Source organism: Cetorhinus maximus, chromosome 17 (genome assembly GCF_964194155.1).
Source record: "Cetorhinus maximus chromosome 17, sCetMax3.hap1.1, whole genome shotgun sequence".
NCBI lineage: Eukaryota > Metazoa > Chordata > Chondrichthyes > Lamniformes > Cetorhinidae > Cetorhinus > Cetorhinus maximus.
In genome coordinates, this window is record NC_135895.1 from 24,300,598 (window position 1) to 24,444,776 (window position 144,179).

Consider the following 144,179-nt stretch of genomic DNA (forward strand, 5'->3'; position numbering starts at 1 on the left):
TCCAGAAACAATGGACACGAACATTAGTGGGGTGGCAAATAGTGAGGAGGATAGCCTTACATTACAGGAGGATATAGACGGGCTGGTCAGATGGGCTGATGAAGGCCAAATGGAATGTAATGTGGATAAGTGTGAGGTGATGCACTTGGGCAGGACAAACAAGGCACGGGAATGGTAGGACCGTGGAAAGTAAGAAGGATCAGAGGGACCTTGCTGTGCATGTCAACAGGCCCCTTAAGGTAGCGGGACAGACACATAAGGTGTTTAAGAAAGCAAATGCCATACTTGCCTTTATTAGCCGAGGCATAGAATATAGGAGCAGGGAGGTAATGTTCCAAGTGCAGAAAACACTGCCTAGGCCACAGCTATAGTTCCGCGTGCAGCTGTGAAATGAGCTTCATGGGAGGGATGTGACTGGAGTGGAGAAAGTGCAGAGTTCATTGACCAGGATGCTGGCTGGGCTGGAGAGTTTGACTTATGAGGAGACATAGCATAGACTGGGGTTATTTCCCCCAGAGCAGAGGAGATTGAGGGGTGACATGTTTGATGTGTTTAACTTATGAGGGGCATAGATAGGGTCAACAGAAAGGAACTTTTCCCCTTGGCGGAGGAATGAGTAACCTGGTGGTATAGATTTAAGGTAAGGGGCATGAGGTTGACAGGTGAGGTGATGAGCAACTTTTGCACACAGCGTGTTGGGAATGTGGGACGCACTGGTTGAAAGGGTGGTGGACGTAGAAACCCTCCTGACATGTAATAAGTATTTGGATGTGCAGTTGCATTGCCATGGCATACAAGGCCATGGGCATAGTGCTGGGAAATGGGATTAGGAGACTCAGGAACGTGTTTGATACAATCATCTTCGAAGAGCCAAAGGGCCTTTTTCTATAATCCACACCGTTGACTCTATCAGTCTGTGACCGAGCAATGTTGCAACAATAACAAATTAAACAATCATCAGGGCTATGGATGTTGGGAGAACATTGTGGATCTCACTGTTGGCCTCAAATACCTGGCCATTCCACCCCAGCCTCACTGACACCAAATGACCTGGGCGCATGGCGCATCTCAAGCTCCAGGGCCTCCTGCTCGAAGCGTCTTAACATCATGAGATGAGCCTGGCCGCCTCCAGTCCTTGAACGCTCCGATGCATTTTGAGCATTCTTCTCCTGAGAAACAGAGAACACTATTCATTGCGATAATTTGCACATGGACTCTGCACGCGCATGCCACACCCCAACCAGAGTGGCCCATATCAGGCCTTCAGTGCCTCCTCTCCCCACTACTGCTGATCAGTCACACAAAGATAGTACGCCTGCCCCCAACGGCCACCTTGGACACATTCTGCGTACATCACTTTAGGAAACACATGGTCTTTGCTCCCATAGCAAGTAGGCACAACTACGTGCAGCGTCGAGGGCAGCAGATGGTTCTTGGCCACGAGACCTTGAGGCTCCCCTTCCACAATCTCATCACTGTGATGTAGGGTGTGTGTCAGCTTCACCTCTGACTTCTGAGTGGTCTGAATCACTTCCATTCCCTGGGTTCTAGACCTTGGACTTATTTGGGGGTTGTGACAAAGTGCAGCAGACAACTGGTTTTGGTACAAGAAAAAAAACTGGGTTTATTGAAGTCACAAATGAACTTATAACATTAGGATTACACTGAGATTATACAGACCTACAAAGTACACTTATTAAGAATGGGGAACACACGGCATAACGAGGGAAAATCACGCTACTAATCCCCTTACCCTTGTCCCACCCCCAAAACCTAACTAAATTGAACTAGGAGAGGTCAGGGATCATGCTCACCAACCCAGGGTTCCTTGACAGTTCGAAATCCAGCCAGGTAAGCCGGTTGCAGTTTTGGGGTATGCTCTTTGTGTCCTCTGGGGCCTGCCGTCCCCACGTGGTCCTGGTCTGTGGAATCTGCGAAGGTTCTTCAGTTGGGTGGAGGGCGCGGTTGTGGGTGGTCGATCTTTGTGGAGGGCTGCGGTTGTGGCCTTGTTGTCTTCGGTTGAGCCTGCCACCCGGTGCCTCTCGCCGTGATGTTGCCTGCGGGCCTGCAAACCTCCAGATCTCCTTCCTCCGCTTGGCTCAGCTCCCTGCTTAAACTCTGCTTCAGCCGGTCCAAAAACTGCTCACCCTCCAAAACTGCTTCAACCGCTCCAAACTGCTCACCTTGCAAAGCTGCTCACCCTCCTGTGTCAGCTTCCCCTTCATAACTGGTGGCCCAGTTATACTGTTTTTTTTCGAATTTCTTATCTCAATCCAAATCAAGCTTAGTCCTTTGTCTGATTTGGGTGGGCTTCCCCAGGTGATTGTTGTCTCGTTGTTTTTAATGGGCTCACATGATGTTTATTATTGTCTTCCTGTCCCCGTAACTAGTCTTGAACTGAAAGCCATTGTATGTGTGGAGTTTTGATGGGTTCGCATAATTGCATTGATTGTGGCCTTCCTGCCTTAGTAGTTAGTAGCAATTATTTATGCAAGGTTTTGATGGGCTTTAGTTTCGTGTAAGGTGAAGTCTTTCTCTGGTTTGATTGTTTTAAAGGGAAGAATGTGTATTCTGTCTCCTCTCGTCCTAGCCTCCTGTCTCCAGGGTTCTACACTTAATCCTCTGCCATAAAAGTCCAAAAGTCATATCCTTGTTGATGATATGAAAAATGTGGGAATTTTGAGAACCCTTCAGCGAATAGGACATGTGTTGGAGTTCTGAGTATGCACCTAGCTGCATCTCCTGCATGTTGCCCCCAGACTAGCCATGTGCGACTAAGAGCAACACATGGTGCGGGGGAGAACTCATGAACCACTCAGGCTGATGTAAGCATGGGCACTATCTGCTTGCCCACCCAGTGTAGGAAAAATGCCCAACATGATGCAATGCAGTCACGACAATAAGGCTTGCTGGGGTGGGGTGGCCTCAAGGCTAAGGCTACCTGCTAGGTTAAGTGACCAATGCCAACATGGTACTCATCCTTCCAGAGTGCAACAAATCATTGACGTGCTTACGGCACTGAATCCAAGTGCACCGCGCCACGTCGCGGGAGCTCACCACCTCCGCCACCTCCTCCCAAGCATGTTTGGCCATGTGGGGGGAGGCCTCCTCTTCCCATCCTGGGGGACCAACACCTCCCGCCATGCTGCCACCTCCTCGAGGAGGGCAGCAAAGCATTCGTCTGAAGGGCGAGGGGCGCATTGGCCTCCCGCTGGCCTACCCTGCAGCCTGCCCTGCTCCTGTGGCAGACCCTGCAGCCTGCCCTGCTCCTCTCCCCTTCCCTCCAACTTTGCCTGTTCAGCCGACCCCCTGCAGTGTGACCTCAAAGTGGCCATTGTCACCAGTCTACAGGAGGCTGCCAGCCCTTTTAAACAGACGGCCGGGTCGCCATTGGACCCGACGGCCTGTACACGCCCGACGCTGTCCGCACACTCCCACTATCCACAGGAGCCGGCAAATATGCTGGACGGGCTTTAATTGGCCCGCCCGCGCAAAATGGCGGCGCGGACCCGATCGCGGGTATTGATCGGGTCCGTGCCCGCTCCAGCTCCACCTGCCCAACAGACAGAAAATTCTGTCCCAAGGTTTTCTTTCAATTCTAGTATTCCTGCCAAGTTTGTGCTCTACACGCGCATTTCAGCTTTGAAAATCAGGAATCTCTGGCCTGAAACATTTAAGATAATGCTGGGTGACAGTATTTTGTCATGCACCCAAGTACCAAGCGTATATCAGACTGAGAGATCTTCATGCCCAGGGAATCCAAGGTTTCTATGCCCTGAACTGTATATGAAAGTAAGTTTCAAGGTCCTATAGTTAAAAGATTCATTCAATTGCTTAAAACCATTTCTGCAGCGTTTTTATTCCTTTTTTTCCTTCTCCCACTTGACTGTACTAATTGTGAAGAGAAATTTCTGCCAGTTACCAGAGCATGGAGTGCTTTGTCATGGGGAATAGTTAAAGCAGTGATTGTTGCATTTTTAATGGACAGAGTACATGAACATTTGGGGCAAAGATAAAGGGCTTTGAGGTGATTGAGTAGGGCAGTGAGATAAACTTTGCAATTCAAAGAGTTGTCACAAATACGATAGCCAAATGGCCTCCTTCTTTGCTGTAAGCTTCTTCTGTTCTCTCCTGATGTCCCATTACCGATTTGAAAAATCCATAGAACAAAATGTATATCATGGAGCATATATCTGATAACAATTTCCAATACTAATTCGACTTGATTATATTGCATTTTATCAAATAAGTGGAAACCTGCATGGCCGAGAAATGTATACCCAAAGGCTCAGCATCAATATAGTATCAACTTGCCTAATCACCTACCCTTTGAAAGCTCCCCTCCTGTAACAGGTGTCATTATCCTACTTGATGAATGTTCAATATTCATTTGTAGAATCTTTCCTGTGTTTGCCAAGGTTCACAGGAGAGGGTCATCACCGTCTTCTGAGTACTGAAGCCCAGCTATGCTGATAAAACAGTAAATTGAAGATGGATCTTGAATCTTTCGGCATTTAACCAATGCCAACCAAATAGAAACTCTGAAATAAAAACAGAAAATGTTGGAAATACTCAGCAGGTTTGGCAACATCTGTGTGGAAAGAGAAACAAAGGCCTTGATTTTACGTTCCCCTGCTGATGGGTTTAAAGGCAGGGGGGGCTCATAAAATCCAGCTCGTGATCTTTCCACCACCTACACACCCGCCCTAACCGGTATGAAATTTTACAGGGGGCATTGGAGACATCAGCCTGTTGAGGCCCTTAAGTGTCCCACTCACCCACTGGCCTCTGAAACCCAGCCCCCTATGCCCCCTCACTCCTCACGTCGGGGCCTGCTAGCCTGAACCTGGCAAAACTACCCCACTTACGTTGGTGTCCAACTCCAGAGACAAACTCCATGGCAGACTGCCTGTAGCCCCAACAGTGGCCACCGCTCCAGCCTATTGCTGCTGGGACTACAGAGCTACCAGCTAATCAGATGGCTGGACTTTGAGGAGACTGTTAAATGACTGCAGGGTAGCCATTCTTTCCCTGGGCAGGCTTCCCATGGACCTTTTAGCCGGAGGGAGAGGGAGGAGGGGGTGGGCAGCAGGGAACACATCGCCCTATAAAATCCAGCCCAGAATTAATGTTTCAGGTCTGTAACTTTTCATAAGAGCTCAAATAGAAATTCTCTCCAGTGCATTGTTCCAGAATATGATCTGATTTTTCAATCACCCGTTGCACTATGGAGCCTGCCCAGGCTATCTTTGGGGAGGTGGTGGCATAGTGATATTGTCACTGGACTAATATTCCAGAGACCCAGGGTAATGCTCTGGGGACCCAGGTTCAAATTCCACCACGGCAGATGACGGAATTTGAATTCAACAAAATCTGGAATTAAAAGTCTAATGATGTCAATTGTTGTAAAAACCCATCTGGTTCACTAATGTCCTTTAGGAGAAGGAAATCTACCGTCCTTACCTGGTCTGGCCTACATGTGACTCCAGACCCACAGCAATATGGTCGGCTTTTAAAATGCCCTCTGAACAAGGATAATTAGGAATGGGCAATAAATGCTGAACTCCCCAGCGACGCCCACATCCCATGAACGAATAGAAAAAAACTGCCACCTCATAGGATCTTCAAAAACATTTTGTGGATGTTGGTAAACTGGTAAACCAGCTCATTCCAATTTACAGCATTGTAAGTACAGATCTTAACTGGGGCGTTTTGTTCATTTTAGGGAAGCTAATCTTTTCCTATGTAGGGGCAAATTTGATTCCTATTGATTAGTGCGAATTACAAAATGGGAAAGAAACCCATTCACACAAAGAAGGTGTAAATCCCTTTTGAAATTTGTTAGTGATTTTTTTCCCAGAATAATACTGCTGGCAATGGACACTGGAATATTATTACCATTTGCTGCGTATACCTGAATCATTGGGAAAATATTTTTTAAAGACTTGCATTTATATAGTGCCTTTTATGATTTCAGGGTGTTCCAAAGCACTTGACAGCTAATAGAATACTTTTGAAGTGTTGTCACTTTTGTGTTGTGCAGATGTTTGAACTGTGATGAGCTGTGGTTTTGTTCCCAGTTATGATTACAATCTAAACAGGAAATATTTGTGATTAATATTGTGAGAACCATTTTAGATTTAATTAAGTGTGACAGATTACCTAAATATATTTCAGTTAAAATGGCCACAAAGCACATTTGTCTCTGATGCTATCTCACTGTAGGTTTTAATACATTAACTTGTTATTTATGCAACTAAGTTGCTCCATAAAGACTTATCTAGCTGGTCCAGAATTGTTTTCCAGTAGAGCTAATTGACAGAAGTGGGAAGACAGAAGATCACAAGGTAGAAACAATTGCTTTATGTTCAAACTTAAGTCACTAATGTCAAGCAGGATAGATGAAGTCTACCTGTAATCTGTTTGAATTAATGTCAATCCATCAACACTGTACTAAACACTTCTTTTAATATTTAAAAAAAAGTTCTGTAATGAAGCTTTCTTGTGGGATAAAGTAAGAATTTATCAAAAATAGTTATTGTAAGATATTGTATTTTAAGACCATAAGACATAAGAGCAGAAATTAGGCCATTCGGCCCATCGAGTCTGCTCTGCCATTCAATCATGGCTGATAAGTTTCTCAGCCCCATTCTCCTGCCTTCTCCCCGTAATCTTTGATCCCCTTACCAATCAAGAACCTATCTATCTCGGACTTAAATACACTCAATGACCTGGCCTCCACAGCCTTCTGTGGCAATGAATTCCATAGATTCACCACTCTCTGGCTAAAGAAGTTTCTCCTCAACTCTGTTATAAAAGGTCTTCCCTTTACTCTGAGGCTGTGCCCTCGGGTCCTAATCTCTCCTACTAATGGAAACATCTACCCCACGTCCACGCTATCCAGGCATTTCAGTATTCTGTAAGTTTCAATTAGATCCCCCCTCATCCTTCTAAACTCCATCAGGTATTGACCCAGAGTCCTCAAACGTTCCTCATATGTTAAGCCTTTCATTCCTGGGATCATTCTCGTGAACCTCCTCTGGACCCTCTCCAGGGCCAGAACATCCTTCCTGAGATACGAGGCCCAAAATTGCTCACAATATTCTAAATGTGGTCTGACCAGAGCCTTATAAAACCTCAGCAGCACATCCCTGCTCTTATATTCTAGTCCTCTCAAAATAAATGCCAACATTGCATTTGCCTTCCTAACTACCGACTCAACCTGCAAGTTAACCTTAAGCGAATCCTGGACTAGGACTCCAAAGTCCCTTTGCACTCCAGATTTCTGAATTCTCTCCCCATTTAGAAAATAGTCTATGCCTCTATTCTTCCTACCAAAGTGCATGACCTCACACTTCCCCACATTGTATTCCATCTGCCACTTCTTTGCCCATTCTCCTAACCTGTCCAAATCCTTCTGCAGCCTCCCCGCCTCCTCAATACTACCTGTCCCTCCACCTATCTTTGTATCATCTGCAAACTTAGCCAGGATGCCCTCAGTTCCTTCATCTAGATCATTAATGTATAAAGTGAAAAGTTGTGGTCCCAACACTGACCCCTGCGGAACTCCACTAGTCACCAGCCGCTATGAGAAGGACCCCCTTATCCCTGCTCTCTGCCTCCTGCCAGACAGCCAATCTTCTATCCATGCTACTACCTTGCCTCTAACACCATGGGCTATTATCTTACTGAACAGCCTCCAGTGCGGCACCTTGTCAAAGGTCTTCTGGAAGTCCAAGTAGATAACATCCATTGGCTCTCCTTTGCCTAACCTACTCATTACCTCCTCAAAGAATTCTAACAGATTTGTCAGGCATGACCTCCCCTTGAAGAAACCATGCTGACTTTGCCCTATTTTACCATGCACTTCCAAGTATTCTGAAATCTCATCCTTAATAATGGACTCTAAAATCTTACCAACGACCAAGGTCAGGTTAATCAGCCTGTAATTTCCCGTCTTTTGCCTCACTCCCTTCTTAAACAGGGGGGTTACATTAGCGATTTTCCAGTCCTCTGGGACCCTCCCTGACTCCAGTGATTCCTGAAAGATCACCACTAACGCCTCCACTATCTCTTCAGCTACCTCCTTCAGAACTCTGGGGTGTAATCCATCTGGTCCAGGTGATTTATCCACCTTCAGACCTTTCAGTTTTCCTAGCACCTTCTCCTTGGTAATGGCCACCATGCTCACCTCTGACCCCCGACTCTCTTGAACTTTGGGGATGTTACTCGTGTCTTCCACCGTGAAGACTGACGCAAAGTACCTATTCAGTCCCTCCGCCATTTCTTTGTTCCCCACTACTACTTCTCCAGCGTCATTTTCCAGCGGCCCAATGTCCACTTTTGCCTCTCTCTTACCCTTTATATATCTAAAAAAACTCTTGCAATTTTCTTTTATATTACTGGCTAGTTTACCCTCATATTTAATCTTCTCCTTCCTTATTTCTTTTTTAGTTGTCCTCTGTTGGTCTTTGTAGGCTTCCCAATCCCCTGGTTTCCCACTGCTCTTTTCCACATTGTATGCTTTCTCTTTAGCTTTTATGCTGTCCCTGACTTCCCTTGTCAGCCATGGTTGCCTCGTCCTCCGTTTAGTATGCTTCTTCTTCCTAGGGATGAATTTTTGCTGTGTCTCCCAAATTACTCTCAGAAACTCCTGCCATTGCTGTTCCACTGTCTTTCCTGCTAGGCTCATCTCCCAGTCAATTCTGGCCAGCTCTTCTCTCATGCCTCTGTAGTTGCCTTTATTCAACTGTAATACCGTTACATCTGATTCCAGCTTTTTCCTCCCAAATTGCAGGGTAAATTCTATCATATTTGGTCACTTCCTCCTAAGGGTTCCTTCACCTTAAGCTCCCTTATCAAATCTGCCTCATTACACATCACTAAATCTAGAATTGCCTGTTCGCTAGTGGACTCCACCACAAGCTGCTCCAAAAAACCATCCCATAGACATTCCACAAATTCCTTTTCTTGGGATCCACTACCAACCTGATTTTCCCAGTCTACCTGCATATTGAAATCCCCCATGATCACTGTAACCTTGCCTTTCTTACACACCTTTTCTATCTCCTGGTGTATCTTGTGCCCCACATCCTGACTACTGTTCAGAGGCCTGTACATAACTCCCATTATGGGTTTTTTACCTTTGCGGTTCCTCAACTCTACCCACACAGATTCTACATCATCTGACCCTACGTTATTTCTTGCTATCGATTTAATTTCATTTCTTACCAACAAAGCAACCCCACCCCCTTTGCCAACCTGCCTATCTTTTCGATAGGATGTACATCCTTGGATATTTAGCTCCCAGTCCTGATCCCCTTGCAGCCATGTCTCCGTGATGCCCACCACATCATACCTGCCAATTTCAATCTGCGCCACAAGCTCATTTACCTTATTTCGTATACTGCGTGCATTCAGATACAACACCTTCAGTCCTGTATTTCCCATCCCCTTTCTCATTGTCGTCCCTTTATCTGATGTGCATGAAGTTAGATTTTTGATGGGAATATATGAAAATTGGCTGAATTAATTGTTACAATTATATTAGAAAATCGGTTTTTAATTTAGTAGTGCGAGGACTGGATTATTGACTTCTATTTTAACCTTTACCCACTCTCCCCTTCCCCCCAAAATGGCAGAACAGAGTCAGTGGGGTGGGAGGGAAGGGTTAAAATATCGGAATCCTGCAACCCATTCCTAACTCGCCACATCGCTGGCCACCATATATACGGTGATGTTTCAGGCCCTGGAATGATGCACCCATTGAACATAGACAGGGACAAAATTCAGAGCTCATAGCCTGGTGACGTCCTCACCATCGCTTCACCACAGGTGCCAGTCCTGTGCTGTCTGTTGCCTGGCAGCATAAACACAATGGGAGGAGCCAACAGGCCAGAGGCCCAGGTAAGATTTACAACTTTCCTCCTCATGGGCCAGAAGGAGCCTAAGTGTCCCTACAGGCCTAACAAGGAAACCTTTGGTTTCCCCAGGCCCAGCCTTCAGCCAATCATACACTCTAGGCCACCCTCTTGTTTACTGCTAGGGACTGTTCACACATTGACGGGTGTCAGTTGGGCGTCTGCATGTGAAAAAATAAAGCCCTGTCGTTATTGACAGACCTTTCACATCCCCAGCTTCTCCCTAGTTCCCACAGCCTTCCTGTTAAGGCCGGGCTAATTGTTCATAATTCCTAACAGAGCCAATCACTTAATTTGTTTCCTGTGAAGCTGGAGTACTTTTGTTACACTTGTCCTCTTATCTTGGATTTCCTCTATTAAATTAGCTGCCAGTAAGACTTTGGCACAGTTCTTTTTATCTACAAGGATCAACTGTTCTGTGGGGACTGACTTACTTTCATGGTCTTCATTTCTTTCATAGTTTCAGCATCCTACTTTTAAAGTGCCTTCAATCAACGTGGAGGCTAAAATGGAAGAAATAAAAATAAAAGACTTGAGGCGTTGGATTTTCCTGATTCTGCTTCTGAATGGTCAGCAAAGGATTTCTACCTTCTGCCTAAACTGACCTCAGCATAGTTTGGTGGGTCGGTGATTTGGAGTATAAGGAGGCTCCCTCTAATTGCTGCATGTCAGATCATTCCTGCAGCTCTCTAAAGCTTATCATAATGGTTCACATGGTGGTCCTGGGGAAACAAAGGTGGATGAGACAGGGGGAGAGATAGAGAAGGGAAGATGAGCAGGAGCCTGGGCCCTGCACGCCACCTGCATTTGCGTATGGGCAGGGCAGGAACAGCCTGTAGCAGTCTCGATGGGGCGGGGTGAGGGAAATTCAACACAGTGCAATAAGCTGGCTGCCTCCATGATCCATTTTCCACAGCCATCGCATCCGATATCAGGGGAGATAGTGGAGGAAAATCCACGCCAAGCTGTCTCTCTGGTGCTGGGTTACCTGCAGTGCTTGATTGGATAAATAGGTCTTTATACAACAAACTTGCTCTAATTTTCTACATCGTAAAAGAAGGCCCTAAGATTTGAAGCAAAGTAATTTTGCATTCAGAAATCTCATTAGCATATCTCCTGAGTAAATTAATATCCTGGCAAGCACGAGGATAAATTGATTGATTGGGAAGAACGAGTAAATAAGTAGGTCTAAAGAATACTTATTGATTTCACTTCTAGTAGTTGAGACAAAAAAGTTAGATATTGCAATGATTATTGGTGATGAGTATTTAGTCACTTGGCAGTACAGAACTTGAGTATTGTTGAAGAAAGAGACATGTTGTCGAAGCTTTTCATCTTGCATTCATCAGAACAGAGGCAAGAATGCCAAATTTCAAAGGGAGCAACAATTTATACTGCACGAGAAAAAGGTTTTGGTTGGTTGGAAGCCAACTTTGATTGGTTGAGGTATTGCCATAGAGAATGCACCACGGAATGTTTGTCCCCCAAGCTTTTCTTTAATTCAAAAAAGGTGCAATGCCTGGACATGTTCCTTTTTCCTGGAGAGGACAAGTCTCTACGTAATAATATATGTAGCTTCTAGCAAGAACAAGTGAGCCACATTGCAAGGTCAACTAATTATCTTAAATTGATTGTTATTGTAATTCTTAGAAGACTCAGGGTTGTTCAGCAAGTGCTGTCCAATCACGGAATCACATCTTACAGTACACATTATGTGCTGAGTTTTGCAAGCATGGGCCCATTGCAAACAGCCGCAAGGATGTGCTGTTTGATATGGTCCGCCAGCCCTTGGGACGTACGGCATACCTGGCATCACACGAGCACTGAAATTTAAATATCATATTACTCATTTGTATGGTAGATAGAACACCTTTCCTCCATGAATTAAGCAAACGCTTGGGGACAATAGTTTTCTGGTGCATTCTCCATGGAAATGCCTCGACCAATCAGAGATGACCTGCCAACCAATCAGCGCCTTTTTCTCATGCAGTACAAATTGTTGTTCCCTTTGAAATTTGGAATTCTTGCATCTGTCCTGATAAGGTCAAGACGCAAAGCTTTGACAACTTGTCTATTTCTCAGCAATACACATGAGTATTTGGCCATATTCATAATAAAACGCTATAGTGACTTTAACATGGTATTTCAATAAACCTTGACTCTGCCGCTAACACCTTGCCCAGGTACCAGAGCTGTCAATCTCATTTCTCAATAACAGTGAAGATATTCTTGAGGTTATAATAGGCTTCATATTGGTAATTTTGTCCTTTTTTGGGAACCTCAGGAATATTGTGATGAATTTGAATAGGTAGAAATCCATTGTTCATCTTAGTCAAAAACCTTTATTCTTGCTTTAAATTTATCAGGTTGTCTTTGAAAATATATATATGCCCAGATGCTTTAGATCGCAAGTTGAATAGAAGCCTTCAAATCCAATACTTCTTGATATCACCTGAGCCAGAAGTAATTTCCAATACTCTTGTTTCTCCTACTGCATGGCAGTTTGTTGAATGAACTCTCTTTTATCTAGTAACTGAACTGAAATTGTACATTTAATCTCATCCATTGTTTGCCATTCAGAAGATGGAAAGTTACTTTTATGATATTGTTATTATCATATAGGGCAAGTACCAGAAACCTGAGAATTCCATGTAATAATCCAAACATGCATATTGGTTAAGGTGTGTTCTCTAGAGCCTGTATGCTCTAGAGTTTCGAAGTAAGGTGTTCGCATTGAAATTTACAAAATTCTTACAGGGCCTGACAGGGTAGATGTAGATAGGATGTTTCCCCTGGCGAGTGAGTCTAGAACCAGGGGACACAGTCTCAGAATAAGGGGCAGGCCATTTAAAATGAGATGAGGAAGAATTTATTCACTCAGAGTGTGGTGAATTTTTGGAATTCTCTACCCCAAAGGGATGTGGGAGCTCAATCATTGAGCATGTCCAAGACAGAAATCAGTAGATTCCTGGATATTAATGACATTAAGGGATATGGGGATAGTGCGGGAAAGTGGCATTGAGGTAGATGATCAGCCTTGATCAAAATGAATGGTGGAGCAAGCTCAATGGGCTGAATGGCCTACTCCTCCTACTATGTCCCTATGATACTTTGAACCATGATTACTGAATTCGGATGGCGACAAGTTAGATGTGTGAAACATACCTTTTCTACATTTTCTACTTAAAGTCCATTTCAATGTAAACTGTCGATTGATTTAATTACATGGTAAAAGTCTGCATGGGGGCAAATGACTTTCAGTCCTGTTCATGGATAAAATGGCCACTGACTCTTACGTAACCAGTGACCTGAAGCACAAAATTATTCCTATGTACTAGAGATGTGTGAACTCACTGCACAGCAATGAACTTCACTACAAGAAAACAAACATAATGATTTTTATATCTAGACTCACTTACTAGGAATGTTAGTACTGTCCTGATTTTGTTCCAATGGATCTGATCCATGCAGATGTCAGACCTGAGTCCATTCTGTTATGGATGGTAAATGCCAAGCCGCTCAAATCCCAGAGGGAAACTTGAAACATCTGCCAAAATGATTTTGCAATTTGTATAGTACGAGGAGTGGTTCTGAAATCAGGAAATGATTTCCCTGACTTCGTGTGATGATTTTATAGTAAAGTAAACATTTATTAAAAGAATAAAGGAAAAAAAAACACAATTACATTTGAACACAAGAATGACTTCACAGCGTAAACAGTACTTTAAAATAATTCCACAAATCTTAACTTAACTACCCTCAGAGCTAACCATCCCCTTTTCTGTTCAGCAACTATCCTTATAGGTTTTAAGATCTATGGAATTTCAGTAATTTTTACCATACAGTGCCTTTTTTCCTTGGGGTGTCCTCTGAGGCTGACAGCAACTGGGTCTTCAGGTCTGATCTTGTTCACACTGTCATCTTGGAGACCTGACCAGCTACCCCCTCACATAGGCTTCAGTATTTCCTTAAATGCATTCCTTCCCTCTGTTTCTCTATTGTTTCAACCAGTCTCTTCAGAAATGCTTTCTTCCCAGAATTGATTCAATTGTTCTTTACTTTAGCTCTTAGACTTGTAAAAACAAACTTACCCTATCTATATCTTACTTCCTTACACCTTTTTACAAACTGCGTATACTCCCCTTTGAACTAAAACAACTCAATTCAAACTATTCCTGTTATTGCTGTATGTAAAACTCTCATTGAAGTTCCTCTTGGTTCATTAACATGTCAAAACCACTGTTGGCTTTAGAGTCTTGCAGTCGCTCTAGCTCTTAATCCAATTACAGCCTGACTTCCAGTGCATAAAAAAAGTCGCTAGGGTTATTACCAGAAGAAAAATATTACAATTTCTTATTTTCTTGACAATTCATACAATAGGATAAGAAATAAGCAATTAGGAATAACCATTAGAGGCCCCATGATTCATGAAATGCCTGCTATGGTGCATCGTGACAGTGTGGGTAACTGCCATGAGGAGCCTGGAGCATTTAAATTTGTTCCACGTCAGTGTCAAATTGAACTGAAGCTAAATTTGTCCCAGTCCATCCGAAACACATATATTGGCTTATCAATATCAGCGGGTGAAAGCTGAATGAATTCATGTAGATGACAGTATGTTGCAGTCAGGTATGACACTTCACTTCCTGCTATTTTAGCAGAGGCAGATTAATGCCTGAATTAAAATAGCAGACAGAGGAATGTCATACAAACGGAGTAAATATTCAGCTGCCAGATTCATTACCAGTCATTTCTAAACCATGATTAGGATGAAATCCTCTGATATTAAATGAACAAATGGCCCCTCTCAATGTGTAAAGTTTCTCTCTCTTTCTCTCTGGTTACACTATCTTCGCATTTGGACATTTTCCACTAACAAAATCATACCAACATGCTATTCACTTTATACACATATATGCAATCTACTAGTCAGTATACTATTGATGAAACACATTGCCTTTTTTAATATTCTGCCCCACCACCACACTGACCACTCTGTCCTCGGCATCTTCCACCTCTCCAATGCAATCATGGTTAAAGCACAGCACCTCAATTTTTGTTTGCACCATTCTAGCCTCAACATTAAGTTCAACAGTTTAAGATTATACCCACATAATCCCAATTCCTCAGACAGCAAAGGCTGGTAATGGCTTGCTGTCGCCATTTGTACCTCCTCTAGATCCATCTTTTGTTTGTTTACATGTCCCATTACCATTCCCCTTTGTCTTGCACCATCATCCCTTTTACCATTTTATCGCTCCGGCCTTCCACACTATCACAGATCTTCCCCTTTGGTTCCACCCCTGCTCCCCTCCCCCCTCTCCCCCCACCCAACCCCACCAACCACTTCATCTGTCTCTGTGCTGGTTTATAATCTGTTAAATCTTTACCTCCTTCCAGTTTTGATGAAAGGACATTGACCTGAAATTTTGGCCCTGATTTTACTTCCATGATGCCCATGAGGCAAGGGAGCTCTGGTACTTTTGGGTTTCCCATGCACTAAATGTAGTGCATTTGTCAGGTTTTAACTCAGCTACTTCAATAGAATTTCACCTCCAAGTGTCCTGTCCAAACAGCAGCAGGTGGGCGTGTTGTGGACCCGCATGGCATGATCCCAACTCCAGTATTGAAAAGGACACTCCAAACACGCAATTTGAAGGGATTTGCAGTTGAGAACCAAAGAGCAGGAAGTGCCAGAATAATGTCCAGATGGGCAAAGGCTGCACCCAATTTCACTCAGGCCTCCCTGGATGTTTTGCTGGGGCTGTAGAGTCAGAGAGTGATACTCTTCTCTGCCAATGGGAAGAAGAAGCCTGCAGCAGAAGCCATGGTTGGAGGTCAGCAGCTGAGTGTGATGCCATGCTCCTGGATTCACTGCTGAAAACACCTGAATAAGCTCAGCCGATCCATCCTGCTCTGCGCATCACCCCACCCCCTCACTCTGTCTTGTCAAGCACATCAATCTGCACATCCACTTACATTACCTTGGAGGAGGCAGTGGCATAGTGGTATTGTCACCAGGCTAGAATTAACTGAGGAGGATCTGAGCTCTTCACCTTGTTCCTCTTGCAGGTCCAAGTTTCGCTGTTGTGTAGAGAGAGCACAGTAAATTTTGGAGACCCCAGCTGGTGCATACTGAAGAGCAGCTCCATGTATCTGAACTGCATCTTCGGCATGCTGATGGTCTATTCAATCTCATGTCTGCTTCCAGGTGTAAAGAGATCAGGGAGTTTGAGTTGCCTCTCAACATTATGGCCCAGGAATCTTGTGCATATATGCATGAAGGTATTTTTTTTTGTGGTTGACAATTTTTGTTTAATGTGTTTATGGGATATGGGCATCACTGGTTAGGCCAGCATTTATTGCCCATCCCTAATTGCCCTTACTCAGAAGGCATTTAAGAGTCAACCACATTGCTGTGGACCTGGAGTCACATGTAAGCCATGCCAGGCAAGGACAGCAAATTTGGACTAAAGGACATTAGTGAACCAAATGGGTTTTAACAACAATCGGCAATGGTTTCATGACGATGACCAGACTTTTAATTCCACATTTTTTTTTTATTGAATTCATGGTGGGATTCAAACCAGGTCCCCAGAGCATTACCCTGGGTCTCTGGAATACTAGCCCAGTGACAATGACACTATGCCATCACCTCCCCATATACCTGATCATTCTGGGGATGCCCGAATTGCCAAGCGTGTGCAGTCAATGGGATCCTGAAGCTTTGGGAAGCCAGTCAGAGCTGCAAAGCTGAGCACCTGCTCATTCTGACTGGCATCATTGGTAACAAAATAAACATTGTCGCCAGCCCTGACAAACAACCCATCCGTCATCTGTCTTTGTGAGCAGCCGGCTGGAGATGCATATCATTGCAGCAGAGCCCTGGAAGTATCCATAGCCAAAACAATTTGAAGGCCATAGTGACTTCAAAAGCCACAGGCAACATATGGCCAGAGGGCCATCTTCTAGAAGGCTACAAATGTCAGTCACCACTTGATGTGATATCCTGTGCCTCTTGAGACACCAGTGTTCAAACACACCGAGGATTTTCTGCCTCCAAACCCTGTTACGTGGGTAATGCCTCCTGCAAGCAACCCACCCTCTGCTGTACACTAACAGATCTGTGAGCAGCAGATGGTGTCATGGATCACCTTGGTCCTCATCAAGTCCTGGCTGGAGAATCTAAAACACAGAGTCATGGTATGAGAATAAGGTGAAAGCCATTTAGGAGTGAGAGGAGGAGAAACTTCTTCACTCACAGGTTTATGAATATTTGGAATTATCTACCCCAGAGGTTTGTGGATGCTCCATCATTGAGTAAATTCAAGACAGGGGTCAATAGATTTTAGGGAATTAAGGAATATGGGGTTGGGGCAGGAAAGTGGAAATGAGGTAGGAGATCAGCCGTGATCTTGTTGAATGGAGAAGCAGGTTGAAAGGGCTAAACAGCCTACACCAGCTCCTATTTCTTATGTTGTTATGTTCTCTCCTGGTCTAATCTAACACAGCATTCATGGCACCAATTCTAATGTGATAGAGCAAACCTCTAAATGTGTAAAGTTACTGCACAACACTTTCCCACTGGCAGGTCAAGGAGAAGCTGTAAATATGGAGTATTTATTAGCATTTTTGCCTGCGTTTACTTCCCTAACACTAATGTGCACTTGCCTTGACTTCACGGGCATGTTTCAGGAAGCCCCGGTAATCCCGAGGACCCAATGTCAAATTGAAAATATAGTATGTCAATATCACTCTAATTGAACAATTAGCTAATCGAAATTGACAACTTGCCTCTCCCGAGGAGGTCGCATGCACACAGGCTAATACACTCCAGTCAAATGCAGAAATTGGTGCTGGTTTCCCGGAGCACTGTAAATACTTTTGGTTTTAACCCTCGACCTTCCACCTACATCTAAACCTCTGCCCTCTTCAAGATTTAAAATTTAATCCACAGGCAGTTCCTGACCTGTTTCCAACATTTTCTGGTTTTATTTTAGATTTGCAGCATCTGCAGTATTTTTGCTTTTGCTTTTTTTAATTCATTTGTTCAGAAAAGCAATTCATAATGCATTGAATTTAATGCTGTAATTAAATGTGTTTTGAAAGCGCATTAATTCTCATATCTACCAATACAGCAACAGCAGAATATAGTGCAGCCGCCTTCACTATAACTCAGTGATTTTTGACTTTTTTCATGCCAGTTCCTTATTTTTAACCTTTATTATTTATGGATTATTTTATGCTTCGCTTGGCCAGACGTAATTTTTTTGAAATCCAGCACACATCAGTATGATCCCAGGCTAATCACATCTTAGAACCAGTTTTTAGAAATTTGGTGGATGAACATTTAATGTGTGCCTATCACGTTATTATTGAACCAATTTATAGTCAATGTTAATGTTGATTGAAGTATAGTTTTAATATGTGGTGCATAGAAGACAGTAGGTGGGCAGAACACGCCCATGGTCTGCCTGTTGTTACTGCTATGTTATCGCCCCTGCATGCAGTGGGAGTATTGGCTGCCGGTCCACAATGCCACCAATTTGAAATTTTTGTTACTGTGTCCAAATCAAATCCCCATAACATCTCACCCATGCCTAGTTTTGTAACCTGCTCCAGCCTTTCAACATTCTGACACCTCTGACGTCTTGACCCCACCCCCATCCCCCAACATCCTTCAGTCCGCTATCGGTGCTCCTGCTTTCCACTATCTAAGCCAAAGCTCTGGAACTCCCTACCTATACCTCCTGCCTCTCCACCTTCTAAAATGCTCCTTAAAACCTACCACTGATCAAGTTTTGATCCGTTCAAATCCCTTCCTCCTTGCCTTTAATCTACTTTTGTTTGATTGCGCTGTAGGAAAGCACCTTGGGACATTGTACTAAATTAAAGTGGTAATTAAGTACAAACTGTTGCCTACAAGTTGACTGCATCGAAAGCAAGCACCAGACTTTAATTTAGGGCTGTTTCATATTGTCTACTCCCTGCCCTCTGTTTCTGACCACCACAGTACCTCGCCTAATCTTTGCCATCCCCATGTAACTGGAATTTCCTATTCTGTGTCTATTGTCTATTCTGTGCTCAGGCCTCATATTACATGACATCAGTGAGCTGCTGGTTCTAAAACAGCAGCTCGACAGTTGGAGAAATTCCCTGGCTTCCACGTTAAGCTGGGATGGGGGAGCGGGGAAGTAATTTTGGAGAGTGGGCCTTGCAGATACTTGCACTCTTGCTTCTCCTGGGCCTAAAAAAAAACCTCTCACTGCACATTTAACACCGAGAACCCACCAACTAAATGTTAATTTAGTGCTAATCAATGTTAGTTAAATGTTAATTAGGCCTCGGCCACACAAATTGGTCAAGCCACCCACTGGCTGCAATGCGCAGGCAGAGGAGTGACCAAATAAACCACTCAATTGTTAAAATTCCACCACAGCTACTGGAAATTATTAAAGGCATTAAAATAGAGCTCCTTCACTCAAAAATACGTTTCATGTCTCTGAAATATGTGCCTCAGATCTGGGTCACAAGTAGAGCTCAAAACCTTAACCGTCAAACTCAAAGTCAAAAATGTTACCACTGAGCAAAGCTAGTACCTAGCCTAGTTCCACCATCATGCTCACTCGTCATTAACTCGTCATAATCCTCATTTTCAAGTGACTATCCAATTTCCTTTTTAAAATAACTTATGAAATCCACATGAGCAATGCTTTGGTGGCAAAGAAATCCCCATTATAACTACCATCTGTCCAAAACATATTTTTCTATCTTTTTTGAGATGATCTTAAATTGCTCCTCTCTCATTACCACTTTGCTAACCAGTTAAGTAACCTATCAATATTTAGCTTTCATAACCCAACATAATCTTGAAGACCATTACTAGAGTTATAGCAGAAAATTCCCTCGCAAGTGTCTCCAGACCTTTAACCCTCCAATCCAAATGTAGATAATTATATGAGGATCATTAGTGTACAGAAAAGGAAAAAAAAATAACAGTGTGATCTAAGTTTCGGTGCTTTTAATACTACTGTTCACGCATTCAAGATTTAAAATGTATTGCATTCTTTCCACTTTAGCACATGGTTAATTCTGTGCCAACTGATCAGCCAAACAGGTTACATCCTGAAATTCTGGGGGAATAGGTAAAAATTAAAGATTTTTTTTTAACCAGAGCAGCAAAAATGTCAGATTGAGTAGAATGAGCCTGTATTCTCTGGAGTTGAGAATAATGAGAAGTGATCTCATTGAAATGTATAAAATTGTTGGTGGGCTTGTCAGAGTAGATGCTGGAAGGCTGTTACGCCTGGACGGTCAAGAACTAAGGAGAAAAGTCTCAGGATAAGATGTCAGACATTTTGAACCGAGATGAGGAGAAACTTTTTCATTCAGACACTGAATCTTTGGAATTCTCTAGGGCTGTGGATGCTCAGTTGATGAGTATATTAATGAGATCAATTGATTTTGGAGTACGAAGGGATGCAAGGGTTATGGGGCTAGGCTGGGTAAGGGGATGTAGAAGTTGAGCCATGATCTTATTGGATGGCAGACCAAGCTCAAGGAGCTATATGACCCACTCCTCCTCTTATTTCTCACATTTTTAATCACAATTTTCAGCATTCGGCATTAGCAGCGCCGGTCACTATTTCTTTTCCAGTTCATGCTCCCTAACGACATGAGCCACATGGTGCCACACAAAATATTGTCCTGACCAATGGTGAATATTTTCCTTCATTTTTCTGACCACCTGAAGAAGCACAAACAAGGGGCATTTGTTCAAGTAACTTAAGCAGGAGCTTTGGTTTTAAAGTTTTGCAAATCGTTTGCTCCTGTATGGCATGTTACAAAGCGGACACAATGTCTACTGAGATCTTGTAGCACTCTGCAGTTCCAGCATTCCAGTACACCTCAGCCTTCAACTCCAGTTGTATCTTTATATAGTACACCACGATATACATTTTTGTTAAAGATGGCATCATGCTTTATCTTTAGCAGCTTTAGTTCTCTTCTGTCCACTAGTATACTCTTTATATGCGATAAAAGAAGCCAGTTATTATAAATAAACAAACTACAGGCAAAACCTTAACTCCCTCCACCCAGTAGAAACCAGATAAAGCGAGATTGAAGCAGTACACTTAGTGTTCAATTAATGTCTCTTGGCCAGCGGAGTCACTCACCAGACTTGCGCAAATAAATTTATGTACATCATTGAAGCCTGGTGGTGAGGAAGTGGACACCCTGTAAGGAGATAACTAATGTTTTCATGTGCTTCCATGATGAACATCCATCCTGGGCTGTTCACCCATAAAACCCTCCTAATGCTACCACCCCTCACCCAGCCCCTACCCCAGCCCTGGGTCTCCCTATCCCCAAAACTTAACCTGAGTTCTGGCTTAGTGGTCTCCAGGCCATCTAATCTTCACAGACCAAGGAAGTCTGCATGATGCTCCCGGCTGCCTGTTTCAAACCTAAATTAGACCTGGCTGTTAAGTGGGATACACCACCACCTGGAGGGAACTTCCAGGTGGTGGTGTTCCCATGTGTCTGCTGCCCTTGTCCTTCTAGATGGTAGCGGCTGTAGGTTGGAAGGTGCTGTCTAAGGAGCCTTGGTGAGCTGCTGCAGTGCATCTTGTATGTGGTACACACTGCTGCCACAGCGTGTCAGTGGTGGAGGGAGTGAATATTTGGATGCGGTGCAAATCAAATGGGCTGCTTTGTCCTGGATGGTGTCAAGCTTCTTGAGTGTTGTTGTAACTGCACTCATCCAGGAAAGTGGAGAGTATTCCATCACACTCCTGACTTGTGCCTTGTAGATTGTGAACATGTTTTGGAGAGTCAGGAGTACCCACCACAGAATTCCTAGCTTCTGACCTGCTCTTGTAGCCACAGTGTTTATATGACTAGTCCAGTTCAGTTTCTAGTCAATGGTGACCCCCAGGGTGTTGATAGTGGGGGCTTCAGTGATGGCGATGCCATTGAATGTCAAGGGGCGATGGTTAGATGCTCTCTTGCTGTAGATTGTCATTGCTTGTGTGACACAAATGTGACTTACCACTTGTCAGCCCAAGCCTGGATATTGTGCAGGTCTTGCTGCATTTGGGCATGGATGGCTTCAGTATCTGAGGAGTTGCGAATGGTGCTGAACATTGTACAATCATCAGCGAACATCCCCACTTCTGACCTTATGATGGAAGGAAGGTCATTGATGAAGCAGCTGAAGATGGTTGGACATAGGACACTATGAAGAACTCCTGCAGTGATATCCTGGAGCTGAAATGATTGACCTCCAACAACCACAGCCAGCTTCCTTTGTGCTAGGTACAACTCCAACCAGCAGAGAGAGTTTTTCATCTGATTCCCATTGACTCCAGTTTTGCTGGGGCTCTCTGATGCTACACTTAATCAAATGCGGCCTTGATGTCAAGGCCAGTCACTCTCACCTCACCAGTGTTGTAGCTGTATTAAAACAGCTTGGTTAAGGGCGCGGCAAGTTCTGGAGTACAAGTCTTCAGTACTATTGCTGGAATATTGTCAGGGCCCATAGCCTTTGCAGTATCCAGTGCCCTTCAGCCATTTCTTGATATCACGTGGAGTGAACTGAATTGGCTGAAGATTGACATCTGTGATGCTGGGGACCTCCAGAGGAGGCCGAGATGGATCATCCACTCGGCACTTCAGGCTGAAGATCGTTGCGAATGCTTCAGCCTTTCCTTTTGCACTGATGTGCTGGGCTCCCCCATCATTGAGGATGGGGATATTTGTGGAGCCTCCTCCTCCAGTGAGTTGTTTAATTATCCACCACGATTCACAACTGGATGTGGCAGGGCTGCAGAGCATAGATCTGATCTGTTGGCTGTGGAATCGTTAAGTTCTGTTTATCACTTTCGGTTTATGCTGTTGGGCATGCAAGTAGTCCGTACTGTAGCCTTGCTAGGTTGACATCTCATTTTTAGGTATGCCTGGTACTGCTCCAGGCATGCCCTCCTGCACTCTTCATTGAACCAGGGTTGATCCCTTGGCTTGATGATAATGGTAGAGTGGGGGATATGCCGAGCCATGAGGTTACAGATTGTGTTCGAGTACAATTCTGCTGCTGTCGATGGCCCACAGTGCCTCATGGATGCCCAGTCTAGAGTTGCTAGATCTGTACAAAATCTATCCCATTTAGCACAGTGATAGTGCCACACAACAGATGGAGGGTATCCTCAATGTGAAGATGGGCCTTCACAAGGACTGTGCGGTGGGCACTCCTACTGATACTGTCATGGACAGATGCATCTGCGGCAGGCAGGTTGGTGAGGATGAGGTTAACTATGTTTTTCCCTCTTGTGGTTCCCTCAACACCTGCCTTGACCCTAGCAGCTATGTCCTTTAGGACCAGGCCAGCTTGGTCTGTAGTAGAGCTACCTTGACATTGAAGTTCCCCACCCAGAGTACATTCTGTGCCCAGTGCTTCCTCCAAATGGTGTTCAACATTTAGGAGTACTGATTCATCAGCTGAGGGGGGAACGATACATGGTATTCAGCAGGGGGTTTCTTTTCCCATGTTTGGCCTGGTGCTATAAGTCTTCATGGGGTCTGGAGTCAATGCTCAGGACTCCCAGGGCAACTCCCTCCCAACTGTACACCAGTGTGCCGCCACCTCTGCTGGGTCTGCGGTGCTGGTGAGACAGGATATACCCAGGGATGGTGATGTTGGTGTCTGGGGCATGATCTGTGAGGATGATTATGTCAGGTTGTTGCTTGACTAGTCTGTGAGACAGCTCTCCCAATTTTGGCACTAGTCCGCAGATGTTAGTAATGAGGACCTTGCAGGGTCGACAGGGCTGACTTTGCCATTGTCGTTTCCAGCCTAGATCAATGTCGGGTGGACCTTCTGGTTTCATTCCTTGTTGACTTGTTTTTAGTGGTTTGATACAACTGATTGGCTTGCTAGGTCATTTCAGAGGGCACTTAAGAGTCAACCACGTTGCTGTGGGTCTGGAGTCACATGTAAGTCAGACCAGGTAAGGACAGCAGATTTCTTTCCCTAAAGGGCATTAGTGAACCAGATGAGGTTTTACAACAATCGTCATGGTTTCATGGTCATCATTAGATTTTTAATTTCAAATATTTTTATTGAACTCAAATTCCAACATATGCCATGGTAGGATTCGAATCTGGGTCCCCAGAACATTACCCTGGGCCTCTGCATTATAGTCCAGTGACAATACCACTACGCCAGCACCTCCCCCAGGAGTTAAAATTCCCACCCCCCCCCACCACCCCACCAACCCCCTACCCCCAACTAATCTAAACAGGAAGACAGCAAATTGAATGATTAAGGTATAAACACCACGGCGATTAGTCTCAATTTTTCTTGAAAACCCAAAGACAATGGGGTATTCATCCCCAGGAGTGATGTGATGGAGTAGATGACTTAATGTATTATAGAACCCACATGATTTTTATTGGCAGGTGATCTTTTTTGACAACTTACAGTGAAGAGAAATTTACCACCAATAATTTGGCTGTTTCAGCCTACATGCGAATTAATGTTGTTTCCTAGAGGAGGAGGGGCTCGGGTTTGAGGTGTAACCTGTATATGTATGGCTGAGTTAGATGTAGTTCAGTCTGGGACCTAAGAGATTATTAGAGAAATTAAGTAGCTACAAATTCATTGCCTAACATCAACAAAGGGCCAGAAGTGCTGCCAAGTATTGGGGAAAATCTTCTGAGGTTGAGAATGTAACAACTCATTGACATAATGGTGGTCATGGTATTGGCCTGTAATGATGCATTGGTCTGTAATGATGCATTGGTCTTTGATGATGTATTGGTCTGTGACAATGTATTGGTCTGTGACGATGTATTGGTCTGTGACGATGTATTGCTGTGACGATGTAGTATATGTGCAGAATGTAATGTAGCAATCTGTTAGCGATATATCAAGGGAATAACGAGATAGAGCTAGAGGTTGCAGCTAAGTAGCTGCTGCCCAGAATGTCTCTTTACATTTCTCCATGAGTAATAGGGAAGAGAAATTCTGCGCTATTGTTGCATCGCTTCACGACATTAAACTTAAGTGCCATTTCTCAAATCTTCTAGCTGAACCTGAGTCTGAGCACAATGTGGACAGCAATGTGATATGGTCAGAAATTCCTGACATTCCTGGCTTTGCTACATATGTAGATACTGTGAATCATTTTGCGGTGTACCTTACGCATTCAGTTTTAAATAGCAGTGTTGCATCATCAGCAGCTTACCCTTCCTGCCGTCAGTAACCAGAGCAATAGCTAAAAGTTGTCCTCAGTCCAACTTCAGAGAAAAAAATTGCCCTTGACAAAAGTACCTGGAACTAATAGCAAGTCAGTATATTAATACAGTTTCTGGATACAAGATAGTGACATAAGCATTTCCAAGTGAAGCTGACAAGTCTCAGTACCAGACATTTATTGAGCCAGAGATAATAACTAAGGAAGGTATTCTTTGTTCAGGTGAAAAGGAAACTTTATTGAGGTCTAAAGTTGATCCTGAGGTGAACTGACCAAAACATGGACTGAATTGAGCAATCTAATTATTTTTGCTCGTGAAAAGTTATTGACCTGAAACGTTACTTCTGTTTCCCTCTCCACAGATGCTGCAAGACTTACTGAGTATTGCCAGCATTTTCTGTTTTTAATTTAAGATTTCCATCATCCGTAGTATTTTGCAGCATTAGTATTTATTTGCTTTCCTGGCTTTATATTTTGTAAATTTTTCAAAGTGCTGTTTTAGTTTTGACAATTAGTCTTCTATTAATTTTTTTTTTTGCAAGTACTAAAGTTCTTTCTACACCAAACTATAAAAATAAATGTCACAGAAAAGTTGGTTTCTGACTCCAATAGTTTATGTCACTGAATGCATCAACTTTGATCAGAATTTTTATTCTCCTGGTGGGGGTCCAGATGACTGGCCTCGAAGCCAGGAGAGGCCCCACATCAGCCGTTTGCAGGATCCTCAGTCACATTGTATGGGGGTCAGGCAACAAATTGATTGCCACCTTGCTGCCTATAAAGAACCGCCCATCAGTCGCCAGGATCTGCCAGCTAGCAGGGCTGCCAGCTCAGCAGTCTCAACAGTGCCAGCCGGTGTGGTGGCCACTGCTGGGACTGCACCTGGAATAAAAGGACACCATGGGAGGGTGACCTTCCTAACAAGATAAATAGGGTCTGGGAGTGCTGGGGTCAGTCAGGCAGATGCTGGTGGTGAAGGAGGGAGTGTTGGTGAGTGCAGAGAGCACTCAGCCATGGGGGCAGCCATTGCCACAAGGTGGACTCTTTCATATACCAAAGAGTGTCCAAATAGGAGCCTCCACGCCAACCCCCCCCCCCGCCCCCACAACCCTGAGCTCACTGGATAGCCACCAGGATTCACTGGATGGTCTCCCCAGCAAGGGGTGGGGTGGGGGGTGGTGAGGGGGGAGACCGCCCACCACTGGCAAGATGCCGGTGATGGCAGAAAGAGATCCTTAATTGACCACCACTTAATTGGCTCAATTGGCCTTTGGTTGGGAGGGCCGTCTGCCAACATCCCCGCTGCTGGCAGAATGGCATGGCGGCAGGAGATGATGGCACTTCCACACCCCACCTTCACGCGCCATTTTACAGCCTCACCACTGCCCCCCCACCCACCAAACCACCACCACCACCCCACCTCCCAGCGTATCTCAAGAGGGGAAATTGGTCAATGCCAAAGCTATAAAACAGGCTAATGGTAGACCATCAGTCCGGGCACAGTGTAAAACAAGCTGATGATTCATTATCTGCTTGTTTTGTACCATTGAACATTTTCACATCCAATATCTCTGCTCTGAAAGGACAGTTGACCTCAGGAGGCTGAGCCGGGAGCAGTGGAGGAAAATTATCCAGGATTCCTCTTCCAATCTCGCCTGCTGGGTAATGTTTTCCTAGTGACAGCAAAATCTGACTTATTTGCAATGCCTCTCATACATAGGAGCTCACCAACAATTAGGCTCTCGCCCTAAGAATTCCTATTTGAACAAGGATGTGTTAGGGTTCTAACATCTGTTGAAATGTCCTCTAGAAAGATCAGGGAGAGAAAGCTGATTTTTAATGGAAATCTCCTAATGGAACAACCTAAAGAAAATGAGGAGATGGGCCAAGCTATTGATGTTTAACAGCGCAACCAGAACCCCTTAAAGTCATCTCTGGCAGCAAGTTGAGTCTGCTGAAGTTATTTTTTAAACTTTTAAAATTCCAGCTCACCACTGGCTCCTGAAAAGCTATCCTCACATATTTAGGAACTGCTTGATTTCCTGCCTACTCCCCAACCAGCAAGCTGCCCAAAAATGCCAATTTGGCATCAGCCATTGCCTCCACTGGCTCCAGGCTTGTGTAGCAACAACAGCCGATCAACAAGTGTACTTCATTCTCTTATTTCTCCATCCACCACCACCCCCGCCCCCCCGCCGTACCACCCCGCCTCCACCACCCCCACCACTACTTTGTGCATCTAAAATTAAAATTGTCCCCTTTAAATCTAATATATTGATCATATCGCAATGTGATTCCTAAGATTCCTCTACAACAGGTCTGCCCTATATGTTAAAATAAGATTGACATTCCTAGTCTCTCGCTTAACGGGACAGCATTGCCACGTTTCCTCAGGAAGCTGTCTCACCTCTTGAAACAATCCAGCTAAAAGAATTCTGGACTAAGGGGAACATATGGTCTGTCACTCAAACGTGACAGCCACGCCAGCAATCTGTGTCTGCACCTCTTCATCACATGTGCCTGCCTGAGTCAGGTCAGCACCATCATCTGCTAGGAGATGTCCTGACAAGCCAGGAATAATCTCCACCCCAGCTGTAGCACACACCAGCAATTGCCTCTCCCCTCTCCGGCTCATGCTGTTCATCCTTTCACTTCGGTTCTTTCTGTTTTGATTCTCAGGATGGAAGAGACTCGTCTGCTGAAAGCAAGGCTACAAGCTATCACAGTAAGTTCTCTAAATTTGCTTTCCATGTAATCCCAGGCTGTGTATTGTGTGTGTGTGCGTTTGTGTATGAAGGGCATTTTCAGGTCAAAGTCTCCAAGGACCTTCAACTTTAGATAACTGCTCCCAGCAGATAAAAGTCAAAGTCTCTCTAGCAGTTCTGCAGTTTACACCCATGACGTCCTCCAGATTTGTTTTCACTTTAGATGTTGGCATAACTGTATTTGTATTGTTTAAATAAATAACCCTTGAAGTTGTAAATGAAATCTGCGATACAGTCTAACAGAGGCACGTGTCAATGCATTGATTTTAAAAGTATCATTTTCCAAGAGGCCAGAATCTGTGCCAAGTACCATGACGCCAGTGTGTTGGAGGGCAAGCTGTTTATTTTCTAGGTGAGAACATGAAGCCACGCCATTGTAATTATAGCATAGCTTTCTGTGTAGTAGACGGTTTCACAATAATTTCATGTTCCATTGCGAGAGTTCGAAATACATACAACATTAAAACAATGAACATCAAGTTTTTCAAAAACTGCTGGTCATACCCAGCTGGCTTGTCAGCAATTGGAAGTACTCCAATTAGTTTGGGATGATCACACATTTTATGTAGATCTTAATAATATCCTATGTTTGTCATATTTGATAGCACATTTGCTATGTGCTAGAAATGGCATCATTGAATGTATGCTATAATAACTTCTAATTGTTAGAGATACTGCAGATCACATGGATGTGGACCTTGCTTGGGTCTCTATGGAATACTGTATTAATGGCAGGTGATTAGATCATAGGATAAAAACCTAAATTAGAAATTGGCACATCACAAAATTATCTAGTCACTAAGCCAGGAAAGTTGTACACCATAGCATTAGTATAGAAGTGCTGAGCAACAGGTCTTTTGTAGAATTGTGTAAATAATTCCTTTTTCCATTGTTTTATGCCAATCCCACAAAGAGTTTTCTGGTCAGTGCCAATCTTCTACACGTATTACATTCCACAGTTTCTTCCAATTTGCTGATTTACATATTACATTTTCATACTGTTTTGTAAAGACGTTATTAACCTGATATTTATTTGCATGGATATATGGCCCTGGATTTTCATCACTGAGGACAGTGGGAGTCAGGAAAAGTCTCGGCTCAGCACGTCCACCTTGGGAGAACATGCCCGCAAAGGTGGGATCTTCATTGCCAGGGAGCAGGTGCAGGCTGGAGTTGGGCCAACCAACCTGAGAAAGAGGTTGGACAAGCCACAGAGGATGCCCAGTGCGGAGGCAGGCTGTTTAAAAAGCCCTCTCAGTGCTGTGGGACTTGGCACTAGTTAAAATAAAAACAGAAAGGCCCTTCAGTCCTTACCTGATTCCCATACACCCATACTCCCCATGCCCCATCCATGCCACTTCATTGCCCCCATGCCAGACTATTCCCCCACCCACCTCCATGGCCCTTCATGCCCCTAATGTCAAACCTCATTATGTATTCTTGGCTGAGAGCCCAGACATCCATTTCTACGTTGAAACATCTGAGTTCCAGGGAAAATATTGTTTGATTGACAGCTCTGCCTCTTATATCACTGCAATCAATTGCACAATTTTTATTTACACAAGGTTAAGAGGTTTCAAGTGCTTACACTTTCTGTTATTGATACTTTAAAGGGTCTGACTGATTGACACTTTTATTGGGCTGTAGTGAAAGGACTTTTTTAACATAGTGGAAAATAATGAATGAATGACTGTTGTCTAAAAGTGTTATTTTTACCCATTTTATTGCCACTATTGCACTCACTGGTTCTATACAGTATATAGTGGGTCAATGGGCATGGAAGTGCCATAGCTTGGCCAAGGGGGTGGGTGGAAAGGCATAGCTTGGCATAGCTTGGCATAGGGGGCATAAGCAGCCATGGGGGTGCTTAGGGAGGCATAACATGGCATGGGGGCAAAATAGACCTTGTGGGTAGGTGGAGGGCCATGGTTTAGCATGGGGTCATGAAAGACCATAGGAGTGGGTGTGGGACATATCTTGGCATGGGGAGCATGAGGACGATCTTTTGAACTCAGCTTTTAAAAGGTCCCCTCACGCAGACTATGGTTCTAAGGCGCTATGAACCACGTCCATTAAAATACATGGCCAGCTCCATGAAAATTGTGGAGCAGGACATGCCTATATCCACAGTGGAGCCAGCCAGGTCAGGAGTACTGGGCGTGGGCTCGTGACCCGAATCAGCCCACACCCGTAAAAGACATGCCTGGAAATCATACAGCCCAGGGAAGGGGTTGGGAATCCTGGGATTGGGACCCTTCCACCATTTTTAAAAGGCTCCCGAGCTATCCTGACTCACTAAAATTCAGGTCATTGTCACAATATTCTGACAGATTTTGTTTCTACGGCAAGAAATCAGATGCATCATAACTTGTGAGGATAAAAACCTCTGGTCCATGTGGATCCCACATATAAAAAGAGTTAAAGAGAAGAGATAGCGTGGCAAGTGTAAAATAATGCCAGGGAACTGGTGGGCAGTTAATTTTTAAAAATTCATTCATGGGATGTGGGCATCGTTGGTTAGGCCAGCATTTATTACCCATCCCTAATTGCCCTTGAGAAGATGGTATTGAACTACCTTCTTCAACCGCTTCAGTCCCTGGGGTAAAGGTACACCCACAGTGCCGTTAGGGAGGGAGTTCCAGGATTTTCACCCAGCAACAGTGAAGGAATGGCAATATATTTGTCAGGAAGTTATAATAATTTTCACTATATTAGTAGAATTTATTGTAAAATAGAGTAATGGCGGGGTCTGTGTATGTGCGTGTGTGTGTGTGTGACTTAATTGAATTAAAAGCAGCTGGTCTGAAGGCTTTGATGTATCAAAAGATATGAAATGTTAAGTAGGTAAACATAGGTGTAAAGGGAACATTTGCATTTTGAAATAAACCAGATGAGATTGATTTCAAATAAGGGTGAAATCTTACACCTAACCAGGGGAAGTTATAGAACAGCATGTTTATTTTTCCCAAAGATTACTGGTCAAATTGGTACTTTGGGAGAATTTTATTATTAGAAAGGTAAAGTCCAAAGGCATAGGGCATAATTTTCCTGCTGGAGAGTGGGGGCAGGCCATGCAGGCATGCACGTAAAATGCCGCACGGCGATGTCGAGCAAGCATCCTGATGTCACCACGCGCCATCGCGATGTTTCTTTGGGCGGACGTGCAATGTTCTCTGATGCGCGCCTGCCATTAATGAAAGGCCCTTGACGCTCCAATCGACCATGATTTCTCGGCGCCCACGCAATCTACGGGTCGGCGGACGGGCGCAACGGGCAGGCGGGTAGGACACATTTGTATAAATCTCATCCACGGGCGGGATAAGAGGGCTCAGTGGGGTCGCAAGTGTGCTCTGTCAAATATTGATGTTTCAAAGTTTCTGATGCTTGCCTGTGTGATCTGTAATACTTTAAGAGGCATACCAGCTGCTTGGTCTGGACTCACAACCTTCAGGTCAGCATTCTGCATTGAGGAATCTTTTTTGGGCCTGCAGTTTCAGGATTCCCTTAGCCTGGGAATAGGAGCTGAACTCTCCACTGGAGGCACCTCCGCTGAGGAGGAAGGGAGGGTTAGAAGGGGGAGGAGGCCAGGAGTGCACAGTCAGCCTCCAGAGGAGCCACCTTTGGAAGGACAGGTGCAGGCACAAGGGGCGCAGGGCCAAGAGGTAGTCCAAGGCGGAAGGGGCCACAGAAGACGCCACTATCCTACTGCCAGGATATACAGGCAGTGAAGCAACTACCTCAATATGTCTGAGGAGCAGTGCCAAAGGAGGCTCTGTCTCTCAAGGGAGACGGTCAACTATATCTGTCAGACGATTGGGCCTGAGATCTCCCCTAACTGTGTGGGTTGGCACCCCATGCCAGTGGCTCTGAAGGTCACAGCTGCCCCCAACTTCTATGCCTCTGGCTCCTTCCAGAAGTCGGTGAGTGATCATTGCAGTGTCCCCCAATCAGCTATCCACACTTGTGTCAAGCAGGTTACAGACGATCTGTTCAGACGGGCATTAGCCTTCATCCACTTCCATTGGGACCAGGCAAGCCAGGCACAGCGAGCCAGAGGCTTCGCAGCCATTGCTGGCTTCCCCCGCGTCCAGGGTGCAATAGACTGTACACATGTGGCCATCAAGGCGCCAGCAGGTGAGCCCGGTGCCTTCGTCAACAGGAAGGGCTTCCACTCCATGAACGTGCAGATAGTGTGTGATCACAGGATGCTGATTCGGCAAGTCTGTGCAAGGTACCCAGGCAGCTCCCACAACACCTGCATCCTCAGTGCTTCCAGGTCTTCAGTGCTCTAGCCCGGCTGGATGGATGGCTGCTGGGTGACAAGGGCTATCCCCTCAGAAGGTGGCTCATGATGCCTCTCCACTATCCAAGAACAGAAACTGAGCAGTGGTACAATAGGAGCCACGTCATGGAGGGAGCCATTGGTCTTCTCAAGATGCCCTTCTGATGCCTGGATCGCTCAGGGGGTGCACTCCAGTACCCCCCAGATCGTGTGTCGGTGATAGTGGTTTACATAGGTGTAAAGGGAAAATTTGCATTTTGAAATAAACCAGATGAGATTGATTTCAAATAAGGGTGAAATCTTACACCTAATCAGGGGAAGTTAAAAAACAGCATGTTTATTTTTCCCAAAGATTACTGGTCAGATTGGTACTTTGGGAGAATCTTATTATTAGAAAGTGATTGCTCTCCACAATCTTGCGCTGAAAAGATGGGGGGGTGGGGGGGGGGCACTGTGGACGATGAAGACGTCGACGCAGTGGCTGCGGCTGCACACGATGAGTCCAGCAGTGAGTCCGAGGATGAGCATGCACAGGGAAATGCTGAGGGGGTAGACACTGACCCGGGAATACTCCAGGGAGGCAGGGACACCTGGGAGGCTTTAATCCAATGAACATTCAGCTAGAGCACACATATGGACCTCCAGGACAAGCCTGGGCTGCAGAAGAAAAGCGGTACCCTCAGCCTTGGTCACATGTCTGAATTTAATATTACAAGCAAAGAAACTATAGGAAACAAAATGACAAAGGTGTTCAAAATCAAAACAAATCATAAAGACCTCATCTCAGGCCAACGCAAAAGCACCAGTGATAAACCCGTGGTGTGTCTCAGATGCCTTATGTTTACGTTTCCGGGTCCTGCAAACTCTGATGTCCTGTTGGCCCCGATGACCTTAGCGGTTGTCCTCTGGCCCGTGGAGTCTGTGCTGGCCCCGCCTGGGAGGGAGCTGCCAGTTCCACAGCTGGCATCTCCCCGGTCGTCGCAGCCTCACTGGATGCAATGGTCACTGGCAGAGGGGCAGAGGAGCTGCCGCCTTCATCCGGAGCGCCCTGAGAGGAGCCCGCAGAGATGACAGGCAGCTGCTGCGCCAATGTGAGGTCGCTTCGGACCTCCCTGCTCACCATGCATGGATGGCCACCGAGCTAGGAAACCTGGTGCCCAGAACATCTTCCACACTGGCACTGACCAGCTGAGGTCAATGCCGATGTGAGGGCTTGCTGGCCCGAGCGCATCCCCAGGAAGCCCTGATGAGTCTCCTGGAGGAGCCTCTCCATGAGAGTCACCGCTTTCTCCATGGAGGACACATGGCGCTTGGGCATGAGGCTCATTGCTTTGGCGATCGTCCGCGTAGACTCCTCCACCATGGACACCAAGCAAGCACAACCTCATGTATCTCGTTCAGATTCTCCCGCACACCCGGCCACATTTCCTGCAGCTGCTGCGTCGCGGACGACTCCAGAGGCACATCATCAGGCACCGACTGAGCATGTGCCTGGTCCCCTGCAGTCCTCCGACTGCTGGCACCATGGGCACTCTCTGTCCTTGCCAGCTCCTCCAGCGACAGTGATGTGCCCTCACCATTGTGCCCCAGAACACTAGCCGATGTTCTAATTCCCACCGAGGTGCTAGTATCTGCACTGGTGCCTGCCAGAGATGGTGTGACACTGGTGAGACTTCAGGGCCCTCAGGTGTGAGAGGGGGCCTCTGCTGCTCCTCCTCCTGGCCCTGTTCCACTGATGCTGAAAGGAAGAACAAGGACATTGGATCAGTTAACGTGGAGACAATGACAAAGTGCATCCCTGTCCCCCGGATCATTATGCGCTCATCCTTCCATAAGCAATGGTCAAGCCATGTTGCAAACTTCAATCACTGAACATTCAGCACTGCCATGGCTGTTGGGAGAACAATGCTGACCTCACTGCTAGGCATACCTACCTGGCCGTGGCACCCCAGCCTCACCGACACCACTGGACCTGGGCGCATGGCGCCTCTCCAGATCCAGGGCCTCCTGCTCAAAGTGGCTGAGAATGGCTAACTCACATTAGGCACCACATGGTATAACCTTCCATAGCAAGGAGGCACAAGCACATGGAGCACAGAGGGCAGCAGATGGTTCGATGCCACGCCACCTTGAAGCTCCCCTCCCAGTATGTCATCACCCTGACTTGGACATGTCCTGGGGTTCCAGCACTGCACCTAGGTGCAGCTCCTCCAGGTTGTCCCCAAAACAGTTATCTGGGTCTCAGTGTACCATATGCTGCGCGGGCAGAACCCATCTCTTCACCACCCTCTCAGGCTGACCTCAGCATGGGTAATATCTGCCAGTCCACCCAGCGAAGGACACATGTCGTCAATGATTCAATGCAGTCACTACACTCAGACTTGGCGGAGGGGGGAGGGCAGCAGGGGGGAAAGCCTATCTGTTGGGTTGAGGGACCATTGCCAACATGGTACTTACCCTTCCTAAGCGCAACAGGTCGTTGAAGCACTTTCAACACTGGATCCAGGTGCGCCGCACCACGTCCCGGGATCTCACCACCTCCGCCGCCTCCTCCCAGGCACGTTTGGTCATGTGGGGGGGGGCCTCCTCCTCCTGCCCTGGGGTACCAGGACCTCCCAATGTGCTGCCACCTCTTCGAGGAGGGCAGCAAGGCAATCATCCGAAAAATGAGGGGCACAGTGGTCCCCCCTGCCCTACCCTCCTGCCTGGCCTGCTCACCAGCAGTGCTCTGGGGAGCCATGATTCACAGCCTCGGAAAGGCTGCAGCAACTTTTTAAACCAGGCCGCCGGGTCACCATTGGACCCGGCAGTCATTGCAGACCCACTGCCGCCTGTCCACTCCCGCTGTCCTCGGGAACTGCGATTCACATTGGGCCGGCCTTAACTGGCCCGCCCGCATAAAATGGTGGCGCGGACCCGATTGTGGGTGGCGATCAGGTCTGCGCCCGCTCCTTCTCCAACCCCCCACCAGCCAGAAAAGTCAGCCCATAGTAAAACAATGGGAATTTGCATTCAAAGGGGAAAGTATGGATAAAGGATAGAAGCATTCCCTCAGGAGAGAAGGCATTCTAAGTTCTGGAACAAGTGTGAAAAAGCCTCCAGCATATACACCTCAAGCTGTTGTCTACAAAGAACTGAAGTTAAGAAAACTCACTTTGAATTGGATTGTTCAGGGTATTTATTGTGTTTCTTTGCCTGGGTCTTTTAAAATTTATGTGTCTTTACTGTTGCCTTAAGAAACGTGTAACTGGGAGTTAGATTAACTAGGGGATTTAGAAGTTATCATAGTAGTAATTTATAGATCTATGTGTGTACTTAAAATAACTTCTTTCATTAATAAAGGTTTAATTTAGTTTTGTAAGAAACCTATGAGACTTGATGGTCTTCTTAGTACTGAATTCAAGTCACGCATCTCGAAATTTATACAAAATACAAAAGAGTTGTGGCGGTTGTTTCAAGTTTCCCTTTGAAGTTTGAGCAGCTCAGCATTTGCAATTAGCAGTGCCATAACAATTCCCAAGTCAGGATGGTGAGTGGCTTGGAGAGGAACTTATGGGTGGTGGTGTTCCCGTAAGAAGTTGCCCTTCTAGATTGCAATGGTTGTGGGTTTTGAAGGTGCTGTCTAAGGAGCCTTGGTGAATTTCTGCAGTGCATCTTGTAAATGGTACACACTGCTGCTACTGTGTGTCGGTGGTGGAGGGAGTCAATATTTGTGGGTGTAGTGCCAATCAAGCGGGCTGCTTTGTCCTGTGTGGTGTCAAGCTTCTTGAGTGTTGTGGGAGCTGCACTCATCCAGGCAAGTGGGGAGTATTCCATCACACTCCTGTGCCTTGTGGAGGGTGGACAGGGTTTGGGGAGACAGGAGGTGAGTTATTCTTCATAGGATTCCTAGCCTCTGACCTGCTCTTGTAGCCACAGTATTTATATGGCTATTCCAGTTCAGTTTCTGGTCAATGATAGCCCCCAGGATGTTGATAGTGTGAGATTCAATGATGGTAATGCCATTGAATGTCAAGGGGTGATGGTTAGATTCTGTCTTGTTGGAGATGGTCTGAATGTTACTTGCCACTTGTCAGCCCAAGCCTGGATATTGTCCAGGTCTTGCTGCATTTGGATATGAACTGTTTAAGTATCTGAGGAGCCATGAATAGTGCTGACCATTGTGCAATCATCAGTGAACTTGCCCACTTCTGACCTTATGATGGAAGGAAGATCATTCAGCTCTGTGGACCAGATAGATTGGAACAAAAGATTGGAGGGAAAAACTGCAGCTGAACAATAGGCTACCTTCAAAAAAGAATTGGTTCAGGAACAGTCAAGGTATATTGCATTGAAAGGGGGAGGTAGGGCAAACAAACCCAGAGCTCCCTGGATGAAAAAGGAGATAGAAATTAAGATAAAGTGGAAAAAGTGTGCTTATGGCAGGTAGAAAATACAATTGAGAACCAAGAGGAATACAGAAGGTTCAGAGGGGGGGTGAAAAAGCATATTAGCGAAACAAAGAGGGATTATGAAAAAAGACTGGCATCCAACTTAAAGTGGAATCCCAAAGTCTTCTACACGCATATGAATATTAAAAGGGTGGTAAAAGGAGGAGTAGGGACAATTAGGGACCTAAAAGGGAATTTATACATGGACAAAGGGGCCATGGCTGAAGTATTTAATGAATACTTTGCATCCGTCTTTACCAAGGAGGTAGATGCTACCCAGGCCATGGTGACAGACAAGGAAACTGTGTCACCAGAAGGAGGAAGTGTTGAATAGACTGTCAGTACTTAAAGTTGACAAGGCACCAGGACCGGTCGAGATGCATCCAAGGATATTGAAGGAAGTGAGAGTAGAAATTGCAGGGACACAGACCACAATTTTTCAGTCTTCCCTAGACTCCGGGGAAGTGCCAGAGGACTGGAGAATTGCAAATATTATGCCCTTGTTCAAAAAAAAGTTGTAAGGATAAGCCCAGCAATTGCAGACCAGTCAGTTTAACTTCAGCAGTGGGCAAGATTCTACAAACAATTATTCGGGATAGAATTAATAGTCACATGGAAAAATATGGGTTGGTAAAGAAGAGCCAGCATGGATTCCTAAAGGGAAAATCATGTTTAACTAACTTGCTGGAGTTTTTTGAAGAGGTAGCAGAAAAGGTCAATGAGGGTAATGCTGTTGATGTCGTGTACATGGACTTTTAAAAGGCATTTGATACAGTGCCACACAACAGACTTGTGAGATAAGTTATTGGCTCATGGAATAAAAGGGATAGTAGCAAATTGGCTGAAAAATAGGAAGTAGAGAGTAATGGTCAATGGATATTTTTCAGGCTGGAGGAAGGTTTGTAGTGGAGTTCCTCAGGGGTCAGTATTGGGACCCTTACTTTTCCTCATATATATTAATGATCTATATCTTGGTGTGCAGGGGACAGTTTCAAAGTTTGCAGATGATATGAAGCTTGGAAGTGTTGAAAACTGAGGAGGACAGTGTAGAACTTCAAAAGGATGTAGACAAGTTGGTGGAGTGGGCAGATAGGTGGCAGATGAAGTGGAGAAGTGTGAGGTGATGCATTTTGATAGGAAGAACATGGACAGACAATTTAAAATAAGGGGTGAAATTCTGAAGGGAGTGCAGGAACAGAAAGACTTGGGTGTATATGTGCATAGATCATTGAAGGTGGCAGGACAGGTGGAGAGAGCAGCTAATAAAGCATATAATATCCTGGGCTTTATTAATAGGGGCATAGAATACAAGACCAAGAAGGTTCTGCTGAATTTATATGAGAGGCTCGTTAGACCTCAGCTGGAGTATTAAATACAGTTCTGGACGCCACATTGTAGGAAGGATGTGAACACATTGGAGAGAGTGCAGAAGAGGTTTACAAGAATGGTTCCAGGGATGAGAAACTTCAGCTATGAGGATAGATTAGAGAGGTTGGGACTGCTCTCCTTGGAGAGAAGAAGGCAAAGAGGAGATTTGATAGAGATGTTCAAAATCATGAGGGCCCTGGATAGAGTAGATAGGGAGATGATGTTCCCGCTCATAAAAGGATCAAGAATGAGAGGGCACAGATTTAAAGTGATTTGCAAAAGAAGCAAATGTGACTTGAGAAAAAACTTTTTTACACAACGAGTTGTTCGAGTCTGGAATGCACTGCCTGGAAGTGTGGTGGAGGCAGGTTCGATCAAGGCATTCAAGAGGGCATTAGATGATGATTTGAATAGAAACAATGTGCAGGGGTACAGGAAAAGAGCAGGGCACTGACAGTTGGTCATAATGCTGATTTGGAGAGCCAGTGCAGACATGTTGGGCCGAATGGCCTCCTTCTCTGCCGTTAAAATTCTGTGATTCTGTGATTCATTTCATTTCAAGCTTGAGAGGTATAGATCAAAATGACAATGAGGCATGGTTTGGACCTTCCTTTGTCTCTCAGCATTGTATGAGGGTTCTCTTGACCATCTGGACATGTCTTTCTATAAACCCGTGCCCTTGGGTAATGTGGTGATGAGGTGATGATATTGAACCCATACCGTTCAGTGAATTCCTTAAATTCTCTGGAAGTGAATTGGGTTCCATTGTCACATATTATTCTTTCAGGAAATCCTTGCTCAGGGAACAGAACGCATACTGCTGAAATGATCGTTGTAGCCCTCAAATCTTTCACCTTTCAGATAAAAGGGAACTTTGAGCAGTAGCTCTGCAACTATGAGATACCATTCTTGGTTGCATGTGAATAAATCACCTCGCACAGTATGCAATGGTCTGGGTGGCACTACAGTAGCTATCGTCTCCTTTTTCTGCCATGTGTTACTCTATTTCTGGCATACATTTCATGTAGACACCATTCTTTCGATGTTTTTGTAGATGCCTATCCAGTACACAGCTGATTAGGTTCTGAACTTATACTTCTCCATTCCCATGTGGCCATCATGTATCTTCTGGTGAAGCTCTTCCTGCATTGTTTTGGGTATGATTATTCTGTATCTGGCTAGCAGAACATCATCTTCTAGTGAGGTGTCATCTCTGATTGACTCTGGGCAGAATCTTCGGGTCGGCAAGCGGGTACGGGCCCTGCCTGCCGACGGGTAAAATGACCCACGGTGATGTCGGGCGTGCGTCCCGACGTCACCGTGCGTCATTCAGATATTCAGTTCGGCGGGCACGCACTGGAGTCGGCTGTGCGCCCACCGAACTGTCAAAGGCCTAGTGAGGACATTTAAACATTAATTAAAGCACTTAACTGAGCTGCCCGTCCAACCTTAAGGTTGGCGGGAAGGTGAAGAGCCCAGGTGGCCTTCGCATTTATCATGAAACCTCATCCATGGGTGTGATGAGGTTTCATGAAGGCTTTTAAAATTTAATAACATTTTTTCATAAAATTCATTGACATGTCCCGGCTCATGTGACACTCACATGAGGGGACATGTCTTAAAAATTAGTTTTTTTAAACTTTATTAAAATTTTGAAAAATCAAACTGATTTCTGCGCTCAAAAGTGCAGCCCCGAATCAGCCTCCTCCCCCCCGCCGCCCGCACAGGGTGCGCTCAGCGCTTCCGGGTGCACGTCACACTGGGCGGGCCTTAATTGGCCCGCCCATGCAAAATGGCGGCATGCAGCCAATCACAGGTGGCGATCGGCTGTGCGCCCGCCCGCGCCCACCCAAATTGTCTGACAGGGACAAAATTCTCCCCTCTGATACCTTAATGTTGGGCGTGTTTGCTGTATCTTATCAGGCCAACCCTGGATCACTTGTTGAGCGAGCATTTTGTCTTGGTTCCTGCTGTCATCTTCACTCTAGCTACCCACTAGCAAACAAATTTAATCCTTTCTCTCCTTCCCACAGAAGGATGTAGCTGACCCTTTCCTCTTCACTACAGCCTTTTAGAAAGCTTCTGAATGTCAGTCCGCACTTTTTAAAAAACTTCCTAAGTGCCCCTATGACATCATCAGCCTCCCAATTCATCATGGGCTGTAGTTGTGTGTTCAATGCTGTGGCAGCAGTCATTTATTTTCATACAATTCACTCAGTTTTTCTCTCTCTCTCTGACACTAATTCAAGTTGATTCTTAATCTAAGCATTAAATTCATTTAAAATGTTTGAGGTTTTACTCACAGACACCCACTGCCGCCATGTTACATATTCTGGTTTCTAGAAGTTAGAAATAATCACACTTTAGGCTCAAAATGCTGGAGCTTCACCGAGTATATTTCTTTGAGTCCTTATTGTGGGTAGTGGACTGAAACATTGGGCAAAATATTGTCATCGGCGTGCGGGGGCGGGCCCAACACGCTGACACATAAAATGATGCATGGTGACGTTGGGCATGCGTCCCGACATCATCGCACATCATTTTGATGTTTCATTCGGCGGGCGCGCTGGAGGCAGCGGCGTGCCCGCCGAACTGTCAACGGCCTATTAAGGCCATTAAAAAAGCAATTAAACTTGTTGACAACGCTGCCCGTCCAACCTTAAGGTTGGCGGGCAGGCAAAGAGCCCCAAGCGGCCTTCATGTTTTTCAGGAAGACTCGTCCACGGTCGGGATGAGGTTTCCTGAAGCTTCTATAAAATAAATAAATACATTTTTGTGACTTCACAAACATGCCCCAGCTCATGTGACACTGCCACATGAGGAAATATGTTCAAATAATTTTCTACTTTAGTATTTGAAAACTTTTACTGTCAACTTAATCTCCCTGAGGCAGCTCCGTGCCTCAGGGAGATTGCTGTGCTCTTTCCCGCACCCGCGAAAGAGCGCGGGCCCCGATTCTCCTTCCTCCCCCACCCGCGCAGGTAGTGCTGAGTGGTACGGAACGCATATTATACTGGGTGGGCCTTAATTAGCCCACCCACGTAAAATGGCAGCGTGCAGCCAATCACAGGCAGCGAATGGCTCCGCATCCACTCCCACACAGCCCGCCCAACATGGGTAAGATTCAGCCCATTGTTACTTGACATATGACTGCAATGCAGCTTTTCATCTTGTACTCATCAAGACAAATCAAGAATGCCAAATTTTAAATGGTCACAACAATTTATACTACAGGAGAAAAGGGTGCTGATTGGTTGGCAACTCGACTCTGATTGGCCAAGGTGTTGCCATGAGGAAAGCAACAGAAAACTAAGGGCTCTTCAAGCCCCCAAGTAATTCAAAAAAGGTGCAAAGCTTGAGCATATTCCTTTTGTTTGCAGAGAACAGGTCTATGCATATGAAAGTATGTCACTTCTGGCAAGTATAAATGAGCTACATTATGAGCTTCACTGATTATTTTAAATCGGTTGTTAGTGCAGCTATTAGCGCACTCAGGATGAACAATGTTATATGTGATTATGTGATTGGGCAGCACGCTGTCCAATCACATAATCACATATAACAGTGGACATTTTGTTTTGGTTTTGCAAGTGCTGACTAGTTGAATATGGTCTGTATTCTGCCTCTTATGAACAACTGATGGGATTGAATTAGACAGGGAAATGTCCCATGTGGCAAACCTTGAGGTTGAAACCAAAATTTCTAACTATCATGGTTTTGGATATGGAAGGCTGTGTAGTCAAAATGTCATCATTATTAAACCTCCTGCTACTGTATTCCAAAAGGAAATTAGTGATTTTTAACAAAAATCCTATAATCCAAGATGAAATAGTTCTGACCCCTTTGTACAACATACTTGATGCAGAATTTCTTGTTTTAATTTATAATTAACAAATCTAAACTAAGAACAATGTCACATTGCTAGAATGTTCCAACATAAACTACTGACTCTTTAATTGTTATTTCCTTTGGCACCTGATGATGAAGAGCTGAAAGGAAGTGTAATTAATTAACTTCAGTTCAATTAACCTCCATGTAGCCAACCCTAGTGTAATTAACCTCCGTGTAATTAACCTGTAGTTTCTCCAGTACATTATACAATGTACTGATTACATAATCATGTATGGTAATTTGGATATCCTTCCTAGTTTGGAACTTTGTTCTCCTAACTTTCAAGGCAGATTAAAGGCGGGTCCAGTTTTCTGCTGAGTTAAATCAGGAACCACATTAGGGTTAATTTTCACCTCATGGATGCTCATTAAAAGGCCTACTCATCAGAATCACATTTCCCCTCCAAATTAAGTGCCCCGCCTGTTGATAATTAGAATGGTCTCTTTTACAACTGTATATAAGTGGCACGCACCTGGCAAGTTTAATTTCATCCATGACTTGGAAGTCAGCAGATGCAGCTTTTGCCTTCCTTTAACATCGTAACTGTTAAATAACGGGTCCCTGTAACACAGGCTGCACCAAGGCTGGGCATGGGAGGCACGACCAGTGGGAGGGATGAGATGGATGCAGCACTGGGTGGGGGTGGGCAGAAGATGAAAGGGGAGGGTAAGAAGGAGATAGAACAAGGGGGGAAGCTGAGAGGGGAGGGTGAGATGGAGACAGGTCAAGGTCGGGGGGGGTAGATGAGAGGGGAAGGTGAGATGGAGACAAGACTAGGTGGAGACACGAGAGGGGAGGGGTGAGACAGAGAAAGGACAAGGGGCGAGGTGAAGGAACAGAGTGGAAGACTGTCCAGGAAAAAAAGTTAAAAGACTGTCTGTGGAAGGGTGAAAAACTGCCTGGAGGCAAAAGTTAAAGAACTGTCCAAGAAACGTTGAGAGAATGTCCTGGGGCTGAGACCATGCTGTCGGAAGCATATTTCAGAGACTGTCCTGGGGCTGTAAGGACCATGTTAGAGGGCTCTGCATTGCATGCATGTCTTGGTCTCAGTATTGGGTGGGAGAAGACCTCTCTGGGCAGTGGCAGTCATGCTTAAAATGATGTGTAGGGCATGATCAGTTAACTAAGGGATTTAGTCCTGGGAGTTTGAGTCATGTTATTTGGAGACAGAGAGCACAGTAATATTAAGGGGAGGTATCAGTATTCTGTATGTTGGTAGCTAGAAAGCCATGGGTTGCATCGGATGGTCTCATGGGGGGCTCCTAAAAAGTAAGTGTGCATGTAGCCTCGAAAAGGGGTAGGTCGACAAAGGACATCAACATTGAAGGGTTCAGGGGACTAACAGGAATATCAACATGTACAATGATGGGGTCAAGGGTAACAGGGAGAGGCTGGATAGTTACAGGAGGAATGGGAATTAGGAAGCAATGACTCTGGGGGAGGATGGGAGGAACTTGGTGGGTGATGGGGGAGGTTGGAAGCCGGTTGCACTTACAGAAGTGATGATCACCATGTTCGCAATCACTGATGAATGACACAGTTGTAAAAACAAACTTGAAAAAATTGATATGGAAGGGGTTTCAGAGCATCTGGGAGGAGTTCAGCAAAACAATTTTGGGCTGATTGAAGGGGAATCCCATAAATTTCCTGCACAAATCATGGAGAACATGGGTCAGCTGAGAGCTGGACTCGAGGGGCTAATGAGCAATGAACTAGTTTTGTTCCTTCATTAATGGTGCACATTGAGGTGAGAATCCCTTAAGTTTTGATGCTACAATGCAGTTGGTCTTAAGTGGCCATCTGATTCTCACAGCGGCATGTGAAAAGGAAAGGAGGATCAAACAATTAAGGGCCACAACTGCTGCACAGAAGCTAAATTGACACTACAAGCATTGATGTTTCCATTGTACTGGTCATGACTTGCAAGGTACCATACTTACTGCCAAGACTAAGTACAAGGATTGGGTATCGATAGTTATTGTCTAGCAACAGCAGGTGAACTGACAATAGCCTGACTGAGGGTTATAACACATTGGTGTATTGAACCTAATGAAGAACCACATTGTGAAAGTGCAGTCACCTCTGAGGGATGCTCAGCCACCTGTCGACCTCCAGGATGTAGCCTGCAAGAGGTGGACAGGGAATGCCATGTACAGACTGAGGGCATGTCAAGGGTTTGAGCCTGGATCCCTGGCTTGGAGATGAAGGGAGATCATTCAAGGGGAACTACCATTGACTGTTCAATTGCATCCTTTCACAAATACAAGGAGGAGTGGAGAATGCAGGCTGCAGGCAACGCTGCCTCGCTGATAGCTTATATTAGAATGAGGAGAAGAGGAGCCCATCTCCAATTAGCACAGCTCAGGGTAGACCATCACTCTGAGGAGCAAAAGCCAGAGGGGTCCCTGGAAGTCCCAGATGCTGCCGAGGAGGAGCCAAATCCACAAAGACGTTTGGTGCGACCAAGATTCAGCACATAAATGGAAATGAGCGAAATACAGTGCTACAGGCGCCTTTGCTTGCCTAGGGATATGATAGCTCACATTTCCCACCTTTTTCATGAGGAGGTCATGCGGCAAGGACTTGGAGGGTGTCCCATGCCAGTTACATTGAAGGTAGCCTCTGTACTTACCTTTTTAGCCAGCGGATCCTTCCAAAGCTCCACCAGGGACCTTTAAGGAATATCACAATCGGCAACACACAACTGCATAAGGGAGGTGACAGATGCCTTTTCAATAAAGCTCATCATTATGCGCAGTCCGCATGGATGGTGCAAGCCAGGCTACCAGAGCTGTGAGATTCGCTAGAATCTCAGGTTTCCCACAAATGCAGGGTGCCATCCAATGCATACGTGTAATCTTGAGAGCTCCCTGATAGCAGCCTGTGAGATTCATTAATAGAAAGGGATTTTGATCACAGAAAGCAGATCACGCACATTTGTGCTAGGCACCCAGGGAGATCTCAGAGCTCTTACATCTTGCATCACTCACAAGTGCCACAGATATTTGAGGGCCCTTGGCACTTAGAGAGTTGGCTCCTTGGTGACAAAGGGTATCCCCAGAAAGTATGGCTAACAACGCTGGTTTGTCAGCCACAGAGTGCATCTAAGGAGAGATACAATGCAGCACATTCCACCATAAGGTCCTTAATAGAGCAAACTATTGGCTTATTGAAGATGTGTTTCCAATGTTTGGACTGGTCAGTGTCATGCATAGGGAGAGTGGGAACTAAGCTCAGCCTTAAACACAGAGGTGAGAACAAGCTGCAGAGAGGCATGGAAGCCTATGAGGTTCAATGTTTGATACTGCTTTTTCCAAACACTCACTCTCATAAAGTAAACACCATTACAAAGTACACATTGGAGAAATGATTATAATGTTAGTCATGACAAATACTTGTGCAATCCATAAACAATAGACATTAATGTGACAGCAGCAGGATAATTAACTTTGATGAGCAATTCTCCTGAGCCCAAATAATGCCTGCCTGAGATTTAAGAGTGACAGGTGTATTGGCCAGCCAGCATGGTCACATATTGATGTGCCTTTGTTGATGTCGCCGATGTGGAAGTAAAGGCTAAGATAAAAGCAAAATACTGTGGATGCTGGATATCTGAAACAAAAACAGAAAATGCTGAAAAAATTCAGCAGGTCTAATAACATCTTGTGGAAAGTCACACAGACTCGAAACGTTAACTCTGTTTATCTCTCCACAGACGCTCTTAGACCTGCTGAGTTTTTCCAGCATTTTCTGTTTTTGTGTTGAAAATAAAGGCAACTCACTGTGGTGAAATTGTGGGAGAATTAATGCAACCATTAATTGGTGGATTGTGCTGAATTCATTGGGCGTTGGGGGTACATGTTGAACAAATGTGGAACATTGAATCACATTGAATATTTATTGAATCCATGATTCTCAGAAAAGGATTAATCCAAAATATATTTACAGAATTGAAAAGCATATACAATGAGTGAACACCCATGCGACAAGTGTGCTTTCAAAATCTCTTAATTTTTCTTACCCTACCGTTTCGTCCAGGTGTAGCCCCGACATCCGCAGCGGAGGTGGATGCAGCCTGCTGACTGATATGCCCCATTGTCTGAGATGACTTTGAGGGCATCCGCTGGTGGCCCGAGGCCTTGCGGGCCCCAGCCTGCTAAGGGCTCCTGCTCTGGGGCAGGTGCACCCTCCTTGGCCTGACCTGCTGGAGTTGATGGGGTCACTGTCAGAGAGGAGTTGTAGTGGCAGGACACCCTTGGAATGCCTTGGATGGATGCCTCTGGGCTGCCTGGCTCCTCCCTTTGGGTGCCCAATGGCCCCTCCCTGACTCGTTGAGGAGCAGGGGCACATGGAGGGAAGTCGAGGTGCCCTGTACCCCCTCTCGCCTAGCCACTGGCTATACTGCAGGTCTGAGTGCAAATCCAGCAGAAACTGCTGGAGCTGGGTCTCCAAGGTGGCTGCCAACCTTCCAATGGAGACTTTGATGTACTGTCATGCCAGAGCCATAACATTATTTTTTTATTCAAGGGGAGATGGTGGCGTAGCAGTAATACCACTGGACTAGTACCCAGAGGCCCAGGCTAATGCCCTGGGGACATGGGTTCAAATCCTACCATGCCAGCTGGTGGAATTTGAATTCAACTAATAAACCTGGAATGCAAAGCTAGTCTCAGCGATGGTGACCGCAAAAGCACCATCGATTGTCATAAAAAAACCATCTGGTTCGTTAATATCCTTTAGGGAAGGAAACCTGCCATCATTACCTGGTCTGGCCTAGATGTGACTCCAGATCCACAGCAATGTGGCTGACTCATGAAACTCAACTGCCCTCTGAAATGGACTAGCAAGCCACTTAGCTCAAGGGCAATTAGGATGGGCAACAAGGTGCTGGCCTATTCTTGGCGGCATCCATATCCTAAGAAAGAATAAAGAAGAAAAATCTTTGGGGTCTGTCCGTATTATAGGAGCAAAATATTGCAGATGTTCGAAACATTCATCAGGTCAGGCAGCGTCCATAGAGATAGAGGAACATTATCGGACCCTGATTTACATGTACTCAGGAGGCTCCCGCCTGTGTCCCAGCTACTTAAGGAAACAGTGGCGTTACCATGGCCATGGAATGGTGAAAGAGTAATCGGTATACTCGGGTTGGATTTTAACTCACATTCTGCTCAATTTCCACCTGGCAGAAGCAGTGAAACCGCCCACTGCCCCCGCCCCATTGTTACAGTTTTCTCTAACATGGATATTTCCTTGCTTTGTGTAAGTTTGGTTTGAATTGGGACAGAATTTTTTTACGTTTGAAAAGTCAGGATGAAGAGCTACTTACATTGTTTAACTGATGCATCAATTCGCTGCAGCCACATTTCTAACCCTGAACTCATGCAGGTTTTGCTGTCAATGAGTGCTGACAATCTGTTCACTAGGCTTTACAAGATTACCACCAGGGTTAAATCCAGCAGCTTGCCTCTCAGTGTCGTCCCCACTGTTGGCAGTAACCATAAAATCATAATTGAATAATATTTTTCTTGTGTTTAGCAGACACAGCTGCCACTGGCAGAAAGCACTGGTTCAAAAATTTGGCCTGACGGTAATTGTTTATTGATTTCCAATTTTTAAAACTTCTTTATTGTGTTCTTTCCCAGGTGGCTCTTCAATGTACAGCTGTAATGCTGCTTAGTTAAGATCAGAACTTCAATAGAAATGATATTACAGTCAACCTTTGGATGTCAGCTTGGCTTACAGTTGTTGACATTGAAAGGATCAGGAACAGATAGGTATAGGAGCATAGGAATTTTTAGGAATGGGGAAGACCATGTGATCTAACAATCCAACACTTTTTCATGGGTCAATGCTACCCACTTGTCTTCTTACGATATCCCTCAGTCACTTCTCTCCCAAAATACATTCAATTGATGCTTCAACCCATTTGTCCTCTCCTGTCACATATTCCCTGACTTTAATACTGCCTGATTTCCCTGCTTGCTCTTATATTCTGAAGGGCTGATTTTATGAATGCGGACTGTCCGTGGGGAGTTTTATCCACTGGAAGCAGATACCTGTGATTTTCTAAGGTGCTACCCACTGGAAATGTAGCTTTGTAAAATTGGCTATCTAATTTAACTTTTCTTCCCTTTTCTTTGATCCCTGGATAATTGAACCAGATCAATGTTGTAATTTCTGTTCACTGGGGAAGATTTCCTACCTGCTCTTACTGTGGCAAAGTCATAAACAGACACAGTGCAAATCTTCCACCAAATTTCCATGATGTCACCTTTTTTCCAAACTTTACACAACTTAAATTTCTGTAACCTGAAATGGCCTTCATTGCTGTTCCATGAATATTCTTAAAAACAATAATATTCTTTCTATTATTAGGTGGCCTGAATTGAACAATGAATGCCATAAGAGGTCACTAACACACCAATAATACACCATTTTTTGTGAATTTTAGTTGACCTTTTTTAGTACAGGTTAGATCACTTGCCTGACCTGGAGGATACAGTGCACTGTATATTTATTGAATGGCTTTGCTGTGGATTTTAATACTGGAACAAACATAAAACACTCAAATCTACTTCAATGAGTAAAAAAATGATTTAAAAAGTGGTTAAGGAGAATAAAATCTCCACGCACAAATTCCTTTTATATCATGACAAGGATAGTTGTCCCTGTTAAATGCATATCTGTTAAATGAATAAAATTAACCATGTGAACTGCTAAAGTCTGGATTTACTTATTGAAGTGTTGCACTACCACACTAAAGTTGATTAGCACTTTTTGCCAATCAAATTTTTCAATGTGTTTTTATCCAGGTCAGATGAATGCCTAATAATTAATTCAGTGTTGTTTTAAGTCGCCTTTCACTTCGTCAGGTGTTTTTCAACCTCATCAGTTGTATTTTTGGCAATCAGCATGACGAGTGTTTTCGTTCATTTGTGAAAATGTCCTCATCAGGTGCTCAAGCCTGGTGATGTTTACAAATGAGGCATTAAATACTTTGCTCTATTGTTGTGTGTGATTAATTGGGCTATTTTGAAGATAGGTTGTGCTGCACTATAATATGTATATTGTAGAGAAGCAAATAAACTTTTCAGCTATCCATAACAAACGTGTGACCATTTTTACAGCACTATAATTGTAATCCATTTTGCATTCCATTGTTAGCTTCTTGCCAAATCTGATACAACTGATAAAACAGGTAAATGAATAGAACAATTGAGTGAATTCAATTATGTGGCAAAATTGTTATTTGTTTGATCATTTTGCACAGTATTTCAAGAGGTTAAGGGCTGGAAAAAACACTGCAATCAATTAGAAATTACTGAGCTGATGAGAGCTTTTCCTTCAACATTTTAATATACCCAAAAATGTTATTAAAACAGAAACTTCTGTAAATACTCAGTAGACCTGGAAGCATCTGTGGAGAGAGAAACAGTTAACATTTCAGGTCTGTGTCCCTTCATCAAAACCTAAGAATGTTCTACCTTGTCAATGAGGTTTAACTGGGTTTTTAACTGCGTACTAAGTCATAACTCCTGCTGAAGAACCTCGCTGGCCCTTGAAAACTAATTTTATATTTGTCATGTCAACTTTTTCCAAAATGATAAGTTCATAATTTTTTGTTTGAAGTTTCTTTGATAGTTCAGCTTCTTATGTATATCCTAATCTTTGCTTTCTTTAATTTTTTTTAAGTGAAAGATAATCAAAGCATTTTACTTCCTAGTTTGTTGTCTCTGAAAATATTTCAATGTGTTTGGCTGCTTACCCTGCTTGATGACACCACTGTTGCTAGATACCTGGCTTGGTGCCTGATTCCAATGAACGTCAGTAAATGTGAAATCCATGGCACAGAGATCATTAGGACTTTTTGGGTAGCGTTTTTGAGATCAGTGGTGAATGCCATCACTTTGCTGATGATCACAAGATTATGTTATATTAATATTATTAATGGGAAATTAAATAAAATAGATAGACTGGGCTCTTGAATTTCTATTCTAATTTTACAGGACAAGAGGAAAATACAAGAGAAAATTACCAGACAAAGATTCGAAGTGGACGAGGAGAAACTGAAGCTTAAGTACTTAAAGGTACAGTACCATAGGACCTATTGTCCTCTATTCCCACCACAAAGTTTCCCAACCATCATTCACTCTCCCTCGTAACTGCCTGAAGCTGAACTAGATTGCTTGTGACCTTAATCTCATAGTTGACCCTATTGCAGGATCAATGACCTCTAATCACATATCCACACCGTCACTAAGACCGACTAGTTCAACTTCTGCAACCTCACCAACTCTGCCCTTGCCTCAGTTCATCTGCTAAAACCTTCAGGAATGCCTTTGTTGCCTTTAGACTTAACTATTCCAACACTCTGCTGGCTGACCTACCATGTTCTATCCTCTGTAAGCTTGAAATCATCCAAACCTTTGCCTCTGTCATTATTTGCACCAAGTCCTCTTCACCCATCACCCCTATGCTTGCTGACTTACATTGACTCCCAGTCAAGCAACACCTCGACTTTAAAATTCTCATTCTTATTTTCAAACCCTTCTATGGCCTCACCCTCTCCTGATGTCTGTAATCTCTTGTAGCCTTACTGTCCTCCGATGTCTGTGTTTTTCTAATTCTGACCTCTTGAGCATGCCTGATTTTAATTGCTTCACCACTGGTAGCCATGCCTTCAGCTGCCTGGGCCCTTGGCTCTGGAATTTATTCCCTAAATATCTCCATCTCTCTTTCCTCCTTTAAGGTACTCATAAAACCTACCTCTTGACCATCTACCCTAATATCTCCTCATGCGGCACGATGCCGAGTTTTGTAATAATATTTCTGTGAACTATCTTACTGTGTTAAAGATGCTATACAGAAGAAAGTTGTTGCTGCTTCTGTTGTTCTGTTGGTATGAGTCACAAAAAAGGATAAATGTGTGAAGTACTAATTTCAGGGTTTCATTCAAAGAAGCATTGCCAATGAATGTCTTCACAACAACATTGCATTCGATAAAATCACTTTTAACTCATTTTATTGAAATCATGGTTGTAAATTGCCCACTTTTACTGTTGTTATTGCACCTGATTTATTACTCAATTCGCATTAGTTAAAACTCTCTTGCAAAGTTCATACCAAAATAATATAATGTCTATAAGATTTTCAGATCAGCAGTGATGCAACATGTTGGTGCTCTGATGTGCTGTGCCACAGATTGCACAGCAATCTCAATCTAAGTATAAAATGAGCCTGAAATAGGATATTGTACTTCCCATACAGTGATAGATGTTGATGTGAAGGGGTGGAACAGCACAAAGCTGTTATTTTGTATAGCAAACCGGCCTTAATTTTTTTTTTCATAAAAGCACACAGAACATCTACACAATGGGCTGGATTTTCCCTCTGTGGGTGGGGAAAACAGAAGTTGGGACCCAAATCCGTTCCTGGAGGGAAACAGTCTCTCACTGGGGTTTTCACAGAGGTGCCCATTAATTGGCATGGAGACAGGTTGTCCATCCAAGTAAGGGCGGTGGACAGCCTCTCAAAGTTGGGTGTTTGTACGAGAGACAGAGGGTTGTGAATCTTAGGAATTCTCTCACCCAGAGGACTGTGGATGTTCAGTCAATATTCAAGACGAGGGTGGATAGATTTTTGGGTACTAAGGGGATCAAGGGGATGGGGGCTGACGAGTGGAATTGAGGTAGAACCCACAACCAGACAACCAGCCGCATTGGGGCAGTCGCAACAACGTGGTCTGGCAGAGTGGTGAAGACTCCATAGAGACTTAACCTCTAACCAGGGGTCTCTGGTGGGGGAGGAGATGCAGAACCAATGTAACATCAATAAAGTAACTGTGATGTAAATAGTTTGGACATAGGGAAGAATTTTCCCGTTGGCGAGCGGGGGCGGGGCCCGCTCACTGATGCATAAAATGACGCACAGTGATGTCGGGCGGGTGTCCCAATGTCACCTCACATCATTTAAGGCCATTAAAAAAGTAATCAAAGTTGCTAAGGATGCTGCCCGTCCAACCTTAAGGTTGGCGGGCAGACAAAGAGTCCAGGCGGCTTTTGCATTTTTCATGAAACCTCATCCATGGGCATGACAGTTTCACATGAGGGGACATGTCCTTAAAATTTTTTTCACCTTTATTAAATATTCCAAAACTTATACTGATCTCCCTGAGGCACCTCCGTGCCTCAGGGAGATTTCTGCGCTCTTTCAAGCGCATGTGCAAAAGAGCACAGGCCCCAACTCAGGGAATTCCCCCCCTAGTCTGCACAGGGAGCACATAGCGCTTCCGGGTGTGCGTCACGCTGGGCGGGCCTTAATTGGCCTGCCCATGTAAAATGGCGGCGCACACCCGATCGGGTTTGTGCCCGCCCTCGCCCGCCCTCACACAACCCACCCCCCGCCGATGGGGGGAGAATTTTCCCACAGTTAACACTGTTATTAAAAAAGTAGATTGCATACTTGGAGTAGGTGTTGTGTAATGGGTTAATAAAATAGATATGCTAATGAGTGATGTAGACTATGATGTATCTGTGACATCGGTAGTCATGCGCTAGAGGCTCTATAGCAGGCAGACAGCATTTAGGGTAGATGTGCCTACTCAGCAACCCACCTTGCATATGTTATACATCGTGTATATAAACTAGTTTTAAATTAATACCTGAGTCAGGCTATAGTACCTCTTCGTAAGATATGGGGCCTACCACATCCACAAACAGTGAGGATATGGGGCCGGAAGCTCATCTCAGGCTCAAATAGTAGGCTCTAATCCAGAAAGCCACTTGGTGAATGACATGAAAGAGATAGCTGAAGAGATAGTAGGGGCATTAGTGGTGATCTTTCAGGAATCACTGGAGTCAGGGAGGGTCCCAGAGGACTGGAAAATCGCTAATGTAACCCCACTGTTTAAGAAGGGAGTGAGGCAAAAGACGGGAAATTACAGGCCGATTAACCTGACCTCGGCCGTTGGTAAGATTTTAGAGTACATTATTAAGGATGAGATTTCAGAATACTTGGAAGTACATGGTAAAATCGGGCAAAGTCAGCATGGTTTCATCAAGGGGAGGTCATGCCTGACAAATCTGTTAGAATTCTTTGAGGAGGTAACGAGTAGGTTAGACAAAGGAGAGCCAATGGATGTTATCTACTTGGACTTCCAGAAGGCCTTTTACAAGGTGCCGCACAGGAGGCTGCTCAGTAAGATAAGAGCCCATGGTGTTAGAGGCAAGGTACTAGCATGGATAGAAGATTGGCTGTCTGGCAGGAGGCAGAGAGTGGGGATAAGGGGGTCCTTCTCAGGATGGCGGCCGGTGACTAGTGGAGTTCCGCAGGGGTCAGTGTTGGGACCACAACATTTCACTTTATATGATCTAGATCAAGGAACTGAGGGCATCCTGGCTAAGTTTGCAGATGATACAAAGATAGGTGGAGGGACAGGTAGTATTGAGGAGGCGGGGAGGCTGCAGAAGGATTTGGACAGGTTAGGAGAATGGGCAAAGAAGTGGCAGATGGAATACAATGTGGGGAAGTGTGAGGTCATGCACTTTGGTATGAAGAATAGAGGCATAGACTATTTTCTAAATGGGGAGAGAATTCAGAAATCTGGAGTGCAAAGGGACTTGGGAGTCCGAGTCCAGGATTCTCTTAAGGTTAACTTGCAGGTTGAGTCGGTAGTTAGGAAGGCAAATGCAATGTTGGCATTTATTTCGAGGGACTAGAATATAAAAGCAGGGATGTGCTGCTGAGGCTTTATAAGACTCTGGTCAGAACACATTTAGAATATTGTGAGCAATTTTGGGCCCCGTATCTCAGGAAGGATGTTCTGGCCCTGGAGAGGGTCCAGAGGAGGTTCACGAGAATGATCCCAGGAATGAAAGGCTTAACATATGAGGAACGTTTGAGGACTCTGGGTCTATACTCGATGGAGTTTAGAAGGATGAGGGGGGATCTGATTGAAACTTACAGAATACTGAAAGGCCTGGATAGAGTGGACGTGCGGAAGATGTTTCCATTAGTAGGAGAGACTAGGACCCAAGGGCACAGCCGCAGAGTAAAGGGAAGGCCTTTTAGAACAGAGATGAGGAGAAACTTCTTTAGCCAGAGAGTGGTGAATCTATGGAATTCATTGCCACAGAGGGCTGTGGAGGCCAGGTCATTGAGTGTATTTAAGATCGAGATAGATAGGTTCTTGATTGGTAAGGGGATCAAAGGTTACGGGGAGAAGGCAGGAGAATGGGGTTGAGAAACTTATCAGCCATGATTGAATGGCAGAGCAGACCCGATGGGCCGAATGGCCTAATTTCTGCTCCTATATCTTATGGTCTTATGGACATTACTCGAGTCCACCTTTACACAATCGTACATTTATTTACAGAGTGAAACATTACAAACATACACCTCCTAACTCAACTGCATCTCAGTTTTAGTATTTGTCTCTTTTTATATGCTCAAGTGAAACCTTAATTAATGCCCTCTACCCACATGTAATTAATCAAAATGATACACAATTAACATAGGACATATTACAAGGTGTTTAGAAGTGGTTGGATACAGAGTGAAGTTCCTTCTGTAGCATCTCAATTAATGGGGTAATATTTGCCTTCGTTATCTGAGCAGTAAAGTGGTGGAGAGGATCGCTCAACCATTCTATATGGAAATTGATCAACTTCTACAAAAGTGGGAAATCCGCTCTGTTACTTTACTGCCCAGGTGGCAAAGTTGAAAATTATTCCAAGGTGCCTCCAAAGTCTCCAACCTCAAAAGAGTACTAATAAGGTTTTCTCATCTCTTACTTCAGCCATTAATACCAATTACTTCTGTGTCACTGTGTCATGAACCCATGCAATAGTGGAGATCAAATTGACCAAACACTAGAATATTTGCAATCATTAGAGAGAGTTTCATCCCAATGCTCTGAGGTGGATTAAAACCCAGGTTACAGAGGTTAAAAATTCCCTCACCCTCTGGACGAGAAGCCACGAAGAGAGATTATAATCGTTAAACTCTATCTCAAGATGAGGCAGGAGGTTGGTAAACATTGACAGAATGAAAAACTATGTGACAATTTGTACTGCTGATGAAAAACAATTTCTAATGTTGTGCTGTTCCACACAGTCAAAGAGTTTGCGAGAAAGATGGCTCCTGGAGGGAGTAGCCAACACCTATCCTCAAGAACAAGAAGCAATGAAGAAGCAGCACCAGGAAGATCAGCTTCAATCCAGGAAACTGGAACAAAATATTCTCAGGTAAACCCAAGGGTTTATGGATATACGTTGTACTCTTGTTGCTAAAACAGAAATACCATTATCAATTATCTCCATTATCACATTATCAATTGTCTCCAATTAAGCTGGACATTCTAAGTGAAGCCATAATCATGATTGAGTAGCAGGCAATTTTCACCTAAATAGCCTGTTGAGAAGCTTGAGGGATGGGGTGCTTCGATAGTTTTATATCTCACTCAATTTTACTCTCCACCAACATCAATGAGAAATTATATTGGTTAAGTGGAAAATCAGCGTTAAACCAGATCCTGTGGGTTTCTCACCCAGCGAGTTAAGTCAAAGTTTTCCCACGTGCATGAAGTAAACATTAGGCTCATTCAATAAGCTGTACTTTCCTATATTCGACAATAGCCTTGGGCCAGTAACATGCATGTATACCTTCCTCCCGCAGAGCCCTGGTAGCTTTCCCTGCCAGTCACCACAATCTGTGGCCTCTGAGAGAAGGCAAACATCCAAGATACGGGCCAGAATTTTCCTGTTGGTGTGCAGGGGCAGGCCCCGCCCCCCGCCCACCCGCACAAAAAATGACGCGCAGTGACGTCGGGCGAGTATCCCAACATCACCGTGCGCCATCGCGATATTTCATTGGGCGGGTGCACATTGATCTCCGATATGCGCCCGCCATTAATTAACAGGCTACTTAAGTCCCTTGAGGCGCCAATCAACGGCAATTTTTCGGCACCCGTGCAACCTTCGGGTCGGCGCACGGGGACAACAGGCAGGCGGGTAGGACACATTTGTATAAGTCTCATCCACTGGTGGGATAAGAAGGCTCAGTGGGGTCGCGAGTGTGCTCTGTCAAATATTGATTTTTCAAAGTTACTGATACTTGCCTGTGTGATCTGCAATACTTCAAAACGCACACCAGCTGCTTGGTCTGGACTCACAACCTTCAGGTCAGCACTCTGCAGTGAGGAATCTTTTTTGGGCCTGCATGTTTCAGGAAGCCTTCCCTTAGCCAAGGAATGGGAGCTGAACTGTCCACTGGAGGCACTCCTCTGAGGAGGAAGGGAGGGCTAGAAGGAGGAGGAGGCCAGGAGTCCACATTCAGCCTCCAGGAGATCCACCTTTGGGAGGACAGTTGCAGGCACAAGGGGTGCAGAGCCAAGAGGTAGTCCAAGGCGGAAGGGACCGCAGAAGACGACACTATCCTGCTGCCAGGGTATATAGGCGGCAAAGCAGCTACCTCAATATGTCTGAGGTGCAGTGCCGAAGGAGGCTCTGTCTGTCAAAGGAGACAGTCAATTATATCTGTCAGATGATTGGCCCTGAGATCTCCCCTAACTGTGTGGGTGGACACCCCATGCCAGCGGCTCTGAAGATCACAGCTGCCCTCAACTTCTATGCCTCTGGCTCCTTCCAGAGGTCGGTGAGTGATCATTGCAGTGTCCCCCAATCAGCTGTCCGCACTTGTGTCAAGCAGGTTACAGACGCTCTGTTCAGACGGGCATTGACCTTCATCCACTTCCTTTGGGACCAGGTAAGCCAGGCACAGGGAGCCAGAGGCTTCGCGGCCATTGCTGGCTTCCCCCGCTTCCAGGGTGCAATAGACTGTACACATGTGGCCATCAAGGCGCCAGCAGGTGAACCCGGTGCCTTCGTCAACAGGAAGGGCTTCCACTCCATGAATGTGCAGATAGTGTGTGATCACAGGATGCTGATTCTACAAGTCTGTGGAAGATATCCAGGCAGCTCCCACGATGCCTACACCCTCAGATCTCCCAGATGCCGGGGCTCTTCAGTGCTCCAGCCCGGCTGGATGGATGGCTGCTGGGTGACAAGGGCTATCCCCTCAGAAGGTGGCTCATGGTGCCTCTCCACCATCCAAGAACAGAAGCTGAGCAGCGGTACAATAGGAGCCACGCCTCCACAAGGGCTGTGGTGGAGAGAGCCATCGGTCTTCTCAACATGCGCTTCCAATGCCTGGACTGCTCAGGGGGCACACTCCAGTACCCCCCAGATCGTGTGTCGCTAATAGTAGTTGCATGCTGCACTCTCCACAATCTTGCGCTGGAAAGGGGGGGACGCTGTGGACACTGAAGACGTTGACGCAGTGGCTGCGGCTGCACACGATGGGTCCAGCAGTGAGTCCAAGGATGAGCATGCACAGGGGAATGCTGAGAGGGTAGACTCTCCATGCCCACCCACTCCCACTCCTCCCGCCCAGCAGGCAGAAAATTCTGCCCATGGACTTAATGATATAGGTGTCCACATAGGGCATGTAAATGGAGGGCCTTCCACCTACCTACACATACTCTGGTGGGGTCAGCATCATTGAACCCCTATAGACATAGAGCAGTCTGCTGTTCACCAAGCTTTTAAGTCAGTTGGTCAACTTTAATATCATGGCCTAGAAATTCGACTGTGCCAGAATGGGATGAGACACATGCCCCATGAGGTCCCAAGGTTCCTCTTGCTTAGTTGCAATAAAGCTGCATTTCCCAATCATGGCTCCAGAGACAGCTTGATCATTTAAGAGAATTCTCAGGGTGAGGGAGTGGTGAGGTTTGTGGGGTTATAGTGGAAATAGGGGAATCAATCTGGAACCAGCAAGCAGTGGCCAGCAGCAATCTGTAGATATAATGTAGATTTGGGTGGAGCTTTCCTGCAACATCTGGATTTCTGCATCCAACTGCCCATGTTCAGGCTCCAGGGGCAGAAATTTTCGCTCGGCATGCGGGCGCGCGCCTGACCCGCTCGAGCGTCAAATGGCGCGCACTGACGTCGGCCGAGCATACCAAAGTCAGCACGCGATCGCACAGAAGTTCGGTCGGTGGGCACACGCCAGAGTCGGCAGCATACCCGCCGACAATTCAGAGGCCTGTTAAGGCCATTAAGTAATCAATTCAATTAAAATTTTCGCTGATCATCCAACCTAACAGTTGGCAGGGCAGGCGAAAAGGCCAAGCGGCCTTTGCAATTTTTTGGAAACCTCATCCACAGGCGGGATGAGGTTTCCAAAAGCAAATAAAAATAATATTAAAACTTAAATTTCTCAGTAATAACATGTCCCTGCTCATGTCACAGAGTCACATGAGGGGATATGTTTCATTACATTTAAAATATGTTTTTTTTCATATCTCTTCATCTCCCCGTGGCAGCTCCGTGCCTTAGGGAGGCACAGGCAGTGCTCAGCGCTGCCACTCGTGTTGCACACTGGGCGGGCCTTAATTGGCCCTGGTGGTCTGGTGCCGATTGCGGGCGGTGATTGGGAAGCTGAGCACCCCCACCAAGGGCAAGATTCTGTCCCAGATGTTGCTGTCAGTTTTAGTGGACGAATGGTGGAAAACCCTATCAGCTTCAATGTCATTACTACGGCATAATCCACCCTGCTGATCTATTTAAGCAACTGCTGTTTGGCATCTCACACTTGCATCATCCCTCCTAGCCAGTAGACACACCATGCTGCTGAGAAATTTGACCCTCGCAATGACTGGCAAATTCCAGTGTCTTATGTTGTTTCATTCCTCTGGACATGTTGAAAGGAAGCAGGGATTATTCAGGCACAGCTGCTGCAGTCAATTGTTTAAATTCTTTTACAGTTCAGTTATAGAAAGTCGAAAGGAAAGTTACATGTGCTTGCTATTACGATAGCATGAAGTCACAATGTCGCTATCAGTATGGAATGGCATTGTTGGGTTCATGAACGTTATCAACGCTGTGTTAAAATTCTGTGTGAGTTAAAACAAAAATGAATGAAGTCTCTTTGCGAGATGAAGTTGCTGGGTTAGGCTCAGTGCAATGTTTTTGGGTCTTCTAGGGATAAAATTAGCCCACGCCTGATAGGAGAACAAATTTACAGGTTGAAATTTTTCCCATTGACAAAATTTTGAATCCACTGTGTCATATATAAGAGGCACAATTAAAGACATCATAACCTGCTTCAACCAATTGGCTTTCTATATGAATTAAAGTTCCTTATATCCATTTCTCTTGAGCTGTTTTTAAGAATAGGCTGTGTCAAGTTTAAAATGATTGATGTGGAAAATATGTCAAATATTATCTCCTTACTTAAACTCCTCCTCAAGTGTATGGCAGTGCACATGCAATTTTAGTGACTTCCCAAAGATTGTAGAATAATAGTCTCATTCAAAGATCCATTACACTTACATGTTGGTAATGGGTGCACAGAAACATTGGGCAGAATTTCGCCGTCGGCGAGCAGAGGGCGGGGCCCGCTCACCGATGCGTAAAATGACCGCCCCATTTAAATCTTCAGGAAGGCGCAGCCAGATCAGCTGTGCGCCCGCCAACCTGTCAATGGCCAATTGAGGCCATTGACAGGATCATTTAAACAATTAAAGGACCTGCCCGTCCAACCTTAAGGTTGGTGGGCAGGCCAGGGGCCCCGGCGGGAATTACAAAAAACATGAAACCTCATCCACTGGCGGGATGAGGTTTCATGTAAGGATTTTAAAAGTTTAATAAACTTATAATGTAAAGTATGAACATGTCCCATCTCATGAGGGGGACATGTTAGGGAATTTTTTTTCTTCTAATTTTCATATTTTTATAAGTGTAAGCGATCTCCCTGAGGCAGCATTTAGCCTCAGGGAGATATGCTCTCTTTCGTGTGCATGCGTGAAAAAGCGCACTCTCGCTTTTGGGGAATCCCCCCCGCCCGCACAGGAAGCGCATAGCGCTTCCCGCCGGACATCACGCCTTAATTGGCCCGCCCACGTAAAATGGGGCGGGGCCTACTTCTCCGGCAGGGATCAGCTCCCCGCCCACCGGAGATTGGGTCGGGCCCACCTGCCCAACAGGCAGAAAATTCTGCCCATAGAAAACATAGAAAGTAGGAGCAGGAGTAAGTCATTCGGCCCTTCAAGCCTGCTCTGCCATTCAATATGATCATGGCTGATCCTCTATCTCAACGCCGTACTCCTGCACTCTCCCCATACCTGTTGACTCCTTTAGAGTCCAAAAATCTATCTATTTCCTTCTTAAATGTATTCAGTGTGCATAACCCAATGGTGAATTTAAAAGAAGTGTGTGCATGCTTTAACTGATACACCCATTACACACACCAGTCTGGATTTTCGCCCGCGAGATGGGTATGTCAAGCCAGGAAATTCACTGCGACCACCTTGGGAAAAGTCCCCCGAATGGCGGGATATTCACTCCAGGGGTGGAAGTGGGGAGTGCGCAGTGGGCAGTATGGGGAGTTTTTGGGTCTCTGCCCCTGGACACAGATCGGGGCAGCCACTAGGGCTGCCGAGTGCCAAGTCAGGTTGTTTGAAAAGCCCACTTTAGTTTTCTGGGACTTTGCCCAGTTGCTTCTTAAACATTAGACCCTCTAGCCCTCACACCCCCGCACACCCCTCACCCACTTCCCATGCCCATGCCTGCAAACTCATGCCAATCCATGCCTCTCACCCACCCCAATGGCTGCTTATAGCCCCTATGCCAACTTACTGCCAATTCATAACCCATGCCCCACCCACCCCATGGCCCCTTAAGGCCCCTGTGCCAGCTTAGTACCAACTCATGCCAATCCATGCACCCACAAACCACCCTTTTCCCTTACACCCTTCATGCCAACTTACTCTGTATCCACCCTGGGCTGATCTCAGGAGCTATGCTGAGATGGGATAATATACAGTTCTAAATATTTATTACAGATTTTAATATATAAAAAAACACACTCATTCATGAAAGCCCATTCAGTACATTTAAATCCCCACAAGTACTTAATCCCTTATTTAAAAAAACAAACATTTATATTCATAGCCCCACATTAAAGACAGCTAATCCTTTAATTAACCCTTTGAGCTGTCAATCAAACTGTGAACTTACAGTGCATGACTGTGATAATGATAGGCTGTGGAAAGTGTAAGGTCTGGCATAGAAAGGGTTAACACGGGACTGGGTACAGTACCACCCATAGTGTGATGTAAAGGTACACATTACCCTGGTCTAGGGGACAGTCTTGCACTGGACAGAGACCTATATATAAGCAAGCATGGAGACAGCTCCTAGCTTAGACTATACTCTTTATACACGTAGATAGTTACGAGTAGTTAATAAACACTTACTGTTAAACTATACATGACTTACAACCTCATCATGAGACATACTGAACAATACACAATATCTTACAACAGAAAGCAGTGAAGCATTAATAATGCTATAATCATCGCACTCAGGGTCAGCAAACCAACCGACTTTTTTTACAAAGTGCCCTGCAGCAATATTATTCTACAGGGTGGCCTTATCAAGCAGAGAGCGGGACTTCTGCCCCTCAAGGGCTGCCAATTAATCTGATTGGCTGATGGATCTTGCAGTCCCAGCAGCGTCAGAACTCAGTAGTGGGCACTGCTGGCACTGCAAACAGTCCCACGAAGAAGATCAACGGTGGCTGGACCCAGGTAAGTCCTGGGCTTTTTGGGAGCACCCTGGGGTGGGGGGTTGGGTTTTGGAGACCAGGTGAGAAGGCACAAAGGGGGCGGGGGTAACAATTTTAAGTGTGGTGCCCCCCCCAATGTGCACAAGGCAGCCCCCTCCCCCCCCCACCACCAACTTTGGCGAGAAACCAGCCTTCCCATTCTCGCCAACTTCCACTGCCCAGTGTATTATGGCTGTGGAGGTGCACTGAGGTCCTTAACTGGCCTTTAACTGGCCATTTAAGGGCCTCAATAACCTGAAGGACGGCAGGCTAGTGAGCGCCTTACCCACCCACCGCTTTATGGGACTGGGTCGGGGGTGGGTGAGCTACCCGCCTGTCAAGTTTTATATGTTCCCCCCGCACCATACTGAATGCAGAGCTGGCAAGAGGCCTTAAAATCCAGACCATTGAAACTGCTGGAACAGATTCTTTTCAACTCTCCCAGACACAGGCAGGCAGTTTTTCTCAATTTTCAGAGGCTGGCCATTCAAATAATTTGACAACTTCATGGCTCGACAGACTTCATCCACCCTTCACGAGCATTTACACTCATAAATGAATCTAAAGATTCATAACTCCTACACTGTGGGATAAAGCCCTTGTTTGAGCAAAAAAGAGTCTGTTTGAACTCAGCACTGTTCAAATGGCCTTGCTACGTTTAGGTTTCCAACATGTAGAGGGAGAGAAGGGTGGAGGGAGAGGGAGAGGGGGAGGGAGAGAGAAAGGGGTGGGAGGGGGAGAGGAGATGGAGGAGGGAGAAGAAGGGGGAGAGAAAGCGAGGGGGAGAGAGAGAGGGAGAGGAGGGGCAGAGAGAGAGGTGGAGCGAAGGGTGGAGAGGGAGGGGGAGAGAGACAGGGAGAGGAGGGGGAAAGAGGAGGAGGGAAGAGGGAGAGAGAGAAAGACAAGAGAGAAAGGGGAAAGATAGCGAGAGGGGCGGGGGGGTGGAGAGAGAGCCTGAGGAGAGAAGGGGGAGAAACAGAGAGAAGGGAGGGGGGAGAAAGAGAGAGAGGGGCGGGGGGCGGGTGGAGAGAGAGCCCGAGGAGAGAAGGGGGAGAAAGAGAGAGAGGGGAGGGAGGAGAAAGAGAGAGAGAGCTAAGGGGGGAGAGAGGGAGAAGAGGAGGAGAGAGAGGGCGGGGGAAGGAGAGGGGGAGAGAGAGTGGGAGGGGGGAAGAGAGGCAGGAGAGGGGGAGGTAGGGGGAGAGGGTCGGGGGAGAGATGGGGGAGAGAGAGACAGTTAGGGAGAGAAGAGGGGTGAGTGGGAGGGAGAGATGCTGTATTAGAGACAATGCAGAAAGTGGAATGAAAACAGACTCAGGGAAAGAAGAAAGAGAAAATAATACAGAAACACGGAGAAGGGCAGCAAGTAATTCAGAAATTGTAGCAGTAGAGAAAAGAGGAGGGAGCGAGTGCTGAACCGGTGAGAGAAATTGTCCACTGTGGCAGTGGTGTAAAGGAGTGACATTGAATCAACCTCCTGATCTTTCTTTTCATTGAATCCTCATTAGTTGGCAGCAGTGGTCAGGGAGCAGGAGATAGAGTTTTCATAATACGGGGCCGGGAGGGAGGGGGGTTGTTGGGCAGAATGGGAGTACATTCATGGCATAAACCACTTTCTATGGCATCAAGTGAAGCATTCCTGCTCCTCCTCATCTCATAAGTTATTTTTTTTTAAGTTAATCTCGAAGGGTCTCCAGTTCAGTTCCAACAGATACTGATTGGCTGGCAGGCAGAAAATATTGTTTTGGGGATTCTATCTACAAAATATGACCCTACTGAGTATAATTAAATGTTGCTCATGTCATGCCTAAGTGAGGGGAATACCTCTGCCACCCAGCCGTAAGATAACTGCAAGAGCTTCAATTTAAATTCTTGCACTGCCTGGTTTCAGCCAACAGAGGGAGACAAAATCACCCCATAATCTCTGAAGGTAATGCAACATTTTATTAGATTCCTATTTTCATACTGCTCATTATTTGACTGGTGGTTTAAGTTGCACGGTTGTGAAAACACGATGTGCATTTTCAGGGGCCTCATGAGTGAGGGTTCTCTCCAGACAGGAGGGAGTCAGGGACAGAGAGGTGGAGCTGCATGAGGGGAATGTTCTTTTACTTTTGTTCATTAAAGCTCTTGTGTTTGTTACCCAGTTTATTTGAGTTTGATTAGGGGAGTGGATTGCCACACATTGATACCTCTGTGAATCATTGCCAATGATTAGATTGACTTTTGATCATTTTTGAGAATCTACAGCCCAGAAACAGGCCAGTTGGCCAAACTGGTCTTCAGAATCCAGCCAAACCTCCCCCCGATCCTGATCCCATATCCCTCTACTCTCTTCTACCTCGTGTATACATCAAGCCTCCTCTTAAAGTGTCAATGCTATCTGCTTCAGTACTCAATGTAGCAGACCACCTTTAAATAAATTCCTCCTAAACTCTATTGAAGCTGTTAGTGGCCATCTTGTAATTTGCATTCCCTTGCTCAGGACACGCTTGCCAATGGAAACAGTGGGCGGAATTTTACGGCCCGTCCCGCCAGTGGGATTTTCCAGTCCCACTGAAGCCATTGGGCTTTTGAATGGCTCGTCACATTTTACAGCCCCGCCCCCCCGCTGTGACAGGGTCGTGAAATTCCACCCAGTTTCTCCAAATCCACCCAATTGAACACTTTAAATACTCTTATGGTCTTCTCTTTTCCAGAGAGAAAGTGCCCCACCTTAAGGAGGCTAGAACTGCACCCGGTGGGCAGAATTATATGAGGCGCCAGATTTCCCACACCCCTCCCCCCACTCCTCCCCCACAGCTAAAATGCCGGGTGATGGTCGGAGATGTCGAGGAGGAAACCAGCTGCCCTGCAGCTATTAGGGACGAGGTGGGATTTCTGTCCCTCTGGAGCAGGACGTCCATCCTCAGGGATCTACTGGTCAATCAGCGGCCAGCAGCTCACCAGAACCTTGGGACAGAGACATGCGGTGTTGGATTGGGATTTGGCGAGGCGTTTTGGAGGCCGCGCTGGGTGCCTGGCTGGCAGGGCCCGGTGGGGTGAGCAGGGGGTTGTTGGGAGTTGGGGTTTGAGATGCCATGGGGTGGGGGGGAGGGCAATTGAGGAGGCTGCAAATGGGCCCTGGGGGCCCCCCAAGGAGGGACACCCTCCCTGCCCACCACCAGCCCGTGTGGGAAAACCTGCCAGGCTGTGCTCTCGGAGTGGGCCCTCACCACCGATTCCCAATCCCATGAACAAATCTTTTTAAAGTGCAAAACTTTAGCTCCTTTCAAGAGTCAGTTAGATGCTATGATGGGAAGACTTTAAAGTGCTTTCAAATGGATGAGTTAAGGTAGATGAATTACTTCTCTCATCTTTATTTACCACAGAGTCAAAGAAAGGTTACAGCCCATTATGTCCATGCCGGCTCTTTGCAAGAGCAGTTCAGCTAGTCCCGCTCCCCTGGTCTTTTCCCTGTAGTCCTACATTTTTTTTCTCTTTAGATAATTATCCACCACCTTTCTTGAAAGCCACGATTGAATCTGCCTCCACCACAGTCTTAGGCAGTGAATTCCAGATTCCAACCACTCGTTCATTTGAAAAAAAGTTTTTCGTGTCAACTTTGATTCTGTTGACATTCAGTGTCCCCTGCTTCACAATCCTTCTGCCAATGGAAACAGTTCCTCCCTATTTGCTCTTTTCAAATCCCTCATAATTTCAAACACCTTTATCAAAACTCCTCTCAACCCTCCCTTCTCTAAGGAGAACAACCTCAGCTTCTCCTACCTGTCCGCGAAACTGAAGTCCCTCATCCCTGGGACCATTCTTGTAAATCCTTTATGCGCTCTCTCTAAAGCCTTCACGTCTTTCCTAAAGCATGGTGCCCAGGATTAGAAACAATTGTGACCACTTGTGGAATCTTTCCTTGCAAATCTTGGACGTGCAGCTATCAAAGCAGGAATGGGTATGTTCCACCACTGAGTAACAGTAAAAATGTTGGCACAGAACATCATTTCTGCCGCTAGGTCACTGGTGAGCTTTCCAAGAGCTGTAGAGCTGTCGGCTACAAGCTGTTAATCCCCAGGAGCTTGAAATGCAGTATCTCAGTATTTAAATCAATCATGATCCAATCATGACTTAATCTTTTTGATTTAATTATACTGTATCAATACATATATTATTGAGCAACTAAGTTCCTTTTGTTCTTTTCTGTTGGATGTACTTGGAGCCACCACTGTATAAAATCCATAAATTTGATGCAAAGTGAAAGTTCACATCTCACTACATGATTGGGCAATATTTAAATATTTTATGGGAGTGCCAACATTTTGTCCATAATTAAAATCACATCAAGCTTGAGGTGAAATCGATGGTTTGTTCATGTAGCTTTTTAAAAAAAAACAAATTAATTTGATTTTATTTGAGTCGACCTTATTTATGCAATCCAAGTATTTTAATTATTTACCCTCATCTTTTTAAATAAACTCCCTGGGCAAAGGGGTCAGGCTACCAGTGGCTGCCACTGTCTCACTGTAGCCCCTTCCAGCTGACAACACGATTCTCTGCATTAAAGAAAATACAAGTGATTTACAGGCATTTAGAAAGTTTATGTTATCATTAAATTTGGCAGATTAGCAATAGATTTTCAAGATTTGTGATTCTACCTCTAACAAACCCCACTGAATGCCCACCATTCCTTTATCACTCTGTACAACCTTCTATTCCTGCAACACTATGAAGGAAATTGTATTTCTTTTCTGTTATACACAGTAAAGGCATATGATATTCCTAACTTTCAAGAGACGAGCTTTATTCGATGTGGGCTCTTTGAAACTAGCCGTTTTTAAAAGATGGGCACCGAAGGTTAGATGACTTGGCTTGTGTATTCAAAATCTGTCTCACTGTGAGGGCAAAAGGTCACATCTCAGACAAAAAGATGTTAACTACACATACCTTGAGACCATCAAGAAACATTCCTGAATTTAATTGGTCTTTTTTGAAACAAAGAAGTTGATTGTCCTAACACCCTCGGATGAGTGTCTTAAAACACTTAAGCTATACCAGGAAGAACTATACTGTGGCTAGAACAAAAACAAAAATACCTGGAAAAACTCAGCAGGTCTGACAGCATCTACGGAGAGGGATACAGTTGACGTTTCGAGTCCGTATGACCCTTCATCAGAACTAATACATATAGAAATGAGATGAAATATAAGCTGGTAGAAGTGGACAGGAGAGTTCGATAGGGGGCCAGTGATAGGTGGAAGCCAAGAAGAGACTGCCAAAGATGTCATAGACAAAAGGACAAAGGGGTGATATTATCTAAAAGATGTGCTAATGGGGACATTAAGGGAAGCAAGCTAGTGGCAGATGGCCCTGGTGTGGGTGGGGTGGGGGGAAGGGATCGAAATGGGCTAAAAGTTGGAGATGAAACAATTATACTACCCAAGGTCACCACTATATTTGGAGGAGGAACTGCCATTGTGAGGGGTCACATGGTAAGGGGGTTGTGTTTGTCCTTTTGTAATCTTTAAAATGCTGACTGCAGAAAGTAAGAGGCAGCAGCAGCAGCAGGGGCAGTAACAGAGCCAGAGGCTATAACAACACAAGGTCTCCAAGCTTGTTCCTTTTTGGATCCACTAGTACAGCAAACTGACCCCCTGATAACAAGACTACAAGCAAAAAACTTTGTGACCTGCAAAATGTCCATCCCTTCAAGAGAATCCTGAAATAATTTTGGCTGTTGAATTCACTTAAACTGCACTTCTGGAGTGAAGACGTCTTCTTCACCAGGTCTACAACATGTGCTTCCCAGATCAAGACAACCACATGAATTATGAACTATTCTTTTGCTTATAACCTATAGAGATGCACTATTCTCTTCAACTGTACTTTATTTGAGTGTGTTTGTGTGTGTGGCTGTGTCAGTGAGTACTGTCGCATTAGATTTCAGGTGAGTGCATAAATAAATAACCCTCTTTATTTAAATCTACAAAAAGCTTGCTGCTGACTGTTCAAATTGTCCACACACTCAAGGGTTAAAAAAAACACACACATCAAAAGCTTACTGATTGTGGTCAGTTGGAAGGGAACAGGGATTTCAGCAGTTCTCTGCCACCCTGTCTATAACATCTCCATTAGTGCTATGTATGTCAGTACTATGATGTGCAGCACTGGCATTATTTAATGGGCCATAACCACAACCAAGTAATTTAGTTCTACCCGTGCTTTACCTCACTGCAATGTTTCACATCATATTACAATGGAGGTGGTGGCTGGGTAAATACATTAAGTGTGAAGCAAAGCCAAATTTTCATTTTTAAAAGTTGCACAGGCCTGAAAATTGGACAATGGGGTTTTGGAATGCAGCAGCTGTGAGTTCAAATCCCAAAGTTGTGAAATTGAATACAATAATCCTGGTAATTTTATGGCCTAGCACCAGTAAATAAGCATGAAAGCACCTGGACTGTGGGGAACATCCAACGGTTCACTAATATTTTTCTACCACACATTAGTCCCAAGCTACGGGCTTGGTTTAGACTTTGTTTAATAGTGTTAAATGAGCAATACGGCAGCTGAAAATAAAATCAGGAGAATTTTAAAACAAGCTGCCACTATCACTCTTTAATACTTTTGCACAAAATCAAAATGGCTCCCCTTTTCAGCCTGAGCACACTTCAGGGTCTCGTTTCCCCTCTCTGCCTTTTATAGTGTTTCTGGGACAGTAACAAAGTGCCATAAACAGGGCTGGAAAGCATATACGCCAGGTCTGACCTACTGCAAGGTCTGAATTTCTCAGTTGGCGTGAGGGGACCGGCCTGACACACCGACACATAAAATGATGCGCGATGATGTTGGGCGTGTGTCCCAACGTCATCGCGCAGTCCCGCAATATTTCGTTCGGCAGGCGCGCACCAGAGTGGGCAGTGCGCCCGCTGATATATAAACAGCCATTAAGAAAGTAATTGATCTAATTGTTAACACTGCCCGTCCAACCTTAAGGTTAGCGGGCAGGCGAAAAGGCCAAGTGGCCTTCACATTTTTTAGGAAACCTCATTCACAAGCGGGATGAGGTTTCCTAAAGCATTTATTAAATAAATAAAAAATGTTACCTAACTATAAAAACATGTCCCATCTCATGTGACTCAGATGTTTAAGTAAACTTTAAAACCATTTATTTAATTATTTCAACATCGATTCAATCTCCCTGAGGCAGCTCTGTGCCTTCGGGAGATTGAACGACTCTCACCTCTCACCTCCCACCCCACCTCCCCCCACCCCCCCACCGTCTGCACAGGTAGCGCTGAGCGCTATGGCTCGCATATCATGCTGGACGGGCCTTAATTGGCCTGCCTGCATAAAATGGCAGCGTGGAGCCAATCACGGGTGGCGATCAGCTCCACGACCGCCCCCGCCCACCCCCATCGAGCCCACCCACCGCCTGAAAAATTCAGGCCCAAGAGTTTTCAATGGCTTTGATAGAGAGCATCTTCCTATTTCAATCAAGGCCGTTAATGCAGATGGAGATTGGGTCAGGGTAAGAGACTCCCTACGTTGGGGGCTCCCTTATCTCATGCCTGGTGGGTCTTAAGAGGCCAGTATGTCAAGAAGAAAGAAGCCTATCACCCACTTCAATTATTGATGTGGGGCTGGCTGGGGGGGTCCAGGTCTAGGTTGTGATCCAGGAACCACCCCCGCCTAGACGGGGCCCATCATGTTTATATGAAATATGGGGTCTCCTCCTGACCACAATACTCTTGTGGGATCAACAGCAGAGGTCCCTGGTGGGTGCAACCCTAGAATAATTGCTGGGATCACATTCAGAGGATTTTAAAGGCCTCTGTTTCTACCAAGCATATTCCCACTGTGCAGAGCAAAAATATAACCCAGTCTATAAATGTTCCTATTTATGTTTACTTCCATCATCTAAATAAATAAGAACATTAAAATCATAAGGAATAGGATCAGAAGTAGGCCTTCCAGCCCCTCAAGCCTGTTCTGCTACTCAATAAGGTGATGGCTGATTTGATTGTGGTCTTAACTCCACTTTTCTGCCTGGCCCCCACAGCTCCCATAACCCTTGACTCCCTTGTCAATAAAACATCTGTATAACTCAGCCCTGAATACATTCAATGACCCAGCTGACTCCTCTGCTCTCTCGGGAAGAGAATTCCAAACACGAACTAGCCTCTGAGAAAAGAAATTCCTCCTCGTCTCCATCTTAAATGGGACAGTACTTATTGTGAAACTGTGCTCACAGTCCTAGGTTCCCCCCCCATGAGGGGAAACATCCTCTCAGCACCTACCCTGCCAAGCCCCCTCAGAATCTTAGGGGCTGGATTTTCGGCTCGGTTTTCGGGCCACGCCCCTGACATGCGCGAGTGTGGAATAGCGCGCAATGATGTCAGGCGAGCGTCCCAACATCATCGCACACTCGCGCGATATTTCAGTCGGCGGGCACGCGCGGGAGTCGGTAGCGTGCCCGCCGGCAATAAAAAGGGCTGTTAAGCCCATAAGTGAATTAATTAAAGTGAATTTTTCCCTACCCGTCTGACCTTACGATTGACAGGTGAGCGAATAGGCCAAGCAGCCTTGGACTTTTGAGGAAACCTCATCCACGGGAGGGATGAAGTTTCCGATGTTAATTGAAAGTCAAGTAAAAATTTTTAAAACTCATTTTTAACGTGTCCCTGCTCACGTGACAGAGTCATGACATGAGGGGACACGTTTACCTTAATTTTAAAATCTCTATTTTGAATGTTAGAAATCTTCAGTGCCCCGAGGCAGCTCTGTGCCTTCAGGGAGCTTTCACCGAGTGCACCCGCGCATATGCCACACTTCAGCGCTTGCCCTCCGTCCCCCACCCCGGCAGCACTAAGGTTGTCAGCACGCGTGTCACGTTGGCTGGTCATTAATTGGCCGGCCGGCCAGCATGAAATCGCGGTCGGAGCCCAATCGCGGCCGGCAGTCCATTGTGGGGCCACTCCCGGACCCACCCGTCATGCCCACCCGACGAGGGGGACGTCCTCCCCTCTATGTTTCAACAAGATCACCTCTCATTTTTCTAAGCTCCGATGAGTATAGGCCCTACCTGCTCAAAAGCTTTAATCAGGACTTTAATTGAAAGAAAATGCATTTTAACACTCCGGGTCAAAATCCTGGAACCCTAACAGCACTGTGGGTGCACCTACACCACACGGACTTCAGCGATTCAAGAAGGCAGCTCACCACCACCTTCTCAAGGGCGACTCGGGATGGGCAATAAATGCTGGCTTCACCAGCGATGCCCACATCCCATGAAAGAATAAAAAAATAAAGGTCAAATTGAAGTTTAGATTCAGATTCCAACCACAGTGAAAGATGTACACTTCAGCAAAAAAATTCTATTGAAATATCTGACATGGCGCTATCAATGGAAAATTTCAGTACAGGACGAATGTTTTTGCCAGAGGCTGCGTAAGCGGCAGTTACATTTTGACCATGACAGGAAGATCTATTTTCTAACAAGCTTAGAAATGTACTCTTAAAAAAATACAGTTGCTGTTTTGCTGGAAATAGCAACCAAAAGCAATCTTTGCCCCATGTTTACCGAAATTGTTGCCCATAACAAACAAAGGAAATCTTACCCATTCGTGCTTAGAAGTGGACAGTTTGTCATTGTGTACTGTAGGTTGGCTGCCATGTCAAAATATACTACTTATTAAGTTAGGCTAAACACAATCTGAATGGGCAAGAGCCCCTCATGGATCAGAACTGCAATTTCCCTCCAGCTACTTGTGACCTCACTGCAGTGGTTCAGGGTCACATGGAAAAATACTGCTGTAGGCAGAATTCTCCATTTCCTGGTTGATCTCACAATCTAGCTTCGGTACACTGTCGGACTGAGTAACCGTTCAAAAATAATTGCCTCGGGGTTATTTCCAGCCCTTGTTTCTTTGAAACAATGTTTTTTAAAAAAACGAAAACAAAAAAAAAATTGCTGGAGTACATTCAGCGGGTCAGGCAGTATCTGTGGAGAGAAAGAGGCCCAGATTTTCACTCCCAGGTCGGGTGCGCAAAGACGGGAGGATTCCCAGTTCTGCAAACCCAACTTTTAAAAATGACTGCCCGCGGTTGAGATTTTCATTTCAAGGTGGTGAGGGGGCAGTGGGGCGGGAGATGGTTGTGGGGGCTCATTTCAAAGTCAGGCCCGTCTCACCTGAAATGAGTGCGAGGCTAAACAGAAGGCCTGCCTCTGTTCTCCGGCACTTCGTTTGTTATTGGAAAAAAATATTAAAACAAAAAACAGCCCTCCAGCCCTCACCCCCCTCCCCGCACACTTCCCATTCCCCAACCATGCCAACCTATACCATCTCATGCTTCCCATCAACCGCCCATGGCCTCTCATACCCCCTATGCCAGCCCCTGCATCTTTACCCAGTCCCCATGGCCCCTCATATCCCTATGCCCCAACATCCCTGTGGCTTTTTCTAGCCCCTATGCCAACTTAGTGCCAACTCATGCCAACCCACGCTCCCCACACGCCACCCTTTTCCCTTACCCCCTCCATGCCAGCTCACCTAGCATCCTTTGACAGTTCCTTGACAGCTTTGACAGTCCCAATGATTTTAAGCACCTTTTACGCACAATCATGTACACTTTTGACAATCCCAAAGGGTGCCTTATCTCTCCCAAAGGTGTCCTGGGACCATATATAAAGGGGTGCCTTATCTCTCCAAAGGGGTACCCTGGCTATCCAAATGAATCCACCCAGTTCAGATCAGCTCTAGCCTGGTCTAATCTACACACACCGGGTTTCGCACTCCTGGCCTACCAGGCTCCCACTTCAGTGGAGGCCACTGATGATTTGGGCCAGCTGCCTCTGTAAACCGTGCCTATGTGAACCTCAGCCCGACTCCAGTCCCATTGGACCTCTCTGTCATAGCAAAAACCTGGGCCACAGCTAACGCTTCCAGCCAATGGGCTTGCTGCACAAGTGAACAGACAAATGGGGATGATAGGTTTGTCATTAATTCTTTGTAACTTTAATTGATAAAAAGAGACAGGGCTGGAAAATTCCTTCTTTAAAGTTAACAGAATGAGGAAAAGAATACAGTTTAGAATGGGACATACTGCCCTGAACTCAACTAGGCACCCCTGCAAAAGGCTCTCTATTTCTCTCTCTCTCTATTGTTGGAGGCAAATCAGCAAAGCCACAATCTCAAAGGAAATAGGACAGCTTCTTTAGCCATCCTGCAACTAGTGTCTCCAAACAAACTGCCAAACAGCTCTACCGGAATCACCCAACCTAATGGCTGCAACATTTTGCCGCACTACCCCTCACGGACAAGCCAAAGTCTGATTTGTATGTCTATTTTAACTTTTACTTGCACTCAATTTGTCATTTCTGATCTGTGTGTATGTGTGTTGTGTTTTTATTATTTTTTCTCTGGTTTTTAGTAACTAATAAACTTACTCTTTCTGAGTTTATTAGTTACTAGTTATTTTAGTAACTAGTAAACTTAACCAGAAAGCTTGGTTAATTTGGCTCCTTCTAAAACATAGGCCAGGATTTCCTGGTTGGGCGGAACTCCCGATGTCGCCCCGCCTCATTTCAATTTTCATGTAGGCGGGGGCTCAGCAGAATCAGCTGTGTGCCCTCTGACCTGTCAATGGCCAATTGAGGCCATTGACAAAGCAGTTAAAGTAATTAATGGACTTGCCCGCCCAACCTTAAGGTTGGCGGACAGGCCGGGTTCCCTGGCAGGCTGAAGAAAAAGCACGAAACCTCATCCACGGGCAGGATGAGGTTTCATGTAGGTTTTAAAATTTTCAATAAAATGGGCAATGAAAGTGATGGACATGTCCCAACTCATGTGACAGCGTCATGTGAGGGAACATGTCAGGGGAATTTATTTCTTCTGTTTTTAAAATGTTTTCAGACAGGAGCCGATCTCCCTGAGGCAGCACTTAGCTTCAGGGAGATGAGTGAGCTTTATTGTGCACATGCGCGAAAAAGCGCACTCTCGGCTCAGGGAATCCTCGCCCGCCCGCACAGGGAGCGCATAGCGCTTGCTTGCGGATGTCACGCTGGGTGGGCCTTAATTGGCCCGCCCATGTAAAATGGCAGCGCACCCCCAATCGGGGGCGCCAATCCACGCATCCGCTTCTAAACTTCGGGGGGGGGAATTCTGCCCATAAATACATTTGGACTGGGAAAAGGTATCTGGGGGCAGGGAAGGGATCCCTTTTAAATGAACCTTGTTGCCACCAACCGAAGGGATTGAATAAAGAAGGGGAGCCAGCTCTTTCCTCCTCACCCGGGAACATAACAAATTTGAGGCCCTGCTTGGGGTGTTAACCGGGGACCGGTCGTGACAACAGCTGAAACCAGCTCTAGAGTTTCTATTTGCTTTACATTTTTCCTCAACAAACCAGCTCTTACTAATGCCAAAAGAACTTAAAAGTAATCTACTACAAACATCCCACTGGAGGCCAGCGTGAACCCGATTTGCATCCCGCTAATAGGATGCAAAGTAAGGCCTGGCCAGAATCGACCCCCCCACACCAGATTTACCATTACACTGGCGGGAAAACACACCAGCGCAGAACACGTCTGGACAAGTGTGATGTGCGGAAGTCAGGATTTACCGTTAGGGCCTTGCTCAGATCGCGGACATCTGAGGAGCAGTAGATGCTGGAGCCCTACAGCTACCGGACCCTGGAGGAACATGTGCATCGTATCCTGGATGGGATCCTCATGGGCATATCTCCACCGCAAAGCAGCTCTCAGAAGGTGGGAGGGCTCCATTGATGTTTTGGGTCTGCTTCGGAACATCACGGTTTTGGTCATGGGCTGCCACAGATGAGTGGAGGAAAGGAAAGTGTAGCTGTGAGTGGTAGAGGAAGGTGTACCAGTGGAGTGAGGTTGGGAGGGTGGGGAGCAAAGGTGTCTGGGGGTGTGAGGTTGGGAGAGGATGAAACAAATGTATAGGGAGGTTGAGGTCAGTGGGTGGGGGGGGTGGGGAGCATGGGGGGAAGAGGGTGTGATGAGGAGAATACACCAAGTGGGCAGGTAGGTGTAAGGGAGGCAGTAGGCGTAAGGGAGGGAGTTTGGAGGGAGAAGGAGTTCAGAGTGAGAAGGAGTTCAGAGGGGGGGAAGGAATCCGGGGGAGGAAGTTTCTAGTGGGAGGAGGGAGTTCAGGAGGGGAAGGTATCCTGGGGGAGAAAGCAGTCCAGGGGAAGGAAGGTGTCCGGGGGGAGGAAGGAGATTGGAGGGGGGGAAAGAGTCCATGGGAGGGTGTCCATGGGGAGGAGCGAATTCGGAGTGGGGAAGGTGTTTGGGAGGAGGAAGTTGTCCAGGAGGGAGTTCAGAGGGGGGAAGGTGCTCGGGGTGGGTGGGGGAGGTAGTAAGGGTGGAGGAGGGAGTGAGGGTGGAGGAGGGAGTAAGGGGTGAGAGATGTCCAGGAGAACGTGCAAGGGAGGGGTCTGTGGAGTCAATGACTGCCTCCTGGGGAGCAAACTGAGGGGGTAGGCGTGGTAGGAGGGAATGATGAGAATAAGAGGGGGCAGAGGGAACCAGAAGGGTGGGAGAGTGAGGGTGCGTCGGTAGCGGTAGAAGAGATGGCAAGGGTGACAGACCATGGACTTTGGGCGTGGGAAGGAGGAGGTCGGGGCAGCCAATGCGGATGGCGGTAGGATTCTCAGGGTGGTAGGGAACGTGCACGTTCATCTGGACAACCTGGAAAGAAAAGGGTTCAGGTTGGTCGGTGACCATGGAGAGGTGGAAGGTGATGCTGAGGTTGGGGGGGGGAGGTCAACATGATGGGGGAAAGGACGTAGATGACGGGAAACAACAGGGGAGCTAATCAAAAACTTGACTATGAACATCGTTGTCGGAATCGAAAGTGAGCAGAGCCTCGTGTTGGACGGGCTCCCGCTCCTCCTCCCTTTGGGTGCTCGAGGGCCCCAGCCTGACTACTTAAGAGGAAGGAGCACCTGGAGGCACATAGAGGTGCCCCGTTTCCCTCTTGCATTGACACTGCAGGAACTCATCCATAGCTACAGCAATGGAATGCAGGTCTGCACTCATCTCCGTGTTCTGCTGGACCAGGGACTCCATGGCATCCACCATCCTTCTCATGGTGACCTCCATGCAAGCACACGTGGGCACCATTTCATCAGAGAGCAGGCGCACCCACTTTTCCGACTTGTGTACCATTCTGTTGGGGGCTTCCAACAGCTCTGTGTAATGTTCCCACGCCATCTTCGGACTCTCCAAGAGGAGTTGGAAGCCCGAATCAAGAGGCTCATCATCTGGCTCGGGTCTCACAGATGCCTCTGAGTGCCGGGGAGCTCGGCTAAACCTGCCTCCTCCTGCTGCAGACACGTATCCATGCGGTGACCACCAGATTGTGAACCTGAGCCTGGTCTAGATCTAGGTCCCACCGAGGTGTGTGTCTCTGCGCTGGTGCAGGGTGTGGGTAAGCGCTGATGGGTCTTCCAGGCTGCTTATTTCCAGCCCTTCAATGGAGGAGGTGTCCTCTTGGCTGGAGGTGAGGGACTGGTTGGCTGAGGGTGTCGGTCACTTGGCAGATCGCCCTGTGAACTGAAGTAGAGATAACTGGTGCATGGCAGCAGAGTCAAAAGCAGGAGAGAGAGCACTCACAGTTGTGTAGAGAGAGGGATGATGTGGTGCAGGATCCTCATGTGGGTGTTTGCCACCAACTTCACCATCGCTGCAGTCATGGTTCATGTCCTCACCAGTCAGCGCAATAGCACACTCCTCAAAGTGAGTGAGGGGCCTAAAGTGGGCCACTCCACTCTCGTTCTGGGACCTTTCCCTGCTGATGTGAGCCAGATTCTCCTGCATGGGAATAGATGGAGACAGTGTGAGCAGACGCATTGTACTGTGTAGAATATTTGTGTGGTGAGCGGAGCCATGGACAGGATGAGGATACAAGCCCCAGAGGATATGAGCTTGATGGAGATGTGAGGGTGTGTCTGTGTGTTAGTGGTGTTGTCCCTTGAGGTGTGAGATCCCTGTGGATGTGTGATGGGTTTGTGGGAGTGTGAGTTGGGAGTGAAGAGGTGGTTGACTTACCCTGGCAAACGGATGAGAGCATTCATCCTCTTCCTGCACTGGATGGCTGACCTCCTGTGTGCTCCGCTGGCGCTGACCACCGCTGCCAAAGCATCCCAGGCCGGATTGGCGACTCTGGTGGACCTCCTGCATCCAGAGCTGGGGTAGAGGATATCGCGGCGACCTTCCATTGGATCCAGCAGGCACCCCAGAGAGGCGCCACTAAAGTTGGGGGCTGCTGTCTCCCTGGTTTTCGAGGGCATCTGTCGCCTGGAGCAGTCCTGGTCTGTAGACGTGAAGTGGGTGTGCAGTCTGCTGCAATTTAATTATGGCACCCAGAGCAAGTAAGCGCTGAGGTCACGGGCAGGTCAGCCAAATCCAAGCCCACCCCACCAGCAATCTAGAGTGCTTTCCGTGAATGCATTATTAATAAGGCGGGAAGCGCTGGGAATGGGACGATACAGCGCGAAAACCCGCCATTGCAGCTGACGGGTAAAATGACTTTTTTCCCTGCCCACTGTTGCGCTTTGTGCAAATCTGGGACAATTCCGCCCTCAGTATCCAGCTCCAGCGACAACCTCCATTTGAGACTGCCTGTATTTCCAGCAGTGGCCACTGCTCCTGCCTGGCGCTGCTGGGACCATAGAGCTGCCAACCATCTGATTGGCCAGCAGCTCTCTGAGGCGGGACATCCTGTCCCTCAGGGGGCGGGAATTCTACCTGCAGCCTATTAATGGCCAGTTGACTGTTAAATGACAGTGGGGCAGTCGTTCTTCCCTTGGGCAGGCTCCCCACTGATCTTTTTACCCTGGTGGGCGAAGCTTATGGCACCTTGTAAAATCCAGCCCTATTAGGTTTCTAAAGATATCTTTTGTGTGGAAAAACAACTGGGCAGGATACAGAAAAGCTGCAATTAGGATGAAGTTGTGATTGTAATGTTCAATTGCTAAAACTGGAAATTTACTGAATTATTTTGGGGATTGTGGGAGAACTAAGCAGAAGTTTATTTTCTTCAGAGTTTTGTCTCTTGTTAGCTGCCTCCCTCAGAAGACTAAATAAGTTAAGTAAAAATCATAATGGTTTTAGGAAAGAACTGACTGGGCAGGCAAATTGCCATTTCTTTAATATTAGTTCTTATATTCTAACATATTTGTTTTAAGGTGCCTTTAGAAAAAAATAGATGGTGAGGAATTTGTAAATAAAATTATATAAATCTTGGGTGGAACCGTCCATGCCCGCTGGCGCCGGGTGTGCTTGGTGGCGTGAGCGGACAATATGGCGAGAAGGCCAAAAATCGGTATCACGACAACATGAAACCGGTTTGCTTTTGTCCGTTCAGCCCATTGATGGCGGGCCGTCTTTCCCGCCATTGGACATCAGGAAACTTATTGTAGTACATCAGCATATCATTATAGTGCTAGCCCACCAGGATCAGCCCCCACGCTGGATGGTCCTCCCACGTCAGTGTAATTGCACGCCAATGTGTTTCACAACTGCACATAAGTGATGTGCACCTGTGAGCTGAACTTTGCTCAGGACTTCAAGGTTTGTTTGCCTATCTTGCTTCAGGCAGCACTCACTGTCATCCGCGCCAGGCTTCACAGACAGCACCACATCACTTTTAGGGGGGCTCATGGGCAGGTCTCTACCTACCAAACCAGCCATAAGGTTTTGTGCAACTGCAGGGCTAGCACTTGCTTGGGAAAGGGGGAGTAGTGGCCTCAGGCAAGGGAAGAGGCTGCAAGGTGATGGCTGTGATGGGGAAGGGAGGTATCCCAGGGTTTGTGTGGGGTCAGATGTTGATCTGCGCAAGTGGCCTCAAGATGGTGATTCCTGAGAAGACAGTCTCCAGAGGAGTTGAGGCCAGATGGACATGTGAGCATATGTACGTGAGAATGGGTGGTAATGTCCCTTGAGCTGGCAGTGAGTGAGATGCCAGTGAACGTGTGATGGGCTTGAGTGTGTGAGTTGGAGTGCTGAGATGGTTGCCATACCCTGGCTGCACAGATGAGATCATTCATCCTCTATCTGCATTGGATGGCCAACCTGTTCTGTGCAGCATTGGTACTGATCACCACTGCCAACGCCTACCAAGCTGGAGTGGCAATGTTGTTGCCCCTCCTGCAACCAGAGCGGGGGTAGAGGCCATCATGCAGGCCTCCACAGAGTCCAAAAGACACTTGAGGGATGCGTCACTAAACCTGGGGGGCTGCAGTCTTCTAGCCTTTGGGGCCCATGTCGTATTTGCGGCAGTCCTGGGCTGGAAGCACTGAGAGGTGTGCGCACGGCTGTACTTCAAATGTGGCGCCCGGCATGATGACGTGTTGAGGTGACAGCATGGCAGGGAAATCAGAGCCTGCCCACCATGGAAATGGCGTATTTCCCGTGGATACATAATTAATGTGGTGGGTTTGGGACGATACGGCATGAGAAGCTGCCATTGCAGCCAACGGGTAAAACGTCATTTTAACCGCCCGCTACCACACTTAGTGCAAATCTGGAACGATTCCGCCCCTTATCAAATGCAGCCTACACAAGCAAGAAACTTCCTCATGAATAGATAGTAAGGTTTTTATGCTAAGGTAGACAGTATGGCGCTCCATACACTATCAAACACATCACACCAAATGTGAGCTGACACTACCCAATATAACAATTAACATGATGTAGACAACTGGCTATATATACATACTATCCAGCAGACATACTACTAAAATGCTCTAATCCATATATTTACTGCCCAATATACTATACCATATTTCCATTATATGCAATGCTTAATATAGGCTTCTCAGAATGTTGACCACATAATGTACTATCCAGTTGATAAACTGCTGTCATTTACAGAATTTTTTTTGCTACGGGAAATGAGTACATATTGGATTTCTACCCAGTACAAACCTGTTGGTGCTTTCTGGATACATGTTTGGTGAGAGAGGCTGTATTTAGGTGCATACCGGGATAGACAAGTTATCACTAAAGTTTTATTTATTTCTTAAAGCTGAATAGAAGAACTACATTCTAAAACTAAATGTTACTTATAGGCTTGAAGAGGAAATCAAATCTCTTGAAAACCAAGAAGCCCAAATTTCATGTAATGAACAAATGTTACTGAAGAAACTGAAAGCAGCAGAAAGATCTACAGCGGATATAATAAAGGTACAATATTCAAAATGATTTGGCAAGTGAATAGAGCAAATGTGTTGCTTTGGAGCATAATCCATCTTAGCTTTCATCTTTAACATTTTTTCCTGTACATTGCTATGTAAGCAAAAGAGGACATCATTTTGTGAACAGTAAGGCTCAACAAACAGTAATAAGGTGAAGGGCATGTAAAAAGCAAAACTGGAGTCAATGGAAATCAGGGGGAAAATCATCTGCTGGTTGGAGTCATACCTAGCACAGAGGAAGATGGTTGTGGTTGTTAGAGGTCAGTCATCTCAGTTCCAGGACATCACCTCAGGAGTTCTTCAGGGTAGTGTCCTAGGCCCAACCATCTTCAACTACTTCATTAATGACATTACTTCCATCATATGGTCAGAAGTGGGGATGTTTACAGACAACTGCACAATGTTCAGCACCAGTCACGGCTCCTCAGACACTGAAGCAGTCCATGTCCAAATGCAGCAAGACCTGGACAATATCCAGGCTTGAGCTAACAAGTGGCAAGCAACAGTCGTACCACACAAGGGCCAGGCAATGACCATTTCCAACAAGAGAGAATCGACTCTTGACATTCAATGGCAGTACCATCGCTGAATCGCCCACTGTCAACATCCTGGAGGGTTACCATTGAACATAAACTCTGCCCTGGCCTGAATGAGTGCAGCTCCAACAACACTCAAGAAGCTTGACATCATGGGTCCTGACAATATTCTTGTCCTGACAATAGACTTGTGCTCCAGAACTTGCTGCACCCCTAGCCAAGCTGTTCCAGTACAACTATAACACTGGCATCTACCCAGCTATGTGGAAAATTGCCCAGGTGTGTCCTGTATACAAAAAAAGTAGGACAAATTCAACCTGGCCAATTACCGCCTATTCAGTCTACTCTCCATCATCAGTAAAGTAACGGAAGGGGTCATCAACAGTGCTATCAAGCAGCTCTTGCTTAGCAATAACCTGCCCACTGACACCGAGTTGTGTTCTGCCAGGGCTACTCAGTTCCTGACCTCATTCAGCCTAGGTTCAAACATGGACAAAAGAGCTGAACTCCCGAGGTGAGGTGAGAGTGATTGCCCTTAACATCAAGACCATATTTGACTGAGCATGGCATCAAGGAGCCCTAGCAAAAATAGAGTCAATGGGAATCAGGGGGAAAACTCTCCACTGGTTGGAGTCATACCCCGTACAAAGGAAGATGGTTGTGGTTATTGGAGGCCAGTCATCTCAGCTCCAGGATATTACTGAAGGAGTTCCTCAGGGTAGTGTCCTAGGCCCAAGCATCTTCAACTGCTTCATCAATGACCTTCCTTCCATCATAAGGTCAGAAGTGGGAATGTTCGTCGATGTTTAGCATAATGTTCAGCACCATTCACGACTCCTCAGATACTGAAGAAGTCCGTGTCCAAATGCAGCAAGACCTGGACAATATCCAGGCTTGGGCTGACAAGTGGCAAGTAACATTCACGCCACATAAGTGTCAGGCAATGACCATCTCCACCAAGGGAGAATCAAACCATCGCCCCTTGACATTCAATGGCATTGCCATCACTGAATCCGACACTATCAACATCCTGAGGGTTATCATTGACCAGAAACTGAACTAGACTAGCCATAGAAATACTGTGGCTACAAGAGCAGGTCAGAAGCTAGGAATCCTGCAACGAGTATCTCACCTCCTGACTCCCCAAAGCCTGTGCAGCATCTACAAGGCACAAGTCAGGAGTGTGATGGAATACTCCCCACTTGCCTGGATGAAAGCAGCTCCCAGAACACTCAAGAAGTTTGACACCATCCAGGACTAAGCAGCCTGCTTGATTGGCACCACATCCACAAACATTCACTCCCTCCACCACCAACGCACAGTAGCAGCAGTGTGTATCATCTACAAAATGCACTGCAGGAATTCACCAAGGTTCCTTAGACAGCACCTTCCAAACCCACGACCATTACCACCTAGAAGGACAAGGGCAGCAGATAGATGGGAATACCACTTGGAGTTCCCCTCCAAGTCACTCACCATCCTGACTTGGAAATATATCGCCATTCCTTCACTATCGCTGGGTTAAAATCCTGGAGCCCCCTCCTAAGAGCACTGTGGGTGTACCTACACCACATGGACTGCAGTGGTTCAAGAAGGCAGCTCACCACCACCTTCTCAAGGGCAACTAGGGATGGCCAATAAATGCTGGCCCAGCCAGCAAAGCCCACATCCCGTCAATGAATAAAAACAATCATCCAGGACAAAGAAGCACACTTGATTGGCACCTATTCCACAAACATTCACTCCCTCCACCACTGACGCACAGGAGCAGCAGTATGTACTATCTACAAGATGTACTGCAGGAACTCATCAAGCCTCCTTAGACAGCACCTTCCAAACCCATGACCACTACCATCTAGAAGGACAAGGGCAGCAGATACACGGGAACCCCACCTGCAAGTTCCTTTCACCACCGCCTACTTAAGGGTAATTAAGAACAGGCAATAAATGCTGGCCTTACCAGCGATGCCCATGTCCCATGAATGAATAAAAAAATGTTAATCTGATTTTGATGCTGTTGGCTTGGGTAATGTTAGTCAGGACACCAAGGTTCTTTGTCAAATATTACTACAAGGTTATGTAGATCAATGCAAGCTGTAGAATAGAGAACAGGGCCTCAGTCTAACAACCCATTTAAAAGACAGTAGCAGTGACAATGCAAGCACCACCCCCACCCCCCCACCCTGCCATTCTCCTATCTCAGTGCTGTTCTGTATCAGTCTAGATAATGTGCCCAAATCTGGAGAGGAGTTTGGATCCACAACTTTCTTACTTGGAAATGATAGTAATAACAGCTGAGCCAAACTGTCAGTTTGTAATACATCAGAGAGAAATTCCAGCTGTTCTGGTGTGAGCCTGGGAGGAAGAAGGGCTGAGGGCTGCTATATAACTTTGGATAATCCATTGACGCAATTCATGCTCAAGCATCAGATTTACAAGTCCTGACTTGCCTTTGAAAACGCTGGCTTACCACTTCTCTGCTCATTAACAGGCCAGTGTAAATATCAAAGTTATACGTTCTTCAGACTTTATTACTGTAAATATAAAGTTGCTTGAAGTAAGGGTTTAAAACAACTTCTGAAACAATGTTCAAATGCTTTTCCTAAGTCACACCAGTACTCCAAGTTATTCTTTTTATGTGAAGCATTTCTAGATGCTTCTGATATACAAGATAAGGCACTATATAAATGCAAGTGTTCCTCTTTCTACAGATGCCCCATCAATAGTAAAGCTTGGGCTTTTTTCTAAACTATAATTGAAAAGGCTAAATAATTAACATACTCTGAAGCAGAGTAGGCTTTGGTGATGCACTTTCACAATCTAAATATTCCCCAATATAATCACACCGCCTGAAAACTGAAATATTATGGGCAGAATTTTCTGCTTGTCGGGCGGGCGGGCGCACGCCCGATCCGGACAAATGTAAAGTGACACACGATGATGTCGGGCGAGCGTCCTGACGTCATCACGCACTCAGCGATATTTCGGTCAGCGGGCACACATGTTCAGGCCTATTAAGGCCATTAAAAATCTAATTGAATTGGCGGGCAGGCATAAAGGCCAAGCGGCCTTTGGATTTTTTGCAAAAGCTCATCCAGGGCGGGATGAGGTTTCGATCTGTCATTTAAAGAAAAATTTTCAAACTATATTCTAACATGTCCCTACCTATGTCACATGAGGGGACATGTTTTTGACATTTTTAAATTCTTTCTTTTTTATTTTTCAAAATCATCTCCCTGAGGCAACTCTGTGCCCTCATCCCCCACCCCCCCACCTCCACACAGGCAGCGCTGAGCGCTGCAGCGCACGTTTCACGCTGGACGGCCTTAATTGGCCAGCCAGCGTGAAATCACAGTCGCGGCCCGATCGCAGGCAGCAGACGGCATTCTAACCTCTCCCATTCGCCCCCCCCGCCCGACAAGGGCAACATCCTGGCCATGTGTTTAATCACATCTTGGGGCCCGAGTGTGTTAAGCTTATTCAATGAGTATTTGGGTTGCAGAGTAATAATTTAAATATATCAGGGAGATATACGTTTTTGTATCATTCAGAAGATAACTTGCTGAAACATTTCTGGGTCCCAGTAATATATAATACCATCTCTGAATTGAGGCAATTGCAGATGTTACTTTACCAATCCAGTCAACACATCTTTTATTTATTTATTTTTATTCGTTCACGGGATGTGGGTCATCGTTGGCTAGGCCCAGCATTTATTGCCCATCCCTAATTGCCCTTGTTCAGAGGAAATTTAAGAGTCAGCCACATTGCTGTGGGGTCTGGAGTCACACGTAGGCCAGACCAGGTAAGGACGGCAGATTTCCTTCCCTAAAGGACATGAGTGAACCAGATGGGTTTTTACAACAATCGGCAATGGTTTCATGGTCATCATTAGACTTTTAATTCCATATAATAATTTTTATTGGATTCAAATTTCACCACCTGCCGCGGCGGGATTCAAACCCAAGACCCCAGAGAATTACCCTGGGTCTCTGGAATACTAATGCAGTGATAATACCACTATGCCACTGTGCAGAGTATAGGATATTCTATATAGGTGGTATAGTATCACTATTTTGCTGGTAGCACATTCGGTTTTGAGAAACCACAAAAATTAATCTTAACTGTATCTTCACAGGCAGCACAGGCTGAGAATGATGAAGGTAAGAAAGAGAACTTCAACATTTCTTTTATCATTTTTTGCAACAATAACCTATTAATTAGAGTATTATATTATTAATTCCCTCTGATATTGTTCATAGACCAGTTTGTACACTCAGAAATTCCAGACCCTTCAAAATCATATAAACCTCAAGACCAGCAGAGAACAGCAAGTCCAAATGCAGAAACACAAGACTTTGGGCAGCCTAAAGAAGGTACCGTTTAGATGATTCATTCAGTTTCTTCCTAAAGGTATTATCTCTTTTGTAACTAAACAAATAATTCAACCGTATCTGTAGGAGGAGCTATTTTTTCGTATTGTAAGTTCCATTAACAAATCATAGAATCATGCAATTGTATAGCACAGAAGGAGGCCATTGAGACACTCATGGCTGTGTCAGCTCTCTGAAAGAGTTATCTAATTAGTCCCTCTCCCCTGCTCTTTCCTTCATAACACTGCAAATGTTTTCTTTTCAAATATATATCCAATTCCTTTCTGAAAGTTACTGTTGAATCTTCCACCGTTCTTTCAGACAGTGCTTTCTACAACTCACTGGGCTAAAAAAAACTTCACCTCCTCTCTGGTTTTTTTTGCCTGCTATTTCACTGTAGAAAGACAGGACATCAAAATAAGTAATTAATGTTTCATTGAATGTTCAGGGTCCGGACGACGTTCTGTGGGGCTTTATTAAAATGAGTTTTTATTTACAGCTGCTATGTAGATATTGGGACCTCTTCACAAGGCTGGGACTCCTCCTCCCTTCAGATCTCTGATATTCAATCATGTGACGTTACATCATCATTATCTCAGCATCATGTGCTTCTGATGTTAACCCTCAACTCTCCCCCTAAGTCTTTATCTCTATCATATTTATACCTTCCTACAGTTAACACCTATGTTTTAATAGCCTGGTAATGTCATTCTGATATTGCACTCAATAATTTCAAGGCTCCTAAAAAGTCTTACTGACCAGATGAATATAGCTTCCTTCATGCTAGAAATATTGATCACCTTTATCATGTGAAGTCTTGTCCACTATCATAATGACAACCTCTTGCTGAAATTAAGTTCAACTGACAAACTCTTCCTCTTGTGTCCCACTTTTTACCTTGGCATTTGGGAGTTGTTTGGTGATCCCAAAAATTGAAGACTTCCTGGCCGTGATACCTTATGCCAAAAGATCTGGCTCCTCTTCAGTAAACTTAATTTTCCTCTATACTTTCAACCAAATTTTATAATCAACAGAATTGCAGGACTGATTTATAATGCTGAATATGGTCATTTCTGAGTTGCTGAATTCCAGAGTTACCAAATCCTGCTTCACTTTACACCCTGCCAGTTACTACCTGCTGGACTGCCACCCAAGATGTGCTGTTGGTTTTGACAAAATTTCGATCCAAGTTTCACACTGGGCCATTCCAGTACAAAACTTTTGTTTTGTGGGCGTTGAGCAAGCCGTATATCTGTGGCTAAACCACACCACTATTATTTTAATGATTAATCATGCCAATAAAGTTGCTCAGTCCCATTTAGTGTAGTTGCAGAGGATGTGATCATTTTCCTCACCAGTTTGATGGTAGATGTTAGTGTGTGTGTGTATTTTTGGCATGCCCTGGCTGTTTAGTCATGACAAGGAGTTGGAAAATGATGGAGGTGGTGGTGAATCAGTGGCCAAACCTGACAGTATAGAGAGCACATCTTTCATTGCAGAACAATGTGTGATCATTTTTTATTATTGGTAAATCACATTAATAGCTCTCTCACAGTCACAAAGGTATTATCTAGCGGCAATTAAATACTAACCTGCATAAATATTTTCTTAACAGCTTTGTTTGCTGTGGAAATCAATGTTCAAAAGGATATGAAGACTGGAGAAAGCACCATTCTATCAACTGTACCAGTGATGGTCGATGAAATCAAAAACAAAGGTGTTAAAGTCTATGAAGATGGGGTCAAATCCGTTTATGCCTTACGCAGTGATGGAGGGCGGGTGCAGAATGGCATAGACAACATGACTCATGAGGAGGTGCAGGCACTGTTACAGCAGGCTGGTGAAAAGCAAACCAGTGTTTCTGCAGCATGTCATGCACCTGTTTACTCAAGTTCCCATAATAACCCCCAATCTCCTAAAATGTTACCCACTGGGCAGACAGGTTCTGAACCAATGAATCAAGAAAACATGACAAAAGATGAAAGAATTGAGAGGCATAACCCTGTTATGGCTCAAACCTATGGAAGCAATGACACTGTTGTGTATCAGGAAAGGAATTTGCCCACTTTTCCACTGCCAACGTCTTTACCTGCTACCTTCTCACCTTGCCCTGTAACCAATTTCAGGTCTCTGAGCTCCACACAACATCAGGATCAGCAACATAATGAGCCACCATCAACTGAAGATAAGCTGAATTCAGTGCAGGTTCGGTGCCATCAGCAAATGGACAATCACCGTGAGGCTGTGTTTATCAGCTCAGAGCTTGATCATGATTGTGGGTCATCTTCCGCTTCTGATGAAACAGTCGTTAGTTTTAATGTTGTCCATTCCTTGCCTTCTACTATCAACGCTGAGGAACCAGTTACCATGGTGTTCATGGGATACCAAAATGTAGATGATGAAAATGAAACCAAAAATGTTTTGGGGTACGAAGGAGCTATCCGAGCAGAACTGGTTATGATCAGCGATGACGACGATAGTGAGGTGTCACCACATCAAGCAAATAGTCACACCACCCCAATACTTCATCCAACCCCATCTTCAATGAGGGATGAGATACATAAAACATCATATGCTGCAATAAATCTAACTACAGGAGGGAGCTCTCTCCCAAAGAAATCTGCTTTAATTTCAGGCCAAGATACAACTACAAATCATTGTCCCTATAAAAATTACTCTGATGGACATATGGATGGAATTGGAAACTATGATGACGCCTCTGTGTCAGGTACAAAAGACAAACGAAAATGTGCTTGTTGTTCCTTTTTATGACAACTTAACAGTTATTCTTCAAGCCGAAACTTAACCCTGACTTTTCCTGTTATTACTAATGGATTGATAATACTGACTTGTGTTCTGAGTACTTCAAGTATTCTTTATGCATAACCTTTTGACTAATATTTTATTTCCTGTTATGCCACTCTCAAATTAACATAATCTTTATGTCTGAAATGACAAAAGGTCATTAATTAATAGAATTGTGTGTTCTATTCCAATTTCTAATCAGAATTTTAAAAAATATTTCGATCAGTTGCCAAAATTTAACAAGCACAGTTTTGAAAAGCCTGAAATACCCCTAGATATATGTAGTTTGGAGATACTTTGAGGTGAAGTTTTCCTTAGGCCCATTTTTCAGCCTTAATGAGTAACAAAGCACGTGCCTCAACCAGGAGGCCTGAGACTTTCTGAAATTAGACCTCATTAACATTCTTTGGGTAAACTGCTGACTCCACAGGCAGCTTTCCCATTTCACGAAGGTGCCCTGTTGCCCCATTAACAGCTTGCACTTCCGGCAAATATGCGAGTAAAAAATTTAAAAACTTGGATGTTCACGATCAATTAATGGGGCATGCCACCAGGTGCCCGCCTCCAGCAAAGTCTGGCCAGGAACTGCGGCCAGAAAATTTCAGGTTTATAAAACTCTCAGGCGTCAGGACAATTTGCAGATCAGCCTATGCTTCTCAGCAGCATGCCTGCTGGCGCATGTTTAAGGGGATCGGACGACTACCTCTGCTTTAGCCATGTAATTGAAGATGGTGGGTGGGACACAGATGAGTGAGGTCCAATCTGAGGGCCCGAAGGGCTGGTAGCCTCATTGGAAGAGTTAATTGCTGCTCAAGCAGGAGTCCAAGGGGGCACTTTCACAATGGAAACATTAACAAAAGGGTTCAGATGGCCAGAACTGTCAGGGCCATCAGTGTGGAGGGAGTACACCTCCACTAAAATACAGTTAGCCACAGATGCACCACCGCCTTTAGGACCATTGATATCAGCATATGTATCAGGCTATGATCACCCTTCAACCCACCCATCACCCCCACGCCCACCCCATCCCTGACCCCCCCCCCCCCCCCCCCCCCTCCCCACCCCACCAACTGCTGCGAATGTAGCCGCCTACGAAGTGCTGTCAGGCTCCTGACACAGTACTGCACCTGTGTGACATGGGCAGGCCAGCCTCTGCCTCCAGAAATGGCCATTAATTGAGTCCTTAAGTGTCTTGATTGTCTACACCCACCTGTAAGCCTGCCCCTGAGAAACTCGCCTGGAAGGAAAGACCACATTGGGAAGCCATTCCATTGGGGTATTCCATTACTTTCCCAGCCTCATGCTTCCAAGGAGCTACGTGTATTGATGCATTCCATGTTTTATATTGAGAACATAAGAAGATACAAGACTAGATGAATACACTGCAGTTCATCTGGCTTGTTCCAACAAATGATTTGCACTACCACATTTTCCATACCCTCCCAATCATTCTTTCTGCCAACTATCTATCAAATTCCCTTTCGAATCTGCCAATTCATGATCTATTTCCAATCTCCAATCAATCTGTTTGTACAATACTTAAATCTATACTGTTCGCCTTTCTTCTTCTGAGCTTTAGCCTTCTGTGCCCCAATTGGCAAACTTATAGCATGAACAATGCTGGGGAGCTTGTTGCTGATCAGACATGAAATCAGAGGAAAAAATAAATTGTGCTCGTTCATTTCAAAAGCATGCTACTCTGCTGCTGTTTTCAACCTGATAAAGTTAGCTACTTTTTAAATTGATAGCTCTGGCTAGAACCCATTTAGAGGACTGCGTATAGTTCTGCATATAGTGAGCGTATAGCTCACAGGAATGATATATTGGCCATGGCGCGGATGCAATTCAGATTGACCAGAATGATACCTGGGTTAAAATGGTTAAATCATGAGGATGGGTTGCATAAATTAAGCTTGTATTCTCTTGAGTATCTAAGATTAAGGGGTGATCTAAGTGAGGTGTTTCCAAGATGTGTTTAAGATCAGCTGTAATCTAATTATTTTTCAGAATAGGCTTTAGGAGTTGAATGGTCTGCTCATTTTGTTACCATCTCCACAGAGATCAGTAACTCTTAAAAAGAGATTTGAGCTTCCAATAAATAACTCGTTGAAAGAATAGCTTGACACTATTTCACGTTTTAAAAAATTTTACTGTACCAAATTACTAAAAAAGCACTGGGGAGAATTTTGTCCCCGTCGGGGTAGGGTTGTGCGGGTGTGTGCGAGGGGGTGCACCACCTGCGATCGGCTGGGCACTGCCATTCTATGTGGGCGGGCCAATTAAGGCCCGCACGGCGTGACATGTTCCCGGAAGCGCTGAAGGGGTGTGGCGTTGCCTGAGTCGGGACACAGGGAGATTAGTTTAAATTTTAAAAATTTTAATAAAGGGAAAAAAATATTTTTAGGACATTTTTAGAAACTGTCACATGAGCTGGGGCATGTCTGTGAATTTTATTAAAAATTTTTTCAAACCTTTTCCTTCATGAAACCTCATCCCACCCCTGGATGAGATTCCATGAAAAATGCGAAGGCCGCCTGGGCTCTTCACCTGCCCGCCAACCTTAAGGTTGGACAGGCAGCTCAGTTTATTGTTTTAATTGATAGTTAAATGGCCTTAATATGCCTTTGACAGTTCGGCGGGCGTGCAGCCGACTCGAGTGCGCGACCACTGAGCTGAAAATTTGAATGATGCGCGGTGACGTCAGAACGCATACCCAAGGTCACCGTGCGTCATTTTATGCCTCGGCCAGCGAGCCCCACCCCTGCTCATCAAGCCAAAATAGCCCACTATTGACTAAATACTTTTCTTTTTGTAGACAACTTATACTTTAGACTACTGAAAGTATCATTCCCCAATATACTTGTCACCCATTGCACTCTCCAGTGAACTACAGTCCTTTTAGCAAACAGTCCATAGTTGCTCCCGCCTTCCAATGGATTCCCATATCCTCATTTCACTGAGTGGTAACTTTGAGTGACCATCTCCTGGCACTTTCCTCAGTTTTCAGAGAGGTTCTTGAATCCACCACCAGCAGTAAAGCTTGTTCTGATGATTCTTATGGACAAATCTCCCAAAATCCTTAGATGGCTGCAGGATACATCTCTTCGACTAGAGACCATCTCCATCCCACGTCCGATTGTTGTAGCGCGCAAAGCCAAACAGTCTTTCTTTTTTTTTATTCATTCATGGGATGTGGGAGTCACTGGCTAGGCCAGCATTTATTGCCCAACTCTAATTGCCCTTGTTCAGTGGGCATTCAAGAGTCAACCACATTGCTGTGGATCTGGAGTCACATGTAGGCCAGACCAGGTAAGGATGGCAGATTTCCTTCCCTAAAGGGCATTAGTGAACCAGATGGATTTTTACAACAATTGGCAATGATTTCATGGTCACCATTAGACTTTTAATTCCAGATTTTTACTGAATTCAATTTCCACCATCTGCGTGGCAAGATTGAAACCCGGGTCCCCTGAGTATTACCTTGGGTCGCTGGATTACTAGTCCAGCGATCACCTCCCCGACTGATCACACAGAGACTGTGATACCCATTGATTTGTAAGGAGGCCTGTAACCTGATCTGAAAAATGGCTTCCTCTGCTCTCTTCTATGTCTCCATAGCAACATGAAAACACTTTAACCTTGCATTCAGATAGAAATGCTAATTAGATATCCTTGACTCCAATTCTCTTTCATCTTAGAAGTAAATGGGCAGATTAAAGCACAACTGGTTAGAAAAAGGGCACCTTTCTGGGGCTTGGGAGATTCAGGCTGGAATCTTGCTGAAGCGTCTCGCCTGCCAGCTGGAGAGGTGGCAAGAGAACCCTGCTGCTTCTTTTTGAGAAGGCCCACCAAATCATAAGCCAATCAGGCAATGGCAAGGTCACCAGCGATCCTTCCCCTGGAATCAACGCCACAGGGGCTGAAGCCTCACCTATTAAAAGGGGAGGCGGTGGCTGCTGCAGGGCAAAAAGCACCCACCAGAGTCCCAGAATCGCGGATCGACCCAGGCCACAGGTAAATAATGATGGTCTTACCATCAGGCACATTGCAGAAAAGATCATGTGACCCTCTTCATTTACCATAAATTTAAGCTAAAGTCCCAAAATATAATAACCCAAAAACTTCATAATCATAACTCTTCATATGACCATATTAAAATGTTAAAATATAATAATGAATATTTCTTCATTCTGTGTTTTAATTTGGAATCCTTCATATTTACAAGTTTTTTATATTATGTATTGATTCACTTAAACTGAAAATGGAATGCAAAAAATGTTTTTTTAGCCTTAGAGTAGCAGGCTTTTAGCCTTATATTTTTGTACTTTTAGACCCTGCTGTTCTCATGTTAGACCTGTATTGTGAACATAATTTTACTAATCTACTCTCTTTGTAAAATTAGCTTCAATGTGTTTGTATATTAATCAGTTCAGTATGGTTTGTTGCTACCTTATGCTAACATTCTTTACTTTTCTGCAAATAAAAATTGTTTCATCTAATTCTTTCCCTAATTTTGTCTCACTTATTCATAGTGATTTGGAAAAAATTATCAACATATTTTCAAGGAGATTGGGCTTTATGCTATACATCGGCCTATAAATGTGTAAACATGGAATATCTTGAAATGCTGACCTATCTGCATGAATCTAATACAAGAAATATACAGTATTATTAATATTCATAAAATTATGAACTGCTTGAAAAATATTTCTTATTGCTAACATATCCAGGTGCTTTATTTAAATATACTCCTTTTTACCCTTTGCTACCACTACTTTATAGTGTTCTTTTGGTACGCTGTCCTTTTAATATTTCAATCGTGGAAAATGTTTTCAAAGGCTGCAATTGCTGGCATGGTTTTACATTTTCCATCTCTGTGAATATTCTGCCGCAAAAGGTCAAGGAATATTTTTTCACAGTCACAAAAGAAAGTACCTGCTGATTTTCATCAATATATTTTACAGTATTTACATTTTCAATTTAGATACAATCTTATGATTTGCAGTTGTTGTTTTAATGTGTTGTATAATATAATGTAAAGCATAGCACTTAAGCCCCATTTTATCTCGAGATGGGTGGAAAGTCATCCTGACTTCTGAAGCTTGAGCTATGGGTGATTTTATACCCTGGACTCATTTACAGGTTCATGATTAGTTGCTTGTAAAGCCTGACAGCTGGCTGGAGGATGGGAGCGCAATGTTGGGCAGAACGTTCCCCAGCGCTTAGTTATGCTGTAGGGGAGGGTTTTGGTAGGGCTTCATGATTGGGGGCTCAAGTCAAGCCTTGGACACGGGAGGACTAAACTTTCTTTGTGGGGCTCAGGAAAAGAAGGAAAGGTTATATTTGAGGAACAGACTTGATTCGTTTGAGCATTTCATGGCCTCAACTGCCTTCCAGTTAGATTGATCTGGAATGAAAGCCACAATGGCTTTCTTGATCAGGCCCATTGTTAAAATAGCAGTTGGTCCCCAGTGTTGTAATTGGAGCCCCTTCATCATATTTAAAGTTGGGACCAGCTGGTTTCCAACAGGTATTTTTCCCTCTGCTCAGTTGACGAATGCAGGAAGATAGCAGAATCTCCATGGGTAAGTTGTCCAGGCAATTTCAACTGTCTGTCTGATTTTGACTGGGTTAAAATTGCCCCTTAACTATGTAACAGCTCATGAATTTGCAGGCCCAATTTTACACTCCATATTAAATTCATCTTTTATAATAACTGTGGTGTTCAGGAGTTCTGAAGCAATCCATGACCAGCAAAGCCTGGACAACATTCAGGCTTGGGCTGATAAGTGGCAAGTAACATTCACGCCACACAATGCCAGGCAATGACCATCTCCAACAAGAGAGAATCTAACCATCACTCCTTGACATTCAATGACATTACCATCGCTGAATCCCCCTCAGGATACCATTGACCAGAAACTGAACTGGACTAGCCATATAAATACTGCGGCTACAAGAGTAGGTCGGAGGCTGGGAATTATGTGGTAAGTAATTCATCTCCTAACACACCAAAGTCTATCCACCATCTACAAGGCACAAGTCAGGAGTGTGGTGGAATGCTCCCCACTTGCCTGGATGAGTGCGGCTCCAACAACACTCAAGAAGCTCTAAACCATCCAGGACAAAGCAGTCCGCTTGATTGGCACCACATCCACAAACTTAAACATCCACTGCCTCCACCACCGACGCACAGTGTCAGCAGTGTGTACCATCTCCAAAACGCACTGCAGCAACTCACCAAGGCTCCTTAGACAGCACCATCCAACCCACAACCTAGAAGGACAAGGGCAGCAGATGCATAGGAACAACATCACCTGCAAGTCCCCCTCCAAGCCACACACCATTTTTCCCTGGAACTGTATCGCTGTTCCCTGATTGCTGCTGGGTCAAAACCCTGGAACTCCTTCCCTAACAGCACAATGGGTGTTCTTACAACTCATGGACTGCAGCGGTTCAAGAAGGCAGCTCACCACCGCCTTCTCAAGGGCAACTAGGGATGGGTAGTAAATGCTGGCCTAGCCAGCATTGCACATGCCATTCATGCATAAATTTTTTAAAAGTTTTTTTGACATTTGTAGGTAAAGCCTAGTCTTATTTATAGTCGACGATCGACACCTCTGCAATCTAGTTTGTCACTGTCATGGCAAGCAGAAGAAAAATTTGGGAAGGACTCCATTATGGTTGGGTGCCCGCCCTTCCCTTTCCAATTGCACCAGAATTTCCTCAGACAGTACGAAGGGAGCATCTTGTGTTCAACCCCCTATAGGAGGAACATCAACGAAAGAGATGGATCATATTGCTTGCTAGAATTTCTGCCAGTTCCATCTGTTTTGTCCTCAAGTTAATATCTACCTGGATGAAGTAAGGATGCACTATTCGTCAGTATCTCATCCTGGCGGAAGTGGGTCCCACAATAGTTTGAAAAGCCCGTGCAAATTGACCAAATCTCTTTTTGGGAAATGGACCAGGTTTGTCTTTTTAGCAGCAGTATCATCCTTCTCTAACCCCATTGATACTTCACCCCAGTGGTAGCTCAGTGCTGCAAAATTCCCTTCCCCAACACAATGTGTGCCTGTGCGGTGCCACCACAGGCGCCACCACAGGCACACACCTCTGACCACTTAATGTAAATTTCTCCATGATCCTGGGAAATCAGACAAGGTCAGGCACCTCCTGAGTATTATTCAGAGGAGACCCACAGCTCTTGGGCCCTTTTATATGTGCCGGTATATACAATTGAAGTAGGAAGGCAAACAGAGATGATCAACAAAGTATTCTGTAATGAACCTGGTGGATCTGGAACATTTTATTAATCCCTCTATCTGTAATGTTTTAAGAGCCAATATTAAAATAAGTTAAGAATGTTGATCTCAAAGACAAACCTGTGTTGTCTACACTGGTCAAAATCTGAAGTCCTGTTACAAAAGACGTGATGTGAAGAATGCACTGGTAAAACTCAGCAGGTCTGGTCGCATCTGTGGAGAGAGAAACAGAGTTAATGTTTCAAGTTGAACATGACTCTGCTTCAGAATGAGATGTGAAGTATATTCTGCAATGGAACTTTTTTTATACGTTTATGGGATGTGAGCATCACTGGCTAGGCCAGCATTTATTGCCCATCCTTAGTTGCCCTTGAGAAGGTGATGGTGAGCTGCCTTCTTGAACCGCTGCAGTCCATGACCTTATGATGGAAGGAAGGTCATTGATGAAGCAGCTGAAGATGGTTGGGCCTAGGATGCCACTTAATAAATTAACTTTTCTTATTTAGGTGTAGTGCTAATCTCTTATATTCTGTCTCACCAACACCTTAAAACAAATTATATTGCTCTCTATTGTCATATTAATAATATCATACCATTTCCATAATGTATAGCTCAAAATAACCTGATTCCACAATCTCAGTAAGGGAATCAATATGTAGGGTATATGTTACACAACAATCATTCATTTTAGCACTCCTCTGCTTACTGTTAACCTAATTTTATTGACACGTCAGTAATAACATTATGGGCAGAATTTTGCCCTTGGCATGCAGGCTTGGCGGGGGCAGGTGGGGGGGTGGTCGGGAAGCTGACAGCTGGTCACAATCAGCACTACACCACGATTATACGCTGCTGGGCTGTTTAAGTTCAATTTGAAACTTTAAAATAAAGAAAGATAGAAATTATTTAGACATGTCCCCTCATGTGTCACATGAGCTGGGACCTGTTTATGAAATGTGTAAAAAAAATTTATTAATTTAATAAAACCTTCTTGAAACCTCATCCCGCCAATGGATGAGGTTTCATGAAAAACGCAAAGGCCGCTTGGGCTCTTCGCCTGCCGCCAACCTTAAGGTTGGACGGGCAGCCCTGTCAATTAGTTCAATTGGTTTATTAATGGCCTTAAGAGGCCTTTGACAGTTCGGTGGGTGCGCCGCCGCCATCCGGCGCGTGCCCGCCGAACGGAAGATCACAATGACGCGCGGTGATGTTGGGACGCACACCCGATGTCAGCGCGTGTCATTTTACGCGACGGCACATACCCTCCACACGCCAAAGAGGAAATTCTGTTCTAGGGATTTCTCCAAGTATATAAAAAGGAAAACAGTAGCTAAAGTAGGTGTTGGTCCCTTAGAGCGTGAGACTGGAAATTAATAATGGGAAACAAGGAAATGGCGGAAACATTGAGCAGTTACTTTGTATTAGTTTTCATTGTGGAAGACACAAAAAGCTTCCCAAGAATCATTTAAATCAGGACGGAAAAGGGAAGGAGGAACTTAAAACAATTACAATCACCAGGGAAAAGGTACTGGGAAAAATCTTGGGACTAAAGGCTGACAAGTCCCCTGGACCTGATGGCCTGCATCCTGGGGTCTTAAAAGATGTGGCTGCAAAGATCGTGTGTGTATTGGTTGTAACATTCCAAAATTTTCTGGATCCTGAAAAGGTCTTAGCAGATTGGAAAACTACAAATGTAACACCTCTATTCAAGAATGGATGGAGACAGAGGGCAGAATTTTCTGCACGGCCCCAACCCAAATGAGCATAAAATGGTGCGCGATGACATTGGGTGAGCGTCCCAATGTCATCGCGCACTCACGCAATATTTTGGTCAGCGGGCGCACACGGGAGTTGGCGCGCGCCCGCCGACAATTAAAAGGCCTATTAAGGCCTTTAACAATCTAAATGAAATAAATTTTTTGCTGCCTGTCCAACCTTATGGTTGGCGGGCAGGCAAAAAGGCCAAGCGGCCTTTGCATTTTTTGCAAAAGCTCATCCACGGAGGGATGAGGTTTCGATCTGTCATTAAAAAAAATATAAAATTTTCATCCTAATTTCTAACATGTCCTTGCTCATGTGACAGAGTCACATGAGAGGACATGTTTTTTTAACATTTTAAAATGCTTTATTTTTAATTTTTCATATCTTCATTTCCCTGAGGCAGCTCTGTGCCTCAGGCAGCTTTTCCTGTGCTCACTTGCGTGCATGCGCAAAGTTCCCCGTTTGCCTTCCTCTCACCCCCACACAGGCAGCGCTGAGTGCTGCGGCACATGTTTCATGCTGGGCGGACCTTAATTGGCCCGCCAGCGTGAAATCACAGTCTGGCCCCGATCACGGACGGCGGTCAGCTTCCCAAGCACTCCCGCCCTCCCCTGCCAAGCCCGCCCGACAAGGGCAAAATCCTGCCCGGAAAGCAGGAAACTATAGGCCAGTTAGCCTAATGTCAATCGTAGGGAAAATGCTTGAATGCATTATTAATAAGGTAATAGCAGAACATTTAGAAAATCATAACGCAATCAGACAGAGCCAACATGGCTTTGTGAAAGGGAAATCATGTTTGTCTATTTTATTAGAGTTCTTTGAGGAAGTAACAAGCAGGATGGATAATGGGGAATCAGTAGATCTGGTGTATTTGTATTTTCAAAAGGTATTTGATGAGGCACCACATCGAAGGTTACTTCACAAGATAGGAGCTCGTGTTATTGGAGGTAACATATTAGTATAACAGCCAACAGGAAGCAAACAGACTGGATAAATAGGTCATATTCCAGTTGGCAAACTAACTAGCGGAGTGCCACAGGGATCAGTGCTCAGACTTCAAATATTTACAATCTATATCAATGATTTGGATGAAGGGACTGAGTGTATGGTAACTAAATTTGCTGATGACACCAAGATATAGGAAAGCAATTTGCGAAGAGGACACGAAAATGTCTGCATAGGAATATTTATAGGTTAAGTGAGTGGGCAAAAATTTAGCAGCTGGAGTATAATGTGGGAAAATGTGAACTTGTCCACTTTGGCGGGAAGAATAGAAAAGCAGCATATTATTTAAATGGTGAGAGATTGCAAAAATCTGTGGTGCAGAGGGATCAGGGTGTCCTGGTGCATGAATCACAAAAAGCAAGCATGCAGATATAGCAAATGATTGGGAGGGCAAATGGAATGTTGGAATTATTGCAAGGAGAATGGAATATAAAATTAGGGAAGCTATACAGGACCTTCGTGAGACTGAATCTGGAGCACTTTGTACAGTTTTGGCCTCTTTAGTTAAGTAGGGATATATTGCATTAAATCAGCTCAATAAGGTTCACTCAGTTGATTCCTGGGATGAAGGAGTTGTCTAATGAAGAAAGGTTGAGCAGGTGAGGCCGATAGTCATTGGAATTTAGAAGAATAAAATGTGATCTTATTGAAACATATAAGATTCTGGGGTCTTGACAGGGTGGGTGATGGGAGGATGTTTCGCCTTATGGGGGAGTCTAGTTCTAGGAGTTACAGTTTCAAAATAAGATGTCTTCCATTTAAGATCGAGATGAAGAGGATTGTTTTCTTTAGAGGGTCCTCAGACTTTGGAATTCTTTTCCCCAGAAAGCAGCCAAGGCTGGGTCATTGAATATACTCAAGTCTGAGGTAAACAGATTTTTGATTGACATGGGAACCAAGGGTTTTGGGAGGCTGGTGGGAAAGTTGAATTAAAGCCACAATCAGATAGCCGTGATAGCCATCTTATTGAATAGTGGAGCAGGCTCAAGGGGACAAATGGCCTACTCCTCCAATTTCTCATGAGCTTACAGTGCTCATAGCATTTTACACTGTTGCACAAACTATAATTGCATAAAAGCAGGTATATTTACCCTACCTCCACATCCAATCTCCCTTGACAGTTGGCCGTAGAATGTGTATAGGATAGACTTGCAGGAGCTCAGACAGGGGTTAATTTAAAAAATACACAAAAGGGATCTGTAATTCCAGTGGTAAATACTAAGCCCTTAAGTATTAATCAACAGTAGTATTGGGAAAAAAATATAATTCAATTTAATCCTCAAAGGCTACTAAGGATAACTACTACTAGGGTAGGGGAGGCAGATATGTGTTCATGTTGATTATATGTAAATTTTGAATTTACCAACTCAGTTTACTGCACTGAATCCAAATCTACAGAGACAGAATGTTAACTGTCTGTATCTTTAATCCAGACCACTATTTAATAATTCAGTTTTTTAAGCATGAGAATTACTTTAGTTTTCCAATAAATATTACATTATGGAAAAAACTGGATCATAATATCCATTGCTGCAGGTTGCAACATGCCTTTCGCAAAAGCTCTGTGACATTCCTTACCTTTCAAAATTTATGAGAACAGCTTTATGTGAACAATTTTAACCAGCAACATCTGTTGCTCTTATTAAGTGAATTAAAATGTCACCTAGCAGACTTTGCATGGATGATCTGCGAAATATAATAAAAGAAAAATACTGTGGATGCTGGAAATCTGAAATAAAAACAGAAAATGCTGGAAAAACTCAGCAGGATTGGCAGCATTTCTGGAGCGAGAAACAGAGTGAATGTTTCAAGTCCAATATGGCTCTTCTTCAGAACAGTTCCAAAGAGCCATATTGGACCCAGAATGTTAACTCTGGGCAGAATTTTAAGTCCCACGGGCGGGTGCGTGCCTGACCCGATCAGGCGTAACATTGCACAAGATGACGTCGGGCAAGTGTCCCAACATCATCACGCACTTGCGCGATATTTTGCTCGGCAGGCCAGCACAAAAGTCAGAAGCGCACCCGCCGACAATTAAACGGGCAATTAAGCCCATCAATGGCGCAATTGTCTACTTTTTTTGGTGGCCTGCCCAACCTTACAGTTGGCAGACGGGCGAATCAGCCAGGCGGCCTTTGCATTTTTCATCAAACCTCATCCAAAAGCAGGATGAAATCTCCATTATGAAATACAATGAAAATAAATATCTGTGGACAGCTTCTTATAGGGTATATTTTCAGGTGCTTGATTGTGATGCATGGACATTTTTTTGCCGCTTTTTAAACCTTCATTTCATCATTTGAATGTCTGCGGCTCCCTGAGGCAGCTGTCTGCCTTCAGGGAGCTCTCTCGGAGCGCTCACCCCCGCCCGTGGTGACGTCATCGCCCACCCTCTTCCTGCCCCCACCCCGCTAGCACTGAGCTTTTCAGCGCGTGTTTCAAGCGTGCGGGCCGTTAATTGTCCAGCCAGTGTGAGATTGCGGTTGGGAGCCGATCACAGTCGGCGGTCTGTTTCCCAGCTGCTCCCAGGCCTGCCAATCGTGTGCACCCACCAATGGCAAAATTCAGGCCTCTGTTTCACTAGCCATGGATGCTGCCAGACCTGCTGAATTTTTCCAGTATGAAATTTAATATTATGTAGCAACACTTGACAAAATGAACAGTGTGCAAATATGCTATTTTTTCGTTAATTGATTTACCATGAATAAGGCGTAGGATGAGTGCTCTATCCTCCTGCAAAATATGATCAGTTTCCAAACTTTCTTTAAATAAAGGAACTCACTAGGAAGCCATGGGTTTAGCATCATAAATGCAACCTGTAATGGGAGTGTAATACCTGAACTATTTGGCCAAACTGAGAAAAATAATTTATATCTCTCTAAACAGGAAGTCAAATGAAATTGTCTATAATTTTGGGTATAAATGATAGCATAAAACTGTTCTTAGTTCAATTCTGTTTATTTTAGTTGCCACAGACGAAATGTTTTCCCTTTGAAGATTTCACTTGCTTTTATACAGCCAAATGAAAAAAATGCTACATTCGGATTCTTTAAGATTTTGCATTGAATTTAAACAATATTCTTTAATTTTTTTCTCACTACTTTATTATATTTAAAATATTTCTTTTAATGTTATACAATAATAAACCTGAGAAATCCTCCAGAATTGAAAGGAATAAAAGTTTCAGCCGTCTTTCCGGCACTATCTTCAGCTTAATTATTTGGATTTCTGGATTAGCAAAAGGAGGTGTGTAGCAATATGCTTCAATCACTTCCTCTAAATTCATGCTCATTAATACCAAGAGAAAAATCCAAAATGATGCACTGACAACAATTTTATATTTCAAAAAATAAACCCATTGCATTGAAATTTAGAAATTGTGAATAAATATTCAATATAGCAACCCACGTTATAATGAGTCAACATCAAATAATGTCATTAATAAAGAACAGTTCATGTTCTGGCTAGAAACTGGTTTGGTAGGATGCAAAACATTTTTATTAAACATTTTGCACAGCGCTGTAGTTATGACTGTTGACTTGCAAATAACAGCTTATCTCAGTGATGTTTAGACTGTAGGATTTGTTTCTTCCTCCACAATGTGGGAAGTATACTATGCATGATGAATATTTTATGGATTTGATCGACAAAACTGACTACTACTTTCAGCACTAAAATCCAAGCTGCTGGACAAGCTATTTGGCTTTCCTTTCCTTCTAGTACCATTTTAATGAAGATTTCAATGATACCTTTAGAGTAACTGTGCTGAGTAACATCTCAATGTGCAGTATGTGAATTGAAGAACTTGTTGCTGAAAATATTTTTGTTAAAAAGAACTTTTAGAATCTTTTAATATTCTCTGGGCTTCAACAAAAATTCTGACCTTCTCTAATCTAACACTTTTACATAAGATGTTTCTGTGCGTTTAGTGCATGCCAGCTCTCCGTGTTGTTTCAAAGCTTTTCACAACTAACTATGTGCATAAGACATCAACACAATGTTGTGGTATGTATATTTCTTCCAACAAAATTTGGTTTTAAAATTTTGTGAAATCCGAAAATGTTCCAGAAATATAAGTAACTATATTTATCTTTGTTCCTCCCTCAATCAACAGCCTTAAGATCTAAAATGACCAGGCTAGGTAAAAAGCTGGTGATGTAAAGCGGAGCCTTCCATCCAGCAATAACTTGACCATTAGTTCTACCTGGAACAGTGAGAGGTAATGTGCCCTTTTAAATAGAGGACGGACAAGTGGAAATTACCATCCATTAAGTTTGTTGTGCTGCAACTTAATCTACTGTTCAGCTACTACATATGTATTCAATCAAAATGTTGTATCCATTACATTTGTATCAGCTATCATTTACCTAAACATAATTGATGTATCCGATTATTTGTGCTCTATATTATACTTGGAAAACGATAGTTGGTTCAACTAACTATTACAAACTTGCATTAAACTAATTTTAGTTATTGAAACTGACTTTCACTTACGTTCTTAGTTTAAAAGGCAGTCTTTATGAATAATAAAGTACTCTTGGCAAAGATATCTGTATTGTTTTTTTTTTCAAATTTGGATGTAAAATATTTGATGACCCTTTTCACCTCGTGTTATTAACAATATTTAATTTCTAGATTGGCATGTTTAGCCTTATGATAACGAAATGCATTCCCATTTGGAACTCTGCTACAAGTCAGTAATACACTTTTCATTTGATGTTCCTAGTAATTGCAGATGCATAATCCTGTCAGCAGTGCATGATTTGAAGCTTAGGCCTCCTTCACAGCTGATGGAAGAATAAAATTTGCAGCCTGATGCAATAAATGTGTATTTTGGTGATATGAGATCAGAACTGGAGGAGCCTGGTAGAAATAAGCCAAGTTGAATGACCGATGCATAGAAACTGCTTTGTAGCTCTAAATGGTATTTGGTAATTTCTCTTGTGAATATGATGAAATTATGTAACCTCTTTATATCAAAGCCTAAACATAAATGCCCAACAAATCTCCATTATAGTCTATAATTTGTTTCCAGACTGGCCTTATGACTGAGGAAAAATATTTTTTGAAATTTAATAAAGAAACTCCTAAGAGGTATATGGAGTAATTGATCTTTACTTCAGTCTGCTGTTTTCTCATATACAATTTGGCATGTTACCAATTCAATCAGATTCATTGTTGTTACAATGATCGAAACTTGGCCAAACTTAGACCTAAAAGTTGAATGTAAGAGTTGCATTGAATGATGTCCAGGATTTCCTTCAAAAAGTTTATTATTTCTCCTATCAAAATACCATGTAATCTATTGTTGAAAATCAAAAACCCTGATAAGGGTTAAACTTGGCCACTGTGGAAAGACCATTGGCTGGATTTTACATGTCCCCACCACATGTTTTCGGTGGCGGAGGGGGTGGGGTGGGGGTGGGGGTGGGGGGGGTGCGAGCCATAAAACAGGGCAGGTGCCCAGCCCACCACCTTCCCACCCACCCCCGAGCTCACCCCCATAACACAGTGGGTGGTCAGGTGCTGAAATTGGCAGCCTGCCCGCCATGTGTAAATAAATATTTAAGGGTCAATTGTTAACAAGCCAATTGACCCCGACAATACACTGCCCACACCATAACATGGTTGACATGGGCAGGCGGGCAGGAGGGACAGCCTGTTTTTAAAAAAAAATTGTCTTAAAAGGATGGGAAGGAAGTAGGGTACTATCTTTGGGGGGTGCCCTTTGCGCATTGGGCACAGCCCACTGAAGATAATACACCCCCTTCCTTCTTCTCTGCCTGCTCTCCAAAACCCACCTCATCCACATCCTACCCCCCAACCTCCCTCCCTAAGCTGTCCAAAGCCTTCCATGCCCAATACCCCAGACTTACTCACTCCAGGATCCATTGGGCCTTCTTCTTGGGACTGGATACAGCCCCAGTAGCGCCCAATACTGAGCTCTTGGCGTGCCAGGACTGCTGGCACTACCAGCCAATCAGATTGGCCGGCAGCTCCCGAGAGTGGAACTTCCTCCCCAGTGAGGGACGGGAATCCCACTGTTAGCCAACTTAGCCTGCCTGCAGCATATTATGGCTGTGGGGTAGGCTTGCACGGACCGAATCGGCTTTCAGCTGACTTTCCTTAAAGGTGGGGGTGGGGGGGATGCGTGTCCACCCCACCGGTAAAATGTAGCCCTGTGTTTTTCTCTCCATGAATGAGAGATCCATTTAAATGGAATAACCTCAAAAATCCAATAATGTCCAAAGTTGGACAAAAATACTTCACAAATATATTTAGCAATAATGTTCTTTGACACTCAAAATAATTTCAGCTTTACATTTGTTTCAGGGGGCTGGATTTTCAAACTGACAAGTTCAGGTGCGGGCGTGCTTTGAAAATAGCGCTCCCAGATGTGCTGTTTGGCTTCCAAAGCTGTTCGCCTCCAATTAACTGCCTGTTAAGCTCCTTGAAGAGCTTGTTAACAGGCTGGAAAGGGCCAGAAGGAAATTTTCAGATGGCAAACGGGAAGAGTGAATGGTCTAGAGCATATTAGTATGCACCTGTCAGCACCACTGATGGGTGCACTGAGGCCATAATGGATGTTTCTGCTGAATCAAAGTACTGAAGAAACAGAGTTATACAAACTGAGGTGCTCAAGTTGGTGACACAAAATTGCCACCGCTTCAGCAGATCGGGTCAAGTGCCTTGTGACTAACCATTCAGCCAATTATAAGCACTATGTGGCTGCTGGCACACTGCTCTCCTGACTACTACCATCTGCAAGGCAACTGCAAGTCCAACCTTGGCTGCTGTCTGCCTTTGAGCATTGCAGTCCAGAGCCAATTTCTTTTTTTTTTGTTCTTCATTTTTTGGTAGGATGTGGGCGTCACTGGCAAGGCCAGCATTTGTTGCCCATCCCTAATTGCCCTTGAACTGAGTGGCTTGCTAGGCCATTTTGGAGGGCAGTTAAGAGTCAACTACATTGCTGGGGGTCTGGAGTCACATGTAGGTCAGACCAGGCAAGAACGGCAGATTTCCTTCCTTAAAGGTCATTAGTGAACCAAATGTTTTTTTTATAACAATCAATGATGGTCTCATGGTCACCATTACTGAGACTAGCTTTATATTCCATAATTATTAAATGAATTCAAATACCACCAGCTGCCATGGTGGGATGTGAACCCATGCCTGCCTGCAGAGAATTTGTCTGGCCATCTGGATTACTAGTCTAGTGATATTACCAACTAGACCACCATCTCTCCTTGAAGCAGCACCCAGCGTCAGTAATTGGGCACTGAGCTCACCTCTGGTCCAATTGGGGACTTTTCATTTTAAATTGTGTCATGTCAGAGACGCAGACACAACACAGGGTCTGGGCCTAATACTTTGATTTCTTACTCCACTGTCCCCATTTGTTGCCATTAAAGTGTAAAGCCCATTTAGCTTGAATATAAACTTGTGCTTAACTGGTTAAAATAGGAAATTCTTAAGAACAAAAGAAATAGAAACAGGAATAGGCTTTGGAATTCGCTCCCTAAACCTCTCTGCAGCTCTATAACAGAATCAAGATTTAAGGCACAGAAAGAGATCATTTGGCCCATCACATCTCTGCTGGCCAAAAAGGAGCTTCCCAGTCTAATCCCATCTTCCAGCTCTTGATCCATAGCCCTGTTGGTTATGGCACCTCAGCTGAACAGCCCAGTGTTTTTTAAATGCGATAAGGATTGCTACCCACACATTTTAGGCAGTAAGTTTCAGACCTGCACCACACTCTGTGTGAAAAAAATGCTTCCGATTCCTTTTGCAACTCAAGACTGGGCATCCATAAGGTGCTGTGGGCCCTCAGCAGCAGCAGAATTGTACTCAATCACAATCTATAAACTCATGGCCTGGCATATCCCCCACTCTACCATTACCATCAAGCCAGGGGATCAACCCTGGTTCATTGAAGAGTTCAGAAGGGCATGTCAGGAGCAGCACTAGGCATACCTGAAAATGAGGTGTCAACCTGGTGAAACTACAACTCAGGATTACTTGCATGCCAAACAGGGTAAGCAGTATGCAATAGACAGAGCTAAGTGATTCCACAACCAATGGATTAGATCAAAGCTCTGAAGTCCTGCCATTTCCAGTCATGAATGGTTGTGGCCAATTAAACAATTCACTGGAGGAGGAGGCTCCATAAATACCCCCATCCTCAATGATGGGAGAGCCCAGCACATCAGTGCAAAAGGTAAGGCTGAAGCATTTGCTACAATCTTCAGCCAGAAGTGCCGAGTGGATGATCCATCTCGGCCTCCTCCGGAAGTCTCCATTATCTTGGGTGCTAGTCTTCAGCCAATTCGATTCACTTCACATCAAGAAATGGCTGAAGGCACTGGATACTGAAAAGGCCATGGGCCCTGACAACATTCCGGTAATAGCACTGAAGACTCGTGCTCCAGAACTTACCGCACCCCTAGCCAAGTTGCTCCAGTACAGCTACAACACTGGCATCTACCTGGCTATGTGGAAAATTGCCCAGGTATGTCCTGTGCACAAAAAGTAGGACAAATCCAATCTGGCCAATCAGGCTACTCTCCATCATCAGTAAAGTGATAGAAGGGGTCATCAACAATGCTATATCAAGTGGCACTTGCTTCATAATAACCTGTTCACTGATGCCCAGTTTGGGTTCCACTGGGGTCACTCTGCTCCTGACCTCATTACAGCTTTGGTCCAAACATGGACAAAGGAGCTGAGGTGAGAGTGACTGCCCTTGACATCAAGGCAGCATTTGACCAAGTGTGGCATCAAGGGGCCCTAGCAAAACTGGAGTCAATGGGAATCAGGGAGAAAACTCTCCACCAGTTGGAGTCATACCTTGTACAAAGGAAGATGGTTGTGGTTGTTGGGAGTTAGTCATCTTAGTCCCAGGACATCACTGTAGGAGTTCCTCAGGGTAGTGTCCTAGGCACAACCATCTTCAGCTGCTTCATCAATTACCATCCTTCCATCATAAGGTCAGAAGTGGGGATGTTCACTGATAATTGTCTAATGTTCAGCACCATTCGCAACTCCTCAGACACTGAAGCAGTCCATGTCCAAATGCAGCAAGACCTGGACAAGTGCTGATTAGGCACTTTACAGTCTTCCGACTTAACTTTGAGTTCAACAACTTCAGAACATGAACTTTTTCTTCATTCTATACCCCTTTTTTAATCCAATTATTTTATTTTTTGGGTTTTTCCCCCCAACCCACTGCCGACCACCCCCCCACACCTCACACACACAAAGCCATCTGTCATTTGTTCTTATGTTGTGCTTTCACAGAGTGCTTACCCTTGTTCTGCTATTAACACATTCTGCTATCTTACCTTAATGCAACTACTAGCACCTTCTTTAGTCTGTAACACTATCACTAATAATCCCTTTGTCCTGTGTCCATGACGTCTTTGTCAAATTTCTCCTTAGCTCCCACCTATCCCTGACCTTCACTTTTGCTCCTCCTGCTCCGCCTCCTGTTAAACAGTATAAAATCCATCACATTTCTATTTCTCTTTAGCTCTGAAGAAGAGTCATTAACTGTTTCTCTCTCCACAGATGCTGCCAGACCTGCTGAGTTTTTCCAGCATCTTCTGTTTTTATTTCAGATTTCCAACATCCTCAGTATTTTGCTTCTATCTTAAGATCTGGACAATATCCAGGTTTGGGCTGACAAGTGGCAAGTAACAATCGCATCACACAAATCCCAGGCAATGACCATCTCCAGCAAGAGAGAATCTAACCATTACCTCTTGACATTCAATGGCATTTCCATCACTGAATCCCCCACTATCAACATCCTAGGGTATATCATTGACCAGAAACTGAACTGGACTAGCCATATAAACACTGTTGCTACAAGGGCAGGTCACAGGCTAGGAATCCTACAGTGAGTAACTTACTTCCTGACTCCCCAAAGCCTGTCCACCATCTACACAAGTCAGGAGTATGATGAAATATTCTCCACTTGCCTGGATAAGTGCAGCTCCAACAACACTCAAGAAGCTCAACGCCATCCAGGACAAAGTAGCCTGCTTGATTGGCACTCCATCCCCAAACATTCACCCCCTGCACCACCGATGCACAGTGGCAGGAGTGTGTACAATCTAGAAGATGCACTGCAGGAACTCATCGTGGCTCCTTAGACAGCACCTTCCAAACCCGCAATCTCTACCACCTAGAAGGGCAAGGGCAGCAGATGCATGGGAACACCATCACCTGGAAGTTCTCCTCAAAGCCACACGCCATCCTGACTTGAAAATTTATCATTGTTCCTTCACTGTCAATGGGTCAAAATCCTGGAACTCCCTCCCTAACAGCATTATGAGTGTACCTACACCACATGGACTGCAGCAGTTCAAGAAGGCAGCTCGCCACCACCTCCTCAAGGGCAATTTGGGATGGGCAATAAAAAATGCTGGCCTAGCCAGTGACACCCACATCCCATGGAAGAATAAATATGAAAAATTATCACCTGGTTTTTGACCTTTCTGCTAACAGAAATAAGTCCTTCCTATCCACTCCATCTAGGCACTCATAATTTGATACACCTCAATTAAATCACCCCTCAGTCTCTTCTGTTCCAAACAAAACAACTCCAGCTTCTCCAATATTTTCTCAAAGCTAAAATTCTTCATTCCTGAGAACATACTTGTAAATCTCTTCTGTATGCTCTCTAGTATGATCACATCCTTCCTGTTTGCGATGATAGAACTATATGCAGTACCTTGGCTGCAATCTAACTATTGTTTTATGAAGTTCGGGCATAACCTCCCTGCTTTAAACTCTTGGCCAATAAAGGAAATTATCCTATTTGACCACCTTATATACCTGCAATGTTAGTTTCAGGGATCTGTAGACATGCACTTCAAGGTCCCTCTGTTCCTCTACACTTCTCAGAATCCTACCATTTATTGTGTATTCCCTTGTCTTGTGTGTCCTCCCCAAATGAATTACCTCACAATTCTATGGATTGAATTCCATTTGCAACTTTTCTGCCCACCTGACCAGTCCATCAATATCTTCCTGCTTTGTCCTTTCAGTTGATACCCTAAAGCCTATTTCTTTATCAACCTTTTGGTCATGTGCCCTAATATCTCCTTATGCGTCTTGGTGTCAAATGTTATATGATAATGCTCCTGGGAAGTGCCATAAGATGTTTTACTATGTTAAAGGCATTATATAAATTTAAGTTGTTGTATGATTAGGTTAATAACATTTTCCTAAATTATATTGTAAGCTGATTTATCTGTTTTGTTGTGGAGCAATGCTTTATAAAAAATGCTTTATGAATTTACTGGCTGGAAACCACTAATTGAATTTTTAAAAAGACTTGAAATCACAGTCAAAGATGGTTGGACATTGCATCACTCCATTCTACATTCCAATGCTATTGAAATGGAGAGAGCCTGTCTGCAAAGCCTCACCAGGAACAATTGCCTTGAAGGAGTATGCATGGGGGCCATCTCCTACCCCACTAACAAAGCATCCAGACAATCACCTGGGTACTCAACTGGACATAGACAAACCATTAGACATAATCACTTGAACAAAGGGACTCTGGCTACAAAGGGAAGTGGCCCAGATGTAATCTAATCATGTAAGTCGGAACTAGAATCCATTAGCCATGACCATATTTAGGTCACAGGGTAGTTGGAGTGAGGGAGGTGAGGGAGTCATGTGACAAACCAACTATCCCTTTTGTATTTAAGCACCTGTTTTCTCTGCAGACCAGTGCTCAAGCAAATGAGAACCTGAAGAAGCCAAATCCTTCTCTCTCTCTCTTCATCCAACTAACCCTGCCTGCTATTTTTTGTTTGACTCTCCATGTGCCACAGAGATTTTAAAAAGAAAGCAACCCTGCAGCTGCTACCTTCAGAAGAACAGATAAATCGTCCATCTGCATTTTTTAACCACTTTGATGCCAAACCCAGAAGGACCACCGAGTTCAGCCTGAAGCCAGACAAGTCACCAATGTGTATACCCTTTATCTTTACTGGGTTTTAAATTGCTTAATCTATCCTCCCACTCTGTAAACTATTTGTTTGTATGTGCGTGTGAACTTTGAGTGTGTGCGCGCATAAAAGTTGGAGCTTTTTTATTATTTTCCTTAGATCAGGCTAAGTACAATAAAAACTATCCTCTCTTCTTTAAAAAGCTCATGAAAGCCTGACTGATTGTGAATTTTATCATCACAGCATGCAAATAGTTAAACATACACTGAATTAACAAGCATGTCCTTTTAGAAACCCTCTTGTGGCCAAACGAGATGTGGGAAAAGAGGGGAGCCATCCCATCCCTTCTCACATGATTGTAACAATATGCAGCAGGACCTGGACAACATTCAAGCTTGGGTTGATAAGTGCCAAGTAACATTCACACCATACAAATACCAGACAATGACCAAGTCCAACAAGAGAGAATCTAACCATTTTCCCTTGATGTTCAATTATATTACTATTGCTGAATCCCCCTCTATCAACATCCTGGAGTTTACCTGAAACTTAATTGGACCAGTGATATAAATACTGTGGCTACAAGAGTAGGTGAGATGGTGGTACAGTGGCAATGTCATTTGACTAGTAATCCAGAGTCCCAGGCTAATCCTCTGTAGACACAGGTTCAAATCCCACCATGGCAGTTGGTGGAATTTAAATTCAATTAATAAAATCTGGACTTGAAAGCTAGTCTCAGTAATGGTGACCATGAAACTATCATCAATTGTGGTTCAAAAAGCCATCTGGTTTACCAATGCCTGTGAGGAAAGGAAAACTGCTATCCTTAACTGATCTGGAATATATGTGACTCCTAACCCTCTTAACTCCCCTGTGAAATGGTCTGGGAAGCCATTAGGGATGGGCAACAAATGCTGGCCTTGATAGCAACACCCCCATACCATGAAAGAATTTTTTTTTTAAATGTTGATGGCTGGGAATTCCGTAGCACTTAACTCACCTTCCTTGTAAGAAATTGGGGTCTTGAATAAACAGATATTTTCTGCATAATATAATATAACATGCCTTTAAAAGCTTTCTAAAAAGACAACAATTTTTAAATAGTCTGTGGAAACAGGCAAGGTCACTTAGTTCATTCCTAAGTTAAGATGGCATCTTCTATACCCCCTTATCTATGCAATTGTTTAAAAAGGACCAGGATATGACCTGTATGAGATGTAAACTAAAAAGCTGACCTCCAGCTGCATGATGACTATTTACTCCTAAGATGAAAGAGAGTTGGGGTCAAGAATGGCTAATCAGCATTTCTACCTGAATGCAATGTGTTTCACATTGCCATCGGAAAGGTTGTAAGGGAAGACATATTTGAGATCAGGTTACAGGCTTCCATACAAATCAATGAATATTACAGACAGCAGAGCAGGGTGACGTTTTGAGTGCCTGTCCTGTATCCATTGGTCAAAATAGATAGATGACTGACACTGGGTAAGCTACCAGCCCCCAAAAGGGTTATATAGATTGGTGTCATACTGGCGATAGTGAGCTGAGGTTCTGCTAAGGTGCTGGTGAGGAGCTGAGGTGCTGGCGAGATGGAGGTGCTCGTTGGACAGCTACCTTCTTCAGATGGAAGATGGATCAGAGGAGGAAGAGGAAAATTGAGAGATTGGGGGGAAAATTTCCTAACATTTCAACTAGACAGCTGAATGCTGTTATCACAAGCTGTTACAGGTAGTATACCTTTTCCTGTCTAATTAGTTAATGTATCATATCTAAACTGTTGCTTTTTAATAAACTCAATAAACTATCTTAAAATAATCTTAAAATAAACTATCTTACAAATAGTCAACTGCTTATTTAGGTATCTGTGGGCCCGAATCCAGAAATCTTACACCTGTCTACCCAAAGCCTGTCCACCATCTAAAAGGCACACATCAGGAATGTGATGGAATACTCTCCAATTTCCTGGATGAGTGTAGCTCCAACAACACTCAAGAAGATCGATACCATCCAAGACAAGCAGTCTGCTTGATCGGCACCCCATCCACTACCTTAAATATTTATTTCCTCCACCATCACCACACAATGGAAGCACTGTATACCATATACAAAATGCACAGCAACAACTCACCAATCCTCCTTCGGCAGCACCTTCCAAACCTGTGACTTATGCCACCTAAAAGGATAAGGGCAGCAGACACATGGGAACACCATTACTTATAAGTTGCCCTCCAAGCCACTCACCATCCTGACTTGGAGTTTTATCATTGTTCCTTCACTTGCTGCGTCACAATCCTAGAACTCCCTTCCAAACAGCCCTGTGAGTGTACCTGCACAAGATAGACTACAGCGGTTCACCACCACCTTGTCTAGAGCAATTAGGGCTGGGGAACAAATGCTGGCCTTGGCAGTGATGCTCAAATCCCATGAAAGAATAATCCTTTAAAAAACCTTTGTGAAACTGAACTGTGGGATAACTAACGACATATTTTAATTACTGCACAAATCCTGTGTTACGATCTCCGGAGAGATCGATAACTTAAAGAAAAATTTGAATTTCTAGTTAATAGCTGAAAGCTTGACAAAACAACATTTCACTTTTAAAAACATTTTCTGTAACAAATGACTGAAAATAGCAGTTTTGACTGAACATTATTTTCTTTTTATGGGCAACTTATACTTTAAACTGCAGAAAGGAATGTTCCTCTTTTATACTTAACACATATTATTCTCTCCAGGGAATTACAGTCCTGATTAGTTTTTGGAGGATTTCCTAAATATACTACCAACAATAAAGCCTTTCCCGATGACTATTTCCCCTCTGGCCACGCTGGGATGAATTTCCCAGGATCCTCAGATGGCTGGAGGATGCATCTCTTCAACTAGAGACCATCCCCCTCTCGTATCCAGCTGTGGTAGTTTGCAAGCCAAATAGCCTCTTCTCTCTGCTGACTGCACAAAACTGCTGTCTGTCTGTAATATTCATTGATTCGTAGGGGAGCCTGTAACCTGCTCTCAAATATGTCTTCCTCTACAAACAGCAACATGAAACACATTGCATTTAGGTAGAAATGCTGATTAGCCATTCTTGACCACAACTCTCTTTCATCTTAGAAGTAAATAGACATTTTATAGCACAACTGTTTATAACCCAATACTTGCAACACATTTATGCGACTTGGGGAGATTCAGGGCATACCTATTGTGAACTCAGGGACCACGACTATTGTCTCCAGTGGTGAACACCCTACATCATTGATATAAAAGCAAAAAACTGCGGATGCTGGAAATCCAAAACAAAAACAAAAAAAACCTGGAAAAACTCAGCAGGTCTGGCAGCATCTGCGGAGAGGAACACAGTTAACGTTTCGAGTCCGAATGACCCTTCAACAGAACTAAGTAAAAATAGAAGAGAGGTGAAATATGATAAAAACAAAAAGCTAAAAGCTACTGCGGATGCTGGAAATCCAAAACAAAAACAGAATTACCTGGAAAAACTCAGCAGGTCTGGCAGCATCGGCGGAGAAGAAATCAGTTAACGTTTCGAGCCTTCATGGCCCTTCGGCAGAACTGGAGCATAGTTAGAAGAAGGGAGAAATATAAATTGGTTTAAGGTGGGTGGGTGGGGGGTGGTGGGGTGGGGGGGGGGGGAAGAGACACATTGAGGGTGTGGTGTGGTGATTGTGGAGATGAGCAGATAATCAAAAGATGTCACAGACAAAAGGGTCAAAGAGGTGTTGAAGGTGGTGGTATTTGTCTGAGAAAAGTGCTAATTAAGAATGGAAGACAGGATATTCAAAGTACAGCTCTAGTGGGGGTGGGGTGGAAAGACTAAAGGTTTTAGTTTTAGATTTAAAAATAATGGAAATAGGTGGGGAAAGAAGAATCTATATAAATTATTGAAAAAAAAAGAAAAAAAAGCGGGGGGGGGGGGGAAGAAACAGGATGGGGATGGGGGGAGGGGGAATTTAAGATCTAAAGTTGTTGAATTCAATATTCAGCCCGGAGGGCTATAAAGTGCCTAGTATATGATTATTGCTTACATCATTGCCTCAGTAAAACAATCTGGGCCTTTGATCTTTAACTGCTTCAGGCGTGATGTCAAGTAAACTTCAGAATAGGCCACATGAACCCATTTTACCTTGAACTCAAGACACAGTTCCAAATCACAACAATCTCATAAACTTCATAGCTGTAACATGTGATCACAACAATCTTATAAACTTCATAGTTGTAACATGTGATCACAACAATCTTATAAACTTCATAGTTGTAACATGTGATGTTTGCTGCTTATTTCACTACATTAAATTCCTCAAATTAGTTCAAATGGAGTGTCTTTCTGTATTTTAGTGTGAAGTTTTATAAAAGCTTGATAGATTACCTTCTCTTTATGAGCTTGCAGTTTTTTTGGATGTGATATCTTTGATACAATGGACAGATAGGTGAATTGTCAGAGCAATGCAATACAATCAAGTGTAAGACAAATGTAAAAAGCGTAACAACCATTGTTTATTTCTTTATTTTTTGAGGCACTGATATCCTTTATGGAAGGGATCCTGTCCGCTGCCCCCCCCCCCCACCCCCAATATGTTCTAAACTATACCTGGCTTTAGCCAACATAATGTGCTTGACTCTTAGCTCCCTCCAAAATTATCTAGTTCACCACTCAGCTCATTATTTACATAAATGATTTGGATTCTGAAATCGGAAATACAATATCACAACTGATACCAAATTGAGGTCATAATCAACACTGAGGAAAACTGTGACACAAATACAAAAAGACATTAATAAAATTTCAGAATAGGTGTGTAATTGGCAAAGTAATTCCAATATAGATATGTGTGAGATGGTGAATTTTGGTAAGAAGAATAGGAAAGGCACATACGCCTTGGAATAATAAGTCTAAATGGGTTAGAGGATCAAAGGGATTTAGGGGTGCAGATACACAAATGTAGCGACAGGTTAACAAGGACTTAAAAATAGGACATAAAAATAAGCAAACCAAGCACTGGCATTCATTTCTAGAGGAATGGAATTGAAAAGCTGGGAAGTTATGTTAAACTTGTATAGAATCTTAGGCCACATTTGGGGTGCAATTCTCATCTCATCTGATAAAAAGGATACAGAGGCACTCATGATGATGTACAAAGGATGAAAGCAGAACTGAGAGTTTATATTCATTAGGAAAGATTGAACAGGGTGACTTGATATGAAAGTATTTGATAGGGTAAATATTGTGAAGAACTTTCCCCCTGTGGGGAGACCCAAAACTAGGAGCCATAAATATAAGATAGTCACTAATAAATCCATTACAGAATTCAGAACAGATTTCTTTACCAAGAGTGGGTAGAATGTGAAACTTGCTACTATAAGGAGCAGATGAGGCGACTAGCATAGATGCATTCAAAGGAAAGCTAGATAAACACATAGGCCTGAATTTTTCGGTAGGCAGGTGGGCTCGGAGGGAGTGGGCGGGGACGGCCGCAGACCCGATCACCACCCACGATTGGCTCTTCACCACCATTTTACGCAGGTGGGCCAATTAAGGCCCGCCCAGGTAAGATGCGAGCCGTAGCACTCAGTGCCACCTGTGTGGGCAGGGGGGGGGGGAGGAGAGAGAGTCGGGGCTAGCGCTCTTTCGCAAATGCGTATGAAAGAGCGCTTCAATCTCCCTGAGGTACAGAGCTGCCTCAGGGAGATTGAATCGCTATTGAAATTATTAAATAAGTGGACTAAAAATTTATTTAAACATGTCCCCTCATGTGACTGTGCCACATGAGATGGGACATGTTTTTATATTTCGGAACTTTACTTTATTTAATTAATAAAAGCTTTTATCCCACTCACGGATGAGGTTTCCTAATAACCCCTTTTCGCCTGCCCACCAACCTTAAGGTTGGACGGGCAGCGTTAACAATTATATTAATTACTTCCTTAACGGCCTTAATAGGCCGTTAAAATATCAGCGGGCGCGCAGCCGACTCCAGCACGCGTCCGCCAAACGAAACATCGCGAGACAGCGCAATGATGTCGGGACGCACGCCCGATGTCATCGCGCATCATTTTACGCATCGGCGTGTCAGGCCCGCCCCTGCACGCCAACTGAAAATTCTTACCCATAAAGGAGAAAAGAGAAACATATGTTGATATGGTTTTTATCAAGATATGAAGTTGGGTGGGTGGAGGCTCAGGTTTCTCTTGGTTTTTAAATCCGCTTCTATGTTTCAAATCATCTACCTGATGGTCCACATAATGAATTGTGGAGCATGAACACTGGTACAGACCAGCTAGGCTGAATGGCCAGTTTCCACATTGCACACTGTATGTAATAATTTCAGTGATTATTCATACCTAACCTGGTTTGGGGGTCTTGATTCATTTGATTCAGCAGGAGTAGCTGCCAGAATAGTCGCCAGAATAATCCATTGCGATTCCAAGCTCCCTGGGGTCAAAGTTAATTAAGGAAGGAGAGTCCCATGTTCAGGGTTAGTCAGGCACAACCAAGGCTGCAAGTAGGTCCATCTGGCCTGAGCTCAGATTTAAGATACAACCAGTTTGTTTTCCCCGTGAGAAGCGTGAAGCAAAAGGCAAAAAAAAACAATAAGTCACTGCTCTGCCCAGTATGCAGGATTGCTTGGCGTGTTTTTGTTATTTTGTATTTGTTACAGGAATGTTGTTGAAGTTTAAAATAAGTCCAGAATTGCTACTTTTGTTCAGTCATGTGTATTCTGCAAAATAAACCAACTTCTTGATTTGTCATCAACCTTGTCTTACCAAAGTGTTCAATAGTTTCACTTATCAAAAGATTAGAGAAGCACACATGCCAGTTTGTGCGTCAAGTGGATGTATTATTGAAACTACTGGGCTTCTGATTTTCCATTACCTTGCATATCACTAAGCAATTTGTCACCACCCTCCTCCCCTCACTCCTACAAGATGTGTCATTTCATGAAAGTGATTAGGTTCAATACATAAATTATAAGATATGACATATTTGGATTTAGCATGGGATTCTAACATGAGTCAGTAGTACCCTGATGAAGGTCTCCTCAAGTTCGAGAGGCAGCACAAAAGGAACAAGTTGCTCAAAACTATTGATTAATAAAATTAATATAGTTAATATGATTAATAAAAACAATGCTGGTGTGTGTTTATCTTGCTTTGGCATCATGCAGTTAGATTTTCAAATGACCTGCCCACTTGTGTCATTGCATATTTGCCTGTGCTGTTGCTTAACAATTTTATTTTTTGTTTAAATCTTAAGCACTCAATAACAGCAGAACTTTGTTTCAGTTTTTACATTTTGGAACATTTGAGTACTTATGTTTATTTTTCTTCCTTTGTTTAACTATTTCTTTAATCAGTTTTTTACACTTGCCTTTCTGTCCTTGTTCCATTTTTTTGTTCTAAATCCTTTATTTTTCTTCCTGTTGTATCTTTGTTTACTCCTGAAACATTTATTATTTAATGTTTTACACAATATTTACCTCCTTTAATCATTTATCATACATGTGCAATAATTCTTGTTAAAGATGAAGCTGACTGCTTCTAAGGTGATTGTTGTTGTGTTCATCGAGATGAATGATGTCCTATTTCATTTGGATCAGAATATGGACAATTACAAGCATACCTTTTTATGGTATCCCCAATAGCTTTTAAAAAGGGATATCAATTTCCCAGAACAAAAGCAAAGGATCCCATGACAAGGTTTCACAATTTAAGACTTTTACTATAACAAACAAAACTATAACCGGCTTCGATTAAATATTACTTAGAAGCCAATTAATATAATAAACTATAGAAAAGGTATTCCCCTTTAACTTCTTAACACAATTAAAAACCCCATGCCATGTTAATACACACCAGACTCTCAGCAGAAATGTAGTCTTGTGTTTAAAGTCCAAAGCTCCTTCAAGCCTTAACTCTTCTCCCAGCATAATTCTTCCAGTGTCCTTTTTTAACAAAGCCCCTTCACTCAATGATCTGAACATACACGAATATACTTCCAAAGCAAGGCACAAGTCTGGTGACTCCTTGGTCCTTAATTCTCCACAAGCCTAATTTCTTTGAACCAGGAATCCATCTTCATCAGTAGTCTGCTTGGTGGTTAACGCCAAAACAGTCCTTTTTGCTGCTTGACATGGATGGCACCACCTGTTGTGGATCTTATTCCCCAAATCTTTCTGCCTGACTGACTCTGAGGGTCTGTGAGTCTGTACACAGTAAGACAAGCTGCCTCTTACTTTGTGTCTAGGTTTTGTATTGTTCACTCGCGTGATGTGGGATTCGCTTACTAGGCCAGCTTTTACAGCCCATCTTACACCTTGCTGCTTACTTTCAATAAGTTTGACCTAGACCCCTAACCTCATGGCAACCAGGTCACATGAGCTTGTCTCCAGGCAGTGTTCGGTAGGAGGTCACATTCCCCCTCTCCAAACTACTGCATTGTAGCTTGAATTAAAAAAGGCAGTTTAAAACATAACCATCCTATAAAATCCAGTGTTCATAACAAAGTGCATTTGTAAAACGAATGGATAGTCTGTCCAAACTACATAAAGCATGTAATTAAAATGTGTTAAATAAAATATTAAGTTTAGATCAATTAAACTATCAGTGTCCTGTAGTGCCTACCAGTCACAGAAGTTTTCTATCAATCCAATGGATACTGCATGGCTATACCCATATGAGGATTAAAAAACTGAAGTCTACATTCAGAAACACTCCCAGGTAATGTTATGCATCCTGGACTGTGCACAGCAGATTCTGTTAGGCCCAGAGGCAGACACACCAGGAGGACCCCTGAACTGGCTATTGGGCATTCAAAGATAAACAAAGTGGATGAGAAATCGCAGCCAGAAATTGAGAAACAGCATCTTCAGGTGGTGCAATAGAGGCTGCATGCTCTGTCACACAAATATTTCTGAAATATAGTTTAATCTGATTATAGAATGAACATGTAGCAAAGGTATCAATAAAGTAACTCAAATATTTATTTGATGCCTCTGTACCCCATGTTTTGAGTGCTAAGATGAAGGATGTCAGATCTGGGAATACAACACTGACTTCACTTTTAACCTAAAATGTCAACAGCAAGTGTTCTCAGATAAGTGTAGCACAGCAAAATGTCTTCTACTTTGCCCATGAATGTGCCACAATTTTAACTTCAGAATACCATCCCCTTTTGCACTATTATTTCTCATTTTACCCACCAACTATTTTGATGTATCTGACATGGCCAATGTAATGTCAGTTAGAGCCAAATTGCAGGCTGTATTTTGTTGGAACCCACAAACACCAGGATCAAGATTAACACTACCAAAGCATCTTCATCTCTTGAAGGGTCTGCTTCTAGTATAATTACAGCAACCACACCAAGAAGACTATCTGGGCTGATTTGATTTTGGAATACAAAATGAAAGGACATATGAACAAGAATAGGCCATTTAGCCCCTTGAGGCTTTTCTGCCATTCAATTTTATCATGACTGATCTGTGACCTAACTCCATGTACCCACCTTTGTCTCATATTGGAGGCAAAAAAACAACACCTCCTTTCCCTCAGAGATAAAAACAAAAAACTACTACGGATGCTGGAAATCCAAAACAAAAACAGAATTACGTGGAAAAAGCAGGTCTGGCAGCATCGGCAGAGAAGAAAAGAGTTGACGTTTCGAGTCCTCATGACCCTTCAGCAGAACTGAGTAAAGTTAGGAGAGGGGTGAAATATAAACTGATTTAAGGTGGGGGGTGGGGTGGGGGGAGAGAAGTTGTGGGGGGGATGGGTGGTAGTAGGGACAAGCAAGCAGTGATAGGAGCAGATAATCAAAAGATGTCACAGACAAAGGAACAAAGACGTGTTAAAGGTGGTGATATTATCTAAGAGAATGTGCTAATTAAGAATGGATGGCAGGACACTCAAGGTACAGCTCTAATGGGGGTGGGGTGGAAAGACTGACAGGGCATTACAGGTTAAAGATTTAAAAATAATGGAAATAGGTGGGAAAAGAAAAATCTATATAAATTATTGGAAAAAACAAAAGGGAGGGGGAAGAAACGGACAGGGAGTGGGGATGGGGGAGGGAGTTCAAGATCTAAAGTTGTTGAATTCAATATTCAGTCCGGAAGGCTGTAAAGTGCCTAGTCGGAAGATGAGGTGCTGTTCCTCCAGTTTGCGTTGGGCTTCACTGGAACAATGCAGCAAGCCAAGGAGAGACATGTGGGCAAGAGAGCAGGGCGGAGTGTTAAAATGGCAAGCGACAGGGAGGTTTGGGTCTTTCTTGCGGACAGACCGCAGGTGTTCTGCAAAGCGGTCGCCCAGTTTACGTTTGGTCTCTCCACTGTACAGGAGACCGCACTGGGAGCAACGAATGCAGTAGACTAAGTTAGGGGAAATGCAAGTGAAATGCTGCTTCACTTGAAAGGAGTGTTTGGGCCCTTGGATGGTGAGGAGAGAGGAAGTGAAGGGGCAGGTGTTGCATCTTCTGCGTGGGCATGGGGAGGTGCCATAGGTGGGGTTTGAGGAGTAGGGGGTGATGGAGGAGTGGACCAGGGTGTCCCGAAGGGAACGATCCCTACGGAATGCCGCCAGGGGGGGTGAAGGGAAGATGTGTTTGGTGGTGGCATCATGCTGGAGTTGGCGGAAATGGCAGAGGATGATCCTTTGAATGCGAAGGCTGGTGGGGTGATAAGTGAGGACAAGGGGGACCCTATCATGTTTCTGGGAGGGAGGAGAAGGCGTGAGGGTGGATGCGTGGGAGATGGGCCGGACACGGTTGAGGGCCCTGTCAACCATCGTGGGTGGAAAACCTCGGTTAAGGAAGAATGAGGACGTGTCAGAGGAACTTTTTTTGAAGGTAGCATCATCAGAACAGATGCGATGGAGGCGAAGGAACTGAGAGAATGGAATGGAGTCCTTACAGGAAGCAGGGTGTGAAGAGCTGTAGTCGAGGTAGCTGTGGGAGTCGGTAGGCTTGTAATGGATATTGGTGGACAGACTATTACCAGAAATTGAGACAGAGAGGTCAAGGAAGGGAAGGGAAGTGTCAGAGATGGACCATGTGAAAATGATGGAGGGGTGGAGATTGGAAGCAAAATTAATAAATTTTTCCAGGTCCCGACGAGAGCATGAAGCAGCACCGAAGTAATCATCGATGTACCGGAGAAAGAGTTATGGGAGGGGGCTGGTGTAGGAATGGAACAAGGAATGTTCCACATACCCCATAAAGAGACAGGCATAGCTGGGGCCCATGCGGGTACCCATAGCCACACCTTTTATTTGGAGGAAGTGAGAGGAGTTAAAGGAGAACTTGTTCAGTGTGAGAACAAGTTCAGCCAGACGGAGGAGAGTAGTGGTGGATGGGGATTGTTCGGGCCTCTGTTCAAGGAAGAAGCTAAGGGCCCTCAGACCATCCTGGTGGGGGATGGAGGTGTAGAGGGATTGGACGTCCATGGTGAAGAGGAAGCGGTTGGGGCCAGCGAACTGGAAACTTTTGATGTGACGTAAGGTGAATCACGGATGTAGGTGCGAAGGGACTGGACAAGGGGAGAGAGAAGGGAGTCAAGATAACGAGAAATGAGTTCCGTGGGGCAGGAACAGGCTGACACGATCGGTCTGCCGGGACAGTTCTGTTTGTGGATTTTGGGTAGGAGGTAGAAGCGGGCTGTCCGAGGTTGGGCGACTATCAGGTTGGAAGCTGTGGGAGGAAGATCTCCAGAGGAGATGAGGTCAGTGACAGTCCTGGAAACAATGGCTTGATATTCAGTGGTGGGGTCATGGTCCACCTTTAACACATCTTTGTTCCTTTGTCCGTGACATCTTTTGATTATCTGCTCCTATCACTGCTTGCTTGTCCCTACTACCACAGCTCCCCCCCACCCCCCCGCCACCCACAGAACTTCTCTCCCCCCACCCCACCCCCCACCTTAAACCAGCTTATATTTCACCTTCTCCTAATATTACTCAGTTCTGTTGAAGGGTTGTGAGGACTCGAAACGTCAACTCTTTTCTTCTCCGCCGATGCTGCCAGACCTGCTGAGTTTTTCCAGGTAATTCTGCTTTTGTTTTGTTTTGGATTTCCAGCATCCGCCGTAGTTTTTTGTTTTTATCTCTGTGTTTAAATGACTGCCACTCCTCTTCAAGAAATGCCTACCTTGAAGAAGTACTGCTCTGCACTCCGACAGGATTTCCGTATCTCTCTTCTGCCTTGTTCACCTTCACTACTTTCCATTTCTCTCCTGGTGTTTTATAAGGTGTTTACTAAAACCCGCTTTCACAGCCATATTTCCTTTCTCAGTGACTGTCTCCGTCTCCGACTCACCCCATGTGGATTTCAACTGAAATTCCATCCCTCTTGTTTCGAACCCACCCAGGATTACAGGTATCTCCGGGACATAAAACGTTTCTCGGACTGCTGTTCCCGTCGCATTCTGAGATCCACACTCAGTGCCATGCACCGCCATATGAACACACTCGACCTCTCCCTCCAGCAGCACCACCGCACCCTTTTTCAAAGCTGCGCGTGCCCCCAGTTTCATTTTATTCTTCGTCTCATCCGACGCCTCAACAAGAAACTTTTTCTCTTTCTCTCAAGTGCTAAGGAACACAAGCTCCAACAACTCATCGACACCAACACCCATCTAGGACCCCCCACCCCTGCCTGTCCCTCCGTCCCCACCCTATCTTCCAATCCCAGCCCCGGCCGCATATTCACTATACCCCCTGACCTTCCCCTCTCCGATGCTGAACGTTCAGTGCTCAGCAAAGGACTTAGTTTCATACCCTTACGCCCTCATCTCAATGAATTTCGGGCTCGGCACGATGCTGAACTCTTCTTCCGCCGTCTTCGTTTCCGTGCTCACTTCTTTGGGCAGGAGTCCTCTCTCCGTTCAACGGATCCTTTTACCCACCTCCAATATTCTCCCTTCACCTGAACCCCTCCCTCTGGATTCTTATGTTCTCTTGATCTTTTCATTGAGAACTGTCAGCGTGACATTAGTCGTCTCAATTTCTCTGCTCATCTCACCCATTCTAATTTGTCTCTCTCTGAACTTACTGCACTCCGTTCTCTCAGGTCCAACCCCAACATTGTCATCAAACCCGCTGACAAGGGTGGTGCTGTAGTTGTCTGGCGCACTGACCTCTACCTCGCGGAGGCTGAGCGTCAACTCGCAGACACTTCCTCCTACCTCTCCCTGGACCATGACCCCACCACTGAACATCAAGCCATCGTTTCCAGGACTGTCACTGACCTCATCTCCTCTGGAGATCTTCCTCCCACAGCTTCCAACATGATAGTCGCAAAACCTCGAACGGCCCGCTTCTACCTCCTACCCAAAATCCACAAACAGAACTGTCCCGGCAGATCGATCGTGTCAGCCTGTTCCTGCCCCACGGAACTCATTTCTCATTATCTTGACTCCCTTCTCTCTCCCCTTGTCCAGTCCCTTCCCACCTACATCCGTGATTCCTCTGACACCTTACGTCACATCAAAAATTTCCAGCTCCCTGGCCCCAACCGCTTCCTCTTCACCATGGACGTCCAATCCCTCTACACCTCCATCCCCCACCAGGATGGTCTGAGGGCCCTTAGCATCTTCCTTGAACAGAGGCCCGAACAATCCCCATCCACCACTACTCTCCTCCGTCTGGCTGAACTTGTTCTCACACTGAACAAGTTCTCCTTTAACTCCTCTCACTTCCTCCAAATAAAAGGTGTGGCTATGGGTACCCGCATGGGCCCCAGCTATGCCTGTCTCTTTATGGGGTACGTGGAACATTCCTTGTTCCAGTCCTACTCCGGCCCCCTCCCATAACTCTTTCTCCGGTACATCGATGATTACTTCGGTGCTGCTTCATGCTCTCGTTGGGACCTGGAAAAATTTATTAATTTTGCTTCCAATCTCCACCCCTCCATCATTTTCACATGGTCCATCTCTGACACTTCCCTTCCCTTCCTTGACCTCTCTGTCTCAATTTCTGGTAATAGACTGTCCACCAATATCCATTACAAGCCTACCGACTCCCACAGCTACCTCGACTACAGCTCTTCACACCCTGCTTCCTGTAAGGACTGCATCCCATTCTCTCAGTTCCTTCGCCTCCATCGCATCTGTTCTGATGATGCTACCTTCAAAAACAGTTCCTCTGATATGTCCTCCTTCTTCCTTAACCGAGGTTTTCCACCCACGGTGGTTGACAGGGCCCTCAACCGTGTCCGGCCCATCTCCCGCGTATCCACACTCACGCCTTCTCCTCCCTCCCAGAAACATGATAGGGTCCCCCTTGTCCTCACTTAACACCCCACCAGCCTCCGCATTCAAAGGATCATCCTCTGCCATTTCCGCCAACTCCAGCATGATGCCACCACCAAACACATCTTCCCTTCACCCCCCCTGGCAGCATTCCGTAGGGATCGTTCCCTCCGGGACACCCTGGTCCATTCCTCCATCACCCCCTACTCCTCAACCCCCACCTATGGCACCTCCCCATGCCCACGCAGAAGATGCAACACCTGCCCCTTCACTTCCTCTCTCCTCACCGTCCAAGGGCCCAAACATTCCTTTCAAGTGAAGCAGCATTTCACTTGCATTTCCCCTAACTTAGTCTACTTAATTTGTTGCTCCCAATGCGGTCTCCTCTACATTGGAGAGACCAAACATAAACTGGGCGACCGCTTTGCAGAACACCTGCAGTTTGTCCGCAAGAAAGACCCAAACCTCCCTGTCGCTTGCCATTTTAACACTCCGCCCTGCTCTCTTGCCCACATGTCTCTCCTTGGCTTGCTGCATTGTTCCAGTGAAGCCCAACGCAAACTGGAGGAACAGCACCTCATCTTCCGACTAGGCACTTTACAGCCTTCCGGACTGAATATTGAATTCAACAACTTTAGATCTTGAACTCCCTCCCCCATCCCCACTCCCTGTCCGTTTCTTCCCCCTCCCTTTTGTTTTTTCCAATAATTTATATAGATTTTTCTTTTCCCACCTATTTCCATTATTTTTAAATCTTTAACCTGTAATGCCCTGTCAGTCTTTCCACCCCACCCCCATTAGAGCTGTACCTTGAGTGTCCTGCCATCCATTCTTAATTAGCACATTCTCTTAGATAATATCACCACCTTTAACACGTCTTTGTTCCTTTGTCTGTGACATCTTTTGATTATCTGCTCCTATCACTGCTTGCTTGTCCCTACTACCACCACCCCCCCACCCTCCAACTTCTCTCCCCCCACCCCACCCCCCCACCTTAAACCAGCTTATATTTCACCCCTCTCCTAACTTTACTCAGTTCTGCTGAAGGGTCATGAGGACTCGAAACGTCAACTCTTTTCTTTTCCGCCGATGCTGCCAAACCTGCTGAGTTTTTCCACGTAATTCTGTTTTTGTTTTGGACCTCCTTTCCCTCTCTGCACCAAATTCCCAAGTTTACGTACTCTATACAATGTACTCCACTTATGTAAACTCTGTATGACTACTTTGCAGATAACTGATAACTTTTATACACCTTTTTGAGCCACACCCAAATTACAAGTGGTCACTTAGCTTCCTGTTCAGAATAATTACACCACCCCACCAACCCCCCACCCTTCCCATCCCCAGACTAAGATATGGCAGAACAGGTTGTATGCCCATGAACCCAACTGGTTTAAATATTATCTTATAAAGTGGTGAAGGAGCATCAATTAAAACTAACACATTGGATTTATATTTCAGCATTTTCTGCATTCCATCATTCCTTCCTGAAGAGATAAAAAAGCAAACACTGTAAATGCTGGAAATCTGGAGTAAAAGAGGAAAATCCTAGGGAAACAAAACTGGTCTATCAGCACCTGTAAGATCTTCTTATCGTGTCCATTGACAGTCTATACACGGCCCAGCCAGAACTGGACACATTTTTGCGCCTTGTTGTTGAATTCGGCAAGATCTGCAACAGTGCAGGGTTCCTCTAGCGATAGGCATTGCAGGAGATGTTGCATAGTCTGAGGCTCAGTTCCACATTCACAAGTTGTCGGGCTGGTTGTAAATCCCCATTTGCTTCGTGACACCTTTGAATGACCTACACCAGTCCTAAGTCTGTTAAGGCACTTCCAGGTTGCCCAGTTGCAATTAGTTCCTGGGGGTGGGCATTCATCCGGTAGAATTTCCATCGCTGGGGGTTGTTTGAGACTGGCGAGCCAGTCTTTCCACAAAGCGATGCGGGCTTCAGATGGGGTTGATTGTAATGGAACAATACTGTTCATGAAGCTCTTCCTTGACTTTAGGTGTCTGGGTGTAGGTGTATGACCATGTAGAGGGTGCCTCTCATCTGATGTTTGACGGAGTCACTCTTTCTTGCTGGCTACCATTCTTCTGAAAAGATAGACTAAAATTTGTGACAATGGCCCTTCACCTGAAATATCAACCTAACTTTTTACTTTCCTGATGCTAATAGGCCTCCTGTGTATTTCCAGCATTGACAAATTCCCTGACAACATGCCAACCAAATGATGTACCTGTTTGGGACATACATTGATTCATTAGTATTAATGAATACTTGGTGTTGGTCTCCTTGGAATTGCACAGGATTTACAGCACAGAAATGGGCCATTCAGCCCAAACAGTCCATGCCAGTCTTTATGGTCCATTTGAGCCTCCTCCCACCTTTCCTCATCCAATTCTACCAACATACTGTCTATTCCCTCCTCCCTCATGTGCTTATCTAACTTTCCCTTAAATGCATACAAACACACAAATTAGGACCAGGAATAGGCCACTCGGCCTCTTGAGCCTGCTATGCCATTCTATAAGATCATGGCTGGTTTTCTTTTTATTCATTAACAGGATGTGGGCTTCGCTGGCTGGACCAGCATTTATTGCTTATTCCTAGTTGCCCTTCAGAAGGTGGTGGTGAGCCACCTTCTTGAACCACTGCAGTCCATGTGAGGTAGGTAGGCCCACAGTGCCGTTAGGGAGTTCCAGGATTTTGAACCAGCGACAGTGAAGGAACGGCGATATATTTCTAAGTCAGGATGGTGAATGACTTGGAGGGGAACTTCCAGGTGGTGGTGTTCCCATCTATCTGCTGCCTTTGTCCTTCTAGATGTAGTGGTCATGGGTTTGGAAGGTGCTGTCTAAGGACCCTGGGTGAATTCCTGCAGTGCATCTTGCAGATGATACACACTGCTGCTACTGTGCATTGGCGGTGGAGGGAGTGGATGTTTGTGGATGTGGTGCCAATCAAGTGGGCTGCTTTGGCCTGAACGGTGTAAAGTCCTTGAGTGTTGTGGGAGCTGCACTCATCCAGGCAAGTGGGGAGTATTCAATCACACTCCTGACTTGTGCCTCGTAGATGGTGGACAGGCTTTGAGGAGTCAGGAGATGAGTTACTCACCACAGGATTCCTAGCCTCTGACCTGCTCTTGTAGCCAAAGTATTTATATGACTAGCCCTGTTCAATTTCTGGTCAATGGTAACCCCCAGGATGTTAATAGTGAGGGATTCAGTGATGGTAATGCCATTGAACGACAAGGGGTGATGGTTAGATTCTTGCTTGTTGGTGGTGATCATTGCCTGCCACTTGTGTGGTGTGAATGTTACTTGCCACTTGTCAGCCCAAGCCTGGATATTGTCCAGGTCTTGCTGCATTTGGACATGGACTACTTCTGTATCTGAGCAGTCGCGAATGGTGCTAAACATTGTCCAATCATCAGCGAGCATCCCCGCCTCTGGAAGGAAGATCATTGATGAAGCAGCCGAAGATGTTTGGGCCAAGGACACTACCCTGAGGAAGTCCTGCAGTGATGTCCTGGAGCTGAGATGATTGACCTCCAATAACCACAATCAACCTCCTTTGTGCTAGGTATGACTGTATCTGATCTGATTGTAACCTCAACTCCACTTCAGCCACTTCAGCTACCCCCTGTAATAGCCAGTTTTCACATTCTCACTACACTCTGAGTAAAGAAGTTTCTTCTCAATTCCATATCTAATGCATCAACACGAATCCATCAAGTCTCCCTCACTTGGAGCGATACTCATCTTGATTTACGAAGGTGACCTACTCCCATATATTGCTAACTAACAATGGGTTCCACCAAGTATTTCTGCGGCATCAGCAATGCTCAGACTGGGAGGGTCCGTGTGAAAATTCGTGCTGATTGAGCAACAATTAAAACACAACAACAAAAAAAATAATAATTTGGTTTCCAGCCGTTTCCATGGAGACTGGTTAATTTTGTGTTGGCTGGTGTGGACTCCCGCTGTCTCTCTCTCTCTCTGTCTCAGGGGGAGGAGTGAGTGGAAATGCAGTCACCGGGAGGCGGCTGGGTGAAAGAAGCAGGACCAGGCTTTCATATTGGCGGCGCTGGGTACAGGGTGAGGCGGCCGCCGTGTTTCCCTGCAGTTAGCGGGTTGGCTGCTCACTCCCGCAATCCGGGACGGTGGCTCTGGACAGGCGCTATCCCCTGGAAACAGGTAAGTGAGGACAAGCGACTTACCACACTCTCCACCCACCCCCGTTAAAGAAACTATTGACCTGTCCAGACTCTAAAGGGTCAGTGGTAATAGTGGACGGCACTATCCCAGGAGGGGTGTGAAGGTGAAAGTGAAGGTAAGCTTCTCTCCAAAGTTCACCCTGAGTTTCACCGCTCCGGGCTTCTGTTAAGATCCGAAACGAAAATAGTGTGTTTTCACCCTCCAGATCGATTATAAATTAAGTAATGTTGCGATTTTTAAAAATCCTGTCGGGTGATTTGGTGAACTATTAGCTGTGAGGACATGGTTTACTCTTGATAGCTTTTGTATGGTAACTTGGTGGTTAGTGTCCTTTTACTTCTTTTCTAGTCAGCTCCGTCGCACACTGTTTAAAAGTTGTGTTTGGGATCACGGATCATTCTCCGGTGAGAAGTTACCCTGGCTCTCTGCATAGCAACCAAAGGAATTCTTTCCCCTCACTGTTGTTGGCCGGGGGTACAGCTTTGGTACCAAGGAAAGAAAAATGCTGGAACAAAAGGCTGATTTACAACAAAACCTCCACATTCGTGACCATTATTCACTCTTGTTCATGTTTCTTTTTTTTTAAATGCTCAAAAGCCTGGTTGAAGCTTTCAGCCACAGAACTGAAGTCCAGTCAAGGTTAAAGTTCAAATGGCAGTTAATGCAATTATGGCATTACACTTTTTTGGAAGCACTTTTTTTTTGTCACTAGTTTTGTGTAGCTGTCTCGCGAATAATGTATCAAATGCCATCTTGGGGTGGGTGTCGGCTGCACCTCGATTGGAGGATGATATCTACCCAGGGTCGTGTTCTGTCATGGGCCTTCTTGTGACTGGACAAGCCCATTCTCCAACCAGAACTTTGGGCACATGGGGGCAGGATGTCCCACAAGGTAGTGGGATCTGGAGTGCATGATTTGCTTCCTTTTTCTTTCTCTCCCAGGGTGCTGATTCAAAGCACGAGGCAGCTTGAACAAGTTGCCGCCATTTTGGACAATTGGTAGCGAGCTCCTCCCACTCATTAATGTCAATGCTGCCATGCTTCATTGAGAGTTTCTGGGTGTCTCTCAAGCATTTTCTTTGTCCACCTGTGGCACATTTGTCACTTGAGTTGAGAAAACGAAACCTGGCAGAGGGGGGGGAGATACTTTTCACCCATCCATCGAAGTTTAATTTTGCAGGATATTTTGCCTGAATGCTTCAAGAAGTACGCTTGCGCTTGTTTGACGGTCCTCCCATTGAATCCAGAGGTTGCAGCGGAAGCATTGCTGATGGAGTTTCTTTAATGCTCTTATGTGTCACTCATACACTGTCCACGTCTTACTGCAGTACCAAGAAAGTAGATGAAGGAAAGGCTGTGGATGTTGTCTACATAGATTTTAGTAAGGCCTTTGACAAGGTCCCACATGGGAGGTTAGTTCAGAAGGTTCAGACACTTGGTATCCATGGAGAGGTTGTAAACTGGATTCGAAATTGGCTGGGTGGGAGAAGACAGAGAGTGGTAGTGGATGATTGCTTCTCAGACTGGAGGTCTGTGACTAGTGGTGTGCCTCAGGGATCTGTGCTGGGACCATTGTTGTTTGTTGTCTATATCAATGATTTGGATGATAATGTGGTAAACTGGATCAGCAAGTTTGCTGATGACACTAAGATTGGAGGCGTTGTGGACAGCGAGGAAGGCTTTCAAAGCTTGCAGAGGGATCTGGGCCAACTGGAAAAATGGGCCAGAAAATGGCAGATGGAATTTAATGCGGAAAAGTGTGAGGTGCTGCATTTTGAAAGGACAAACCAAGGTAGGACATACACAGTAAATGGTAGGGCACTGAGGAGTGCGGAGGAACAAAGGGATCTGGGAGTTCAGATACATAATTCCCTGAAAGTGGCGTCACAGTTAGACAGGGTTGTAAAGAAAGCTTTTGGCATACTGGCCTCCATAAATCAAAGTATTGAGTATAGGAGTTGGGATGTTATGGTGAGGTTGTATAAGACGTTGGTGAGGCCAACTTTGGAGTATTGTGTGCAGTTCTGGTCGCTTAACTACAGGAAGGATATCAGTAAGATTGAGAGAGTGCAGAGAAGATTTACTAGGATGTTGCTGGGTCTTAAGGAGTTGAGTTACAGGGAAAGATTAAACAGGTTAGGACTTTATTCCTTGGAGCGTAGAAAAATGAGGGGAGATTTGATAGAAGTTTACAAGATTATGAGGGGTATAGACAGAGTAAGTGCAAGTAGGCTCTTTCCACTTAGATTAGGAGAGATAAACACGAGAGGACATGGCTTTAGCGTGAAAGGGGAGAGGTTTAGGGGGAACATTAGGGGGAACTTCTTCACTCAGAGAGTGGTGAGAGTGTGGAACGAGCTACCATCTGACGTGGTAAATGCGGGCTCACTCTTAAGTTTTAAGAATAAATTGGATAGATACATGGATGGGAGAGGTCTGGAGGGTTATGGACTAGGTGCAGGTCAATGGGACTAGCGGAATAATATTTTGGCACAGACTACAGGGCCAAATGTCCTGTTTTCTGTGCTGTAGTGTTCTATGGTTCTATGAGAGTCTAGTGATGACAGCTGCCTTGTACAGTAGGATTTTGTTGACTTAGAGGTCTTTGTTGTCAAAAACTCACTGATGTAGTTGGTAGAAGGCTGAGCTGGTGCAGCTGATCCATTGTTGGATCTCCTTGTCAATGGTGGCCTTTTAAGAGAGGTGACTGCCAAGGTATGGGAAGTGCTCAACATATTCCAACGTCTCTCCTTCAACATATGTGGGAAGTGGAATATTTGGCTGACTAGCTGTGGGTTGATGCGAGTTTTTTTGGCTACATTCAAGGACAGGCTGGGTTTCTTGTGTGCAGAATTGAAGAGCTTATCTTGCCATTTCCTTGGAGACCGATAACTTTTTTAAAAAGAGATCAAAATTCCAGTTACTGGCTGAAAGACTGTCAAGATTTCAGATTTTAAAACTTTTACTGTAACAAATGACTAAAAGTAGCACTATTAACTAAACCTCATTTTCTTTTTTAGGCAACATATACTTTAAACTACATAAAGGAGCATGATCTTTTTGTACTTATCACACATCAGACCCTCTATGGAATTACAGTACTTATAGGAGTCAACGGTTGTTTTCAATAGGTTCCCATATCCTCCCTTCATTGGGTAGTAATTTCAAGTGATAGTGTCCAGGTGCTTTCCTCAGTTTTCAGACAGGCCCTTAAATTCACCACCAGTAAAGTCTGTTCCGATGATTCTTCTTCCCCTGGCCATGTCATGATGAACATCCCAGAACCCTTAGATGTCTGCACAATGCATCCCTTCAACTAGAGACCGTCTCCCTCCAGCATCCAACTGTGGTAGCTCACGAAGCCAAGCACTGCTGATCACACCAAACTGCTGTCTGTCTAATATTAATTGATTTGTAGGGAAGCCTGTAACCTGGACTCAAAAGTGGCTTCCTCTGCCCTCTGCCTCAGGGGAATGTGAAACACATTCATTTTGCTTCTCGGTAGATGTGCCCATGAACTATTCTTGATCCCAACACCCTTTCATCTTCGAAGTAAATGGACAGTTTACAGCATAACTGTTTACAACACAGTACCTTCAACACCTCTCTGTGACTTTGAGAGACATGGAGTCTACTCATTGAAAACCCAAAGACTGCTGCTATTGTCTTTGAGCGTAAATACTTTGCACCTATTTTCTCTCAGTAAAACAATCTAAGCTGCCTTTTGATCTCTAACAATCAGGTGACACAGACTTACTGTCGGGCAGACTTCAGCACAGATCACATACCCATTCATTTATCCTAAATTTAAAGCTACAGTCTCAAAATATAATAATCTTATAAACCTCATAATTGTAACATTTGCCTATCTGATGTAGAGTTGCCAACAACACTGCAGTCATCCACAAACTGTAGGTCATGTATGTCTATAGTGATCAGTTTAGTTTTGGCACGGAGGCAACTGATGCTATCACACAACCTTGTTTGACATTGGTCCAGATTTTGAAGATGTCCGTTTCAGATCTTCCACTCAAGACAGTTGCAATCATATCACCATGAAACAGTTAAAAGATTGTGATGAAGTTTCTTGGACATTCAAATCTCTGGAGCCTAATCCACAGAGCCCCGCAATTTACTGAGTCAAATGCTTTTGTCTGTTCGATGAATGCAATGAAGAGTTCCTGGCGTTGTTCTTGACATATTTTTCCTGACATATTTTTCTTGAATATTTCTGACAATAAAGAGGCTCCTCTGGAAGGTCTAAAGCTACGCTGTCTCTGGCAGGATTTCCTCAGCCACTGGAAATTAGGCATGTCAGGATTTTCCCTGCTATGGACAAGGAAAGGATTACCTCAATAGTTTCCACATCATTATTTACCTCCCTCCTTGAAGATGGTTACAATTTTCGCATTTCTGAAGTCAGGGGTGGGGGGGTTGGTGGGGGGTTCTTTTTCCTCCCAAATCTGTAAGATGAGTGCATGGAGGTTTGACATGTGCAAAAGCCCACCAGCTTTGAAGACCTCCGCTGGAATACCATCAGGGCTGCAGGCTTTGTTGTTTTTCAATTGTTTGATTGCTTGTTGCAGCTTTTCCATTGATTCTGGTTCGCCCATGGATTCTACACAGAGTATGGGGTGATAGCCTGGAGAGTATCAGCTGCTACTGTGGATTCATGGTTGTGGAGTTGTTGAAAATGTTTTATCCAGGATTGAAGAATGGCATTGTCATCCTTCAAGAAGAGAAACACCATTTTGTGAACAAAGGGGATTTTGTCCATTTGATCTTGGTTTATAGGTGGCCCTGGTGGTTTCAAAAAAGCTTTGCATGTCATGATAGCATATTGTTGACTCTCCTGGGCTTTCTCTTCCCACCACATGTCCTTTATCTTCCAGATTTATCTTTGGGCATCAGCCTTGAGCTATTGGAATGCTGCCTTCTTGATTTGCGACCTTTGGTTGTACTGCCAGGCAATAAATGCTGCTCATTTTCGATCTAGGATGTCACATGTTTCAGCACCTTTTTCAACGAACTAGTCCTGCTGCTGATGGTGCTTAAACCCAATGTTCTTGGCACAGAAGTCTAGTACAGCTGACTTTATTTGACACCATTGTGCTCGACTTAAGTTGGATGTGTGAAGATTTTCCAGATTGGTTGTGAGCTGCACTTTAGAACTGCTTTAGAGCTGACACATTGATCTTCTTCCACTCTGACTTCTGGGCCTTGCAATGTCTTGGCGCTAGGTTGATGTTCATTATCGACTGAACAAGTCTATGATCTATCCATCAGCAGTGGATCAAGTGATACAGATGTCACTTAGATCTTTGAGCCAAGCAATTACATAATCCAGGGGGTGCCAATGCTTTGATCTAGGATGTCTCCTTGCATGGTTTTGTATTTGTCTTTCTGGCAGAACAGGGTATTTGTTTATAATGAGGCCATGCTGATAACACTTTGTCAGCAGGATGACACCATTTGCATTGGCTTTTGCTGCTCATTTTTCCCAGTGGTTCTGCTCCAGACATCAGAGTCATGGCCAACCCTGGAATTAATATCCCCAAAAGGATGATCTTCTTTCAGGGTGGCATTGAGGATTTCATCAAGGTCAGAGAAGTGCTTTTCCTTAACATCTTCATCATAGTCCAGGGTCAGAGCATAAACACCGATGACAGTGGCAAATTGGTTACAGCTGAGCTGTAGGTGAAGTGTCATGAGTCTTTCATTTATACAATTGGGGAGCTCTGGCAGTGCATCCAAGATCCTGTTCCGGATGGCATAAACAACTCTGTGGACATCAGGATCACTATCAACCTTTCCTTTTCAGCAGAAGCTGTTTAACCCTGCTTGTTCCGTTGTTCCTCCCCAGGAAGTGGGTCCCACTGAGGGCCGAGATGTCAATTTGGAGTCTTAGTATCTCACCTGATACAACTGCAGTTCTTCTTTCTAGACAGTCACTCCTGAGATTATCCATGAGGGTTGTAACATGCCAAGTTGCAAAATGTTAACGTTTTCTTTCTTTGACCACAAAGTGGTGATCCCGCAGGGTGTGGTTCCCCAGCCAGGAGAAAATGGGACAGCCTATTTTTAGGGCACCTTTTCTAGCCCCCTCCCCATTTGGGGTGAGCTGAGGGTAGCCTGAAGAAGACTGCCCAGTCACAGATGCTGCTGGCTAAAAGACACCTCTGTCCCAACACAGGTGTCCAACAACCTTCATGCATCTGCCACTTGTATGCAGATTCTAGACTAGGGACTCTCAGGTTTACAGCCCTGTCCCTGTCACCAATTCTCCATCATCGCAGGACTTGGCAAATGGACCCTGGTAGAAGCCTGCACATGACTTTGTTTAATGTGGAGACCTTGCAGTGTCATCGTCCAGAGTCCATGTGACTCTGACATGTTGACGGTCAGATTTTGGTCACAAGTCAAACCGCGATCACTGGGGCTACCTCGCTGCTACAGCCTTCTTCTGGTGAGACATATAGTCTTCCTTCGCCTGATCTGCTATTGAGGACTTTTTGGATTGCATTTTGTCTGACAACACCCCCTAACCTTGCCGCTATGGGTAGTCCTACCAGGAGCAAGGTGCTCCCGACGGCATCCCTCAAAGGATAGTTGGAGCGCACAACCCTCTCCACCATGTCAAAGTTGCAACCCACAGAGGGGGTTGCTGTAAATAAGTCCCTAAAGAAACTAATGCAGTAAATCCTGTAAGTGCAACTTGTATACGGTACACACTGCTGTCACTATGCGTTGGTGATGGAGGGAATGAAAATTTAAGGTGATGGATTGGGTGCCAATCAACTGGTCTGCTTTGTTTTGGGTGGCGTCCATCTTGTGTTGTTGGGGCTGCACTCATTCAGGCAAGTGGAGAGTAATCCATCACACTTGTGACTTATGCCGTGTAGATGGTGGACAGGCTTTGAGGAGTCAGAAAGTGAGTTACGCACCACAGAATTCCCAGCTGTTAACCTGGTCTTGTAGCCACAGTATTCTATAAGGCTGGTTCAGTTCCGTTTCAGGTCAATGGTAACCCCTAGGACATAGATGGTGGAAAATTCACTGATCATAATGCCATTTGAGTGTCAAGGACACACCTCTTATTGGAGGTGGTCATTGCCTTGCACTTGTGTGGCATGAATGTCACTTGCCACTTGTCAGCTCAAGTCTGAATGTTGTCCAGGGCTTGATGCATCTGGGCATGCACTGTTTCAGTATTTTGAGGAGTTTATTGTTCAAATGGCACTGAACACAGTGGAATCATCAGCGAACATCCCCACTTCTGACCTTATGTTGGAGAGAAAGTCATTGATGAAGCAGCTGAAGATGGTTGGGCTTCTAGTGCATCTTAATACAAAGTGTCTTTGGATTCTCATGAGGATAGGAATTCCCATCTATACATTGACCAAAATCAATTTGCAACATGTGTAGAAACTAGCAGAAAGGAAATGGATAGCAATAAAGGAGGAGAAAGCAGAGAATGGTTAGCAATAATGAAGAGATTGCAATGAAGGAACATGAAACAGATAACAGAGAAGGAGAAGAAAGGAAATTGATGCTGCTGAAGGGTAGAGGGAAAGGAGGAATGCATGGCAATGAAAGGAAGGGGAAGGGGCAGACGATGAAGCTGTTGTTTTGTAATGGGGAGGAAGGAGAATGCCAGCATGAAAAGAATGGGTACCTGCCAGAAATAGGGAGGAGGAGATTTGGTTCCAGCCTGATCTAAGTTGGATGGGGAGAAGGTGAAGGATGCTGCTATGTACTAGCAGGATTGAAGGAACAAAGTGCATCTATGTACTCCTATTTACTATATTCTTAAGTGAAATGGCAGGGAGTTGGATCAGTTGAACTACAGTCTCTACAAACTTTCGAAAGAATAGACTACATCGGTGAACTGCTGCAGCTGAATGGTTATGGAGGATTGAGTGTTTAAGGTTACTTTTGGGGAAGCTGATGGTCATTCAGTCTGTTGAAAGTCTAATTATCATTTTGTTTTTTCCTCTAATGATTAAAAATCTGTCAATTGTGAGCCAGAATGCACCACTATTAATATAAATTTCAATAATTTCCTGGGAAACTTACCTTCAACCTTTTAGAAGTGCATAACCGTTTTGCGTCTTCAGTCTTTTTTCTGCTCTAATACAATGTTAGATACAACCACAGTTACAAACTGATGTAGCTACTTGTTTCCATCTTATGTGTTTGTACACAGGGATTTCAGCCTTTGGCAACTGTCCGATTTATTGAAACCATTAGTTTGCTTTTGATTTTTTTTGATTGACGTTCATGTTTTTGCTTGCTTCGTGGATTGGGTCAGTGGAAGTATCTGCCTAGATATAGAAATTGCAATAGCTACACTGATAGGATAATGGCAGACAACCATTTCAGCCTCCAAAAAAAATTGCATTTGATCACATACTCAACTCCAGTTGCATTTGATAGATAGAGGTTAAAATAAATATTTGCAAATGTTGGATATCAAATAAAACCAGCCCTGTGTATCAGCAGATTTTCTATCAGCATCTGAAAAGGTAGGTTAATTTTTCAAGTTAGATCCTTTTGTTAGAACTGGTAACTGGAAGACCAGACTGAAGAAAATATGATAGTGGAGGAGATGGGGGCAATAGAGGAGAAACAAAAAGTAAAAATGAAAAATCAACACTGCCTCACAACTTGAATTGTCTCTAGGAAATTTCCTTTATGCCCTTACATTCTGAAAGGATTTCCTGTATAGGTTGCTCTCGTACTTTTTGCACATCCTTTCTCTTGTCTTCCATCCGGATATATCTTGGCATGCCACCTTGCTGACCACCGAAGGCAAAGGCACCTAGTGGAAGATTCTGTACTTGGGGCTCCTTCCCTGCACCATTGGAGATCTAGGTTGAAGATTGTTGTACAGAGCAGTAGCATCCAACCTACTCTTGATCTAGTTCAATGATAACCATGCCATGTGTAATTTTTATGGCCTGGAAGATACTATTCTCCACATATGCATAGGAGCTACACCTCTCATTCATTCTATTTGAGTCGGCTGTTCCCAACCTTTGACTCAATTTTAATCCCACGCTCCTGATATTCAGACACCAGTACAAGTGGACATGGATAAGTTTGAGGACTTTCTTGTGGGTCTGCTCCTGTGACCAAAACAGTCTTCCCAGAGTGCAGAATGTGTAGAACTTGGGGAGAAAGTCACTCTGGCTGTCTGCCTATCTTCCATGGTCTTATCCACACTGATAGCTGTGGAGAAGGACCATATGTGTATACTGGTATGCTCGGCTGTCTGCAATTGTACAGTTGACCAATGTAGCAAAGTACTGCTTTGCTTTACATTGGACTTTTTTTATAGTTTGATTGGAGTTTGAGTTTATTATTTTATCAGTGGTGCCCTGCCAGAGTCACTACTTGTGGTCCTGATTTTTGGCCGGTGCCACTACAATTCCCAGTGCAATGCCTAACGAACTAATTAAATTGTTCCAATATGTTAACTATCGCCTTTATTGCAGAAACTGCTGTCATATATCTACTTGCAAAAGTTAAGAGTTTGGCATGCAAATTATTATTGTGTGTGGGTGTGTGTGTGTGCGCGCAATAATGTCAGAGTAACTGGATCAGCCAAGGAGAATTAGAAAAATAGTGTTTGTCAGATGAATTTGTACAGCATTTTTGTCAAAATATGAAAGCATCTGAATTACAGCATTATTTATTAATTAACTGGTTGTAATATTCCATCTCTAATTACATTGACAAAATTTAACACAGGAGTTTACAATGGGGAAAACATGTCAATTTATTTCAGTAACTGTTATGCCTATTAGGATGTTATGATATGGGTTTTAAATGTCATATAACAATAGTAGGTGTTGTAGTGTACTGAGAGTTTTTTTTTTAAAAGGCAGATTGTAGCCACTCAGCATTGCTGTGTAGCATCCTAAGTCCCTTGAGCCTGTGTCAGCCACATTGACATAGGGAAGTTTAAATCTTTAAAAATATATTTTTTTTATCCCCTGACAGTCATTCTGGACTTTCCTCCTTCACTGTCAGACTGCCATTGTGCTCTCAATCTTTGCTACCTGTTTCAGTCCTTTTGGTATTCAAGCTGCCACCCTGCCACTTCCAAACCAGGCCAACCCGCATCCATATTCACAAACTTTTCACCAGTCACTGCCAATGTATGAGATCCCCTCCACTTCACAGGTTCCCACTATTGCAGCCTCATCAAATGTGCTGTTGACCAGTGCTCTCAGTTACATTGCAAGGGAGATATTGCTGTGGTCCAGACACTGAGCAACGAATGTTGGGGGGAGAGGAAGAGAAAGAAAACAAAGAATAAGACTGGAGGCCCAGAATTGGGAGGAGGGGGTTGCAGAAAGTAGAGTTATTAAAGAGACGGGGGAGGGAGAAAGTGAGAGAAAAAGAGAGCAAGCAAGGCCAATTATGGTGACACAATGGTGAAGAGATAAGCAGGACTTGCTGAGCAAAGCAACTGGAGATTTACTAGTAATAAAAATATCAAAACAATCTTGAATTGTTATTCCATAAAGACATTTTAAATCCAGAGCTGTTTTAAAGTTTCCACATTCAAATACAATTTAAAGTAGTGACTTGCAATGAATAAGTAACTTGTTTGTTAATTGTTAAACGTAAGTTACAATGTCTTGCCAGTTATGCAACGTAGTTGGAATCCTTTGGAATGCAGCATTGTGACACCATTTCAGGGAGGCCATCACTCACTATTTAGGTTTGACATTGAATGAAATATGACTCGACTTGTCCAGCCAGGCTTAGAATATACAAGTTCACTGGAGGAGGCAGGGATGTGGAGCTGTCAATTGGACTTCGTTTATTAAATGTAAGCAGAGATTTTTTTAAATGTTTGCCTGTTTATGCTCTCGCAGTATTTCAAAAAAACGCTAGGTGTGAAGCTTGTTGTTAACACAGGCTACCAGCAGAGCTTTTCCATGGCTACCGAGTGACTCCTGCAGGGCAGTGTAAACCAGGTATTGCCACGGAGGATCAATATTGCAGCTACTGCTCTGAAATTGATAACAAGGCATAATCACAGCAAAGATATCTCCATCTTTTAAGTGATATGAGGTCTTTTGGGAATCCCTTTTGGGAGGCTATTTTGTGATGTGGTATGACAGTCTCCACTCCTAACGATACTGAGTCTTGTAGCTTCACCAGGTTGACACCTCATTTTTAAGTATGCCTGTTGCTGCTCCTGACATGCCCTCCTGCACCCTTCTTTGAACCAGGGTTGATCCCCTGGCTTGATGGTAATGGTAGAGTGGGGGATATGCTGTGCCATGAGGTTACAAATTGTGTTCAAGTACAATTCCGCTGGCTGCTGATGACCCAAAACACCTCATGGTTGCCCAGTCTTGAGTTGCTAATCCATTCGAAATCTACCCCATTTAGCACGGTGGCAGCGCCACACAACATGATGGCGGGTATCCTCAATGTGAAGGCGGAATTTCGTCCCCACAAGAGCTGTGCAGTGGTCACTCCCACAGATACTATCATGGACAAATGCACCTGTGGCAAGCAGGATGGTGAGGATGAAATCAAGTATTTTTTTCCCTCTTGTTGGTTCCCTCACCACCTGCCGCAAACCCAGTCTAGCAGCTATGTCCTTTAGGACTCAGCCAGCTCGGTCAGTAGTGGTGTTACCGAGCTACTCATGGTGATGGGTATTGAAGTCCCCCACCCGGAGTACATTGTGCGCCCTTGCCACCCTCAGTGCTTCCTCCAAGTGGTGTTCAACATGGAGGAGCACTGATTCATCAGCTGAGAGAGGGCGATACATGGTAATCAGCAGGAGGTTTCCTTGCCTACGTTTGACCTGGTGTCATGAGACTTCATGGGGTCCGATGTCGATGTTGAGAACTCCCAGGGCAACTCCCTCCCGACTGTATACCACTGTGCCACCACCTCTGCATGGCCTGTCCTGCTGTGGGACAGGACATATCCAGGGATGGTGATGGTGCTGTCTGGGACATTATCTGTAAGGTATTATTCCGTGAGGTTGACTATGTCAGGCTGTTGCTTGACTAGCCTGTGAGACAGCTCGATCAATTTTGGCACAAGCCCCCAGATGTTAGTAAGGAGGACTTTGCAGGGTCGACAGGGCTGAGATTGCCATTGTCGTTTTCAGTGCCTAGGTCGATGATGGGTGGTCTGTCCAGTTTCCTTTTTTGTTTGATACAGCTGAGTGGCTTGCTAGGCCAGGCCATTTGTGAGTCAACCACATTGCTGTTGGTCTGGAGTCACGTCAGCCAGACCAGGTAAGGACAGCAGATTTCCTTAAAGGGCATTAGTGAACTAGATGGGTTTTTACAACAATCAACAATGGTTTCATGGTCATCATTGGAGTTTTTAATTCCAGATTTTTATTGAATTCAAATTCCACCATCTGCCATGGTGGGATTTAAACCCGGGTCCCGGGAGCATTACTCTGGGTCTCTGGATTACTAGTCCAGCAACAATACCACTAAGCCATGTACCTGTCGATCAATGTAGGGAATCAGATGGGTAGATTTTTTAAGTGTCAAAGCAAGTGTTTTTTTATCAACCAGAGCCATTTTAATCACAGTAGAAAAGATGATAGCACAGGCTGACAGGGCACTTTGACATATTTTTCACTGCATTATGGTGCATTTTCCATGTTAAAAACACTAATGCATGTGAACAAGTCCACAGGGATGGTCAATGTAAGGGTCAGCTTACCTTTTAAGGACAGATCCTTATGATGAATCACTGCATTAAAAACTCATCAGATTACAGACAGGACCTAATAGTGACGTTTAAAAGTGTGAAAACACTTTACATTTGCCTTTCTGAATGTTCCAGACTACTTAGCTGACTTTCCATTTTCTTCATGACCTGTCAGACCTGGTGTGCTTTTAATATTGTTACGGTCACGTGAGGAGATGTACAAATGACTCCCCTATGGTACTACTCCAAGTCTGACTGTAACAGGTTTCATTGGGAGATTTAGAAGGATGAAGGAATCTTACTCAATGTCTGTGTTTAACCATTCATGTGCTGATTGCAAAGAAAACAAGTCTGGCAGGCTTTCTTGAGGTTTAAAACAAAAAGGGGTTAGTTTTTATTGAGTTAAAACCCACCCAGGGTAAAGATAGCAAAACATTTAGGAAGGTAAACCCATGCTTCTCGAACTTTCGCAACCCACATTCATGCAAACACACATTCACGCACAATTTTAGAAGTTATACTATAGGTAGTTATTTTGTTAGCTAAGTTAAAGTTCAATGATGAAAGATTTTTTTAAAAAACTTGAGAGTTCACTGTTTGAGTCCTTCGTTGGTCACTGTGGCTGTGGCAGAAACTTATCCAAGTTCCTTTAGGTTCCAGGAGTTGAGTTGAAGCCCATGTAACTGCAATTGCTGGAGACAATTTCTTTTATAAAACATAATCCGACTCTTCCAGAAGTTGATGAGCTTTGCACCTGAGGTTCCTTTCAATGGAAAATACACTGGGCAGAATTTTACAGCCTTATCATGGTGGGGGCAGGGCTGTAAAATGCAGCGAGCCATTCAAAAGTCCATTGACTTTGGCAAGACCGTAAACTCCTGCCATCATAAAATTCCGCCACTATCTCTGTGCTGGATTTTTAAACTGTAAGAGGGTGTTAACTTGGGAGAGGAGAGTAGGGAAGCTGCTTGCTGCTTCAATGGCAGCTTTTCCAAATATCTCACTGCTTCAGTCTTTAACAACTTATATTAAAGAGATTTCACAATGGTTACTTCAGTCACATGATCTCTCTCCCAATAATGATTTCAGAAGGTATTTGTTTAGCTGATGTCTGAACTGACTGCGGCCTTTGTCCCAGCAATGTCCTAGTTATCAACACCTTGAATGAGTCGTTCTCCATATTGATGAGGTAGGGAGACATATCTCTATATAGCCATTATTCTAGCAGACTTTCTGCCTCCACTGGAGAGGTAGTCTTATAGAAGTGCAAATGCTATGTTCAGTATATTTCAGCAAATCCCTTTGGAGTGGTTCTTGACATCCTCCGGTGTGAAATTCCAGAGAAGGATATCGTGGCATGTCAAAATTGCAATTCACAGTGGAACTTTCCAAAAGTTGGTCAACTTGCAATATCAGACATCAGGTGATTTGTGCTAGCCATCATTAGTCAGTGTCTTTTCTTGTCTTTTAAATGTCCTTTTTAAACAGTTCAGTATACGTTTGGTCAGCTGGTAAAATTACAGATTAATATCACTCCTGCACAAGTCATGTCATCGTGGCAACGTGGTTCCAAAACGTCTCACCATCAGATGGTATGCAAGAGGAATTCTGATTTTTGTACCCCATTTAAAATGGGGAATCTGACCTCAGCAGGGGTGGGTGTGCATTTTGCACACTAAGCATTCCCAACATGCAAAAAGACAGAGGATAATGGGGGTCAGGAATACAGTGGAAAATCAGGTTTCCTCCAAAAAAAAACTACCATTTTTGGACTCAAACGCAGCTCTGAACCCTGACAAAAATTTGGCCTGAAATCTACTAATCAAAGCATCATGCACAACAAGCATACATGGCTTAAAATACTTTGGCAAGCTGACAAAATTGCTCTCTGAAACTACCAAACTGCTTGGGAGAAAGGAAAAAATGACTTTCCAAGTTAAAGTAGATCCAAGGGGTCATAATGACTATTCCAGATTTTACCCTTGAGATACCATAGTGTTGCTGCAAATACATTTTTTCAACAGGGTTCAAATGCCATCAGAGGTTGGCTGCCATAACAGCTAAACACCTCGCTGTCAAGAACCCTTCTTCTCTGCTTCGGAGCAATTCTGAAGTATAATGCCTCGTGTTGGGACTGTCAAAGCTCAAAATATAGTGAGAAGGCAAGCAAATTATGCAAACTGATAGATCCTGATAATGGATACATGGATGAAAGACTCCTAAACAGCATTCGCCACGTACAGATTTCCCTTTACCAGGCTCAGATGTCACCTTTTATAGCATGCCTTTCAGAACTGGTTTCCTTGTTAGACTGAAAGCTTTCTGGACATCAGGACATAACTAACGTCTCATCGGAAGAGTGTATGCTCATTGTCAAAGTTTACTTCAGGGGCACGGGTATCAAATTTTCTCTCACAGCCCAGGTAGCTCAGTCGGATGATAATCGGGCTCTTAATACCAGGGGCATTATTTTGATAGCCACATGAGACATTAAATTTCTTCTTAAGTACTTTATTCAGTATACTTTTATTGATTTTTTTTTAATTGAAAAAATTACAATCAATTCTCCACAGTCTGAGTCCATTGAAAGATGTGAACCTCATTTATTGAAATTTCCCTAATTATTTATCTTCTTCATTCACTGAATCATCTGAAACATGTATCCATTTTACCTATTATTTATCATCTATTCCCTCTGTAAAACAGGAACTTGCAATTGGTTAAGGACTGCACAGTATTGTTAGTCTGTGCCATGCGAACTTCTTTGTTTTAATGCAGCAGCTGACACTGTGCACGTGCAAAAAATGCTCCCCCTATTGTTGCGGTGCAAAAAAATAGCCTTGAGTTTAACAAAACACAACCACTTACTATTCTAAAATGAGCTTCTCTGCATTATTGTAACTTCCATAAGCTCTTGGACTGAATTACCGTGAAAGAATATTTATTATCTGTACTACAAACTATACTAAATATCTCCAAAGCATGATAAGTCTACAGCCTGAAGTCTCACCATTTAGTTGAATTAATTAGTCATTTGTTAACTGTATTCTGGCGACAAGTTAAAATTAACCTATTTCCTGAGTGTCAGCATAAAATCTCATAAGTAACATGGAACAGTGACCTCTCAGAACTATGAAATTTCACTCTATATCTAACTTTTCTCTAATGTTATGATAAGAAGAATGTGCTAAATACAAAATAGATTTGAGACTATTTGTCAATGTGCATTTTTCCAACACATCTCTCTACATCATTCCATAAGAGTACAAAGCAATGCTCAAGGACAGGGTGTACAGCACAGCCTATTATTGGTATGAACTACACTTGACAGTATGTCAGTTAGCATCTCATCTCTTTTTATCTACCAATGGATCAGATCAATAGTGCTGTAAATAAATAAATAAAAACAACAGTATGAGCTCTTGCTGAGATGTTTTCTGATCACAGATGACAATCCCAGAACAATTTTTATCCTGTTTGACATGATTTCAGTTTGGTT

General features: G+C 44.5%; 2 protein-coding genes across 2 annotated transcripts in view; both read left to right on the forward strand.

Moving 5' to 3' along the window:
- The first annotated feature begins 27,705 nt into the window (after positions 1–27,705).
- On the forward strand, positions 27,706–102,085 carry LOC144692244 (palmdelphin-like). The gene is made up of 8 exons (XM_078560839.1): positions 27,706–27,899; positions 49,920–50,000; positions 55,027–55,157; positions 79,666–79,780; positions 84,466–84,490; positions 84,590–84,703; positions 86,316–87,428; positions 101,651–102,085. The coding sequence occupies exons 1-8, from the start codon at positions 27,855–27,857 to the stop codon at positions 101,695–101,697; spliced, it is 1,671 nt and encodes a 556-aa protein (XP_078416965.1). The 5' UTR covers positions 27,706–27,854; the 3' UTR covers positions 101,698–102,085.
- Positions 102,086–127,780: 25,695 nt separating this feature from the next.
- Positions 127,781–144,179, forward strand: part of LOC144692827 (uncharacterized) — a 59,712-nt gene continuing 43,313 nt past the window's right edge. Inside the window, exon 1 of the mRNA XM_078561900.1 lies at positions 127,781–127,951. Coding sequence (XP_078418026.1) covers positions 127,781–127,951 — 171 coding nt within the window. The remainder of the gene's footprint in view (positions 127,952–144,179) is intronic.

Bases quoted from the DNA above. Each gene is read 5' to 3' on its own strand.
- LOC144692244 (XM_078560839.1), top strand. From the start codon at position 27,855: ATGGAAGAGACTCGTCTGCTGAAAGCAAGGCTACAAGCTATCACA. The intron at 55,158-79,665 runs GTAAACCCAAGG...TGTTACTTATAG, and splicing joins CTGGAACAAAATATTCTCAG to GCTTGAAGAGGAAATCAAAT. The intron at 84,491-84,589 runs GTAAGAAAGAGA...TATTGTTCATAG, and splicing joins ACAGGCTGAGAATGATGAAG to ACCAGTTTGTACACTCAGAA.